Here is a 121,896-nt window from a genome sequence, read left to right as displayed (position 1 = left end):
TTATTAAATTTTGTATTGCAATGCAGCTCAAGCAGTTTATAATATTGTGCATTTTAAATTTTCTATTGTATGGCTGTTTTACTTTTCATTAAAACAAATTGCCCAATGGCGACAAAATAAAATCCTGCTTGAGAATAGCGGCGGATTGAACATTGCGACTTTTGTATAGCGCCTGTATTACAAAGTCCACGCAGAAGTTATTTTCCAATGTAGAGCTAACTGTCATCAAATTGTGGTGATATTTAGCAGGTGAAAAATAAGGCTATATATGCCTACACGATAAGCTGCATCGGAATACAATGGCAGTGGGCCTACTAATCAAACAAATTATTAATCTTTAGCTTGGTACAAAAGGTTTTGCAGACATTTACATTTAGTCCGAAAGCTCATGTGTAAAACAAAAACCACTTTGGCACAATCATGGCCACCTGGAGATGCGGCCTGATTTGTCACATTTTGCAGATTTTGATTACAGCTACTGCTAGTGCTTGATTGATATTTTTTGAGATGTTTTTACTTTTTGCGGTTTCCTAATGACAAACATTTTTTTTGTTGCCTTGGGGAAGCAGTAGCAAATGAGAAAAAGTAAGTTGAAAAACGCAAAATCAGACTGTTATTGAAAATTAACAGTCTGACTAAAATTTACAAAATCAAATTTTCTTTGTTTTTTAACATGTGAGGATGTTAAAACTTATTGTGTCATCTGGGGAAAAGAATAAAGAAAGTGTAAAAATATAATTTTTAGAAAATTTTATTTAAACGTTTGCCAAAAGTTTGAAAAACCTGGAAATTTCTGCAAAATGTGACAAATCAGGCCGTATCTTTAGGTGGCCATGGCACAATCTAGTAGAATGTTTTTGGCATACCGAGTGACCACATCTTTGGCATTGACTGTAGTTTGCCGGTAGCTGCTTTCTTTTCTTTGCACCAACTTCCCCAGTAGCCTCTTGTAAGCATTGTTTACATCTTCGCCGATTTTCGGATTTGAATGGTAGTAAACCTGACGATGAACTTGGTGGAATCGTCTTTTTTCCTATTACCGTTTCTATTTTTCGTTGTAGCCTATTGTCATCGAGAGACCCCGCAAGGGACGGGACTCAATCTGCGGTCGAACTAACGGCATCGCCAGGTCCCAACCAAAATTACAGTAATAGAAGAAACTTTGTTTGGGTCGTTTTGCAGATTCAAAGCTAATATAGTTGAAGCATTAATTTTGCACGTGTCCAGCAAATAAGCAAATGCTGTGACTGTCCAGCGACGAGATTTGGGCTTACATGAGTAAAATCCGATTCTCTGGTTGACTATGTCTGTACCACCTTTAGTGAAGTCGTACTAAATTATGATTTTTTGAGTTACGTAACCTATAGCAGGTGATCGATGCAAAAAAATAATAATAACCAGTTCGTAGACAGAGAAGAGTGATCTGATCAAATTCTGATCAAACACTTCGAAAACCATACGTTGTTAGACTAAATACTCGTTTTTTGTAGATGTGACACAGCCAGTAAATTCGCTCTCATAACTTTGATTCATTTTCTACAAAGGTAGGCTAAACAAAAAAATTTGCTCAATTGGTAGATTGATTGAATCAGTATTTGCGTTGAAAGGATGAAATTCGCACCAAGCACTTTCATGAAAAATCGAAATCTGTCCAGAAAATGCGCTTACATATTACAAGCTGCCTTTGAACATTTAGGCGACTGGAGAAAATTCAAGTTTGCAGTGATATAACGTTTTTGAATGAAAGCTTTTTGTACTGTCATCCCCACTTCCCGGTTTTGAAGGTGAAGTAGATAAATAGATACAGTTTTGTTGTTAGAAAAGAAATTCATAGATTGCGTTTGAACATTATTTCCAAGAAAATAAGTTCATCTCGCATAAGGAATTGTAACGTCATAAGTTACAATTGCTTTGAATCTCACAGCAAGGAACAAAATCTTTAATTTAGCAAATTGACTGAAGACCAGCGTTGCGTTCAAACGATGAAATTAGTAGCAAGCATTTTGATAAAAAAAATTATCGTCTTCCAAGAAAATTTGCTCTGGTTTTGCACGCCGCCTATAAACGCTTCCTGGGGATGTTACGCTTACTGCAAGAATATGACGTTATTGGATGAAAGGTTTGTGTATGAAGTAAAATTCTCCTTTAGCACAAATGTTTGATTGATAACGCTATTAAACTTCAAGCAAAAAAAACGGCAACTAGAAAATGAGTCACACATTTTTGTGGTTTTGTGTTCAGACAGTTCTTGGCCAGTGCGACGCTCCATGTGAGCAATAAACAAACACACAATCTTCTCCGAAAAGAGCAAATTAGCAAAATTTCACCAATTGCATTTCAAAATGCATATGTTTGCATGAAAAGTATAAGACATTGGAGGCCCAAATTTTCACAATAAAATTCGATAATATTTAGGAAAAGTCAAAAAAATCTGGATGTATGGAGCCAGTGGTTAAGCCGCGACAGAAAATTTAAAGTACTTGGTGCTGATTCAGCACCACCTGGGCAATGTAAGGTAAATTTTGGTAATAAACTGCAATTTTTGTGTATTTATTCTCTACAATATTTATGCTGATCGCTATCATAGCTGCGATAACTTTATTTCTATATACAATCAGTAAATAGTCCTCGTATTATATCATAAGTCCGTTTCTTAACTTCAATATACTATATGTGTGTATTGTAGGCTGGTTTGTTGTTGTGATAAATGTTAGGTTCAGTCGTCCACGTATTGCTTCAACAATTGACACTCTCGAATAGTTTTAAAAATGAAGAAACGACTGATTCTTTCAACCAGTTCATCTACTTATTTGAATTACGTCTGGTTTGGTGACTGCACCTGATTATATTAGGCTAATCAATGCATACACTTTTGATCTTCTTTGCATACACGTCGTAAAACTTTGCTGTTGCCACCTTTTTCTTGTAATGGTTCAAATTCTGTATTTTTCTATGGCTACATCGTTTCTTTTGCATGCTCTAAAATAAATCAAATTAAACTAGATTTATGAAGAAGTTGGAGTTACGACAGAAAGATTTCTATCAATTTTAGTTTTTAACGAAATTTTATAGCCTAGTCTTGAACAGCAGAGTGTTGAAGGTTACAGTATTTCATTCAAATTTTAAATCTTTTCCGAGTTGTCCCCGATTTTCCCTATAAGCCTAGTACGATATTGGCTACAAGATGAGTTTTACCTCGTACCTCTATTTGACTGGTGCTGGTTAGTTTAATGGTGAACACATTGAGAAAACAATGTGTCTATTTCGAAGTGTTGAATTATTTTCTCAGTTATTGAGGGGCACACCAAAAACACTTTCTTATATAATCCACTGGTGAAAGTGTAAGTGCCTCATCCAACTGATTAGTTTAATGAAGTACGATTGAGCGAGCAAGAAAATTGCAAACAACGGTAAAAATTGTTGTTATTGTTATTTTTCAGTTTTGGGGATGCACGTGACCAAGTGCTTTTCCTGGATTTGCTCCTGTATACGAGAATAGGCTACTTTATTAATCTTTTTTTTTCCGAAAAAAAAAAAACTATTAGAAGCCCAGAAGTAATTTGTACACCCTACGTATACTCTTTCTAAGTTGTATACCCTGTATTTGTGAACAGGTATACGCTTCAGTATACAGTACATCCAGATGAAGAGCACTGGTCTACATAGAATGGTGAAACCTTAAACATCACAAAACGCTGAACATGAAGTTCCATTGGATTTTTTTTATAAAACTCATACATTACTAGACCTATATAAACTAACACAAAGTTAAAGTATGTAAATCAGATGCATTGTTTAACCCTATCTTAATACGAGCTGTTTTCGTACGCGGAAAGTACGTCACTGGCTATTTTAGCCCCGTGCTAATTTATCGCTAATAACAGGAGCAATGAAAATCACAGAGCCAAAATATTTTACAAGGTAATAGCCAAGTGTATTGTGCGTATAAAAATTAAATTTTTACCCAACAAATTTATCGAAATAAATTGTTTGAGATGAAAAAACGTCAGAAAGTCGGTTTTTATTCTAATTTCCCGAAAATAGCTTCAAAATTGAAATTTTGGAATTATAACATTAGGTAATGCTAAACTAAACAAAAGTTACCTTTTCTCATAACTATAAGTCATTTTTGGGCGTTTGTACGTTTCAAAGTAATTGCACTAACCTTTATAATTGCACTAACATTAAAATATATATAACTAGCATTGCACGAAAATGTCTAGCAACCTGAGACAAAATGCTCATTGTGAAGGACAGGAAGGTAGAAAAATAACTTCTTTATTTTCATTGTTCGATGGTGGATAACGATTCTCTATTTTTGGCTGATTTATAACAATAAACCTTTTCAATAACATGCAAGGGGTTTGTTTGCAGATCACATAAGCTAAAGTAGAATGATTGCATTATTGTGTCACATTAGCATTGCTGGTATGCAACATTAAAGGGTTGACTGAAATGCGGCATTGACAATGAAAACCACTTTAGCCCAACAGTTTGTGGAATGTTTGGTTATGAATCATAAATTTTGATGTAGATATGTCAAGCACTTTTTAAGTGGTATTCTGTGTTTATTCTTTTCCATGAAAGCAATAACTTGTTACTGAGCCCAACCGGTTACTTACTGTCGGATGCATGTATAATAGGGAGGGCCGTCAATGCACTTATTTTGTCAAATCACTAAGCAACTCGGCTCAGATAGGAGGCTTAGGTCACAAACAAATAATCTGAAAACCTTTTTTAGATCGGGTCGCGGGAAAACGCCACACAAAAACGTCAATATCACCCAAATGAAGTAAAAAACGTTTTTTCAAAAAAAAAAACGTGATTAAAAAAATAGAAAATACACAAAACGACGTAAACAGTCAAAAACAGTCATAGAACGTAATCTTTCTTTCACACAAAGCGTGAACGCTGTGAGCGAGCTGCAGGTCGAGTCAGAATAAGTTCATGTCTGCTGTCATGGCCGATGACTTCATCGCTCACTTCGGTGACGAGTTAGATCGCACGCTTAACTACTTGTGTGCAGCATGGAAAACTGTCAATGGATGTAGGAACATCGGTCTAGACGAAAATCTCTGTGGGGTGTTGGGTGCTGAAATCGCGTAGAATTGGTGGCTCAGTGAGTTTCTGCTCGCTCCACCAGAGCAACGATAGTTTGTTGTCAAATCTGTGTACTCAAAGTTTATTTTGGAAATTTCGAAACGACGTATCTCACCCGTGTACTCGTCCCTTGCAGCTTTCTGGATCCGATGATCTGCAAGCTTACGCATTGGCTTAGACTCGTCATGCAGAAGGGCCAACACTACATTCACCGGATGCGCAGCGAAGGCGTTTATTTGTAGGCAACTGTCGACGACCACTTTTGATTGGCCTGTCAAATAGCGAGTCAGCTTAACCAACTGAAGGAAGGACAGAGCAGCGAGAAAATACACAAAACGACGTAAACAGTCATAAACAGTCATAGAACGTAATCTTTCTTTCACTCAAAACGTTGACGAGTTAGATCGCACGCTTAACTACTTGTGTGCAGCATGGAAAACTGTCAATCGATGTAGGAACATCGGTCTTGACGAAAAACTACATGGGACTGGCTCCGAGATATAAAGTCGGCATATACTTGAAGCGAAAGTAAGCCATCGTGCATGACCCTGTTTTTCTGGATCACGGAATCGAATGCTTTCTGGAGGCAGACTTCCCTCGAGGACCAACACGATATAGAACAGATACTTTTGATCGCCGCTAATTTCCATCACCTCATCGACTTTCGTCAGATTGGATTTTATCTTCTCGAACTCGACGACTGCAAATTATGCCATTTTGCACTGATCATTGGCGACGACACGGCGGTTTAACCTTCTGAAGGTTTGCTGTCCTGATGATTTCCCGTCCAGTTCGCCGAAGAGATACCGAAGCGGGAGTTCGTTGAGGTGAAACTGGCAAATCGACAATTGCATCGCATTCCCGATATGTTGCTCAATGATGGTGATGGCTCCAGTGTGCTTACCTGTATTGAGGGCAGTTCCGTCGCAGCCAACGACGCGAATGCCTTTCACTTCAATTCCCTTGACTTCAAGAGCAGCCAATATCGTTTCGGCGATGTTGTTCCCAGTTGAACGCCCTTGAATGGAAACGTAGTCGATGCATTCACCTCCTAGGTATTTCAGCATCACGTAGTGGTCTTCGATTGATTTTTTACGATAGTCAGTTATGCCATTCAATGTAGGGGTTTTATCCTTTCTGCCCGCAAAGTAAAGGCTTTCAACTATTGTGCCGAGCGAACTGGAAGCGAAGTGATTCGTCTCTAAACGGAGCCGTTTTCATACACGAACGAGCTTGTTTTTGTCGACTACCATGGTCGGATTGAAATCATTTTTTTGTGTCCAGCAATGTTGCGATTACGAGGGCGGCTGCTCCTCGACTCGGAAATCCATACCTTTCCGCCTCACGCGCAACTGTACGAAGATCGAAAGTACATCGCTCCTGCTCTTCTTCGAGTTCTTCTCTGCCGATCGAGCACTCTGAAAATCCAGGCAACCCTGTTTAGAACCCTGCCAGACAACCTTGCCTGCCAGGAGGATTACAATTGGACAGTAGCCACTTTCAACATCTTCTGATTGGTTGGCGGTGTCAAAGCTGCAATTGGGGTTTTACTGGGAATTAACATGTTTAAGTGGCTACCAGTTATGTGTGCTTTAAGATCTGAGCACACATGTTTCCAGTATATTTTTTTCGCAACTTTGCAATATATTTTTATGTTTTATAAAAAGAGACAGTGAAAAACTGGACTGTCATGCATTCCAAGCTTTATTACTGACTGAGTTTAACTGTATGATGATTGATGAATCAACCATGTTTGATGGGTGTACGGCGCACACACCCTGAATATACGCCACTGTAATGTCCCTGGAATGGGGTGATTTACTGATTAGTTGGACTGTGTTGTGCACCGTCTTCCTGGCGTTCAATTAAAAAATGGTTTTCGATTTCGCCATTTACTCGACGTACCTCCTAAGAAACTCGAGTTGCTAAGCGATCTGTTCCCGACGGCCCTCCCTAATGTATAAGCATGATGATGGAAAGGGTCAAGTAAGTGAATGGGAAAGCAAGAAAACCAATCATTTCATCTACTTTTAAACAACGGGGTAAGCATCCAATTGATGTCTCTTCAAGTCTTTGCTATGTAAAATGCGCAAAATGTATTTAGTATTATTTAATAAATTTACCTGGGCACTTTATGCAATAACCCCATAAATTTGCATAATATAAGTTTTGAAAAGAACACCAAGATTTACTAGGATCTGCTGCAGGTTTGCACTGGTAGTAAAGATCTCCTTGGTAAGTGAATGGGAAATGGCAAGCAGTTCCAACTTCTCCGCAATAGCAATCGTCTGCATAGTCACCCAACATTAAAACAAGTTCTAGTTAGTTTATTAAGATTAAGTTTTGACTAACGTTAATTGTTGAAAACCCATGCAAACTACAAATAGCTTTGCTTACTAACATTTACACAACCAGCAACATGTAAGAAATTTAATTTTAATGATAGTTCAACATATGCGTTGGAAAATACATTTTAAGTGATTTTGTAGAACGCTTTTCCTTTTTGCATGAACTATACCATAGCTAGAAACGTTTGTGCTTAAAATAACTTGTTGCTTAAGTGAACCTTGGGATACCATCAAAAACATTTGTCTAATTATAATGGTTGACTGTTGCTTTACAAGATAACAATAATAAAACCGGAGAACAAAATTTTTGTTGGATTGACATCGACACTAAAACTTGGCTAAATGCTGAATTCAAATCTGCATTTTTTTTGGCGGCTACAGATTTTTGCAACTGAACTTTTCTTTTTTGCAAACTCTGCTCATTTTGACATACCCCAAGTGATCAGGTACACATTTTACAACAATGATCTCATACTTAAATTGCATTAAGGGTGCATAAAGAATTCTAAGTGCGTCGACATGTCATACCAACAAATTTAAGAACGATTATGAGAGGACACCTCCAGACTTCCGTTTTTTGTCCTGAGATCCTCCGTAAAGATGAAACTCTAGCGGAACGTTGTCTTCTCGGAGCTTTATTTTTCTTCATGTGATTGATAGCCTTATTGAGTTCATTCAGTATAAGTGTTGTGGACATCCAGTCGGGAGTGGGATATTGTGGAGTATTGAGGAAGACGTCACTGTGAGGAGATGAGTGGTTATTTAACAGTGTCTCAAAATGCGACTTCCAACAATCAATGATTCCTTCGGTGCCAGTGATAATGTTTGAGCCAGCTGCGTCTCTTTTGGACTACCCACTGATGACTTAGTAGGTCCAAAAGTTTATTTTGTCGCTGCGTAAATGCTGCGCAGTGCGCACATCTCGTTGGTCGGCATATTTTTGCAGATCTTCAGATTTTTGTTACCACCACTTGTTTTGGGCCTTAGAAATTCCTTTTTTAGCATGCTGTGGCAGCTGGTCGATGTTTTAGTTTGTTGACTGGAGAAGGATTTTTCCCAAAAGTGAGTCGTGCACAACGTTTACTTTTAATAATGTTGTTGATTTCTTGGTCGTTTTCATCAAACCAATCTTGCTTTTTCTTGTGTTTGTAACCAATTATTATTGCTTTAGCTGCAGCGGACATTGCGTTTCGAAGTTTAGTCTGTTGATCTTCAACTATGGCGTTATCTGGATGGTGTAAATCATGCAGGTTTTTATGTATAGCTTCTTTCAGTTCAGTTGTTGCTATTTCTGGCTATAAAAACAACTGAACGGAACTGAAGTGAAAAAAGATAATGATAAAATCCTGCATGATTTACACCATCCAGATAACGCCACAGTTGAAGATCAATAGACTAAACTTCGAAACGCTATGTCCGTTGCAGCTAAGTCCGCTTCTTGAAAGATTGCAAGGTGTTGTTTTCATGGAACTTGCTCCACTCAAAACAGCGATGAAAAATGTTTGCTGAGATGCATCTAGTTGGTCTACAGATTTTAATGTTCAGACGGCATATCAAAAGGCAGTGATTTGTCTAGCAGTCATCTGCTGCTGGCATAGAGCGTGTAATTTTCGCGTCTTCTCGTTCCCTTGTTTTGTGAGCACATTGTCGAGGGTGTGCCGTTGCTTAGAACGAGGGTGTCTCCATGTAGTTTTACGACTGTGAGGTACTTGAAAACAGAGTGCTTGTTAACGATTAGGTTTTGTTCAGCACAAAGACCCAGCAGAAGTTCTACGTTTCCACTGCATTTCCCAATACCATGATGGCCTATGACACCCTTCTACATATGATGGTCTCTGCTAACTCTGGCATTAAAGCCACCATTAAACTTATCCAACAAGTTTGTCTAGATTAAGAACTTTTAGGATAGTATGTGGGAGCAGATTATAAAAGGAGAATTTGTCTTCACCTTCAGATATTATTGTTGGAGCATAGACTGGGATCAGAGTGAGGTAGCGTTTCTTGGTGAGTGGAATTCTTATCGTCATCATTCGTTCATTGTTTATACTTGGGATAAGATTGTGTTGGTCTATAAGCTGGGAACTGCTTGCAAAGCCTACACCATGAAAAAGCAACTCGTCAGTGCTCTTTCCTTTCCAGAAAATGGTATAGCCAGATCTATTTTCTCTTATCCTGCACTTTTTAGCAAATCTGGTCTCGCTGAGAGCTGCTACATCGTTGTTGAAGCGTTCAAGTTCTTTACATACAAAAGCTGTGCCAATTTCTGGTTGGTCATTGTTACTTTTGTCTTGTAGTGTGCGGACGTTTCAAGCACCCAACGTGAAGGGTAGCTTAGTATTCATAAATATATGTGTGTTGCGTAGGTCAACCGCTAAGTGGGTAATCCGCCAGCCGCTACAAGCTGCCCAGATGATAATTGCGGTGTCCGATGTTTAGCCCACCTTTTATAGAAGCTTCCCCTATGTGGGGTAGGCTGCGGGAAATCCTAGATAGGCTAGTCAAGACATCGGTCTTGCTACCAGAACCCAATGTCACCACAGTTCATTGAGAGATCATCATAGATCCGCCGCCAATCTGTTAAACCAGGCTAGAGGCTTCTAACTTTACCAAGCCTTCCCCCTTTACTCGTGATTTCATCGCCATTGGGCTTTGTTTATCAAGGTCCAAACTGAGACAAAGACCTTTCGCTTGTATGATTGTTTAAGGTGGTCGTGATTACACGAAGGCTACATACGCACTCTTGGCCAGCTCCATATTATTGTCCAATAAGATTGAAGCGTGCAGCTTCAGGGGAACTGGTTGCAATGGGCTGCGGGTACTCTGATCATCAAGGCTCGCCTTACAGGATGCCTGCCCGTCAAACACTGCCCTCTTTCGCCAAAAAGAGATTGCCGTTGGGGACTTTTACTATCTTTTATCTACGAGCGATGGGGTTGTGCACAATGTTTTGCATACCTGCTTCCAAAGTTTCACGGATGGGCCAGTCCTTCTGTGCCTAGTGTTTCTGTTGATATCGACTATCTCACATGTAAAGATAGCAGTGATAATTTGTGAAACCTCTGCGTCGGCCAAGGAGAAAGCTGACCACTTTCGAGTCTACATAAATGATCCAGTTTTCTCGTGTTGTTTGACTAAGTTGATGATCTTTTTTATGTCATCTTACGCTTTTCTCAAATATACAAAGTGGCTAATGGACACTCCTCCACAAAGGTTACTGTTGTGTAAAAGAGTGCAACATTTCAGGATCTGTAGAGAACATCCCAGAAACAGCCTCCATTTTTTTGGACTGAACGAGGCAACACTTAACAGCTCGAACACAACAGGAATATCGTGATTGTAAATAATCTGCTTCTGTTCAGAAAAAAAGTCACAGAAACTAGTTTTGCTTCCTGAAATACTGAAGGTACTTGGCAAGAGAAATTGGCATAAGATATCTTGTAGTCCCACCAAGCCTTCCATCAGCTATTAGACCCACTTCCCATTTTAAAGAACTTCCGGTATCAGTTTTGAATGGCGTTTCTTTATGTGAAAACAGAAAAAAGAATGATCAGGGAAAGCATTTTGAAAAAAAATCAAAAAAACTTTTGCAGTCATCAAGTGGATGTTCTTGCTGCTTGAAACTAATGTATTTCTGCGGCTTTCTTGGAGAGTCCCAAATGACAATCTATAAAGCCATTCAATTCAATTTGGATAAAATGCTGAGGGGATTGTTGTTCGAAAAGCTTTAAAATTCAGAAATCAATTTCATTATTGTACCCCATGTGCTTTCCCTGATCATTCTTTTTTCTGTTTTCACATAAAGAAACGCCATTCAAAACTGATACCGGAAGTTCTTTAAAATGGGAAGTGGGTCTAATAGCTGATGGAAGGCTTGGTGGGACTACAAGATATCTTATGCCAATTTCTCTTGCCAAGTACCTTCATGTTGACCAAGTAAAAGTTGCAGTTACTTACATGATCTTGAGGTTCTTAGGTTGCTTAGTATTCCGGTGGCCTAATATGACCGCACTTATTCCAGATATTTCTATCAGCATAATATGCTGCTCGGCTTTACAAGCATACCATATTGATACTCTGAGTAGACTAATCTGCAAGCAAATCTGCTAATTTGGAAGAGGAACAGAAGTTAATTGATTGTTTGAGACTGTAAAATGACACGCTGCGCTATATGTGACATCGGGACCAGGGTTAGGTTACCCAGATATAGCGACATACTGTAGGCAATCAAGAATACGTTTCCATAAAAATCAAAATTTTCAAATTGCACAAAAAACTAGAAGTTGCAGACAAAAACCAGTTTCCGACAACAATTAGTGGAAAAATGTCACGCAACAAAAAATAAATAAAAAATTGTTCCCAGCGTAATTTTAGCAGAAAACGTAGGGTTAATCTTCATAAAATGTATGAACAACCCATTTCTTGTGATTTTGCCGGTATCAGAAGTAAGGCAACACCGGAAAGTAGGCCTAATAACTTGTTTGTTTCTCATTTTAGACCAGATTGGGTGACATCGACATTGCACCCTTTATGGACAAATGCGACAAGTCTGTCACATTTGAAAGAACCCTGCACAATTGTAGTTTAGACCGATGCTTTACAAAGTGGACGACTGTCTCAGAATTGTCACATTTCGGAAAGTCAGTTTTTATATTGGCAACACCTTTGACTTGCTGTAAATTCAGACAAACGAGGAGGCAAAGTTCAGATTTTGCTGATGTGAAAATGATGCAGTGTTGGTGAGTTGAGCAGACCTGAGAAAGCGTTAGCTTGTGCTTTTTGTGTCTAATACGTTTATTTCGAATTGCACGCGAGGTATATTTTGAAAAATAGCACTGAAGTAAAATAAATTGACACAAGACAAGCAGTTATGCTAGTTTGTCTAAATGTAACAGATCTGTTGACTTCGACCATGTGTGACTGTTTTGAGCTTAGCCTAGGTCTTGAGACAAGAGGCATTATCTGAGCAAATGTTCTTTTTTTATGTAGATATAGTTGAATAAGTTTCTATACTTTGTAATATTATGAATGTGAGAAGCTTCTATGGGAGAAAAAATTGGACTGCAGTACCAGCTGGTGGAGAAGATGGGGAAAGTGATGATGATCGCCTGAAAGATAGTGAATCGGAAGATGAGTATGTTCCTCCTGGAAACAATGTTGATTCTTCATTCAATGAAAGCATCAGTAGTGACTCTGGTGAGAAACTAGGCTATACCCCCATGCTGGTCAATACATACCAATATATTCATGGTCAATATATTCAAAGTAAACCTTATATAATAATATTTTTATGCAGTACATATTATACATACGGTATATATTTTTCTATTTCAAGCTATTGTCTATTGCTTTCTAATCTGTTTTTAATCAATCTATTTTCATTCTGTTTCAGATTCGAGTTCTGGCCAACCTGTAACCGGAACTAGAAATGTTGAAAGTACTCGTACTAATCCAACATGGCAAGAAGTCCTCACTACGTCAAGTCTCAGAAATGCTCCACAATGGCAAGGAAGTATACCTGAATCAGAGTCAATTTTGTCTCGTTCTATGTATTTTGAAAATTTCTTTGATGAAACTATAATGCAGCATATTGTGGAACAGTCCAATTTATGCGCCATACAAACTAACCCTTGAAGTCCACTTCAGATGGACAGTTTAGAATTTGCAAACTTTTTGGCCATACGTTTGAAAATGTCAATAATTGGCTTACCGCGTTTACGCTTATATTGGTCAAAAGCACTTGGAATTAGTCAGATAAGCAGCGTTATGGGTCGTGATAGATTTGAAAAGATAAAAGGATCATTGCACTTCAATGACAATGCACTCATGCATCCACGTCAAGATGAAAATTTTGATAAATTGTTTAAATAGCGGCCTCTTTTAAATTACTTGAAGCAAAAATTTAATGTCATACCAATGAATGAGATGTTGTGTGTGGATGAACAAATGATACCCTTCAAGGGTGCTTCATCTTTGAAGCAATATATGCCCAACAAACCACACAAGTATGGCTATAAAGTGTTTGTTCTCTGTGACTCCACTGGCATCATTCATGATTTTGAGATTTATACGGGAAAAATTTCTCCACCTGCAAACGGTCCTGATCTGGGAGCAAGTTCCAACATTGTATTAAAATTGGCTAGCAACATTCCCACCAACATGAATTATTTGCTATAGTATGACAACTGGTTCACTTCATTTCCTTTGGCATGGGAGCTTTCCAAGAATAAAATTTATTCTCTGGGCACTGTTCGAGTCAACAGATTGAAAAATTATAACTTGCTTTCTGACAAAGATTTAAAAAAAGGAAGAGGTGCCTATGTTAAAAAGAGTGTGTTGTTGAAAATACGACATTGAAAGTAATCAAGTGGCTGGACTCGAAATGTGTGACTTTCTTGACAAGTTTTGAATATGCTTAGCCTAGTACTAATGTGAAGCGATTTGATCGAGCTGTTAAAAGAAAAGTTGATGTGCCATGCCCCAAAGTCGTGCAGACCTACAACCAATTTATGGGTGGTGTAGATCTTTTAGATTCCCTTATTGGCCTGTATAGAATTACGCTCAGATCAAAGAAGTATTATCACCGGATCTTCTTCCACTTCATCAACTTGACCGTTGTAACTTCTTGGTTACTGTATCGAAGAAATTGTCAAGACTTGGGAGTGCCGAAGAAGAAGCAACTTGCTTTGATGGATTTCATTTTATCTGTGGCTGAAAGTTTGTCCAAACGCGGTCAAGAGGTGATGCAAAGGAAACGAGGCAGACCTTCATCAAGCTCAACAGAAGGAGCTTATCAAAGTAAGAAGAGAATGGGGGCAAACACAAAACCAATTCCACAAAATCAGTAAGAATGGACAATGTTGACCATTTTCCTTTATACCAGGAAAAAAGAGGAAGATGCAGGCTTCCAGGATGTATGAGTGCACCATACATATATTGCATGAAATGCGAGGTGTATTTGTGTTTAGACAAACACAAGAACTGCTTTTTATTATTTCACAAAAAGTGAAACCAAGCTTGCTCGCAGCGCAATGAACTTTTTTCTTGAAAAGGATGTCAGTGAAACTTCCAAACTTTTATTTTTGTGAGCATTATTGAGCATTGTTATTGAGCATTATTATTGTTATTGCATTTTTTTGTTGTTGTTGTCATGAGCTCAGAGTTACATGATTTGTAAACATTTACGGCTTGAAGAAGCATTGAATTACAGTCTTCAAATTAAACAATGTCTCTTGCTTCATTTCTGTGATTTTGAGCAAACACTTTCCTGAAATGGACGAATGTGACAGATTTGTAATGTTTTAAAAAAAAAGCTAATTAAAAAAATTTTGATAAAAAATTGATTTTGTGTTATATAGTGTCTATTGACATACAAAAAACGTTTGAATATTTTTTTTTTCTTAAAAACGTTAATTCTGTCCATATAAGGTTGCATGTCCTTTATTGTGTTATTTGTATTTACACTAACGTTTCTAGCAAAGTTTTGAGAAGATCAAAACATCCAAGTCACAGCGTGAAAGTTTGGGCAGCTTATACGGTATAACAGTTAGTGGTGTAGCTGAAACTTATGGATGTGGCCAAAACAAAATAGACACTGAGTGCAATATAAAGCTTGGACGATAGATTTCTTAGCACACAAATACGTGTCTTTGTCTAAAGCTTGGAATTAAATGTTACAGTGATTGGTATGTGAACAAACTATTTGAGAGCTTATTGACACAACGATACAAGATTCTACTTACCAGCACTTTCACCGAACTCTTGAATACCAACAAAGAAAATCAGCAACACAAAAGCCAAATGATTTGTCATTTTTCTTGCAGTTGTATTGATTATTGATATGGCTAGCTGTACATTGCTTCATAAACCTTTTGCAAAAACACAATCACAGTTGTAACCACGAACAGGAAGATAAACAAGTAATGATTATGAGCTCTACGAGAAGATTTACTTTGTCAAGACTTCAAAATAAAGCTGCTGACTCTTGCAAGTGATCGCATGTAAACTAAAAAAAGTAAAGTGTCTTTAAATGAAAGAGGCAAAACAGAAACTTTTTTATGACTCTTCTCATTTGCATGATGTGTCTTACTTAATTTATTTACGAGTCGTGAGTTAAAATCTAGGTACACGGTCTTGTACTTTCTAATTTATTTGATGGCAGTTGCAAGTCCATCACAGCAAACTACCCGTAAGTTTAAACAGTTCAAAGCCCAGTTTTCATGGCTTTTCCAAGATAGGTTAATTTGTGAAAGAGCTCAAGTAGGCTATTAGCATAAAATTTTATGGAATTTTAAAGCAGAAGACTTTCATAATTTTTTTAAGAAGAGTTTGCAGTTTAAAACTTTTAACAAATTGGTTGAAACAAACCAGTAAAAAAAAAAATTAAACTTGACTTTGTTTTTGTATATGCTGTATTTTAAGTGTATCTTATAGCCTTAATAAGTAATATTTGTGAACTTGCTACAGCGCAAATTATAATGATGTTTTGTTGAATGTTGTGGCCATGACCTTTTATATGAGACTCGACAAAATTGATAATCTTGAAAACAATTAAAATAAAAAATTAATATTTCAGGTAATTTCAATAGCATATTTATTCACACACTGTAGCATTACAAAATACTAGTTTTAAATGTTGCAACCAAAACGCTTTTAAACTTCCGAAAAACTTTAGCAAGAGTAACAGAAAACTAATCTTAATATTAAGATAAACTTCCTCTTAAATTTGCTTCCTTGTAAATAGTAAAGCTATTGCATTCATCGAGAAATAAAGTGGCTGTTATACCAACCACAAAAATGCAAACAGTGCGTAAGCCTACACAAAGCACTATTACAAGCAACAAGCTTACAACAACAAATACATATCTACTTTGTTTTAATATTAAACACTGGCAAAACACGTGACACTGAATAGTGCTTATTGTAGGCTTACGTACTGTTGGCATTTGTGTGGTTGGTAAACAGCCACTATATTTATCGATGAATGCAATAGCTATTTTTGTATATTACATGGAAGCTATTTACTATTTACAAGGAAGTCAATTTAAGAGGAAGTTTAACTTTTTCACATACGCAACATGTCAACTTGTACTGTACAGGCTAGTCTATCGTATGTCATCTTTTTTACTGTGGAGTGCGACTGCTGTATGAAAAAAAAACTTATGCTATTGTCATTTTCTTTTCAGTGCTTAATATTCCATAATATCATCTAACCAATGCACATTGCAGAAGGATGATGAGGGGTTGATTTTTTGCATGTAAGACTATCAAACTGTACGTATGGTATATTTTCTTTACCGCAGTCATACACGTAAGCCTATATTAAGCAACAAACTGTGGCCAAAATGCAACAATATGTCATAGACGTATAACTCATACCAAATCAATATGAGCCATAACGATATGACATACACTGTATAATACGCCATTGCATGACCACAAAACACAATTTGTCTGGATTTATTTATTTTATTGGAACGTTTATTTCTTACAATTTTCGATTTCACAATCTGTCAACGTTAAAAAAATATTTCAAACAGTAAAGTATTTTCTTGAAAATACTGCATTTTTCATATTTATGTGGCAAAGGATTACTTTGTGAGCACAGAGTATTATCACCAGTGGTAGGCTAATTATTTTAAGTGTACGATCACGTGATTGTAACCTACGAAATATCATTCATTCTCAAACTGTGATGTCGGTAAATGAAAATATAAAACAAACAAAAGCGCAGAGAGATGCATTTCCAAGTCACCAGACTAAATTCCAAAACACCAGCTGTTTCAGAAAAAAATTCTAGCATTGTAGTGTCTAGGCTAAAGGTATTAAAATTATATAGCCTACTTATGCTAACCCAGACACCAACTTAACCGTTTTGTACATTGATTCAGCGTTTGCAGACGTTGAATGCATGTAAAAAGCGGTTGATTTGCTGTCTGGAAAAATATTGCTAAACAAGTGAAAACGTTGTGGAAAACTTGTATTTGATAAAAGCTAACAACAAGCAACATGTAGTTGTTCAGAAAAGTTCTTTCCCGTGCTGCAGGTTTCTTATTTCAATAATGGTGTAACATGGAATGAAAAAGCCCGAATAGTCCCAATGGAGGGAAACACGACAGAACTTATAATTTTTATCAGCATTGTATTTCTTTACTGTCACGATTTCTTTCTATCTCTTACCAGGAAAAAGACTTGGAAAGATTCAATGACGTAGTTTAATGGGTCAACCGAAAAGCAGTCAATTAAATGTCGAATAATTCTACTAGCGAAATGATAATCTGACTCCTTGAAGAACTTTAACGAACGGCTTCTCAAATAACTCTAATTTCTGCATCAACTACCAATCCACAACTCATAGCACAACTCTCATAACCAACTCAATAATAATCATCATAATAATCACCATAATAATAATCTCAGAATCATCATCAGAATAATCAGAATACAAACTACACCACTATTTATAGTTGGCTGTTCAGTCCAGTAACTTCGAGAAGGTTACATCATAAAGAACCATCGTTCGGTCACGTAGCATTTAAAAGGTAAACAACAGAAGTCTCTAGAAGGTCACGTTCGCAAGAAGATTCTTACATAATAACGATTTCGCAATCGGACATTTACTGATAAACAACCTTATGACGTCATGACAAACGACGCTCAGAAATCATGAAAAACAACAGAACCTTCTAGATTTGCATGCTTACAGATGATTCTAGAAATACGTTACATAATACAAATTTCTCAATCAGAGGTTACTTCAGGTCATAACCGATAATAACACAACGCACCAGAATTCCATAATGAAAATAGCACATTCGTTGAAGATACAAAGCAAGCCATGGCGAGGCATTTGCACCTTGATTGTGACATTTACTAACACGTAGTTCATTTAACGCAGTGATAATTCCAAGCCTCGTGTTTCAAAGAAGTACGATTTGTAACCAGCCCGTATCGAAGTTCCGTATTTAAGCTAGGGAGAGGTGCTATAGTTGAATATGTGAGTTTTTGTGAGTATGCGAGTAAAGGTTTTACTTGCATACTTTTGCAGAGAATGGAATAGGCTGTAGAAAATTTACGTTCTAGTTTATTCTAAGAAACATTCTGACTAACAGATTTTAACAGCAGGCCTACAAAGCAACTGCATAAATCGTTTGACATATGTATAAAAGTATCTACTGTGACAGCCTCATACAGAGTAGTAATGTATAATAAGCTATTCACGATGAGCATATTGTTTAGGCTTAGTCAACCACATACTGTAGTAGGCCTATGGTATGTGATCAGACTGAAATACCTTTACCTTTCAACTGAAAAGTTACACTTCGTAACACATCATTGCTTAGCGCCGTAAACTACAACCTCAAATCTGAAAACATATTTCTCGTTTTCAAAAAGCACAATGTTCTTGAAAAACAAAATGTCTCAAAGCAGGTTTTATTGAAATGTTTTCTAAACAAAAGTACTTAGCAATGGCAATGAACTGATTGCTGTAAAATCTGAATACGATTTGCTTAACACTTGACTAAAGCATTTTCAGCTCTTGAACATAGCTGAGTTTTAGCTTACAATCCAAAACATGTCTTTGACATTTGCTACTTGTGTCATAAAACATATTTTCAAAAGTTCTTTTGTACATACTGCACCAATTGCATTTCATTAGGTTGAACTTACTTTAGACGGAAACAGTTATTGATAGGCTAGGATGACTGACCCAGCCCACGCATACTGCTCATAAAGGACCAGCTACAGCTTATTCGCTGCAACTAAGCGTAGACTATGCAATTCGTTTCTCATAAGAAAAATAAACACAGCAATCTAATAGAGTTTAAGTTCCTTCCTTGTTTCATGTTATTTATGATACGAACATGATTCACTTTGCATTTGCAAGTATGAAGATCATCAAGATGAGAAACCCGTAGAGAAATGGATTCTGATCAAATGGGTAGGAGCTGAGGGTGCGGAGGATGCGACCGCACTTCCAAACATTTCAATTTGTCAAAAACGTGGGAACATTTGATAAAAAGTTGGCCAAAAACTTTAAGCATGTTTTACAAGTTTTATTAAAATTGAACTTATTTTTGGTTGCTTGTTTAAATAATCGAAATTATGTTGCAATATGAAGTTTAATTTATGCAAAATTAGAAAAAGTAACTGAAATTGGGCATATTATTATTAAGTTGATAGATTTGAGAAACCAACGTGTAATTAGTTGAGATTTCGTAAAAATTCGGGCAGAAAATTTCCAGATATTCACAAAGTCTATAAAAAGTATATCAAATGTGCTCCAATATTGAACTTGATGCTTTAATTAAAGCATAACTTACAATATGCTTATCTGAAAATGTTGCCTACAACTACAATTTTCCTTTATAAGATTTGAAATACCTTTTTAACTTGTTGAAATTTCGGACAATTTTTTTATTGTTTAATCAAAACTAACTTAAGATCATGTCCAGAGGTAGGTCTGGGTACCCAACTAAGATCTTTCCCTGCACATAAAACACAATAATCCACCTTTTAAACAGATAATTGTACGCTTGCGGCTCGTTTTTCTTGTTCTGCTCATTTTAAAATTATTTTTTTGTACTTTGCCTTTCTGTATGTACCACATCATGTGATCAGATTAACGCCGTTTTACTGTAATGCAGTTACCTAAATTCTTTTGCACGTTGTTGTGTGTTGATCTAGTCAGAAGCACTGTGCTGTTTTTTTTTCTTTTGACAAGTTTAATCTTTAACCACCGTATTTTGGTCAGATGTAGATAAAATTACTTTACAATTGTTATTCCTGAAGAGGACATAATGTGATGTCAAAAGCGTTCAATATAAAACTTGTTTTAATGGGAATTTTTGTTTAAAAAACAAATAAACTGTTAAAATGACCAGATAAACTATGTCAAGTCTGGTCGCCTTTCTCGGCAGCCTGTGCTTATGGTACAACAAGACAAACGCTCTACTGAAGCTCTGTCATAAATAAATTAATATCATAAAAATGAACAAACAGCTATCATTTGCGTGACGCGACAATTTAACAGGTAAGATACCAATTGAGGTTTCACAATACAAACTTATAGGGTATTTGGAGACCTACAAATGATGGTACTACTACAGTTTATCGAACGACAGTTTATCGAAACGAAAGTTCATCGAACGACAATTCATCGAAGGGCTAGGGGTTAGAAGCTAGGGGTTAGAGGTTGGGGGTTAAGGGGTAGGGATTGGGGGTTAGGGGTAGGGGTTAAGGGGTTGGGGTTAAGGGGTTGGGGGTTAAGGGGTTGGGGGTTAAGGGGTAGGGTTAAGGGGTAGGGTTAAGGGTTAGGGTTTAGTGGTTAGGGGTTGGGGGTTAAGAGTTAGGGTTAGGGTTACGGTAGGAGTTAGGTGTTAGGTTTTCGATTAACTGTCGTTCCAGGCTCGTAGCCAGCCGGGGCCAGGGGGGCCTCACCTCCCTGAAAAAAATTTCGCCCTCCCTGGCAAAATCCCAACATTCAAGAGCAATAGCTTCAATTATAATGATTTTGCCGATTTACATTTTTTCGGCCCAGGGCCGTAGCCAGACTCTGCGGTCTGGCTACGGCCCTGTGTCGTTCGATAAACTGTCGTTTCGATAAACTGTCGTTTCGATAAACTGTCGTTCGATGAATTGTCGTTCGATAAACTGTCGTTTCGATAAACTGTCGTTCGATAAACTGTCGTTCGATAAACTGTAGTAGTACCATCATTTGTAGGTCTCCAAATACCCTATAAGTTTGTATTGTGAAACTTCAATTGGTATCTTACCTGTTAAGTACTGTAGGTTTAAAATTACAAGGGTAAAACGGAATGACATTAAATTTATATCGAGTAGGATACTTGAAATTACACAAGAAATTAACACTACAAATGTTACTACCTAGAAAAAACGCCGCTGTCAATTTTGGCCGCATGCATGTTTGCGATGAATATTCGTGTGATAAAAAAAATACCTTGAGTTGGCTTTCCTGAATTAACAATCTATTTCATAAAAAGAAGATTAAAAGTTTGCAAAAAGCAGTTGCGTGCCCAATGTTTAGCATTTAGCAATTCATTTATATATTTTTTTTAAGTGAGGAATATATATTTTTTCTTATGGAAATGTATGACATAGCCTATTGCTTAATAAATAATATTTTGTCACTGGATTTACGTCAAGCTGACATCACAATGTATTTGCAAAATGTTGTTCATGAACAACGTTATAAAGAGATAAAAAAATTGATATGAGCTTTGAAAAAAAAAATTGTTTAGATGCATTCACACAAGGCATGAAAGTATCCTTATATTTAGTATGATCTTGCACAGCATTTTTGTTGTACCAAGCGCAATAAGAGATTGTGCTTAGAGCAGGTTACGTGAGTAAGTATAGCCATGAGGAAAAGGCCGCAACTACTTTGCTTGTCTGTAAACAAGATACAATTCCCAATAACATTCTAACGGATGTCATCTACTATTATTAGTGTGGAACTACTTTTCTTTGCTTCTTTGATCCTGAAATGCAGGAGGATAGAAGGCACTTATTATTCTTTTTTTCTCACTCAAGAACAAATTGTTACTTAATATTAAAATACTAGAAAAATGGTCTAACTTACATTGGAAAGAAGACATTTTGGCTTGCAATGTTGATGATGGTGATGTTCACCTTCGTTTCTGAAGATGGCCAACAAGTCTGACTTAGGCTTTAGTATGTGGTTGGCGTGCATGGGTGCGAAGATAACTGATGAAGCCTATCTGTTAGGTAGCTTCGTTCAAACTACTGCATCCCAAAAAAATTAACTTTGATGTGCCCGTGCATCACATTTTATTTTCACATTTTTGAGGAAAAAATAAACACAGATTACACCTTTGCTTCTTCATTGAATCAACGTCTGTGGATTTTAACTCAATGCAAAAGAAAATGTTTTATTAGATAAAAATTTAAAAATTTCTTTATCGTACATATGCTAGCTTTGATAACGTCTGGTTGTGTGACATTGAACAAAACTTTGATTTCAAAGCTATTCTGGTAGAAAAGTATGCTTGTGAAGTTGGTGTCATTTTTGACAGCTCGATTTTACTAAGTACAATCTTTCAGTGAAAAAGTTTTGAAATTGCAACAAATTAACGTTGTCACCTTTTGTTACATCTCGCAAAGTTAAGAAAACTTACAGAGTGATAAAGGGTAATTTGCACGAGCAACACGATAAAAATTAAAATTAATTAGTGATCAAGGTGCTATTGGAAAGCTCCAGCGATTAGTTGACACGAGACATCTAACACTTAATTTTACAAAAACAGCATTGCAATCTATATTCGAAGACGGCATCTAACCGTTCTCGTATCTACGAGTTTCATTTCTTCTACAAAATGTCTTCGAAAAAATAAAATACTATAATGTTTGCATTTCATGTCACGACATCATTAAATTGTTATACATGTCTGTGCAAGAATAAAAATACCGTATTATTATATAAACGATGATAATAATAATATACCACAACCATAATTCAAGACTTTGAAGCTAACATGTAATAGTAACCATTGCACGTATGTTTCTCGGCAGCCGATTTGTAGCAAGAATTGACAGCGATAGACACCGTGTTTCGCCCATGAGGCTGGGCTCGTGCTGATAGCCGGGAAGAACGCCCCTCTCTTCACATGTCCTCTGCCCTGGCGCCTGCTGGTTTTGTTGGCTCTTTCTTTGTTTCCACAAAGATAAGAGTTAAACTGACTGGTAAAGCGGTGGTCGAATATCATTGTGGCAGAATTAGTGGTGCAATACTGACAAGCCCAGCCTCATGGGCGAAACACGGTGTCTATCGCTGTCAATTCTTGCTACAAATCGGCTGCCGAGAAACATATCGTTGATTGGAAAGTCTGAATGGCTTGCGTGGAAGCTACACCGTTATGGTTAGCGAATCGCAGCTGCTCGCTGTACTAGCGAGTGCTCAGCCTTGTGCTGATAGCCGGGAAGAACGCCCCTCTCTTCACATTGCACGTATTCATACGAATATGATAACAATACCGTACAATTGTTGATATTACTTCAAGGTTTCAAGATTCGTATTAAATAATATTCCAGACAAGACGCGACGAGCATCCACTTACGCTCGGCAAGCGTCTATAGACGCGCGCGCGTTTTGCTTGGGCCACCCCGCAAGCGTCTATAGAAGCAAATTCTTGTTGCTTAACTTTAGAACAACGTTTAAGGTCGTATACAACTTGTATCGTTTTGGTGAATACCCTAAAGCTTCTGTTATCTATCAGAAATAGTTTGGCTTCAATAAATCATCGTTATAGTTTTGCTTTGTAAGGAAAAAGCTGGTCTGTTTACAAGCAGGTTTGAGAAATTCAGTTCAAACTGGCTATTCAATAAGTGTTTTCACGTTGATTCAAGGCCTGGATACGTTGAATTCATGTAAAAACTGCTGATTACTCCACGCCCAATGAATTGCCGAAGCTGAATAGGTTTCGCATGAGTTCATTTGCCTTTAAGGAGTTTCAAAAGCAGGCCAAGATTTGTTTCATCACAAGGGTTTTTGAACAAGTCGTTTTACATTTATTGAAGGCCTGAATACGTTGAATCTATGTAAAAGAAGCTGATTTACGGTTTGAAGAAGAAGATATGCCATTTGGAGTAGTTTAAAATGAGTTAACAAGCCCATATTACAGCCGAAACGCCGGCAAAACATTTTGCAAAAAAAACCTCCGCTGGGATGGCACCATGACGTAAGCGAAAACGCCGATGCTAAGTGGTTTAATAACACATAAGTATAGGCTATAACACATACCACATAACACATAAGTGCAATTTATATCACATAAGTAGCCCACAAAAAATGTGCATTCAAATGGTTTACCTGAAAGCTACAATCTAAGTGACATTTTATGCAAAATCAAAAGCTCTTATGTATAAATTCGCTGCATAGAGGCTACAATACATATGGCATTATCAGTTTGAAAATACGCTGCAACGATAAAGCAAGCGCTTTCATCTAGAAAGCAGAACAATTAAGCATCAACTTGATTTTTTCATCGAAAGTTGTCATAAAGGTCGAAGCTAGCAATGTGATCTTTCATTGTTGTGTAACAAAGCTTATACAGTTCCTGAAAACAAAAATTGTAATTAAGCATTAGGGTAATCGAAATTTATTGTTCATCATACAAAAAAAATTCTTTGCATTAAACACACCGTACTACACTTTGTAAGGCAAAAACCTGTGAAGAATGCAATGAATCTTTCTACAATAATTTATTTGAATGCAGCTTTAAAGCTGTGATATTTTGCCAAGGCCAAAATATACTATAAAAAATTCCCTTTGCAGTCAAAAGCTAAGTCTTTATGCTATTAATAAACTTCAGTACAGTATAAACACAATCACTAAGCATTCTACTGTATAATTAATCGATGACGACATCGTAACTCACCACAGAAGATACAAGTCCAGGCCTCATGTCTCTCAAGTCCTTGACTGCTCGAAAGACGTCGATCTTCTGTTCTACATTCCATCTCTCGATGAGATTCAACAAAGCACAAAACACCCCAGTCTGCTTCAAGCCGTCACTGAAACATTTAAAAGTAAGCAATGCTGAAATGAAAGGAAATATTGCAATGATTGTTTATGGTTGATGATACAGATTACTAGTTCGTTTTTGAGAAATTAGCTATCACGTGAAATAAGCTGCAAGTTTAACAATACCGATGTCATCAAATTGTTTGCATGTGGCTGCTGTTGCATAATTGGAAAATAGTTGGTGTGGTCTGCTGCTTGTGCCCGAGAATTAGATTGGTTCTCTATCTTTAGACAATGAATTCTATAATTTGAGTCGATAATTAATGTTTATTGGTTAAAAGTTAATTTCGTCATGGTGCCAATAGATACCTCGGAACTAAAAAAAACATCTAAAAACGTGACAACGAGATACAAAAACTATCCCTCTATGCAGAAAATACAAACACAGCAGTGAAAAAATACACGATGTTCAAATTCAAGAGGTTCTGGACCCGTAAAAATATCCTGGGCGGAGTTAAAATTACAATATTACACTTTAGATGCCCTGTCAACCTGTCAGTGATACTGAGCGAACGAAACGTTGCAGATCCAGCTGTGGTAGAACAGACTTGGTTGAAGGTCGCAAGGTGTAGAGAATGTAGCCTATTAATCAATGTAAGATTACTCACCTACAGTGGACCAACATGTTGCCCTTAGGCAGATTGTTGCTAAGATTCTTTGCGTCATTGATGACGTGAAGAATATCTTCACTACTGGGTGGCTCCCCAAAGTTTGTCCAGTTTTCATAATGCATTTGTGTCACTCGAATCTTGACAAAAAATAATAAATTGCGATATCTGTGTTTTTAGTTACGTAACTGTTAACATGTTACAATATTCTACTACATTAAGTAGGGGCATATATAGAAACAACTTGGATAATTGAACAAGCAGGCAAAGATTAAATTATGAAACGGTTACGCTGTTCCAAATTTTAAAGATATTATCCTATTTCGATCCCATGTAAACCACGTTGTAATATTCGCTCTTTCTCGCTTCTACACTGTCCTCAACCTCTGCTACATTTAGTAGGTGTAGGTTTTCGCTGTGATGGTTAGAGATAGAAACAAAGTGAAATGAGCTGAAATGTACTTGTAGTAAACTTTTAGATACCGTGCCTCCATTTACTGCTTTGTTTTCACCCCGTAGCTTGTTTGTGTTTGCATAACTAAGTCGAGAAGTGAACGGGTAATGACGTTCTTCAGAAATTAAGCTCGTCTCATTTTTTAATTATTTGATTTAATTCAAGTTTATTGTATAAAACGTACAAAGCGCAGATGCGTAGCCCATAACAAAGGCATTCGAAATTAATAAAATACAATATATGTAACTTACCGTTGCATTATCTTTAGAAACATCAAATCGTCGCAATTTGCAATGACTCCAAGCTTCAACTTCGTCTACAAGCTTGACGTTGATGGTTCCAAATGATAGTTGAGAACCGACGTTTCCATTCGGCCAATAACAGGAACACATTTCCTAAAGAAAAATTACTACTAGCATCAATTCTGTCTTCATACCAATAAGTAGCGTATAGCTAAATGTTTTAATAATCTATTAACGTAAAAAGCGTGGCATATCTAAACGTATAAGCATGTACGACACCAAAGCAATTTTTGCCAGGCGGTGATGTCACCAATAACCTTCGTCACGAATGTTTATCATGTTTATCTTGATATTAAACAGCAAACTGCATTAGTTTTTCTTTCTTGCGATTATAAGCTAGTTACAGTTGCTATTATATCACTGATAACCTACTGTACATCAGGACACTGTGTAAAAATCGGAATAGTTTACAGTACAGTACATTGAGAGACATGTATTGCATAGGCATATTTGTTTGATTTCAGAACTCCACGTTATTACATTGAATGGTGCTGTATTAAAGATTGTTACCACACGCACGATAAAGAACCAAAACAGATTAAATACAGAGCACAGAGAAAACAGCAAAAATCTGAAGCGGGAAGGCAACTTGCTGAAGCAATTTAGGGAAAGCATGTTGCCACAAACTCGCCATTTTTCAAATATTCAGATTTTTTCTGATAATACTGAAATATTTTGAAGCCTAAGCAATGTTGAGATGTATTGCTCTTGATCGGAAAACTGCACGTTATAGTATAATAATCACAAAAAAGTTTTAAATGACATGCTAGAAGCTAATAAAAAAAAGTTTCCTCAAAGTTTAAAAACGGTTTTCATGTCACTCAGATGGTGTTTACCAAGTTCCAAGGCTAGGTTTTCTCTCTGCAATCACAATTTCTTGTTCCTAAAAGCTTTGAAATTTTCACTAATTGGAAACAAAATTTCTCATCAGTCAAAAGTGACCTAAGTGATATTGTCATTGTAAGGCAAAGCAAATAATTCCGTGCATTTTTTTTTTAAGAATTTATCTATTGCTACTCCAAGTGTAATTATTCAAATACTTGGCCACGTTCTTCCAGTGGAGTAAGCATAACAATCATCTTCACATCACATTCCACAATGACTCTCCAAAAGTTTAAAACTGTATCTTGCATTGGTGCTTCTGATGTAATCAAGTTCTCAAAGCAAAGATATTTCTGTTAAAGACAAATTCAAACATAAATGCAGGAGGTGATGAAGTGTCATAACATAGTTTTTTTTAACCCAAAATCGTTTTATTTAGAATTTACAATTTGCTTGTACTTACCAGACAATATTCAATTTTTGTTTTCAGCTTAAAGTTAAAACGCTGCACAAGAAGCAATTTGCAAGTTTAGTTTTGCAATTGTAAATTCTGTTAGGAATCGGTTTCTTTAAATAAAATTTACTCATATTTCCACGCATCATGGCCTTAGGCTAGCCATCAGCATAAATTTTAAGAAAATCCCCACTGGTGAAGCGTAAAAGGTTAAAGTCTGTTGTTTGATACGCACGGTGTGATGTATTGCTGTATTTCCAGATTAAGTACACATTGTCATTGCAAGGATATAATGTATTCCATACAACATTTTTTTAAATTATACGACATTGATCAACATTAAAATAAGATAAGATTTTTGTAAATTACTTTAGGACACAAACAAAATTTTGGTAAGCTGAGACAAAATATTGACCAAATAAATTTATTCAAGAGAGTGTTGGCTAACCGAAACTAACCACCATCATTGTTTAAAGACACAACGGGTCATGACAGATTTTTACCTTAATGATTTTAAAGGACTCTATTTATAAGATTAGTTTTGTCAGGAATACGTTATGTAGCCTACCGTGTTTCGGTATTTTATGGTATACAAGATATATCCTTACAGATGTTTCTCTAGGTTTGCAGATGACGATTCCCACAATGAATCAATCAATTAAGTCAATTTATCTTTGGGCTGCATTTCGTTTCAAAAAATGACATTAAACATTTTTTTGCTATTAAAGAAAAAAATGTATAATACTGTAACCCAGTGTTTCTTAACCTTTTTACCACTCGTACCCTTTGAGCTTTCATGAAATTTTCTCGGACCCCTTGTCAGTGCCTCTCTTAGGGTATTTCGGGCCCTGTGCGGAATATGCTTTGCGGGCCGCAATGACAATGGTCCAATTCAGTAGCGTAGCTAGGTATTTTGAAAGGGAGGGTGTTTTTGACGGCTGGCGGGGGAAGCCTGACGGCGTGTTTGCTGAATGCGACACCCAGCGGAGGGGGATGTGGGGGACCTCCGCAAGAAAATTAAAAAAAATTACTTTGAATTTGGTGCATTCTGAGAGCATGTTCAACAAAAATGCCGGTACTTAGATACCGGTACTTGCTTGTGAATCAAATTGAGTTTTTTCCATTGGATATGACAAAAAATTACTACATTTTTTGATACGGACAGTACATTACAGTATGATCTACAATCCCTAATTTTCTGAATAAATTGCGGGCCCTGTGCGATCGCACGGGCCCGCAATTTACCGCAATCTTGCGTAGTTTTTGAGTTATTTCAATAAGATAGTCTTTAATTTGGTCATTACGCATTCTTTACACATATTCCTAAATAGCTCATAATTTCACACTGCATGTCGTACCCCCTGCTTTGGTGTTTCGTACCCCCAAGGAGTACACGTACCCCTGGTTAAGAACCCCTGCAGTGTAAACCCTTAGCCAGCAAGTTAAAAAAAAGACATTGTCGGAACTTTTTCAAAAAGGTGTGGCACAACCAACACATAATAGTTAGCTGGAAAACTTGTTGCAAATTTGCAACCTTGGGTTATGAATGGCCAGCTAAAAGTACATTTTTTCATTTTGTTCCCATGTGCTCGTTCTAGTCTTCCAAAGTCATATATTTCCCAAAAATATTTTTTGCATATATACGACATACGGCGCTACAGCGGAAGTTATTCGTCAACTGTTCATATTATTAAAACTGCCTAATCAAGCAATCTCACCTCAATAAACGAAGCGTTCACATAAGGAAAGTCTTCATCATGAGCCTCCTTGACAAGAACAACTCTTGCATGATCATCTGCAATGAAAGTATCCGTTTTTTACACCTATTCAGCTAGTAGAGTCGTATTCAGATGAGTTTATCAGTAAGAAAAACTTTTTACATAAAAGGTTTAATGACATTCAAATGGAATTGCATCGATACTGACTAGTAGTGGACACTTTGACTATCTACAGTATAGTCAAGATTTCTTATGTTTTGGTCATTTTTTATATATTTTAGTGGTCGCCTTTTCGGGAAACATGCTTGTGGCAGACAACGAATGACATTTTTATCTATTTTCCAAATAATAAATCAATCAGCCAACCAAGAACACTTTCGGATACTACACCACATAGGAAAAGCTGAAAAAAAAACGAACTGAACGTTTAGTTCATCAAAGGCCGCATCAGTTATGAAACTGAAGTAGTAGTATTACTTTCTAAAATATAGTCACTCATGGCCACCTAAAGATATGGCCTGATTTGTCACATTTTGCACAAATTTCCAGGTTTTTTTAACTTTGGGCGAACGTTTAAATACAGTAAATTTTTCAAAAAATTAGATTTTTACGCTTTCTTTATTCTTTTCCCCAGATGACACAATAGGTTTTAACATTCTCACATGTTGAAAAACAAAGAAAATTTTATTTCGAAGATTTTAGTCAGACTGTTAATTTTTCAATAACAGTCTGATTTAGCGTTTTTCAACTTACTTTTTCTCGTTTGCTACTGCTTCCCCAAGGCAACAAAAAAGTTTTATGTCATTAGAAAACAGCAAAAAGTAAAAACATCTCAAAAAATGTCAGTCAAGCACTAGCAGTAGCTGTAATCAAAATCTGCAAAATGTGACAAATCAGGCCGCATCTCCAGGTGGCCATGAGTCACTTTAGGTTTTGTTATTTTTTGAAGCTTTTGAAGGGGATACATCTTTTGAATGTTGTACTAAAAACACGGTTGCTTCATTTTGGCGGTTGGGGTCGTCGTCGTATGAGCGTCCGGGGCTGAGGGTCTATCCTTTTACCACTCCAGATTTATGATGTTCTCGGACTAAGCTAGAAGGCCACTAGAGAGCTGACAATCTTTTGTTTCATCATCCAACACACACAGACCTTCCATTCCATTAGGTGGCTTGAAGATGGTGCAGTTATTGATGGTGTAGTCTGCGGACTGTTTCTCGGCACCACATTCACAAGTAGACAAAGAAGCCATTCCCCATTGCTGCATGGTTGAGCGGAAAAGCCCGACGACTGTCCGGAGACGGTTGAAGCGCACCCACGCCTGCTATTGTAGTGTCAGGCGGTAGGACCGGTCTCGGCATCGGAGATGAACGAATGGAGTCTGGTGGCGTTTGACTTTCATTTATGGTCCGCCCAATTAGCCTCGGAGTAGTTTTGACGATCAACTTAGTTGATCAGCATTTGGTTGGCACAAATGGATGTCTTTATTGCAATCGACAGGAATGTTTTCTTGGGAGAGCAGAGATCTGGTAATAGAAAAGATGGTTGGGCTAAAATGCCATATTGCTATACGCAAAGTGTCAGCCCACGAACCGCAGCTGGAGCCTGCCAAGCGATTGAGCAGCGCAACGCAGCGCACGATGAGAGTTTCTTGCGCAGTGACACGAAATGTTGGCGGTAGATGAGCGATCTGTTTAATGTCACCCCGAGATATTTTGGTTCGGGGCAGAAGCATAGTGATGTTCCGTTGTTCAGGACATTCAGTTCACGATCAGTTAACCGGTTATGTAGATGGAAACCTGCTGCCACAGTTTTAGTTTCGCTGAGTTTCAGTCGCCTTTTCTGGAGATAAACTGAGAACGTTTTTATGCCCTGGCTCAGGGTGTCTTCTAGGTTTTTCCACGAGTTTGTGAAGTGGAGAATTGCCAGATTGTCTGTATATGAGTATTTTGCAGAGAGCATGCTTGGTAGGTCGTGGGTGTAGATGTTAAAGAAAAGTGGAGCCAGGATTGATCCCAGTGGGACATCATTTTTCAGGCGTCTCAGTCTGCTTCGGTGTGAGTTGCCGCTGGTGAAGATGAAGCTTCAATTTCTGAGAAGTTCCATGGTCACATGGAACATATGTCGCTTTGGAAGCAGATGAAGCAGCTTGCAAGCAAGGGCGCGGTGCCATACGGCGTGAGATCAGCTGAAAGATCTAAAAATACATCTCCAGCCTTTGATGTCTTCGGTCAAGTGTGTGTCCTGATCTACGATGGATTTTTCACGCCTTAATCCAGCTTACTATTTGGGAGGAGTAGGTCGATGATTGGATTGACGCTTCAAAGATCAGCTTTTCAAGAATTTTAAAACGGAACACAGAGGAGAGATGTCGGACGATAGCTCCATGGCTCTAGTGGCTTTTGAGGCTTCAGGATTGCATCTATTAAAGCTCTTCTTATTTTTGGGATTTTGAGGTGGTACAGGCAGGAATAAAAAAATCTACGTAGCCAGGTATTGAGGGCAGGGCCAGCATGGAACACAAGCTCAGGGAAGATCTTATCCGGCCCTGGAGACTTGTGTGGTTTCACTAGGCGGAGATCAGTGGTAAATTCCTCTGGGGTGAGATATTCGGATATTGTTTCATCTGGTGGTGTTTCCACTTACCCACAGGGCAGATATTTCCTTTGCAAAAAAGCGGATGTCTCGTGGTCCTTTGTATTGTAGACCCTGTTCTGCACTAGCTGGAAAGCGATGGTATTTGCAGAAACGGGGCACTGGCGAGGGGAGTTTGCTAAGCACCCAGAAAAGTTGTTGATGATGCTCCATGCTTTGCGGCTTGAGTGTGAAATGTCGATGGTTTGGATGGCTTCGTTCCATCGCTCAAGCCTCTTTGCATCCAGCCGCTCAAGCTTGTGGAGGGGGTATTAGAAGCATTACCAGATATAGCGTTTAGGTCCAAGCGAAAGAGAGTTTCACACTCACAGTCCCAGCATGACATGCATCTGTCTCGACGGCCACGAGGCATTGTGGCCTTAGCCGTAGATCCTGGTATGCCTCGTCTACGTTACACGTTTCAGATGGTGGTAACATTGCAGTAGACTCGTTGATCAAAAGGCTGTATTCTTCTTCATCGTGTGTCACACGGCCGTAGCCCAGAGCATCACGCAGGCTCTTGCTCTATCGTTAAACTCGGCCAAATTCTGTGCAGAGCACCTTGCTTTTAGGTCAGGGCATTCGAGTAGATGTTGCATCGTTTGCTCCTGTCCGCATTTGCAACTTGTGCTCCCCATAGAATACCCCCAGTGTCTCATCAAGGTTTTACACCTGCCAATACCAGTTCTTAAGCGGTTGAGGCATCGCCAATACTTCCACGGTTCACGTTTTCCGGGAGGAAGGCTCTCCATGGGTGTGAGCTCCATATTGGCCAATATCGGTCCAGCTGCCAGTCTCTCCTGCCATAGTTGAACCCGCACATTGGCGGCGACAAAGACATGGCGGCGGCGACAAAAGGCTGTAGTGAATTCAATCCGCTTTTTTAAAGTTCCATCGCTTCACCGGTGAACTCGGAACAGGAGCCACGAGGTTTGGGGTGATGATAAGGGCCGATGTTGGGACCGTGGGAGCTTATGAAGCACGCGTCTATCTGGAAGAGAGCTGTCGACACTTGACAACGCCATGTCAAGATAGGATAATGAAATATGATTAGTTAAACAATAAAATTAAGCAAAATCTGAAAAGAAATACTTGATTGTTTCCGTATTGGTAGTACGTGACTATGTACACTCTTGAATCTGATACTGACTTAACTCACATATGACCATTGACCAATGCATGTAGTTGGAGCGGCAGCATAATCATACAGCAATAACCAACATGCGATAGTAGTACAACAACCGTTTGGACAGATGTTTCACCGAAAAACTATTTCACAGTAGTTGATCATTCTTTCGAAAGCTTGAATGAGATATTAAAATATTATATTTCTGTCATGTGATGTTAGTGTACTTCATATTGTGACGTAATATCAGTGTAAAGTTTATGTGATCACCCGTTAGTGTCAACAATTTACTTTGAGCTTCTTTGTGCATTTGGTAACTGCTTTGATTTGTTCGGACACTGCATGTTCGGTCAAACACCAGGAAGCAACATATGAATAGCGGTTTGTACTTTGCGACTGCTGATGATGACACGGTGGCTGTAATGACATAGGCGAGAAGATTCGGTCGCGACGCGTTCGAAAATATTGTTGACAAAAGGATCTATGATCTTCATCGCCTTATTGGAGATGCCAGTGTTGGGATAAACGTGCTTGAGAACTTTGTAGAGGTAAATTTCAAAACTCTTTTTGCGTCGGTAATTGATATCTTCGTCTTTTCTTCTCAGCTTTAACCTTTCTGAACAACTTTCTTTGGTTTTTTGATGGTATCATAATGATTTATAACGGATATGTTTTTTTAGATTTATAATTAGATTATATCATGATTATATTGATTTAGATTAGATTTCTCAGCAATAATATTAAAAAAATCTACTCATGAGAATCAGTCCTTTCAAAGCTTACATGGGACATTAGAAGCACTTCGATTCTGGTCCTTGCTGCTATACTGAGAGCCAAAGCTTCGTGCTGTCTTCAGTGGTGGAATGCTATCCAACTTGGCGAATTGTTTAGCACTCCTTAAATGTATTTCGACAGTGTTTATAAATGAGTTAATCTACTAATAATTGATTAACTTAGATAAAAAAATAATAAATATTCCGAAAATTAGTCTATTGTCATTTTAACATTAGTATTCTTTTCTTTTTCAAGAGAAGTGTTTTGAAAGACGCAATACAACGTTATTATCATTGTTTCTGACAGAAACAGTTTTACAAAACAGAATGGGCCAAATGTTTATGTTTTCCCCATAAACTTGCAGATTTAATTAATCTTCTTTGTAAAGTCCATATGACAATATTATAGATGCCCTCTTGCAACTCATTTCTAAGGTGCCACAAAGCAATTAAATACTTTAACTAAATTATTTTGATTAATTTTCAATAATAATATTTTACTGTTCAAAAGATGGAGATAAAAACACTCACGTTACTTCAATGTTGTTTAAGACCTCAATAAATTCTTCAGTGCTATAATCTGTTTTAGCAAACAAATGTATCTCCACCATGACTTTGTGAAGAAACACGTACTGATTCTGCAAAATATGCCAAAGATGGGATTTTGATAATGTGGATTGTGCAGTTAACTAATATTTTCTTGGCGTGGTTTCTGCACTTGAAGGTGTGCCAATAATCACTTTACTTAATGAACACTTAAACAAAACTTGATTCATACAATTAAGTTTTGTTTGAAAACAAAACGAAGCGAAAAGCTAAGTCGTGAAGTTAAATCAGGAGAAAAGAATATTTTATTTTTGCATGTAACTTATTTTTGTACTTTATTGTCGTCTATCTTTCTCTGTATGTTTTACAACCAGAGAAATAAAATGGCAAGACTTGATCTTTTGGCTTTCGGACCCTAGAAAAGAAATTTCAGCCGTAGCATTCGAAACACCAGTGATGCAAATCTGGCGAAAAATTACATCGCGTTAATTTTGGTTTGTTGCTTTCACACCTTAATTTCCATTATTTGAAAATATCGTTGAGTATTTTGAGTTCCTAAGCAATAAGCAATCAACAGTAAGCAATTTTATTGCCAATGAAGTCAACGTATTCCTTTCGGGTCATAGCAGATCAACAAAATAAATAATTTAACTGCAAGGTTGATGCAATACTTCAATCACAACAAGGTGTCTGCAAGCTATAACGATCTTCACGAAACATTTTTTTGTCAAATAATTTAGCTTGCTCAATGATTTACCATTATGGGGGATGAGTGCAAGGTTCTTACAAGTGCAAGTATCTTTGAAAGTACTCACATTTGTCTGCACCATGTCACAACGGTCTCGTCTCATGTTTTTTACAGTTTCAAAAACATTTATGGAGTAGCCAGACTTCATTTCTTGAATGAGATAGTCCATTCCAATGAATGTTCCAGTTCGTCCCGCTCCAGCGCTGAAAACATGAACAATGAGCACATTCTTAGCTATCTTGAATTAACCCTAACTCTATCTTGTTAATACGAGCTGTTTTTGTTCGCGGAAAGCACTTCAAGGGCTATCTTAGCCCCGTGTTAATTAATTGCTAATAACGGGAGCTATGAAAATCACAGAGCCAAAATATTTTACAAGATAATAGCCATGTGTATTGTGAATATAGAATTTAAATTTTTTATCCAACAAATTTATGGAAATAAAGTGTTTGAGATGAAAAGACGTCAAAAAGTTGGTATTTATTCTACTTTCTCAAAAATAGCTTCAAAATTGAAATTTTTGAATTATAACTAGGGCGATGTTTTGTCACTAAAGTTACTTGTTTTTTGCTTGTACCAATTAACAAAAGAAATGTGGAACCAAAATTTCATGATTGTGGAGGCAATATTTAAGAAGTTATAAAGTTACTAAAAGTCACTTTTTGTGCTTTCAGGTTACTTTTCCTTTGTTAGATCACTTTAATTTGCATACTTTTTTGCCTAATTCCCCTATTTATTTATCTTTTATTGCTACTGGAGAGATGAATTTACATTCTTTGTAATGCGAAGACTTTTAATATATCTTTTACTATGGTACGGATTTTAGGTTTGCACATGCCCATGCTTGTTCATATCGCGTGTATTCCCAAAATTTTATAAACGTTAAGTAATTTTTTCGATTAAACAAATTGTGTTAACTATATTTAGCCACTTGTTTTCTCTGCAACAGCTAAAGTGTGTGATTGACAGAAACTTCTTACTAAAGAATGTAAAACATTACATATGTGTAGTCTAATTATAATTTCAGCACAAATTGAAACTGATTTAGATGCTTTTTATGTTGAATTGCTGCTACTACTTTCGCTTTCTTAATTTCGTTGAATAAAGTTACTTTTTGGTTACTTTTTTGTAAAGTTAAAATCACTTTTTTGAGTTTTTTAGGTTACAAAAAATCGCCCTAATTATAATATAGAGTAATGCTAAACTAAACAAAAAATTACTTTTACTCATAAATAAAAGGCATTTTTGGGAGTTTTTACATTTCAAAGTAATTGCACTAACATTTATATTGCACCATGGCCACCTGGAGATCCGGCCTGATTTGTCACATTTTGCAGATTGTGATTACAGCTACTGCTAGAGCTTGACTGACATTTTTTGAGATGTTTTTACTTTTTGCGGTTTCCTAATGACAAAAAAACTTTTTTGTTGCCTTGGGGAAGCAATAGCAGATGAGAAAAAGTAAGTTGAAAAACGCAAAATCAGACTGTTATTGAAAATTAACAGTCTGACTAAAATTTACAAAATCAAATTTTCTTTGTTTTTCAACATGTGAGGATGTTAAAACTTATTGTGTCATCTGGGGAAAAGAATATAGAAAGCGTAAAAATCTAATTTTTAGAAAAAATGATTTAAACGTTCGCCCAAAGTTAGAAAAACCTGGAAATTTCTGCAAAATGTGACAAATCAGGCCGTATCTTTAGGTGGCCATGATTGCACTTACACAAAATTATATATATCTAGCATTGCACGAAAAGATCTAGCCACCTGAGACGAAATGCTTATTGTGAAGGCCAGGAAGGTAGAAAAATGACCAGTTTTGGTTTACAAAATTTGCAAAGAATAAAACTAAAAGTCAAGAAATTTTACATTTCTAGCATATTTCCTTCTGTGAAATATTTCATTACTAGAGTGTAGCGTCTTCATAAAACCCTGTGTCGCTACAGATAAGGTTAAGTATCGTCACTGTCACAGAAAATTTGTTACTAAGCTTATTGGAATACATTTGACAACCAGTGGCGTACAGTAGCCTAAACATATTTTTGGGTGTTCAGATTTTTCAGCAGACTTTATCAAGCACACACTATGTTGCAGTTTGCTCATATCAAATAATAGTTCAGATAGTAGTAGTAGTAGTTAAGATCATATCAAAATAAACTGATGTGATACGATGTAAAGATGTAAAGAGTCACTGTGTAAATTAAGCATGTGTTTGAAACTTTATAAAAAATGTGAACACCCAAAAACTGGTCAATGCACTCTACTGTTGGCAAAATACTTATGCGGAAACATCTAACAAATTAATTCTATTGCAATTGATTGAGTTTCGCTTTTAGCAGCATGATCGTTGCTTACTTCACAATGTAGGTTTTAGCGACCTGTTTTAGCCTGATGCTGCGAGTTCGCTGTGGTATTAGCGAATTGCACTAGCTTTCGAAACACAGTTCACTAGTCGTGCTATTGACGAATGATGTTGAAGACGTAAATGATGCAATTCTATTGCATCAACAAAGCTTCAACAATGGTCTCGGTTTAGTAGATCAAAGGTTTACCAACAGAGTGAAATTACTCTTTTGAGAGGAGGAGAGGAATTTTCTCTTAATGACTATGTTGTTCGTAACTAGTAGACAATAGCATTTAAGTTACTCATTAAATTTCAATTTTACTTCGTATTGTTTAATAGATTATAGTTTACAAATTGACAAATTTTTCTACAACAGGGTTGCAATAAAACTTTCCTTTTGTTGCGCTGAGTACACATAAAAAAATGACCTGCAGTACATTGTTTTGGACTGTATTTAGACCTGTCGTGTAGCCCTTAAACTCTTGCAGAGCTGCCTAAACAACGATTGCTCTTGATAAAGAGACTCTGATTGAGACCTTTATTTCAACGTAGGATAAGTCATTTTCGGGTTGCTCTTTTTATAGTTTAAACCTTGGCCTTTCCTTTGAAGTTAAAAGAAGGAGATGTGAAAGGATTGTGATTAATTTTGTGAAATGACCTAACAAACGGCTGTGAATCAAATGATTCCTACTTTATTATATTGAAGTCATATTTTTATTATTTCGAAACGTAGCGGTTTACCATCGGTTTTTAATATTTAGCGGCAATACGAGAAGAAAGAAGATTTATAAATATGCTCAGAAACGTGAAAAACGAAGATAGAATTTGTACAGAATATTCACCACAATCGTAGATACCACTACAGAACAACTGATATTTTGTAATTTGTTATCTTTTGTGCTGTAGTGGTCAGGGGAACCATCAAAGAAAAATGTAACCTACCTGCAATGAACAACGATTTCACTATTCTTGACTTCATCATGCTTCCGAAAGACGTCGCTATGGAGTCGTATAATTCCGGTTGTCGTCATGGGAACACCGTGATCAGGCCATTCGGTGTACTGGTACTGTGTGACGATCAGTCGTTCGCCCTTTTGAGAAAGTTGAGCTGGATAATGTTTTGTGATGCTTGCATGATGGTAAAAAGTCAAGATAACCTTCAATCAGTCAGAAATGATTTTTTTTCTTCTATTTGTAAAACAATTTATTATTATCATCACTAAACTTGAACAGCCTCAGCATATTCATATGTGGATGATCCAGTCTAGAATTATGCTATTTGATATATGTGAAATATATGCTGTTGAGATCATGATTATGAAATTTACTGTTAAGCAGCTATATGTTCAGAATATTGTGAGTACACAAAACTATTTCGACATATTGCAATCTGGCCAAACTAGCAATATACCGTAATATCTTTAACGATTTTATTAAGTTTTTTATCCAGACTAAACCTTTTCCTCTCGATATATCCTTGTTAGTTTTTAGCAACATATGAAAATACACCAAATATCCAACTACAAAGAACATTTGTTTAAAAACGAAATTCATGTAAAAAATCTTTTAAAACCTTTGTTTCCTTTTTCATTGTCATTTCGAAGGTTCTCATGACGTAATAGCCCTTTTCAATTTCCTCCACAGAAGCTATTGTGAAGTCATCAGTTTCCATAGTTGAATCTTTATCCGGCCAATACATTTCACATTTTTTCTGCAGAAATGAACACGTAAAAAGCGGTTTTAAATATTCTTTTGAGTTATTGATATAACTTAAGAATAAACATATCTTCTAAAGGTGATCAAGTTATCATCTGTACTGAGTTTCATTCAAGCAGAATATTTGAATAAACTGTGTTGGAATTCTATTTCAATAAACAGAACTGTAGATAATCTTTACTAGAAAATCGAATGATAGCCAAGTCGTTTGTATCAAGTATTATTATGCACTTGATACTTGTATGAAAATACTTATACTTTTTTTTACTCTATCTAGTAAAATTTTATTTTTTACAACAAGTTTTCTGATATTTTGTAAGGTGTAATACGATCAATCATGACGCTTTCAAAATAAGGATAAATAATTTATTTTCAATTATTTTGATGTTTTTTTCATGTAATTGCATAAAGTTGGAAATTTGTTAAAATAAGCAAACATACATTGTAAATAAGCAAACATACACACAATGCCGCTCTTACCTTTCCGTTTTCCATAACCTTAGCCAACATTACGATAACTTGGCATTTTTTCTGCCATATCATGACCCAGAATGCTTCCACGGTGCTCTTGAGTGGTCCTTGTGTTGCAATGAAAACGTCAGAAGAATGTTTGCTCTGCAATCATTGTCAGACGCAATTTCATCAAACTCATTTACCTTTTATCCTTAACCCTATTTTAGTACGAGCTGTTTTCGTACGCGGAAAGTCCATCACTGGCTATATTAGCCCCATGCTAATTAATTGCTAATAACGGGAGCTATGAAAATCACAGGGCCAAAATATTTTACAAGCTAATAGCCATGTGCATTGTGCGTATAATAAAATTTTAACCAACAAATTTATTGAAATAAAGTGTTTGAGATGAAAAAACGTCAGAAAGTCTGTTTTTATTCTAATTTACCCAAAAATAGCTTCAAAATTGGCCGTTCGAACGCATATTTTTGAATTACAACATAGAGTAATGCTAAACTAAACAAAAATTGCTTTTGCTCATAAATATAGGATTACAGGATTAGAACGAATCTCCTAAGACAATATATCGGATAATTGTATCACACAGCAAGAGAAAAACTTCCCACGACAATTAACTGCTGTAATTTAGACAGTTTCATGAAAATGTCTGGCCACCTGAGACGAAATGCTTATTGTGAAGGGCAGGAAGGTAGAAAAATGACCACTGTAGGTTTAGAAAATTTGCAAAGAGTAAAAACTAAAAGTCAAGAAATTTCACATTTCTAGCATATTTCCTTCTGCGAAATATTTCATTACTGGAATAGGGCGTCCTTATAAAACCACGTGTAGCTACAGATAAGGTTAAACGTAACTAGGTCGTTCACGATCTAACATGGGTTTTTGTACTAAAATTGTGGGCTATTGTGAATAGATCAATCATGTGAACAAAGAAGGGAGATGGTAACATGTAACTTTAATCAGCAAATTAGTTAACAAAACTAAAACGTTGACAAGCGATAGCTCAAAAAAAGTTATTTGCAAGCCACCAAAATAAAAATTTGCAAGCACGCACCTCCCATTCTACTGTATACACCCCCAGGGGCGGCTCGCTAATGTGTGCTGCGGTGCTGCAGCACTCCTACACAAAAAGTTTCTCAAATATCTTAGCGTTATTTATGCCCAAAATGTACTTTGTGTTCTCTGTTCACAGAATTGCTGGCTGTTATAAGTGTAAATTATATTTGAAAACCCTGTGTGTTCAATGAAATATAAAAGAAATACTCGATTGTGACGTTGAAGAGCTGCGAGTTTTCTTGAATTGCCAATACAAACAAATAGCAAAAGATTGTGTTGTGCTCAGACAGCACATTTGAGCAAGATGCTATTCCAAGGAAAACGGCGAGTTCCAAAGCAAAACTTCATTACTGAACGTTATAAAACGGCGAGTGTTAGGTTGTGAAATTTAAGTATTACGAAATAAAGTTTGAGTGTTACGCAATTAACCAATTAGTAGTTTACATTTTTGTTGATTTCTATTACGATGGTCTTAGTAACCGAAGAACGCAAACACGAAGCACTACAAAAACTGATAGCAACGTATCTAAGTGACATAGACCAAGGGGGAATAATTTTTTTGTCAAGTAGGTAACGATGAAAAACAAGCATTTTCTCTTTTACCAGTTAGAATATGATATTTACATTTGTTTGTTGATCTTTACCTTCAATCTATCACACTTTTACAAATCTCTTAAGTAAGCCAAGTTTTATCTTAAACTTTTATCACAATTTAAAGCTTAAAATACGCTCAGAACGCACCAAATCAAATGCAATTTTTCAAAATTGTTTAAGGGACGCCTCTAGACCTTCCGCTGTTGTATTCGTCTTCAGCAAATGCGGGGCGGGCTTTGCCCATCCGCAGCACCCCCATTTTTACAACTCACCAGCCACCGTTTATACACCCCATTGTAAAAATGCAATGCACAGTGAGAATACGCTGGCAACAAATCCAATTAAAAGTTATTTTCTACTATGCCACTGCACTGAAGAGATCCCTAAAATCGAAACAAGTGGCCTCTGTCTGCACTTAATAATTTTTTAAGCATAAATTTTTAAATAAAAATAGTTTCAAAGTAATGGAATTTTCACTTTGAATGGAGCTATTGTTCTTGAGAGGTTGCTGATATTTTTTTTTTAAAAAGAGTTTTTGGTCAAAGAAAGCTGGTATTATTAAACATATCAAGAACATAGAGAACATTTAGCAGTTTTTTAAAACTAAAAAAATATTTATCTCACTTGAATGTGCGAAGCGTTGATGTATGAAAGTCCTTTGGAATTCCCTTGTCCAATTTCTAGCTTCACTCGAGAATGGTCAACTGGAATAAAATGCTAATTAGAATTTATAGGTTAATTAATTAGCTGATCCAAGTATAGGCTGCTTTTTACTGAGGTATCTCACAAAAACTTAATTTTCTGATTAAATAATTGAACAAACGATCCTGCATTATTTGAACTGAAAACATCATTTTTATAGTTAGCCACCATTTAGATTTGTGATGCAATTGAGCACGTTAAAGGTACAAATTATTTATCCATAATGGTAACAACCCCTCATATCAATTGTTATAAAGGGACAATGGAACTCATGTTTCCATCTTTATGAAACAGTGTAGATATAAAATGAATAATAAGTTAAGGTTTCAAGTACTTACATGGCAAGATGTTCTTGTATCTGTTTAGTTTCTTGTGTTTTTCCAAAGCGCCATATTCGTTTGGCAGTTTTAGCTCCCCTGAAAACGCCTTTATTGCCTTTAAAGTATACGTTTGTTAATGTGTTGCGAATTAGCTTTTATGATTATTTATATTATTTATTATTATGTATTATTATTATTAATTTATGATTGTTTAGAAACGAGAAATTATTTATATTTAAACATCGTTTGAATTTGTTTTTGCTGATAGAATCATAAAATTGTAGTTAAGCAATGCTATTGCTACAAAAATCACTTACCAAGAACTGATCACTTAGTATTGTGCTGTTCTCATCAACTAAACTAAGATATGTCGTCGGAAAATTTTCCAGCAAAATTTCTGCATTGCTTCCTGGATCGGAGGTCGTGTTTTGCACGTTTTCATATATTCCTTCCAATGCAACGTCTGTTACAGCAACTTAACAAAATTTTATGTTAGTTTCATAAAGAGCACGGAAACTTGTTTGTCACATATTTTTTAACCCAATTCGGACTAACGGGTGGACGGGTTCCGTCCATACCTAAAACTTTTATCGATTACATAAAAGTTACTGGCTCAAATTAGCTGAAGTTTTATGACTTTTCCTAAAAATTATTCATCTTTGTTTTAGTAAGAAAATGACATTTTTATGTGGTATAGTTTTTTAGTTATCAGCAGTTTTTGACACCCTACTCCTAAAATTGCCAGGTCATCTGAAAAACTTTATCATCTTGTACAAGCAGTTTAGTAAACATTTGTATTGTTTTGTGCCTTCCAAGATTTACTGCGTGACCTACATGACTACTGACCATTTCGGATTACATGCATGACTGGACCGCGTGCCTTTAACGAATATATTAGCGATTTCAGGAGATTATGACGGAGACATCAGAAATTTAAAAAAAAAAATGACTATTTTTAGCAAAAAAGCAATAGCAAAAAGCTGGTAGAGTATGTGTATCCACTTAAAATTTTAACCAGTTTGTCAATAATTTTGCTTTAACTTTGCGAAAAAAGCAACCTCGTAACGTTTTTATATCAAAATTTATTAGCAAATGAAAGTGTGGATGGAATAAGTCCACACGTTAGGCCATTACCTCACAAAAATAGCTTAGTCCGAATAGGGTAATAGAATAAAACTTCAACTGAACAGTTGACAAGTTTATTTTGTTTAGATGGAACACTGATCATGGTTAATTTCATACCTTGATTTGGAGGTAAAACCGCCTCATTTGCTTCCTTTGGGAGTTTTCTCTTTCTTCTGCAATAATATTTATTGATAAAAGTTGAAAAAGGTTTGTTTGAATAAACAGCTTTCACAAAAACGCATAGCAAAAAAAATTGGATATCTCCCTTATATCATTGTGTCACTTGTCATATTACTGTAAAAACTGTGACATTCTGATATCTGTAAAATTCATCTTTCTGTCATCTGCTGAGGTAACCCACATTTGAAGTGAAATTATACACCTCCACCACAAAGAGAAAGCTATGAAGATCACATGACTAGACGTAGGCTTAAGACTTCAAACACTTACGTTTAATAATACCTGAATAGACTATACCAAAAGAATTTCAGTTGTACCACAGAAAGTACAGTACATTATTCACTTACCGATGACGAATCACTAATGTCACGATTACGACGATCAGCACAATCATAATCACGGGAGCTGCTATCCAAGCTGCAAGAGGTTTCAACAGTTTTAGAATAAAACTAACTACTGTACAATTGATTAAGTAAAGCGAATAGAAATGAAGACATGAATCCGGTTCAAAAACTAAAGAAACATCTCTAAATTTGTTATGCTGAAATAATTATATAGATATAACATCTAGAATAAATTGTAGCAAAAAACATGGGACGAACAAATTCATAATTTTTTAGAGTAAAAAAAAAATATGAATTTTTTTTTGTTATCAGATGTTTTCTGGAATTTGATAAAAGATTTATCAAAAATATCTAATATCCAGAGATGAAAATACTGTTGGTAATTTGACGAATTTTACTGATACTAGCCGAAATAAGAAAAATAAACTATATGTGCTTTTCAAGTAGAAATTCCGCAAAAATATGTAGATTTTACAATTGTAAGTGTAAATATAGCCTACACAAAAATTAAAATAATTGAGAAATTGTTTTAATTGTAATTTAAAAAATTAATTTGTTTAAATATAGAAAATCAAAAATTGGAAATTTTGATAGTAAGCGTGTATATCGCCAATCTAAATTAAAATATAAAATCAATGAGTAACCAAATTAAAAATGACACGGCAAACCCGTAACTTTGTACCTAATTTTGTATTCTTATTAATTTGTGTTTTTGGTATTTCTCAGGTTCCAGCGAAAAATAAAGTGAACAAAAGGGTTGTAAAGGTTTAAAAAATTCTAGTGTTTTAAAAATACCCTTTTAAATAGGTTTTCTATGACAGAGTGTTTTCGCTTTACCACTTAACTTCAATAAAAAAAAAACTTAAGGTGAAAAGGTTTGAGTAAACCAGCCGTGATGGAAACACTTTGGAATGCAAACTCATTACGTTGCATGGATATTTTATTCAACAATGTTATATTGCTTTTTTGTGCTGATGTGCTCATGCATATTGTATATGAACAAAATGGAAGTAGTTCCAATTTATCTCACCTAAGTTTTCAGAAACAGGAACTGGCTCTTTTGAAGGTTGAGTAGTAACCATAGACATGTCACTGGACACTAATAATATGTTGCCATCCAATGAAGGTGTTGCAGAAATTAGGTAAATCCTGAAAAATTGCAGAAATAAACAAATCAAAAAAAGATGACCAAAAATATTGAATACAATATTTCACATTAATATGCATGTAGTGTAGTTTTGACAAAAGTCTTATTTATTTTTATCTGCTGTATTGGTGACACTGCTTTTTTGCATTATTTTATCAAATGCTGTCATTTGCACAACAATGTAACCGTTTGGCGTAATTCATTCAGAACTTATGCCACTATAATAATAGAATATTCAGCTTAGAAACAATATTTACAGCTTGGAAACATTGACAGTTTGTAAACAATGTATTTACTTTACCCTGGTTGGAAAGGTAAAGTTAACCTCACTAGTATAGAACGTTGTTAGTTATGCCAACCACAACATAATGTTACATTGCAATATTAAAACATTTGTATGTCGAATGCTTTTTTACACAGAGCGATTGCCAAGTAAATATGATATGGATGCGATAGAGTGGACAATAACTGTAATTCAGAAAAATTTGAAAAAGGATTAGACGATTCTGCAAAAACAAAAATTGATGCTGAAAATAAATTTAGGTAAATCTTTATTGATTGTTTGTGCAGTACGGTGTTAACAGATTTTTGTTACTGTTGACGGCTGTCACAATTCTTGAAAATTTCTATTCAAAGACAGCATTTTTTAGTAATAACATTTTTAGTTGCGCATTGTTGATAGTCAAGAACATTTATATTGTTCGTTTTGTGGAAATGGTTGCCATGCATTTTTAATTTCTAGGGGAAGTTTGGAGGGTTTACACAAAAATTGTAAAATTATGAGCTAGAAATTTATGGTTTGCATACAAGTAAGTTTGATTCTGAAGTAGAGGATAGTTTTGTGCACGATACATTCCATCTGGTGTCGCACTACGTCGTTGACGTGTTGATGACGTCGTACTTGACACATCGTTGATGTCACAGCTCGTTGCTCGGTTGTCGCCCAAAGAAATGTCAATCGGATTACTGTTCAAACTAAAGACATAACAAAGAATTTGAAGCGTTTAGAACGAAAAGTGACCAAGTCACATTTTCACTCGAATTGAGTTAAGTACAAAAACGTATTGCTTTCATTGTCCTTTGTCACCAGACACAAAAATATTTTGGTGTAAAGGTTGCTAAGCCATCATTATCGAATACAGGTTTTGAGCGGAAAGGTAACTTTTTCTTCTAAAAGTAGCTAAGTCCGTTCTGACCAATAGCGTCGAGTCATTTAACCACGTGACATGATTTTTATTTTGCTTTTTGATGGGGTTCCATTTTAGAGGATATAAAGTCATTAGCTGGTTACCGGTTATTTAGACTGGGACACTGCCTCTGGTTTAGGTAGGGTAGGTGAAGGATTAGGATCATTGGTAGTGCTAAAAACGGTAGTGTTTTTATCAGCTTTTAATTGTAGATATTTTGCAAATAAGTGATCAAATACCGGTAGTATTTATAGGCCTACTGCTTTCGCATCAAATTCAGCAGTCTACAGGTCCAGTTTGCAAGAAGTTTAGCAGTGCATACTTCAATATTCATGGGACATGATTAGGCTATTCGATGGAGTGTTGGTGCCAGCAGATAACGAAATGAAGTACACTTAGCCTAACCTAAGATTAAGTAGCCTATTAGATTGGACTATTATTTTTATAACTTATTCTGTAAAGGTCCTAGCCTATCTACCAGTCTTCTTTACTTTTATACTAGCCTACACTTCTAATGAAGGGAAGAAGGTTTTGAGAGTGTACCCAATTATTATTATGTAGTCTAGTAGGCCTAACCCAATTATTATTCTACTGTGCATTGCCAATGAAGGTGGGGAAGTCTCTGTACTTTACCTGTTTTTTTTACCCATTAATTACCAGTAACAGTTTATTATGTGCTACTAGCCTAATTTTTTCAAGATATTTCTAACCCAAAATAATTCTTTGCAGATTATTCCAATGTCATATTAGTACGAGGTTTGAACAAATACATTGAAATAGCTTACTTTGCAGTAGTATCTGGAGTAAGAGATGGCAAATTCTGTTAGGCCTATAGAACACTTAAAAGTGCTTAAGTCCATCATTTGTGTCTAAAAGTGCCTAAGTCCAGCAATTTTGAAGAAAAGTGCATAAGTCCAAAAAAGAATACTATCAATATTTTTTGACAAGTTCAACTAAAAAATCAATTAATAGTGCAATCAGAACTAGGTTGGGGTTGTAGACATTGACATATGGTAAAAACAAAAAAATCTTTTAAATCTTGATTTTACAATGCAATTGAAAACTGTACATGTCAATATCTCTTTAGTAGTATTTTGTGACTAAGTCACTTTTCGTTCTAAACGCTTCATTTGTAAAAACGTCAAAGGCCTTGTCATGGTGATTAAACGTAACAATAAAAACAAAATACTGTAATAAAGATAACCAAACTTACACATTTTGTCTGGTTTTATCTATACAAGTAATAAGCTTTTTAATTACTAACAGTTTTGATCAACACTTTGCAAATAATAAAAAAGATAATTTATAAGAACCACTGAGAAACGTGAACGTTTAATTGTGCAAGCCAATTAGTTTGGTGCAACGCAACCATTTCCTGAAACTTTACTGTTAACTGTGTGGTTGCAAAAACTCACTATTTGACAGCAACTGCCAGATATTGACGCCCACTATTGGCTCCTGATGAATTAGTGGACGCCAACTTGTCGAGAAAAGATATGGACGGAGATGTAGTTTCAACATTGGTTCGCGATGAGTCAGAAAGTTGTGCCACAAGGAAGAAGCAACTGTGAAAATAAACAATGTTTGAAAAGGTGCTTTGGAGTACAATTGAGGAAATAAAGGCTTTCTAAAGTTTTCAATAAACTGAAATGACACAATTTATATAAAATCACAAAAGGAGTTACCAAGCAGGTTATTATAATCAGTGTTAAAAAATCAAAGTTTCCAAATGGTTTAAAGGCCTACTAAATGAAATTTTCAAACGAGAATTAAGCATTAAAATGCGTAAACTGAACGTTCAAGAATACATTTTAAAAAAAATTACTGAAAAAAAGTTGTTTTCAATGGCGCTGGCAAGGCCCAAAGTCCAATGTTTCATTTATTTTCATTTTTTTAAAAATGACCAAAAAGTGCAAACACTGCTCGAAAATACGTCACTGTAGACACATTAGACAGCAATAACAAAAGCCACGTTACCACAACTGATGTTTTAACATCAAATCTGATGTTTTGAGCAAACTGTCTGATGTTTTGATGTTGAAATGTGATATTTTGATATACATACATACATAGCCTACAGTTCAATCGCCCGCAGTGACAACTATTGCGCGATCAGCTGTATGCTAGTCTATAGTGACGTAGACTGTACAGTCGCACGCTTCGCTGCTCAAGCCCAATTCCGTTTTGAAAGCTCTGACAAAAGCACGCGCACAATGGTGGTCAGACCGCAATGGGGCAAAATTTTATTGAAAATTGTTTTATGGTAGCATGTTAAACACAAAGAACGTGTACAATTGCCAAGTCAGGTTTTTCCTTTAGTACCCCTTTAAGTTTTATAGCAGAATCACTACAAACATTAACCCAAATAATAACCAACCCGTTCGTCCATTGATTCAACGTGTGCAGAACTGTGCACACAATGTAAACGTAAAAATAATATAGAAAATAGTAATTTTCTTACTGGGAACATGTAAAAACTATTGCTACATTTAGTTTTGCCCATAAAGTTTGCTATCAAATAGTTTGAATCACCTGATTGGGCCATTGGTTTCGTCCGGAGGCTGTATCATCAGAGTTATGTTATTCGATGAAGACTCAACTTGTGAAGGGGTGGTCAAATCAGAAGGTCCTGAAAGAAAATACAGCATTGGGATAATGGCGGAACAGTGCAACTTTGTGCTATTGTAAATCTTGCATGCAGCAATTTCTATTGTGTTGATCAATACTAAGACCTTCAATTTTATCATACTGTGCAAGGCCTTTTGCAAATGTGTCGAAGAATGCCAAATCAAACAAATCATATAACGTTTAGGTACTGTGCGATTAAGACTTTTTAGTAAACCTGCACAAAACATCTATTGAAATAAACTTTCAAAAATTAAACACCAAACCAAGAAATTCAATTGTCCCTATAAAATCACAGCAACAAGAATTGTGCTATATACAAACAAAACGATTCGAATTAGTTCTACATAAATACAAAAAAAAATACATTTACTTTCGGAATACCTGAAATTGGTGTGATACATTCTCCAGTTGCTTTCGCTGCCGCTCCATTCCCGGCACATGATTGGCCGAAAACTTCAATCACGTGACGACGATTTGGCATAGCAGAAAAGAAAGTAGATCGATTTTGTGTCGTCACATTTCGTTGAAAATATTCGCCACTGAGCAACTCGGAGATTGTTTCGTAGCTTCCCTCCCTTGTTATGTTGGGGTACATTGTAACGTTGACCTGTTGGTAAACAAGGTTTGCAAATAATTGTTCACTGGAAAACGTCGGATACAAAAAAACAAATGATTTGACGAGAGAGGCACCAAAAATGTTTGTGAGGTTTTTTAATTAACCTGTTATTATTAGAGACAATGAGTTAAACGTTAACGGTAAGTTAGCTTATGTCAACATTCAAGCGTACAAACACGCAGTTTATCCTCTTTGCAAAGTAACAGAATTTTTCTTATCGAAGTTAAAATAACATTAATTTAAGAATTAAAAAAACGGTATTTCCGACTAGGTTATGTGAACTGCAAAAAGAGAGGATGCGAAAAGTGTTGCCAAATGTTTGTCAAATTTCAAGCATCAATGCTATTTTAAAGTGGTGGTTGCTAAAATATTATCTGTTCAAAGTCATTCTAAAATTTTATCTTGAAGTAATTACTCTAAAACAATTTGAAATCAAGTATCTTGTAATAATGTTTGTAAAGTTACTTGATTTAAAAATAAACAACATGTCTAAAATATACGTGACTAAGCTTTTGAAACTATCAAATAACTATACAATTTAAAACCACGCCTAAGGGATATAATTTCATATAAATATCATTTGTCAAGTGATAAATCCTACAATTTTGTTCTGGTTAAAAGCTTAGAATGAATAATAAATAAAAAATTTTAGGCCTTGATGAGTTGATAAAAAATTGATCTAAAAATAATTTTCAGTTTTCAATTTCTTCTTATTTGTGCCCCATGCCCGTTCCAGGCTAAGGCGTTCATGCATAGTTCTTTCAATTCATCCCGCTATTTAACTACTAAGAATTGTTGTGGCTGTAACGTGAAGATGATCTTTGAGTATATAAGAAAAGTGGGACGCGTTTTCCATGAGCTCCTTTTCGTCTATCCTTTGATCCTTTCATAAAAAGGAGTGTGTTCTAATTCTTTCTTTCTCACGACGTGGCTAAAAAAACTTGTTTATCGCTTAATGATGTTTTTCATGAGGGTTCTGCTTTGATTGGTTTGAGTTATTACGTCTTTATTGGCAATTTTTATCGCTTATGTTTCATAATACTCCTTTCGTGGAAAGTAGTTGAACATCCCGTACTTTTAAAAAAACTTTTAGAAAAATACCTAACCCCCACTACTTCTGTTGTAATCGAAAAAATATCAAAAACAACATAAATTGTGTGAAAACGTCGAAATGTTGCGGCCGACTCATATTCTCTGGTCATCTAAACCTCGTTATAACAAATAGGAGTTCAGTTTTGTGATGGCCAAGTAATATTTTTGTCTTATTGTTTTTGTTAATAATACAGTAGAATTCGTCTAAATCGCCACCGTATGATTTTATTTGTCACATATTTGTCTGTCCAGGCAGAAGTCGTTATATAGTTTTGATCTGTTTGCAGAATTTTTCAAGTCGCCTAATTTGTCACATTTTTCTAATCTTTTTGGGGTGACGAATGAGACAAATTCCACGTCGTTATTTTGTGTACATTGCGACAAAATATAGTGCACTGCAAACTCCATATGCAAGTAAACAGCTGGAAGTAACGAAGAGACATGTAGCCGTCGAATCAGCTGCTCTGAGTATTTCTGGCGTGCCGTTAAGTCTCTTGCTGAGACACCGCAGCGTGGTTTGGAACAGTGTAGAACCGACTTTCCTTTAACCCTATTCGGACTAAGCTATTTTTGTGAGGTAATGGCCTGACGTGTGGACTTATTCCATCCACACTTTCATTTGCTAATAACTTTTGATATAAAAACGTTACGAGGTTGTTTTTTTCGCAAAGTTAAAGCAAAATTATTGACAAACTGGTTAAAATTTTAAGTGGACACACATACTCTACCAAGTATTTGCTATTGCTTTTTTGCTAAAAGTAGTCATTTTTTTTAAATTTTTCTGATGTCTCCGTCATAATCTCCTGAAATCGTTAATATCTTCGTAAAAGGCACACGGTCCAGTCATGCATGTAATCCGAAATGGTCAGTAGTCATGTAGATCACGCAGTAAATCTTGGAAGGCACAAAACAATACAAATGTTTGCTAACTTGCTTGTACAAGATGATAAAGTTTTTCAGACGACCTGGCAATTTTAGGAGTAGGGTGTCAAAAACTGCTGATAACTAAAAAACTATACCACATAAAAATGTCATTTTATTACTAAAACAAAGATAAAAATTTTTAGGAAAAGTCATAAAACTTCAGCTAATTTGAGCCAGTAACTTTTATGTAATCGATGAAAGTTATAGGTATGGACGGAACCCGTCCACCGGTTAGTCCGAATAGGGTTAAGCGTCACGCAGGCGCTCTTACTACTCAATCTAAGCAACCATCAAAAAGATCCATCCATTACAAACATTGTCATTAAAGCGTCGATCGTTAAGTGTATGGTTTATATCAGGAGTCTCAAATACCGGATGGCGAGAACATTCGATCAATATGGTAGTCAAGAGAGCTAGTTGGTTAAAAGTAAATTGATCACCGCAAAATCGTTTTCAACCCGGCACTTTATAAATACAAATGAATCTGTCCTCTAGCTAACCAGCGATATATTGATTAAAGTAGGAGCAGAACCACAGTGAATGCGCTTGTTCACGTGCCCCGTCCAAAAAAAAAACAGAAAAAACACGTAAATTGTTTACATTTTTGCAAAATTTCCCTCTTCGCTCCCTCAATAAAAACTTAACCGTTGGCATTGTGAGCGCTTGGATTTAGCAATGAATTCAAGGAATAGTAGCATATTGGTGAAGTTGTAAGGCGATTTCAAATCAAAATGCTAATTAAATATTCAGAACAACACATTGCTTAATTACTACCTAAAAATTAAAGTGGCCTCTTTCATTGTTAAAAGGTACGTGGTAAAATGAACGTTGTATGGGATTTACATTGAAGTTATGTATAGTATATAGAGTAGAGTATAGTATGTATAATATAGAAAGGTGGGAACAACTAACATGGATTTTCGAAATTTTACACAATAAAACTATCGAAATGTTCCTGTTGTTGTGAAGGAAAAAATGATTAATTCAAACATTACTTCAATTTCAAAGCAAAAGGTATCACTGAAACGTCTAAAAAATCCAGTTTAATTTGATGATATTTCTCAAATGCAAAGTTTGCGTCTAAACGAAAGAAACATCATTTGGTTGAAATTTGACCTACTGTATGAGTAGAGGTCAAACGTCTTTTTAAATATTTCCCTCCCGCGAGATTATTTTAATTTCAAAACCCGTCGGCGAAAGAAAAAAGATTAGGGACCGCTGATCGATATTAGGTGTGAATGCAAAATTTTATTCTTACAGCAAAATGTTCAATTGTATGTTCCTTGTCTTGTGGCCACGTCCACATCACCATGCAGGTATTGCTGTTGGGTTGTTGCAACGTCGCAGAACGCAATGGTCCAGGTGTGACGTATCCTGACACTTCGGTAGACTTTGAGAATATTGGCTTCGAGCAATATGCGAGATCAACATTTATCTGAAAAAGTCAAAGCTTTCTAATTTATTATACATTTTTTATTTTTCGTTATACGTAAGGTATAGCCATGGACTTCTAAATAGTAGAATCTGAACTGGAAACGCAGTGGACAACAGTAGGCCAAACAGTTGGTACAACAGTTGGCCAACAGTGGGCCAACAGTGGGCCAACAGCCAAGTAACCCTGTTGGTCTACTGTTGTACCAACTGTTTGGCCTATTGTTGTCCACTGCGTTTCCAGTCCAGATTCTACTATTTAGAAGTCGATGGTATAGCTCACTTAAGTACTCTTCATCGATTCATGTTTGCAAGATACAAGTGCTGCTGAAATAAAGACAATTAATTATTTGTAACAGACACACAATATTTCAATGTCAGAACGATTTCGAACACATGGTAATACAACAAATAATTGTTTACTGTGATGCATGCAGCTGATTAACTATATTTTTGCCTTAATTTATCTATGGGCTACTGTATTTTGCATTCAATTATAATCAGCTGTTAATTTAATGAAAAACACTGTTATTAAATAACAATATAAGACAAAAATTATGAAGTTGTTTGTCAAAACGGTTTAAAGCTCAAATGCAGCAGCAACATTTATGAAGGTGGGTAGAAAGTTTATTTGTAAATACGCACTTGGCATCACTTGAATTTAAAAAAAAGTAAAATATTGTGAGCGCTGTCAAGTTTTTGAACCCTTACAAGCAACGAAAATGTATAACTTTGATTGGAAGTTTAAACGTTTTTATCCTCCAAAATGTGTTTGGTTGATGATTGTTGGATGATACCAAGGGTTTCAAACGCAAGTTGCTTTGACGGCCAAATGACTACTTGTAAATTAACCCGAGGGCACAATACATTCAATATACAAAATAGCACAGTGATAATGCAATAAAAGAAACAGTAGTAAGTAAAAGAGATGGAAAAACACTGTACGAACGCAAAAAGCAAACGATTAGAAAACAAAAAACAACGCAAATGCAACGACTTGGACCTGGAGAGCAAAAATCTTGCAATAACCATTTAAAAAGCGTTGGCATTGAAACTTAATTTTTGAAGAAATGACTACCGCAAATACCAAGGTAATTATTGTGATAACGTCAACAAGATGTGAATAAACGATGTGATTGTGATGTAATAACCTACGTTTCTCGCACACAATAAAATGACGCGATAGTAACGAGAAAAAGTCGTGTGAAGTTTTAAGGACATTTTTAGATTTTTTTTTGAGCAATTTTAAAATGAATTTTACCTTTTCAAATATACAGAAACATATATAGGCCTACTATAACTGTAAATTGTTTGGAAGTTCAAAAATTGCACCGCGGACTGCACCAAAACGTCCCCGTGTGCCGTGTGTTTGAAACTGTTGGTTTATACTGTAGTACGTATCTTTAAAACGTTAAAAATTATACCTGTTAATATACGGTTAATTTAATGCCAACAGTACTTTGGTCTAATATTCTGGTTTCAACGTTTTTTGCAGGAACGGAAAAAAAACAGATCTTTGTTTTTACGTCATTTTTAGAGCTTGTGTTATTCTTTAGAGTACCACTTTGATATAATCATAAACATATCATACACGTCTGCTTTAGCAATTTCTGTTTTGGATTGTACAGTATAAGCCCAATATTAGCTATAAGTTAACAAACATACAAACAAACATTTAATGTCATCGCTGCATTTGTTTTAGATTAGTAGAAAGGATCATGAAAGGATCATTTACAAAGGAACATTGCATTATGCACTCCAAACTAAAATATTTGGGCAGATGTTTCCTTGTTGTTAAAATTTCATTGTATTGCACTTGATTATTATATACATTAGCAAGGTTACTTGATATGTTATATGCATTGCAGGATTATCATGGAATACCTTAATTTTGTATTCCTCTCGAGATTTCAGTTTGTAAAACGAATGTGAATATTTTTCTTTTCTAATATTTTTGTCGCTCAAATTGTAATGAATCACTTCTTCTGTATTATTTCCAGTGAAAGTGAGAGTGTGATCCAGTGCTTCCATATATGGAGATGGACGCCAGGTAACGTGTAACTCACTTGTGTTACCAATACCACAACGAGGAGACGTAATGTTCACAGTAGGAATTTCTCTTCCTGGTGAGAAAACAAAACAAATAAAAATAATTTAGGTGATAAAGACATGCTGTAGCCTAGATCGAGCTTTCATAGTTTTACATACTAACAATGAATCGAATCATTATTTACCTTGTTTCTGACAAATATAATGAGCTTTGAAATCGCCGCTTGCTTCTGAACAAATTTGCGCTTTCCACTTGTTGCTTTCAGACATGTACGTGCAAGGGAGGTTTGGCTTTGGTTCGCCATCTTCCCAGTTGGAGTAAGTTATTTCTTGCTGATCAGGCCAAAGTCTGTTTCCGTCGTCGTTTAGTCGTAATCCAATCCACGAGTCTACAAAATGTAAAAGTGCATCATATTGTAGCGACGATTCATTAAAAACCTTAATGGCTGTTTCACCCTTATTGAGATCATCGGAAAGTTCTTAACCAAATGAAATTATCAAATATGCTATAATGTTTCAACCAAATTCAATGCAAAAGTGTATAAAACTAAAGAAAACCATCAGGTATTTGGAATACTCTGACAGAAGTTTATGCTGCAGTGCAAATAAATCTATGATTTCTGACGATAAAGACAGTGTTTGGAAGCGATAATTCTATCGATGACTAACCATTACATAATGCAAATGTTGATGTAATAACTGGCTATACTGTTAACGATAATGTATAGGTGCAATCATTATCAACAATCTTTTATTGATATCGAATGAACTGTTTGTCTGTAGTGAAGAAATGAAGAACAATAAAGATTCTACTGACATCCCTGATCTGCAGACACGTCAATTATCTGATCTGCAGCTGCAGACACGTCAATTAATTAACAAAATGTCCCCACGAGGGTTACTGGGTTAAAATAAGTCTACGAAGGGGAACAAAGTGTTAGCTGCATGCCCTCATTTGTGTTATGGATGCAGATAGGCCGATGCTTAAGCAAGTTATCAAGTATACTAAAGATTGTACAAAACGAAAACAAAGAACACAATTTGAATAAATGTGTGCTGGGTGACTTTTGTCGAGTTTTTTGCATCATTGTACAATACGTGCCTTAGGAGTGCCATTTAGTTTTGCGACATTAATGCATTGCAGGTTGCTTACACGCTGTAGAGTTAATTTAAACGTTATCAATTGCTTTATAGATAAACTATCTGTAACGAAACAAGATTAAGATATTTAAAGACACAAAACTATAAATAACAGAAATCTACCATATAATGACTGAATTTTTATAAAAATAACCCAAAGGTTTAATTAACTCAAACATTTACTTTTTGATGTTTTTGGTGCCTGATCTTTCGATTTGTTGAGATTTCTTTGCAAGAATCGTTGTGTTGCTTCATCAGGAATGTGAGCAAGAGTTGAAGTCAAGCTTGTACAAGCTTCATTGGCACGGTCAGCAGAAAGAATCTCATTGGATGAAAATACAAAGTAGCTCTCTTTGAATGATTTATAAGTAGCTGAAACAAACGTACAATGCACGTCTTTTATTTTTTGTTAAACATAAACATGTATACTAACCATTTACTGAACAAAAAATTATAACGCTATATGCGAAAATTAATTTTGGTTTCAAGAAAACTCTCACACTTTCCAAAGATAGCACAATACCTTATCAAAAGCATTGCTGAGTTTCCTGTTAAATGTTTTGAGCTATAATAAAACATCTTAGCTCAAAGACATGGTACAACAACATACAACAAAATTTTTCACAATTAATTTTCCGTTCTTGAAGTTTTTTAAACTTGTACAGCTTTGATTGATGTTCTAAAAAACTCTTTTCCATCTCTCCAGATAAGGCATCTGTCAGCTATCATTACTATATTTACATTAGACTCGAGAATTGCTTTTTGTTAAATAGCTTACATTATGTTGGTCATGTAAACATGGAATGATGTTTTGGACCACATTATTATTAAAATACTTGTATGAAAATTTATTAAAAATGCAGCATTAAATGTTAAATGTGAAAACGCATCCGCTTATCTGGAGGAAATTATTGAAAGGTTTCGAAGTGGACAGAAAGCAATACATGGTACACATAACTTTCATTAGTCAAATGCAGTTACTACAGCATACACTAAAAACCTTAACATGCTGTTTCACCCTTATTAGGACCATCAGAAAGTGCTGAGTCAAACAGAAATACTTTTTTCATTTAGAGCTATCACATCTTGAAACTGACAAAACACGTGGTTGCCTAAGTCAAGGTAAAATGCTGTTTCCTTAAGTAAAGTCGGGGTGACAATAATCATCTATTTTGTAACAATTTTAAAATACAAATTATTAAGCACTGTTGAAACAAAGGTTAGATCAATTAGTATCGCAATTATATATCAAAACTCACCATTGTTTAGACTAAACGAATAGACCTTTAAATCATTCGATAAAGAGTTAGTTGCCCAACACGACACCTCACTGCTTCCCAAGCACAATCCTCCAGCAAACATTGTCAATTTAGATTCAACTTCAAACCCATTTTCTGAAGTTTCAATGTTGAATAGGGATCCATTCGAAATCAATCCATTCTCAAAAGGATTTTCGAACGTTTTATCATACGTGATTTTCCAGTTTACTTTTGGAATTGGATTCCCTTCTATCACACATTTCAAAGCAAAGTTGTTGCTGAAGGTATTTGTTAATGGTGAAGATGCAACACCACGAGGTGAGACTGTAAAAAAATTAAACAAAGATAATTTTAACATTTAACTTTGTAAGATATTTGGTAGAAACGCAATTTTGAAAAACATCACCAAGGCATTTTGTTTCGAAAAGCCTTCAAATAATTGCAACAGGTAGTTATACTACTGTCTACTGTGGTATGTGTGCGCTGTGTCTCCCACTCTCGAAAAATCGAATGTTGTTTATCCATTACAGTAAAGTACACTTGGTCCACGCATAAAGGTCTACCATAGCAATTTGTGTAGACAAAGTCAGAGTCTTAGATGATCGTCTTTGCCCAACAAACTAGCCACCCGTTTAACAAGGTAAAAACAACTAGCCATGTACATTGTACAGACGGTTTCAAATGAGCTAAACGAAAAGGCTTTGCAAAGCAAGTCAATCGATTATATAGCAGCGAGTTTTTCTTTAAACCGGTTGACTGAATGCTTTTATCAAAGCAATGAAAAAGCGAGTTCGAAGCTCTCTACATTCAGTCTAAAACAGCATGAAAAAACTCGGCGTGGGTTTGCTTTGGAAAATCTTTTCGATTAGCTCATCTACTCTCAGGCGACTATACAATACATACCTTGTTGTTGTGAGTTACGTAGGTGTGCAAATGGCCAGTTCGCTGGCTAATGACGATGATCTGAGGCAAGGATTTTAGCTACACAGAATGATGTGGTCTTTTTCTGCTTCTTCTTTTTCTTTATCGTGCCATACAGCCGTAGCCCAGAGCATGACGCAAGATCTTGCTCTATCGTTGAACTTGTAAAGTACACTTGGTCCACGCATAAAGGTCTACCATAGCAATTTGTGTAGACAAAATCCGAGTCATAGATAATTAATCATTGCCCAACAAACTAGCCACCCGTATAATAAATTAAAAACAACTAGCCTTGTACAGACTGTTTCAACCTTTTTTGGTTTCATCAGCATGACACAGTCGTCTGAAAGTAGATAAGCTGAACGAAAAGGCTTTGCAAAGCAAGTCAATCGATTATGTGGCAGGAAGTTTTTCTTTAACCCTATCTCAATACGAGTTGTTTTCGTACGCGGAAAGTACGTCACCGGCTATCTTAGCTCCGTGCTAATTAATCGCTAATAACGGGAGCTATGAACATCACAGAGCTAAACTATTTTACGAGATAATAGGCATGTGTATTGTGGGTATAGAAATTAAACTTTTACCTAACAAATTTATTGAAATAAATTGTTTTAGATGAAAAAAAATGTCAGAAAGTCGGCTTTTATTCTAATTTCCTGAAAATAACTTCAAATTGAAATTTTTAATATATAGGCCTAACATAGAGTAATGCTAAACTAAACAAAAATTACTTTTGCTCATAAATATCAGGCATTTTTGGCGTTTTTACATTTCAAAGTAATGGGGTTGTGCGACAGGATACCACGAAACCACTAGCGGCGGTACAACTTGGTCCTTCTAGACGAGAACTAGCCTTGCGCAGCATATAGACGATGCGTTGTACAGCGCTTGGTTATGCGTGGGCGAAAGAATAACTTAAAATATGATTCGGATATGCATTGTAGTTATCAAAACATGTTTGTTTTTAGAAGGTTGGAACGCAGAATGATACAAAAATAAGAAAAACATCTCATAAAGTTACAGAATTCTCATAAAGTTGCAAAAGTGCTTGTACCGTAATTAACTAAGTGTAGCCTACAGTAGGGAGGGCCGTCGGAAACAGATCGCTTAGCAACTCGAGTTTCTTAGGAGGTTTGTCGAGTAGGCTAAATGGCGAAATCGAAAACCATTTTTTAATTGAACGCCAGGAAGACGGTGCACAACACGGACCTAATCGGTAAATCACCCCATTCCAGGGATATTGCCAGGGTTGCCATACTGTCCTTATTTCTAAGATTTGTCCTTATTTTGAAGAACTCTATCTTAGAAAATATTACTGTCCTTATTGCTAGGAAATGTCCTTCTTTTTGATTTGAGTCCTTATTTTGTCTTATTTTCAACAATTAGTGAATAAACTTAGTAGAATGACAGCCAAATCCCTACTACAGTAAAAGTAAACCTAGACCTGAGTTGTCGTGAGATGCACAAAGTATTTTTTTACGAACAATGAGTTGCTGGAACACATTGTTTCTGGCAAACAATATGGCATGTGAAATATAATGCTGAGATTTGTTCAAAAACGTTTGTTTTATTTTGTATGAAAATTTAATTCTTCTGTTGTCCTTATTTTGGGGTCCATGTCGATGGCAACCCTGGATATTGCAGTGGCATATATTCAGAGTGTGTGCTCCGCACACCCATCAAACATGGTTGATTCATTAATCATCATACAGTTACACATGCAAGTAGTCTACTTGGTAGCCTATATAAATGGTTAAGGCATGGTATGCAAGTAGCCTATAAGTAGGTTGGTAGCCTATATAAAATGTGATGGCAGGGTATGCAAGTTTCACTACCCAACAAAAGTGCAGACAAATTTTTGAAATGGCAGAAAATGTTAAGGAGACTGTTGTGAAGGAAATTAAAGAATCTGGCTTGTTCAGCATTGCAGTAGATGAGTCCACTGGAGTTCGATCTTGTGCACAGATGCTAGTTTACGTCCATTACAAAGTAAAAGATGACATTAAAGAAGAGTTTTTATTTAATGTCATCAAAAGGCAAATGCTTTGAATCGATTATTTCAGCTAAGAAGAGAAGTAAAGGCATTTATGCAGAATAAAATTGATAGTGAAATGCAAAAATAGCAAACTGCCAAACAAATCCAAAAACAAAATGGCATGATTGAAAAAAAATTGATTGATGTGATGAATGCTGATAATTTTGAAGAAAATCTTGCTTATTTAACTGACATGTTTACGGAGTTAAATCATCTCAATTTATTAATACAAGAAAGAGACAGCACAATCATAGACTTCAAGGACATTATTAGAGGATTATAGCTACAAAAACTGCTCTGTCTCCCTCTCTGCCTGTCATTACGATACCTTGTCATGCAATGTGTTCGAAAAGCCTGTTTACTTATTTGCTTTTATAGCCACAGCAACGTTAAATCAAGCCTAAAATGTATCAAACTTGGTAATATGCACCTTCTTACCCTCACATCAACACAACACTGCACTCCCATCCCACCCATATCAGCTGTACGCGCGTTAAGCAAAGAGTGCTAAAGCTTGAAGCAATCACTGCGAGCGTGTTGCTAGGACCCAGTTGTAGCGCCACCGAGTGGATCGCACAACCCCATTGCACTAACATTTATATTGCACTAACAGTAACATATATATCTAGCATTGCACGAAAATGTCTAGCCACCTGAGACGAAATGCTTATTGTGAAGGGCAAGAAGGTAGAAAAATTACAAGTGTAGGTTGATAAAATTCGCAAAGAATAAAAACTAAAAGTCAAGAAATTTCACATTTCTAGCATATTTTCTTCTGTGAAATATTTCACTAATAGAGTGGGGTGTCCTCATAAAGCCCCTTGTCGCTACAGATAGCGTTAATGCTGTTGACTGAATGTATTTATCAAAGCGACGACAGAGTGAACTTAAAGCTCTCTACATTCAGTCTAAAGCAGCGTGAAAAAACTCGGCGTAGTTTTGCTTTGGAAAGTCTTTTCGTTTAGCTCATCTACTCTCAGGTGGCTGTGTAATGTACATTATACAATACATAGCTTGTTGTTGTGAGTTAGGTGTGCAAATGGCTAGTCCGTTGGCCAATGACGATTATCTGAGGCAATGATTTTATCTACACAGATTGCTGTGGTATTTTTCTGCTTCTTTTTCTTCTTCATCGTGTGTCACACGGCCGTAGCTCAGAGCATGACGCAAGATCTTGCTCTATCGTTGAACTTGGCTAAATCCTGTGCAGAGTATTTTACTTTTAGGACACGGCATTCGAGAAAATGTTGCATCGTTTGCTCCTGTCCACAGTTACAACTTGTGCTTCCCAAAGAATATCCCCAGTGTCGCATCAACGTCTTACAGCTTCCAATACCAGTTCTTAAGCAGTTGAAGCATCGCCAATACTTCCAGGGTTCACGCTTTCCGGGAGGAAGGTCTTCTGTGGGAGAAGGCTCCATATTGGCCGGTGTCAGCCAAGTTGCCAGCTCCTCTTGCCACAGTTGAACCCGCACATTGGCGGCAACCTCATCTTGACCCAGTGGGACAACTGACGCAAAAAAGCTTTTCTTGACATCAATCGCCTGCGTGCTGGAGTTTGGCCATATGGTTTGTGTCTTAACCCTATCTGTAGCGGCAAGGGGTTTTATGGGGACGCCCCACTCTATTAGTGAAATATTTAACCCTATCTTAATACGAGCTGTTTTCGTACGCGGAAAGCACGTCACGAGCTATCTTAGCCCCGTGCTAATTTATCGTTATCGCTAATAACGGGAGCTATAAAAATCACAGACCCAAAATATTTTACACGATAATAGCCATGTGTATTGTGCGTATAGAGATTGTGTTTACCCATCAAATTTATTGAAATAATTTGTTTGAGATGAAAAGACGTTTTTTCATTTCAAACACTTTATTTCAATAAATTTATTGGTTAAAAATGTAATTTCCATACGCACAATACACATGACTATGACCTTGTAAAATATTTTGGCTCTGTGATTTTCATAGCTCCCGTTATTAGCGATTAATTAGCACGGGCTAAGATAGCCTGTGACGTGCTTTCCGTTTGGAATTCATATCATCTACCTCCGCGTGGTGAATCCTGGTAACTGGAAACTTTTTCAGGCTAATAACGACAACCAGAAGCAAAAACTGCAAAAATTGCAGGTCACAGACAAAAGCACGTCGTCGCCGACGACGTGCTTTCCGCGTACGAAAACAGCTCGTACTAAGATCGAGTTAAATCCATGTCCTGACAAAATCTTTTTTTCTGCTGATCACGCTTCTTCTGATGTTGGGAGGAGCAATTCCAAACAGAATGTGTTAGCGACGTGATGTTGGTTGGTTTGAGACAGCTGTAATCAAACGGCAGCTATGGTTCAATATAGGATCGATATTCTTGGCATGTGCCGAGCGTTCCCAAACTGGCAGCCACATTCTGCAGCCAAAAAGCATAAGGCTCAAGAAGTTGACCGCATTGTATCCGGAAGAGCGCCCCAATCAGGTATTCCTAGTTTCTGTGAGATTTAGTTTCGAGAAGCCACCTTAGCTCTTACTTTTTCGATATGGGATTTGCATGTGAGGGACCTATCTAATTTGACACTGAGGTATGTTGGATTAGTAAAGTGTGACAGTTTTGTTCCATTCTCGAAAGTGTTCAGTAGGCGTGATGCGTCCCGGGATCTAAGGTGGAATGTCCACACTTGGGTTTTATTGTGGTTGGTACACAGGTGGCTCTCAGTGTAGTATATTGTCCGCCCATCCAGAGCATCGCTGAGTACTTTCTCCGTGGAATAAAAATGTATGTGTTGCGTTGTTGTACACAGATCGTCAGCGTATAGGAAGCTTCTTGTACGAGGATGTATTGATTGGTCGTTTGTATAAACGTTGTACAAAATGGGGTCTAAAACACTGCCTTGTGGCAAACCATTTTTTTGCTGTCTCCATCTACTGCTTTTGCCACAAAAATAAACATAGAAGCGGAGATTGCTGAGCAAAGATTGTATCTGCTTAGTGAATTGAAAATTCTTAGTTGGTTTTGAGGATCTTTGAAATTAGGAGACGATGGTTGACAGTGTGATACGCTGCAGAAAGATCTACAAAGACAGTTTTTAAGAGGGAAATCTTTTCAAACCCATTCTCCATATGTTAGTCAGATTCAAGAGTTGTCCTGTGCAGGATTTACCAGGTCGGAAACCTGCTTGTTCATCAATGAGTTGCTAAGCTATCCGCAAAGATATCAGCTAAGCTATCAGCTAACCCTAACTAAGCTAACCCTCCATGCTAAGCTATCAGCACGCAACAACTTGCTGAGATGCTTAGCTGGAACATCCTGGGGTGCTAGTACATCCACACTCCGTACAAGTGCTCTTGCACTTGTTTACAGCACCTCCGAATATGCTTCCCCCACTTGGTGTCGCAGCGTACACACATTCAAAATTGATACTGCCCTCAACACCACCATGAGAATAATCACCAGTTGCCTGCTTCCAACTCCCACTGACTTTCTGCGGTACTATTAGGCATCGCCCCAGGTAACTTTGTAGGGAAAACCACGTACGTAGTCTGGTCCTACAAGCTATGTCAAGGGATGACCACCTCCTCAACCAGATTGTCTTAAACTCGCACTCCCAAAAGCCCCAGCGCTTGAAATTTCGACGCCCGTTCTCCCGACATGCTGCAGCTATCTGCAAATCAAACTTCCACATTTCCGAAGTTTGGAACCGTGAATGGAGAGAAGTTGCGAGACCAACCCAATTCACAGTCCTTCCCAATACCAACACCCCACCTGGAGCAGAACTACCCCGGAAGGAATGGGTGAAGCTCAATTGCCTGGGGACTGGAGTGGGCCGTTTCAGCAGCAACATGTTCCAGTGGGGCCTCGCCGATTCACCATCTTGTGCGTGTGGCTCAGATTTTCAAACTGCACACCACATTATCTATCTATGACCAGTATACCAACCACAAGATAGACATGTGGACCTAACAACGCTCGATCTGACTTGTTGATGAGCTTCGTTTCGCCCTTTCATTTGTATTTGAACTCGGCTACTCACAGGAGGGACCACGTGAAGGTGCTCCGAATCCTCCAGCTGAACGTCGAATGGCTCACGACCAGCAAGCTTGACATTGTCGAGCGGCTGGCTCACGAGCACAATGCAACCACAACAACGCTCGATGAATACACAATCCATTGGCTGCTGCGCCTGGATGTAAGAACGTGATCTGTGGCGGCCTCAAACGCAAGAAGAAGATCAATGCGTTGGTCTTCTATTGGCCACCTGGAGATGCGGCCTGATTTGTCACATTTTGCAGATTTTGGTTACGGCTACTGCTAGTGCTTGACTGATATTTTTTGAGATATTTTTACTTTTTGCGGTTTCCTAATGACATAAAACTTTTTTGTTGCCTTGGGGAAGCAGCAGCAAATGAAAAAAAGGAAGTTGAAAAACGTTAAGTCAGACTGTTATTGAAAAATGAACAGTCTGACTAAAATCTTCGAAATCAAATTTTCTTTGTTTTTCAACATGTGAGGATGTTAAAACCTATTGTGTCATCTGAGGAAAAGAGAAAAGAAAGCGTAAAAATCTAATTTTTAGAAAAATTTATTTAAACGTTCGCCCAAAGTTAGAAAAACTGGGAAATTTCTGCAAAATGTGACAAATCAGGCCGTACCTTTAGGTGGCCATGGAGCTTGCAATCGGTTTAATATCAGCCTTTCAAACAACTTGAACAAATAACACAGCAAAGATAAAAAGCGAAAGCTTTGATAGTCAGTTGGGTCTTTTCCTGGTTTTAACAAGGCAATAATTTTGGCATTTCGCCATAGCTTAGGAATTTGGTTAGAGCTGAGGCAGTATAGGAAGCAGTTATTATCAATTTTTAGCCGCCATCCGAAAGTGATTAACTGATTGCACCAAAATGTTTAATTTATTCTTTTCGAATGCGATCTAAGTTAATCCAGCAAATTACAGTGTTTTAGAAATGCATTGCCTTTCTTCAGTTCATTAGTCCAGAAAGGGAATGCTATACTGGGGTTGCGTTAATTTTGAGTTCTCTTTAGCCAGGGTGTAGACTGCTTTTTATGCTATTTTTGCTTTTACTATTTAAAAGAAATTGATGAGCAACTTAATTGGCAGATACAGTGTAATGGTGGTCTGGTTTAGTGTAGTCGGCCGACAGGAATTTGATTGTTTTTCAGGCTCACTGACTGCTATGAGACAGATCAGAGGATTCGATCATATCTTGCCACTTTCTCCTCTTTTCGCTGGCGATAGCTGCCATTACATTTTCTCCTGCTTCAACTGTAGAGTGAAAGAAAGGCTCCGGTTGGAAATTTTCTTTGTAGTCTTCATAATGGTCCGCTGAGTATGAATTCAGACCAAGAATGTGAAGTGTCCTACAGCCTCTAGATATGTTTTTACTTGATGCTCTTGGTACAGCTTCTATGAAGTCAAATTATTTATCTGGTGACGCATGCAACTGGGCGATGTAGATTGCAGAAGTCCAGATCTGAAGTAAATCACTTCCAGTTAGCTTTTTGAAAGTTAAATCGTCGTTGGTATGGAACATCCTTTGAAACGACGACTGCTTTGATTTGAAGGCAGATTGTGCGATGTTGAGTGTGTGGAATTGGATCTAAGATATGCATACATGTGGAACCCAAATGAGGTTCCTTGCGTACCACAAATGGAAAAATCCCACGCTGCAATACTTATATACCGGTAATAAGGCGTTCCTGTCTGCTGTACGATTTACTGCACTGAGGAGACCTTCGAGGTCGAAACACTGACGTCCTGTCTGCAGTTATATGGAAACATATATGTGGTAGACCATTATTCTGTAGATCTAGTGTTCTCTACAGCGCTTTTTTGATATAGGCGGTATTGTCACCATCACGCTGTTTTAGACCATTCCACGAATGTACATTACTTCATGTTTATTGTTTCTTTCATGCTTTTATTCATACTATTTTCAATAAATGGTAGCATACTTATTGCTGAAAACAGTAATTAGGCTACTGTGTAGTGTGTATAACTGAAGAAGTCCACCGCGATTGACATCGGCTGCTTTATGTTTTGATATGAAGTCGTTTAATAATAAACACAAGTGTATAACACAATAGAGTCAAAATAACATTTTTTTGTAAACCAGTATTGCTTAGTTAATCGCTTACATAATGCACAATTTTTGCCAAGGTAACCATCTGCACAATCACATTTGTAGTCATCAATACAATTGTCAAACGCCGTACATGTTCCATTATTTTGACATGGATCGGATGAACACGGTTGTGTAAGACCTGAAAATACCAACCTCTTAAACTTGTGATTTTCATTGTATGATTAAACTCTTGCAAACACAATTTTTTTTAAACTTGCTTTATTTTTCTTGTACAGTGCCGGCAAAAAGTTTAGCAACTTTTGAATAAATCTCAAAAAGCAGATTAACATGTTGTACTTTTATTATTAAAATTTCAACAAACTTTATCATATATCTAACGCCTTCAATACACACCAAATTGTATAATATGTAGCCTACTAATATTTAGTGTGATAACCTTTGTTTTGATAACATTTTGAATAGGGCGGGGCATAGAGTCTGAGAGATTTTTGAACACATTTTCGACAATATCCATGCACCAAATCTCTGTAATAATTCTTTTAAATTCCTCCAAATTTCTTGGATTTGATCTAGAGACTTTCTGTTTTATCAAAGTCCGCAAACTTTCCATTGGATTCAGGTCAGACGAATTTCCTAACCATTTCAGCACATTTACACCTTTGGTCTGAAATCACTTCATAGCCGCCTTAGCTTTATGACATGGTGCAGAGTCTTCTCGGAACGTCGTACATCCGTGAATCTTCATAAAAGTCAGAAGATGAGCATCTAGGACACTGATGTAGCGTATGGCGTTCATTGTTTGACCTTTAAGTAAGAAATAGAGGCTCCCTCGGCCCTGACTGGAAAAGCACCCGGAAACCACGACAAACGGAGGGTGCTTGGATGTACCGAGGGTTCACTGGTGAAGATCCAAGAGGTCTTCGGACGTAGGGTGTATAGGAGGCAAACTTCAAAATAGTTAACTCATCTAAAAATCCGTGTCTCTAGGAATTAAAACGAATTTTTACAGAGGTTTGGTGCATGGATATTGACGAAAACGTGTTCAAAAACCTCTCAAACTCTATGCCCCGCCCTATTTAAAATGTCATCAAAAACAAAGGTTATCACACTAACTATTAGTAAATATGATACAATTTGGTGTGTATTGAAGGTGTTCGATATATGATAAAGTTTGTTGAAGTTTTAATAATAAAAATATGAAGAAAAAAAAACATATTAATCTGCTTTTTAATTTTTTTTTCAAAAGTTGCTAAATTTTTGCCGGCACTGTACTTCTCAATATAATAATCTCATTTTGATCAAGCATAAATTTGAAGTCATGTAATTTTGACTATGTGTGAAGCTACATGAGCTTGAAAAAAAAAGCCAACAAAATAGTTTTTTTACCAGACCTTTATAATCGGATGGTGCAACTCAAACATATTACATTTTTTAAACAAACTACCTATGTAAGGCAAAAAACTTTGATGATAAAAAACATGGAAAATATGCAACCAGCTTTGTTTTATCCATTGCTTACATGTTTCACAATTATCTCCACTAGAACCAATTGGACAATCACATCTGTAATCATCGATGCAACCTTCTAACTGCGTACAATTTCCACCATTTTGACATGGGTTGCGTAAACACGGTTGTGCAATACCTGAAATATACTTTTTTATTATCGATTCTTAAATATCATGATATGATCAAGTTTAAATGAACTAATCTAATGAATAAGTTGTTATGCTCAATCTCTCGCCGGGATTACTAAAGACACTCCACCTCTCATTGGCAATACCAGAACACTTTTTTTTATTAACGTATCTTTTTCTGATGTTCCCACATCATGCAGACATCACCTTAACTTGTGCAAAACATTTTTCTTTGAAAATTTATCAACTATTTGGTCTTGGTAATGAGCTGCTGTGTTAAGTATTTATTGAGTATTTATTTTTTGCAATTTCTAGTTACTTGTCGTTCCTGCGATCACTTTGTTTTTATTTGAAATCTGTAAAAAGTCCGTTTCTTAAGTTTAATATATGTGTGTGTGGGAAGATAATCATGAGCTTGGCACGACATACGATACGATAATAAAATTAACACAACATACAGCATGTTTTCTTTAAAAATAAACCTTTTAGGTAAATATTTCTATGAAAAATCCGACATTAGTTGCGGAAAAAAATATTTTTCTTTTGAACGTAATTTTAAAACTTTTAAAACTTTTGAACTTTTTTTATTGCGGGAGAATTGGCTGCACCGGCTAGGCCCATTATGAACAATAACATGTTAGTTGCTACCCTCTGGAAATTTAACCTGGAGTAGACTTTACATAGGCATATTTTCGAACAAAAATAATACAGAAATATTCATGCACTTCATTGCACGAAAGAGCAAAGCTTGTGAAAGTTTTGAAACAGATTTTAAGTAGATAACGTTATATTTACTGGTATTTTATCTTTTTCGTTATTAACCAGGATTATATGTCTATCTTATCAAAGAAAATGGTTCGAACTTACGCGTTTGTAAGAATAATAGGCTATGTACTGACGAAGACATTGTTATGTGGCGAAAGCTGTGTAATACCCTTGGATCAATTTAATATGGTAGCCTACATTCTATCTCCTCAATATAAAATATCTTTATTTTTGGTAAGCTTTTGCACATGCGCGTAGTCATTCGCACAAATCGAAATAACCTTTTTACCGTGTTTTACGATGAAATCAAGACCAAAAAACTGTTTACGACTGTCTTGCAACATTTTAACGTGTTTTAGTACAGTAGCAAACAATATTTGAACTTAAAATAGCATAAACAAAAAATGACGTCAATGCAATGCATTTTACGCGAAAAGTTATTTTCAGGGTAGAGGAGAGTTTTTGGACAAAAATAAACAAATCACACGAGAAGGTTTAAAATATACTGTTGCATATTAAAATCAGGGCTAAAATTGAAATTGAAATTAACCTCTCTCCTCCTATTATTACACGCAAGCGAGATAAATTTCCTCGTTAAGAGCTGCAAAATAACGTTATTCTTATCTACCGGGTAATTGACCGGTGCGGTCGATACAAAGATTAGTTCCGGTAGTTCTAGGGTTCATTTTTGTTGTGCAAATCATGCATTACCAGGCCTAAATGCAGAATAAAACAAATTTGAAAAGTTAAGTTTTTCACTGTAAGCTAATTTTATGATGTGATGAGATATGCAAATCAGATACATTTTTCAAATCAATGGGTTTAAATAAGGTTGAAGTCACTTGCGCCTAAAGTAAGTAATCTCCAAGTAGAAGCAAAACTTTGATAAAAATATAAAAAAGTTTTTTATGCATTGCCAGTCTATTATACAGTAGTTCATCACTCACATGTTTCACAATCTCTTCCGGTATAACCGTCCGAACACGCACATATGTAGTTGAAGATACAGTTTATAAATCCAGTACAAGTTCCACTGTTTTGACATGGATTATCTACACACTTGCTATTATCTTCTACGGCTGAAATACATAAACGTTGCATAAACTTGAGAATTTAAAAGTATGATTTATTAACTTATGATAAAACTGAACGAAATGTTAAAATCGTATCAAAACAACTTGTGATTCTTTAAACTTCTTCTGTGTTATGGCTCGAGGGTCTTTAAAATTATTCGTTACGGTTTGATTTAGAACAATACACATTTGCACTAATGTACAACGTCTGTGTTTGTAGATCACGTTGGTAGAAGTGGAATAGTTGCACCTCAGTGACGTTAAAACTCATTACATCAACATTGACACGTAATTTTAGAAGGCTGACTTAATTGTTGCATTGACCTGAAAATTCACGTTGCCTCAGATATTAGCGAAATGTTTGTTTTTTAGTCATAAACGATGTTGATATTGGGGTGCGAAGTAATTTAAAGTTGGATTTTACTGTATGTTATTATTATTTTTTTATGGAAAGTGTTGATTTATTGTAAAATTGCATCAGTAACCTACTGCGGTACGTATGCTTACGTATGTGATCATGAAAGGTTTTGATTAGCTGGTCAAGTGGCAGGAAAGTCATTGATCAACTCTACTGTCAAATAGCGCGATAAACATCAGATAAAATTCTTTCAAGACTGCAATGTCACACTATTTTTTGTATTATTTATTATATTTACCTGCACACTCTTTGCAATTACCCCATTGATTGCGCACAAAAACCGCATTATAGGCACACCAAGGAGTATTACCATTACCCACATTTGTACACTGGTGGTAGGTCGTGCCATCGTAAGTGAATGGAAAGTGACAGGGAGTTCTACCTCCACAAAAGCAATCATCTGAATATCAGAACAAGTTATGAAAAGAAAATTTAATTTTTTTGAAACTTATCATCTAAAATCGGAAATAGATATAATGCTTACCAGCGGAAAAGGCACTGTTCAAATGAACTTTGTGTAAACATCAAGCAAATATTGTGAGAGTTAAATTTTTTACCAAATATTTGTACTTTTAGAAAAAAAACTTGGATTGTGTATTCTTCCGGGTATTAAAAACAAGATAACATTGGAAAGAAATTACTCGGTTCTAACTTCAATGATGACCAGAAAAAGTCCAATTGCATCAGAAGATCAACTTGGTCAGGTAATTTATATTTACACAAATATTTTTATTAGAGTAATGGCAAGATCAAATAAAAAAATCCAAGTTACGACGTTAAAATTTAGTAACATATGAGACAGTTTTTGGTGTGACAAACTTTTATGAATGTGAGAAAAATCGAAAAGATATTTGTAATAATTCAAATGTAACACGAAACTTATACTAGAAATATGTAAACTACTGTAAATAAAAGTCTATACATACTGTAAATAAAATATACGTATTAAAATAAATGTTACATTATATTAAAGCAAAAGAAAGTATCAAGAAGGTTATTGAAACAATATAAAGCACTTACCGGTACTTTTAGCAAATTTATGAAAACTCATAAAGAAAATTAGCAGCAAAAAACACAAACGATTTGACATTTTTCTCCTCAGGTATTTTATTTTTTTATGATTAACTTTTAATTTATTCACTACACTTTCAAAGAAACATAGTGATATTTGCAACTGTAAAAGAGAATTAAAAATTAAACGTTTAAGTAAAAATATGAATTAAGCTAGATAGGTTATTAGTAACCCTACTTCAAATTAAGTGCAATTGACACTTGTAAGTGTTTCTAAGAAAAAAAGCAACTGTCATTAAAAAATGCAAATCAGAAAGTTCTGTTTTTATTACGATTCTTTACATCCGTATCTCTGTAGTTCAGTTCAGTCACGTGTTGAGGGTTTGAATTAATATAAAAATTTATGTATTTATATTAAAATATATAGTTGCAGGAACACGGCCACCATACAATTCTATCGCTTTTGTAAGTAGAATTAAAACAAAAGTCGATTTTGTGTGGCGGCTTTCCATGAACGGATCCTAAATACAGTATGGTCTGTATACGTAACAGCGACCACTTAAATAAGTCATAAAAATACTATTGTCAGTGATAGCCTAGCCTAATGATAATAAGGTTTCGATTTCAGATAAAAAAACAAAAACTATTGATCTGTTGTCATAGTGATTACTTCTGAGTATTAGGTAAATTGTCCATTTGAGGAAATGTCTTGGTATCAGATTCCTTTTTCCAGTCAGCTTTTTCACTTTTGATAGCAAAAGTCAATATTTGATTTTTCTCCTGGCTTGAACCCTAACTGAAGATAGGAGTTTGATAAGCACTCAAGACAAAAAAGAGAGATTTTATAACAAAGGAGGTTTATATTTTGCACAGTTATAGCGGGCTACATTTTGGTTGCGTGTGTTTAGTGTGACAAAAATCAATTCGTTTAGGAAATAACATTTCATAAGGGAAGTGCCTTCATTATTCAACTACTACTATTACTACAGTATCACAGCCGATGCAGGTTTTGGTGAACTAGATACTCAGTTTGTATTTTTTTCCCAGCGTTCCCTTTGTCGTAAGGTATCCCAACGTGTTCTTGGTTAGCTGATTGATTTATTTTGTTGAAAATCGTTCGCCGCCCCGATAACTCAGTGGTTACGTGCCCGACTCAAGATCACGCGGGCCTGATTCGATTCTCGGGGTGTGCACTTGAACAACGAATTTTAGGACTGCTCTCCATTCAGCAGCACCTAATGGATGGAATAATTCCTTGGCAACAACAATTCAACAACCTGAAAACTTCACTCACTCTGCCAATCTCGGTAACTGACCCTGCGTTAAAAGCCTCTATAAGTATGCGAAAGTACCAGAAATAACTTATCAAATTTTTTGTCATTTCGAGAATAAAAATTTAAAACCAAACTACTAAATCATTCGTCGTCTGCCACATGTCTCCTGAGAAGGCGACCGCTTAGACATAGATCTTCGAATTCTTTTTTTCTGATGACGTGGCCTAGAAATTTGAGTTGCCTTTGAGTTATGTTTTTCAATAGCTCTTATCTTGATGTTGATGATTATTTGAAGTTGATTATTATATATTCAACTTGAAGTTGATCACTACGTTATTCAACCAAACAATTTTATAGTTAAAAATAGAATATCCAATCATTTTCATAACCACAAACTGTTTCACAAACCCCAGTTTATTAGGTAGTATTGAAAGTATTAAGGTAAATCTGTCAACAATATCAGGTTGTGAAATATCATTATAACCTAATTAAAGAACTCTCGCAACGACAGTTAATCTTTAATCCAATAATTTACTCTAATCTAGATGTGACTATCATAAGATAGTCACTGCTAACTATCTCTGATGACTATCATCATGATAGTCATCTTGTGAACAATATGTATGTGTTCACAAGTATCACGATGCCAATGATGATGCTTGTAAACAGTCTGTCAACTGACTATCCCACACACACTCCAGTGACACAATCTTCAACGGTTCTTAAAAGAATAAAAATCGGTAAAATATAAACATTTAATCGAGAATCAGTCGTATGGCACAAAAAAAAATAGGGTACAGATTTGATTTGAAAAGGATTTGTAACCATAAATCCAGCACCAACATATGAACAAAAAATTGTTGCCATGTCTGTGACATGTACTATTTTGCTTCACTCAAACCATTGAGACACCAAACCCTAATACGCCACAGTATATTTTAAGATGCTCTAATACTTCAATGATTGCATAGTTTGCATCCAGAATACTTAATCCTTTTCTTACATAAAATATCGAAAGGTAGTCAATATATTAATTTACTTAAATCTCTCTTCCATAAAGTTGGTGGTCCACCGTATCGTACAAAAACAATTGTATTGCTAACAATTTTTTATTCTTTCCAAAAAAACAAGTTTGACAGTTTTCAGACCTGAAGTTGGGGCTACTAAGGTTTAAACCATGATTTAAGAAAATTTACAGTATATCGAACACCCTTCCCAAAAAACTAGCTCATCAAGTGCGCTGAAACTTGATTGGTGTATGCTATCGTCTATTTAAAGATTGGCATAACTTGGCGTTGATTCAATGTTCAGGAACTGTGTTCAGGAACATGTTCAGGAACAATCACTAGGGAACTGTGTTCCGAAAGCTCGTGCAATTCGATATTGCCACAACGAAAACTCGCAGCATCAGGCTTAAACAGATCGTTTGAGTCTACACTGTGAAGTAAGCAACGATCATGCTGCTAAAAGCGAAACTCAATCAATAGCATTAATATGTCTGTGATTGTGCAATACATTCTTGTGTAGCTTTGTCAAGCTTTCGCTGCATCAAAAAAATTCAACATCAACATTAGTGAACGATTGTTATACGCTTGCTTCAATGCAGGCATGCTATTTGTAATTCCTTTTTTTACTGTGACTAATAAATAACATAATTTTTTTTGTGTTTGCTACATACGCACAATAATTCAGCAACGTAAACATTTATTTGCTCATCAAATTATCGTAGACACGATTTTGTTGAGTTTATACTGCATTAGTAAAGTGAGCTGTCTAATACTTAACCATAAGTTGTGAAAGGCTACAGTATGTTAGATATTTCTTGACTATTTGCTAATTTTAAATTTTATATATTCTATTTGAATAAGATGCACCAGATGAGTTTGTTTGCTGCATGACTGTCACGGCTTTAACCATTGGGATTATTGTTAACACGGATCTATAACTTCAAGACCTGCTGATTTCGGTGAGTCGACTGAACGGTCTCACTACGCCCGCCTGAATTAGGATTCAAGTACATGATCTGGGTACTAAATTTGATAAGCGACCTTGTAATCTTGCAAACTTTCTGCCATAATAAACTAACAGATTTCAAAACCGTATTCAATCAACCTGATTTGTTTCTCTGTTCTGTTGCAAGTCTTAAAACTGTAGCCTACGCCTAAATGCAGCAGGTACGTCAATTCCACCAATTGTGACACTTCGTAGTGACATCAAACAATCCCACTCATGGTTGCGTAAAAAAAAAAATTAGATTGCACTAGATGTCAATTACAGCTTAAAACTCACAGAATGATTGAAAAGCGATACATAGTAATTTAGGACAGAAATTGTAAAATGAAAAAAAAGTAGTAAAAAAATGATGATAGTGGCTATACTCCAATAAAAATCTTACAGGTGGTAAAAATATCTACATTAGGCCATAAACAAATTTTGGATCACATGACCTCAAATAAAATAATTTCAAGCTGTTTATTAGAAATCTGATTAAGATTACAAATTGATCAAAAATCACGAAAGGAAACGATCACTGCAGGAAACTCAAATGGTTAAAACGACAAACAAGATGTACGAAATAGCGTTTCCAACCCCGGTTTACCTGATCTCGGGTTTATCAGAACTCGGGTTTTTTGGCTGCTTTTTGCTACTCGAAACGCGGATTTCAAAATAAGGAAACCGGGTTTTCAGACAGCATGTGAAAAAGAGTTTTATCTGAAAAGGTTTAAATGCTTTAGTCAAGCTGTACGCTATTCATACTGTCTATCACAATTGGGATACATAGCACCTTGTTTTCTGCTGCCTCCCCAATGCACCATACTACATTGTTTTCTGCTGCCTCCACAATGCAAAATCACGTTAGATCAATTTTACGATTTACACTTTTAAAGTGTTGAAAACGTGCGATAGAATGCGCAGTTGCAAGGGATCTATCGTATACACAATTTGATGTTTTAACGAGTGAGATAATATCGTAGCTGCAAAAGTCCTTTCGAGATTAAAAAGAATACTTTCTTTAAGACGCTTTGCCGTATTTACGAGCCCCTTGAGAAAATAGTTGTAGCGATGGTAAGGCTTTGGCGACGTTTTGAGGTTTCCGAAGGTGAGTGTAAAATTACCACAGAACTTTGTAACGTTTTTGATTCTATTGAAATAGCAGTTTAATACCTTTGCACAGAAAACCTGACTTACAGCTGGCTGAGAAAGTGGTCACGTTTATCCTGAAAAGCATAAAAACTTGGGCACAGAGATCAGTGAGATCTGCAACAGAGATTAACGTGTGGAAGAAACAGGAAATGCACTGAAACTGGTTTACTCATTTCAACAACGTAAACGACTACTACGACCAATAAAGTCCAAGGTCAGGACCTTTTTTTAGAGAAGTTAGTTTCATTTATAGAAAGTAAAAGCCACGACTGTAAGAACATTCTTCAACAGCAAGAAATTGTGAAAAAGAGAGTGTGTCGCTTTCAAGCTACAGTACAAACAAAAATCTGAAAAGCATAAAAAGCGTAATCTTCAAAGGCTCTATCATACCTTGATTACAATTAAGATCAACGTCAGTGGACCCAAAAAAGCTTATTTACCTAGCTATAACATTATTCGTCAAAAAATCTGAGAAACAAACTGAATGATGGAAGTTTTAACGCTCTAAATTTTGGAGGTATAGGTTAGTATTCTAAAAATCACTTGAAATCAACGAGCTTCAACGATAAACTTAGGTGTAGACTTACGTATATTTATTGCTTTTAGATATTGAAAATAATTATAAGTTTAATATCGGGCCCAATCGCAGTTCATTCAAAAGCCATTGTTTCTCCAATATCTGAGCCTGAGTTTTGAAATTTTGCCCGAAAGTGAAAACACTAGACTACGAAACTTAATGCCTTCTAGTAGTCAAAATGACTACCTTGGCATTTTAGTGTTAAATCAAGGTTTTAAAATTTTGAATTGATCATAAATTTGCCATTATTGCTCAAAAAGTTTTAACCTGTCATTTTGCAATGGTCTTAAACTTATTCACATCTACGGTAGTGCATTCGTTACTTCAAAAATAGGTTTTGTTTAAAAGGGAAAGGTGTTGGCGTTTGCGTTTTGTCCCAATTCTACTGTAGCTGCAGGGTTCTGCCTTACTACCCAAACATGTATTCATGGACTGCTTCAATGATAAAAAAGTGAAAATAGACAAGACTACTTCTTTAAAATTGACATTTGTCAAACGTTCATGTGCACTTTTCTGTTCTATTTCAATAAGCTGACGATGCTATTACTATAGCGAAACCGATTCTTAATAAACTATACTAAGAGGTTAGATTGTTGTGCAAATGCCAGCATTTGATGAATGCAAAATAGCAGCACTTTTCTGTATTAGAGTCTTAAAATCGAAATAAAAATCAAGCACAAGAAGAAAGAGTTTAGTTATCACTGCTGTTGAGAGCGAAAAGCTCTCTTGAGACCCATACGAGTCATTTGTATGCTTAGCAGGTGGCAAGCTAAAAAGACTGGTGGCCCAATTTTGGGTCATACCTAATATTTAAAAAGACATTAATAAGCCAAAATAATATGGTACAAACCTTATCATAGGCAGAGCAACTACACAACACCATTATTTTATTTTATTCAAATTTTCGATTTTGCAATTGGTAAATTGAAAACAGTAGTTTTTCATGAAAATACAGCATTTTTTACTTTTATATGGTAAACCAACCAATTTCCTTTTTAGTGTAGAATATGATACTCATAATCTGTGGTAGGCTAAATTTAACTGTGCGATCACGTAATTGTAGCCTACGTGATACTATTCATTCTTACGCTGTGATGACGATAAATCACAAAAAACAACCCAAAGCACGGAATGACGCATTTCCAAGTCAACAGCCTACTGTAAAATCCGAATTACCAGCATTTTCAGAATTGATTTTTCACTGTGGAAAATACGTAGCTTACTTGTTCCAAAACAATTTAAATCAAGTGAAAAGGTGTGAAAATAGTTTATTTGATAAAAGACAATTCGCCGCTTAGCCCGGCTGTTTAGAGAAGTACAGCATATTTTTCACGTAGGTTGCATATTTTTACAGTGGTGTAATGTGGGATGAACAAAGTTTAGATAGTAACAGAATAGTTGTGGTAACTATTTCGTTGCATTCTTTGTACTGTAACACGCAGTTGATCTGCTGCAAGTAAAGGTGGTCCCATATTTGATTCAAGTGTCGGGTATGAGAAGATAAGGTTCTCGTTGCACTAAGCCTTCGGCAGTATGGAGAGTAGGGTGGCCAGTTCCTTCCTCTCGGCCGCCTTTCCTGCAGTAATTATGCCCACCCAATTTATTACACCCTAATTAAAGGTGAGCGGTGTTTTCAACAACCAGTTTAAGCCGGGAGTCGAACCAGGATTGCATAATTGGAAAGCCAACGCCTTATCCGTTGATCTAGCGTAGTGAAATTCCAAATCTCGTGTTCAACCTACAATCTTCAGCAGCTAGGGTCTAAACTCTAAAGTCAATGTTGATGTAAGAAAGAAAGAGGTATGACAGAATGTGAATAAGACAATTTTCATTATATGACACACAAGTAACAAAGCTGCTATTAGAGCCTCATACACAGCTGTAACAACCAATAAACAATGTACAAAAACACATTATTAATGCAATACTTGTCAAAGTGTAGTAAATGTCGTCAGACATGCAGTCTGGCTCAAACAAGCAACTTCCCATTCTTTTGTTTTACCTGTAGTGTATATGCGCAATTTCCTAAAAGAAAAAAAACAAAACAAACCATTCATGTAAAAAAAGCTTCTATTTTAGCATTTCTTTAACATACAGTTGTCGCTGTAGCAATGAACTAATTACTGTAAAAGCTGAATAGGATTTATTTAGTACTAAGCTATTGCTTTATCTGTTCTTGAAGAAACCTGAACTTTAGTTTACAAACCAAAAAAATATTTATCTATAACTGTGTGCATCTTCATATACCGAAAAAATGAACAGTGCCAGCTACAGCTTACTCATTGCATCTGCACGTGCAGATTTTTTTTTTCTAAATGAGCAAGACGAACAAAGAAATCTCATAAACATTCGTTTCCTTCCGCGTTTCATGATATTCATAGTGAAGACACAATGCAGTTTAATTTGCGTATATTTACCATTGTGTTAATGTAAGCACACCAAACGTAACATGGTCAACATGCTACTGGCTGTGAAGCGAGACGAACTAAGCAAACATGGATGATAGGCCTATCAAACACATGTACTTTATTACTGAAAAGTTGTAATAATTAGGCTATGTTTCTCGGCAGTCGAGTGTAGCAAGAATTAACAGCGAGAATGAACACCATATTTTCATAGATGAATATGATATTTTGCTTATGAGGGTGGGCTCATCAGTATCGCACCTCTAATTTATGCCACAGCATTCTCAACCGCTCCTTTTGCCAGTTTTTCTTTATATGTTCTTTTACAACTGCTAAGGTCTTTTAGCAACAGGGCACATTTTCAATCTTATATAAATTATTTAAGATGTCATTACATCATTATCAAACTTATACTCATTCATGCAAGAAAGAATGCAATCGGTATCGTTTTTAAAGTCATTGTTATGCCCCGACTTGGAATCGAACCCAGACCTACCAGCACTAGCGCCGAAGGCGATAACCACTCCGGCCACTGAGCTGTTAACAATAAACTGAATAAAGTTCTATTGGCCACACGAACACAAAACATAAAATATACTTGAAGGTGAAGCACGCTGGTGAAAACAATTAGCAAAAACAAGAATTTTAGTTGGAAATAACAGTTTAACAAGGCAGCACATAAGACAGCAAAAAATGCTTCTAAAGTTACATGAAAATATGGTGTGCCTGCCTGCTGAGTGTTTGGGTGTGTGGACTACTTGCGGAGCGGATGCACTAATGATGAGTCCAGCAACGATTCCATTTTATATGAAAAAAAAATCAAAAAAACATGTAATCTTGCAATGTGTAGTGGTATCCATTTTGAACTCTGAGCGTTGCGCGATAGTAAAAATAGAAAAATAACCTACAAGTTGTGCGAACAAGTTTATATTTTTTCTGCTTCACCCTTCTTTCACAACAGAGGTTTGACGATATGTCTGTTTAAACAATACTAATATTTAAGATGCGTTATTTGTTTACCGTGGCTTACACGTAATATCTTGTCGCCACGTACCAGTTGACATAATATGCTTTTTTATTCAAAGATGCTCCAACCTGGATACTGGACAGTCATATGGTCATTCTTGGTGTTTTCATTTACAAGAAGATGTAGAAGTTGAACAGTAGATGCTTTCATGTACTTTATTACGTTTTTGGCGAACAAATTACAGTTAATCATTTCCAATTATCAAAAATAAGCAAAAAAACACCTTGTCGAAACAGGAAAGTAATCCAGTCGAGGGTAGTCTGCCTTTTTAAATTTTAGTTTGTACCATTGTTCCCCATAAGCTTTTACAAAAAGCCTGACCAATTGCTACCATTACCTGCGCTGAAACTTCGAACTGATGAAGAACAGTCGTGCCGATGTATGTTTGACCAAATCAAGTAGGACGGCATCTAGCGGATTAATAACATTAGCCAACAAACCTTTTAATATTTTTTACCTACAAAACTTTTTAACTGATTCTACACAATTTCAGGATAATATTCAAGCTGCAAACAATTTCTTTACACATACTGCTAATTTTAAGAAATCGCCAACTTGATTTGAAACATGGGCTATTGTCAGCAGTTAAACTGTATTTTTAAACATATTTCTTGAACAAGTAAAAAAGAATTACAAGTCATGTAATTTTCATTATGTGCGGAGGCAGGCGCGGATCTAGGAGTTTTTTTCGGGGGGGGCCAGAAAATTTGAAAATCAATTAAAAAGAAAGAAAAAGATAGAACACATATGAACAATGATACTACGACATATAGCCTAGATATGATATAAAATAGACATTAAAACAGCCATTTTCATCAATTGTGAATGTTTAAAAAATAAATTTTGCTTCAATAAAAATTGCTAAGCATGCAAAGTAAACTTGAAATCTGGTTTAAAACCCTGCATGCCTATCCATGACCAATTGGATATAAGTTATTTTATGTTTGCAGGCATATACGGTAATTGATTGAAATTATAATGAAGACTAAAAACTAGAAAACAGCCATTCCAGTGGCGTAGCCAGAAATTTTGAAAGGGTTTTTTTTTGACGTCAGGCTGGCGAAGCCACCGGAGTGTTCGCCTAAGACGACACCCACCAGCGGGGGGTCTGGGGGCCTCCCCCAGAAAATTTTGAAAATTTACTTTGAATTTGGTGCATTCTGAGAGCATATTCAACAAAAATGTGGGTATGAAAATTCCTATAAAATGGTGCTGTCAGGTGGCATAGCAAAAAGATGAGATCATGTTTTCTTCAGCATTTTTCGGAAATAAAGCTAAGTCTCTATGTTTTCTTGTTGCTAATTCCTGGCTGAGATATTTGAATATTTGGTATTGGCAAAACTCGCTCTTCTAATGCAGTTTCGTTTAAAGTTAAGTAAACTTTGTTTTAGAGACATAAAGAGACTGAAAGCATCATTCTCAATATCCTGACGTCACATGCGTGCCAAGAGGGAGGGTTGTAACCCCCAAACCCCCCTGGTTACGCCACTGAGCCATTCAATGTTTCAGATTGTTTCAACTGACGCCATTTGGTTCAGCGTTGGTTTCAGCCCCAACAAATGTTGCTATTAAAGTGTATTTGAAGTTGTATGACAGAAAATAACGGAGTCTGATCGATGGGTAATTTCAACCATAACAACAAAAATCTATTCCCCCCCCCCCCCCCCCCCCCGGGATGAGTTAAGTCCGCCCTGGGACTAACATCAGCTGTATAGAAGCATATTAAACCATTTGATGCGGAAACATACAATTTCAACAATTCCTCACAAAATTTCGGGGGGGCCCGGGCCCCCTGGGCCCCCCCCATAAATCCGCGCCTGTGCGGAGGAACATGTATTCGAAAGGTTACTGATCACTTTTTTTATTCACTTGTTGATTACGCATATCAGCTTCTATTCTCAATAGATTTTTCTTTTGTATCATGGGCCAATCTAAATGATGCTTGCTGGTACCGTGCACTCCATTATTTCTTTGATTTTTTTGTTTGCCGTAGCTATATACGTTTATTACATAAATCTAACCTACAGTACACCAGATCATATCCTATTGTTGGATAGACCATTAAACTAAATTCTTGCTATTAATTTAATATTTTACCTCGTGAATCTGAATCGTTTCTTTTTATTGCTCCAATAACGCTGCGGGCATTCTGGCGATGCTCATTCATACATCAAATACTGTGGGATAAAGAACTTCGAAAATGAATGTTGCAGTACAGATCGTAGCAAAATAAAAAATTTAAGACAACATAAACGTTGTGAAAAACAACTGTTTAACATTAGATAATATTTAACTTTTGGATAACTCTTGTGGAACACCCGGGTAAATTTCTCTTACCCAAAACGAAACTGTTACAAAACATATTAAAACTTGATTAAAATCTGAGCTTATCAATCACGAAACCGAAATATCAATCGCAAAACATTTGTTTTTGCTACGGTCGAGTACATTCTATTTGTAAACGAAAAGTCCCACCTGGCCTTGACTTGCCAAGAAAAGAATGGGTGAATTTAATTGCCTCCGTGCTGGTGTTGGTCGCTCTTCACGCAACATGTTTTACTGAGGTTTGTGTGACTCACCAGCCTTCGCCTGTGGCGAACCTCAAACAACACATCATATATTCTACAGGACATGTGAACCTCACAAACTCTAACAATGAGGTGGTAACAGCTGTTGAAGGATGTTGCCTGAATAGCTGACTCAGAAGCAAGATGAACGAAATAGTGATGTAAAGTCTAACGATTTTCTGCCACATCGGGTTTATAGCAGGCATCTTCACCTTCAATGTTAAAGTTAGTTGATTTTCTAGCTGTCGTCTACTTGAGCATACGTACTATACGCAGAGTTCTGATTTTTCAACATTTAAGTATTTAAATTAACTTAAATTAACTTTCAACTTTAGTATTTAATAACTTGCAACTTTAGTACAACTCATTCGTGACAGCCGCTCAACTTCTGATCAACGAAGCTGATGAACAAGACATTTCTGCGGCTACTTGAGCGGACCATTAATGGAATTCTGAATGGAAGTCAAGTACCACAAAACTCCATTCGTTCATCTCCGACGCCGACACACGCCCCATCGCCTGACACTACAAAGACAGGCATGGGTGCGCCTCAACCATCTTTCTAGGGGCGCCGGGTTTTCCGCTCAACCATGCACCAATGGCACTGCCTTTTTCCCCTCTTGTGAATGTGGTGACGAGGAACAGACCGCAGATTACATCATCAATGACTGTACCATCTTCAAGCCACTCAATGGAGTGGAAGGCCTGTGCATCATGAATGATGAAACCAAAGACTGGCTGCTCTCTATTAGCCTTCCACTTCTTCTTTTTCTTCTTCTTTTTCTCTCGTGTTGTCGCTATATGTCAGGGCATCCGTTGGTTAGCCACTGCCTGGTGTCGTCATCGATAGAAAATAGGCCTTCCATACCATTAGGTGGTCTGTATAGCCGGCAATTCTTGATAATGTGGGCTGCCGTCTGCATTTCACCACACTCACAGGTAGCACTCTCTTGCCAAGCCCCAGCGCAACATGTCTGCACCATAGCGTCCAACACCAGTGTGCAAACGGTTACGCCTTGATGAGGCAAGTCTAGAGAGGCCATGGCCCAGCTGGTTTTCGGTCGGGGATATGAATACTTGGCGAAGTGGGGATGTGCTGCTTGACCATTGTTCACACCACGCCGCGTGGCACCACTGTTTGCTAGGGCTTCCACCAGAGGCTTCCAGAAGGTCTTCCGCAGCGCGTACAAATGACTTTCTTGATTTTAGCCGCTGCTTCGGTGGATATCTCAGCGTGGTTGCGTGTAGCAGATGGCCGGGGCTTAGGGCTTTACGGCTCAGGAAAAGAACAGCACGCTGGCGCCGTAGTGCAGCGTGTGAGCCTTCCACTGTAGTCTGGGAACATTGTGAATCTGGGGTAGTAAAAGGATAGACCCTCGGCCCCAGAGGCTCACACGAAGAAGAAGAACTTAAGTATTTTGTGATTGCCATGATCTGCATAGAATTGATTCTACGTTCAATCTGGTTAATGCATGCTACATCACAACTGCAGCATGAAATTAACTAAGTGCATCACATTATGTTATTATTATTGGGATTTTGGTCTTTAAAAAAGGTGGTCCCATACTTGATTCAAGTGTTGGGCATAAAAAGATAAGGTTCTCATTGTAGCCTACTAAGCCTTCGGCACTAAGGAGAGTAGGGTGGCCAGCTCCTTTCTCTCGGCCGCCTTTCCCCCAGCAATTATGCCCACCCAATTTTTACACTCTAGGTAGAGGGAAGCGGTGTTTTCAACAACCAGCTGAAGCCAGGAGTGGAACCAAGATTGCATAATTAGAAAGCCAACACCTTATCGGTTGCGCAATCTCCTCACTTACTAGGTATGGATAAAATAAGTGAAGAAATGTAAGTAATTATTATAACGAGAGTGAGATTTAGGGTAATGATACGTTGTAATCTTCAAAAAGATAGTGCTAATATTGTCAAAAGAAAGCAATCTATTGTGATCAAGCCTACTACAATACAAAATTGCCTTGTTAGAAACAATGAATATTATTTTTACATAACAAAAAAGTTCTTGTACAAATGCTTCGTTTCATAGCATGTAGTGTATTGTAATTATGGAGTATTTTTACCAAATCAGTAATGCTAAACATAAATTGGTGTGGTAGTTTGAAAATACAAGTGTTGTAAATATCGATAAAATTTAGTCTAACAACCATTAAAATAAATATCATTAAAACCGAAACCATATATTCGCCATGACAACAGCAAATTAGTCAAATAAGCCATAAACATACACTCTGTTTTCAACCAAAAGCGTTGATATTATTCACACAACGTATTCATTCAACGTTGATATTAGTTGATGTTATTACAAACTATTCACAATGTAGAAGCGATGCAAACAAAAAAGATATTTTTGTTGCTTAGGTCAAGTAAAGTATGTAGTTTTCAGTCTTTCAATTTGTATATTATCATGTTATTTTATATAAAAACAACCCTTGGTGTAACTCTCATTCGCAGTTCTAAGTGATTTTTTCTTTAACCCATAATGAGGGTATACTTCTGGCGGTAAGTTTAGCATTGTTGGTAGCCACTTTAACAAGTAAAAATTTAACCATTGTCACTGAAACCTCGAACCAATCATAAGCTACGTTTTCTGTGTCGTGAGAAAGGGGGAAAAGAAGGTGATACAGAGCAAATAAAGTGACGGATTCTCTGTCAGCTGGTTGGCTTAGGGGTTAGGGTTAGAAAGTAATCATTTCCATGACTGGTTTGGTTACCATTCCTACCACTACTCTTTTTTCTTCGGTAACTATCAAATCAAGCTCAAAACTAGAATTAACTCTCTGGCTGAGTCCTAGAAAGGTCACAATTGGACGGTAGCCTCTTATAACATGTTCTGATTGATTCGAGGTTTCAGTGGTAGTGGCTGAATTTCTTCATGAAAGTGGCTTCATTGTTACTATTTCTTTCACTGCTAACGGTCAGTTCATTAATGTCAAATCATTGCATTTTAACCGACAGTAGGCTATACCCAAATATCATCTTTGCGAGGGTCACGCATATTGTTGTTCGTTAGATGATGGTTATTCATAAGCTGACAGTTGTGTATGGTCAGTTTTCATCATAGCTTCATTTGTTTCTGTCATCGTCAGATATTTTAGCCTCTATAACTCAGCCAACTTGCACGTTGTCACGCAGCTGGTGTTCTGTTCAATCACCTTTTTGCTATTTTGCTTTGAACTATCCAATACTTTACCTTTAAAATTGAAACAAAACCAAGTTGAATAATATTTTATTTGACTACTACAATAAGAAATCAAAGTTTTTAATATGTAAAAATCATTAACCCTATTCGGACTAAGCTAGTTTTGTGAGGTAATGGCCTGACGTGTGGACTTATTCCATCCACACTTTCATTTGCTAATAACTTTTGATATAAAAACGTTACGAGGTTGCTTTTTTGGCAAAGTTAAAGCAAAATTATTGACAAACTGGTTAAAATTTTAAGTGGACACACATACTCTACCAGTTATTTGCTATTTCTTTTTTGCTAAAAGTAGTCATTTTTTTTTAAATTTTTCTGATGTCTCAGTCATAATCTCCTGAAATCGTTAATATCTTCGTAAAAGGCACATGGTCCAGTTATGCATGTAATCCGAAATGGTCAGTAGTCATGTAGGTCACGCAGTAAATCTTGGAAGGCACAAAACAATACTAATGTTTGCTAACTTGCTTGTACAAGATGATAAAGTTTTTCAGATGACCTTGCAATTTTAGGAGTAGGGTGTCAAAAACTGCTGATAACTAAAAAACTATACCACATAAAAATGTCATTTTATTACTAAAACAAAGATGAATAATTTTTAGGAAAAGTCATAAAACTTCAGCTAATTTGAGCCAGTAACTTTTATGTAATCGATAAAAGTTTTAGGTATGGACGGACCCCGTCCACCCGTTAGTCTGAATAGGGTTAAAAAGAAAATAATTTGATTGTGTTAAATTATTTTCCCTACCTATTTCACACACTGTGTGTTTTCAAACATCTTACAGCAGCTTATGCTGAAAAACCTCAATTTCTGACTTGTAAGCAGAGCAGTTAGCTACAAGTGTAAAACGACTACGTTTAAGTCATCAAGAATCAGGATACTGGACGTCACAGAGTAACAAATTAAACTCCGAAAATATAATCAAATGCAGTCCCAGTAGCTAAAATATTGCAAAGCATTTAGCTTGTTAGCTATTAGTTAAAGCAAGATATCAAAAAATGATATATAGAACACACAACAATACAATCTATATTTTAAGATGACTGCTTAAAGTTTTCACGTCTTCTCGTTTTGTTTCTTTCTCTAAATGTTTTTAAAAAATTAAAATAATGTTTGTATTTATGCCGAGGCATTATCAAATTGTTATATATACAGTACACAATCGTGCAAGAATAAAATGCATAAACGATGATAAGATACGACACAAACGACATAATTTTAAGATATTACGTAATAATAACAATTAGGCCTACATCTTATTCAGAAGACGATGGTAATAATATCGTAAACTGTGAAAATTATTTTGAGGTTTCAAAATTTATAATAAACAGCATTTCAGACACAGTTCAATTTAACAGAATGTCCAGACGTTATCAACTACACTATATGTAAAATTTTAAGCAAAAGAAAAAGTTCTCATGAATAAACTCGCTACATAAGGATACATATGACTATAGCAGTTTGACTTATTAGTTTGAAAATATGTCTCAATCATGAGCTTGAAAATCTTCTGCTGGGATCTTTAATCCAAAGACGTTGAACATGAAATTGGTTCTTTTAGCGAAAGTTGTCATAGAGGTCAAAGGCTGCAAGGTGAGCTTCCATTGTGGTGTAACAAAGCTTATACAGTTCCTACAAAAAAAAGTTAACAGTTAAGCTATGCAGTGAAATAAAAAATTGACGTTTAATGTTTGTTAAACAAAACAAAAAATGTTTGCGGTTAATAGTTTACAACATGTAACGCACGAAATATTTGAAATATGATTTTTTTCGATAATATTTGATTTGTTTACAATTTGAATACAGTTTTTAAGCTGTGCTATTTTGTCGGTGCCAGAATTTAGCTTTACAACATCCCTTTACACTCAACATAATGTATATAGTAGTTCTCTCTCTCGTTTGACTTGTAGTAGCTTCGATTGGCAATGCCTCCTCGTGCAGCCAAGATACGGTAGTTGGGTCCAGTTGTCAAATACCAGTGATTCCACTTGGGGGCCGTAAGATGGAACATTCATGGAGTATGTGTTGCATTGTTTGTTCTACCGCTCCGCAGACACATATCGGCAAATTATGCAACCCCCACCTAAACAGATTAGCTCCAGTACAGCCAACGTCACATCTGATCCTGTTCAATGTGACCCATGCCTTTCTTGAGAGGTCTGCTCCAGGAGGGATGGAGAGTGCTGGTATAACTGAAAACCGGGGAGGGATATGTGGCAGCTCGTTCCATTCTTGGGCCCATGTTTCCATGCAGCTGAAGTTCTTATCCACAAGTTGTGTAGCATATCGATGGAATGGGCGCCTTGATGATAGGCGTTGAGGTCTGACTGGTCAATTTGTTTGGGAGTGACTGTGGAGAAGGTGTTGAGGATCGAGTCTCACATGCAGAGCCAGTTTGTGAGAGGCTTCTTCCCTGCGGACATGAGCAGGAGCAATGCCAGCCAAAGTTGGCAGATAAGCAGTAGGTGTGTGGACAGCCAGTGATGATGCGCAAGGTGTCGTTAATGCATACATCCATCTTTTTTGTGTCTCTGCTGCGGTTCCACACTGCTGAGGCATATTCGGCTGAGCTGTAGACCAAGGCTAGTGCACTTGTACGCAAGGTTGATGCTCGGGCTCCCCATCCTGTTCCTGCTAGGCTTCTCAAGAGGTTATTTCGAGAGGTAACCTTGGCACGGAGTGACTCGATGTGGGGTCTGTAGGTCAACTGCCGGTCAAGTTTTACTCCAAGGTAATATATACATATAGTAGTTCATCACCACCTAACTCTTCTTGCAGTGAATATAGTGAATTATCGATGTTCAAAACGTTTCTTGTAGTATATGACATCGTTACTTACCACAGAAGATACAAGTCCTGGTCTCATGTCTCTCAAGTCCTTGACTGCTCGAAAGACGTCGACCTTCTGTTCTACATTCCATCTCTCGATGAGATTCAACAAAGCACAAAACACCCCAGTCTGCTTCAAGCCGTCACTGAAATTTGAAAGAAAACAAAGGACATTCGCAATTAATTCCGGTACGATAGAAAACTTATGTGAAGTTTGATGGGCATTTTCAGATTTTTTGAGCAATTTTGGAATCAATTTATTTTGTTGAGTATACAGTGAACGAAATTGAGTTTTTATGGTAAATGATTGGAAGCTTATGGAAGTTTAACCCTATCTGTAGCGACACGGGGTTTCATGAGGACGCTCCATTCTGTAGTGAAATATTTCACATAAGGACATATGCTCGTAATGTGAAATTTCTTGACATTTAGTTTTTATTCTTTGCGAGTTTTCTAAAGCTACGCTGGTCATTTTTTCTACTTTCCTGCCCTTCACAATAAGGATTTTGTCTCAGGTGGCTAGACATTTTCGTGCAATGCTAGTTATATATATGTTAATGTTAGTGCAATATAAATGTTAGTGTAAATTACTTTGAAATGCAAAAACGCCCAAAAAAGCCCTATTTACGAGCAAAAGTAATTTTTGTTTAGTTTAGAATTACTCTATGTTATAACTCAAAAATTTCAATTTTGAAGCTATTTTTAGAAAGTTATAATAAAAACCGACTTCCTGACTTTGTTGCATCTCAAACACTTTATTTCAATAAATTTGTTGGGTAAAAGTTTAATTTCTATGCGCACAATATACATAGCTATTATCTTGTAAAATATTTTGTCTTTGTGATTTTCATAGCTCCCGTTATTAGCGATTAATTAGCACAGGGCTAAGATAGCCGGTGACGTGCTTTCCGCAGTACGAAAACAGCTTGTACTGAGATAGGCTTAAAAATGCATCTCGAGCCGCAACAAAACGTCTTTGCGGGCCGCACGCAGCCTTCTTGTTTGAGACTCTTGTCTTAGATTCTCGCTCGTTTTTGAGTGTTTAATATTTTATTATATTCAGCTTCTGCCTACAAGATTAGCAAAATTGATACTGCAGCTTCCACAAAACAGCAACTAAAGCCACCACTGCCATAACTAGGGTGATTAAAAATACAACTAACCATTAGAATGCTTGATAAGGTTAAAACAAAAATTTGCATTCATTTCTACTTTGTCAGGTCAAAAGGAGTAAATCAATACAATGTAAAGAATTATTGCTGATGTTGTTGGTCGAGCTGTCAATCGTTTGACCTAGTTACAATCCTTCCTTACATCTTGCTTACAAATTGTACAACAACATTATTTGATGTTGTCGCCTATTACTATAATGTATACAATATATACAGTATAAACTCAAATATAGTTATTACTCACTAAACCCTCGAAAACCTGTTTCATCCCTAAAAGGAGGATCATCAGAAGGCCCTTATTCAAATAGAATGTCTTTATGCAGTATTATGTATTGTAGCAAATCTCAAGTAATAACTTTGTTAATGCATGTGAAGCTCAGAAAACTCGACATGGGTTAGATTGGGATATTATACTTTTGGTTTGTCGTATTCACCACACAAGAACTAAAAATGCAATGTGTGATGTAATAAAAGCACTAATGGATGTCATGTGACTAACCTGCAGTGGACCAGCATGTTTCCTTCAGCCAGATCGCTGCTAATCGTCTTTGCGTCATTGATGACGTGAAGAATATCTTTTCCACTAGGTGGCTCGCCAAAGTTTGACCAGTTTTTGTAATGAATCTGTGTCACTCTAATCTAGATAGAAAAAAATAATTATGATAACCTTTAAATTTATTTAAAAATGTGATGCCACAGCCTAATGAAAAGAGCACATTTCACAGTCTATTTCAAATAATATTGAATTAAGTGATTGAAACAATAATAAAGGATGGTTTATCAGAAGTATCTTGATCTCTATGACTGTTTATCTTGAATCTTGGGTATCCAGTTGTAGGAGCAACCAACATTAAATTCGATCAGGTAATTGTCATGAAATAATGTTTGTCTTCATCTACGCCACGGATTGGTAACCTTCAGCATTGAAAGAGCCATTTGGTCTCCTCTCCATCAAACTAAAACCTGCTCTGAGCCGCACCATCTAATTGACTGCTTACAGAAAAAACCTAACGCTTGCCGGAAAGCCTTTTGTTTGAGTTATTCTCTTCTTGCATTTAGCCATTATTTATGATTAATCAATACAAATCTATTCAAGTAATGCCGAAATTAAATGTTTAGCTACAATATTCAGATATACTGACTAGCTACAAATTATTACTAGCTGCAAAGCAAACCGTAGCAACAAAGGTAAAGTGTTGCGCCTCCTTGTCGCAACGATTCGGTTTTTGATTATTGCACCACAATGGTATAATTGTGACACGAACTAGTACAAAAAAGTATCACGTGAGCCAGAGCGCAGAGATAAAAAAGCCGCATGCGCCTCCGGAGCCTACGCCATGCCATATGAATAGTAAATATGAAGGTATAACATTTTATTTAAAACTTGCCAAATGCATTTGTTGAGGAATTGGATCTTACCTCTTTGCATCGGCAACGCATGAACCGGTGTGCAAATAATCACGTGACCTTATTGTCCTTGTTGCACTATTTATGTTACTTTTCGTTTTGTCTGCCCATTCGCTATATGTCTTGCCAAGAGAACGTATAATAATTATGTTAGACCGCGTCGAACTTAATTAATCTTAAATTTTCTTTTCGTTGATAAATAGAGACGACAGCAATCAACTGCATGTGTTCAGTTCATATGAGTTTTCTCAAATCACACAACGAACGTACTGTGAGATTCTTCCTTGAAACATCAAACCGCCGCAAAATGCAGTGATTCCAAACATCAACTTCGTCTACAAGTTTGATATTCAATGTTTTCAGAGACAGTTCAGAGCCTACATTTCCAGTCGGCCAATAACAACAACACATTTCCTGAAAAAAAAAAGTATATATATTGTATATTAAAGTCAATATGTTAATAACTTACATATTTATTAATGTTAGGAAGAAATGTAAGGATAGTTGTTTTTAGATAGAATGATATAGACTTGTTTAGCAGATAATGATGAATAGATCCGAACGTTACAAAAGTATTATACTGAAAAAGTTACAAAAAAATAGTGCATTGTTAGCATTGTTAGTAGGTTTGCTGAGGCAAAATCCGAGTAGATTGCTGTGCATTTAAAACTTTGCACGTTGCAAAGTAGAATATTATATTTGGAGTAAGAAAAGAAAGAGTTGAAGTGAACAAGCAGTCATCTTTTTATTTTCACAACTTGCTATATTTTTAATGGTGAGATTGACATTGTAAGACATTATTAAGAAACTGTTGGCATTGTTTGCTCAGAGTTTATTTAATATCCTGTTGATATACAAATACCTGGCCACGTTCTTCCAGTGGAGTAAGCATAACAATTATCTTTACATCACATTCCAAGATAGCTCTCCAGAAGTTCAAAACTGTATTCGGCATTGGTCCTTGGGATGCAATCATTTTCTCAAAACAAAGATATGTCTGTTGAGGATTTGAGATAAGTAAGTACGAGACAACAAATAGTTTGGTGATATCCGTTGCGAAAGTCTTTAAACAGTAGAAAAATCACCTAACTTTTGACAACTAAATACTGAAGTTTTGGGTGTTTATCAGAATTATTATATTTTTTAGCATCAGCTGCAACGTTCAACTGATGAAAGTAAAAGGCAAAGACTAGATAGAAAAACAAGCATTTTTACGATTTGCTGTTAGAGTTCTCTTTTACAAAGTTTCAAAAAAATAACACATGGCAATATCATGCATTGTCACGCAGACGCGAAGGAGTGACAGCGTAGTAAGATACTGTAATCAAATATATCAACAAATGCCAGTTTTAATTACAAATGTTGCCTGCAATTTGAGACAGTGCTTTACACTTTAAATTAACCTATAAATTTCAAAGAATTTTTTTGCATTTATACTATTTCAATTTAGTGTATTCTAATTTAGTTTTCCAGATGCATTACAAGAACAAGAATAGAATTATCCACTCAAGAGCTTTCGCATAGTTTTTACCACGATGTAAGTAAGGCTTGTTTTTATTAGGTTATAATTCGATCAAGCAAACTTTGTCAAAGCTTCGAACACTTTCCCGGTTGCAACTTTCCAAAAGGTACCATTAAAAAATCCCCTTAGAGGCTTAGAGAAACAAAAGAAAAACGCAAGTCGTAGTTAAATTAAGTCATCGTTTTTCCATCGGCTGACTTGAGGCAGAGGGTTAGGGCGGTGATAGGTTAGACATTTCATTGACGTGGGTTTGATTCCCACCACTGCTATAGCTCTTTTTTCTTCTGTAATTACCAAACAAACTTCAAAGGGGATTTTTTAATGGTACCTTTTGGAAAGTTGCTTCCCGGTTGATAATTTTTATTGTTATTGTAAAACTAACTGACAAAGCCCACCTCAACGTAGAAAGCGTTTGCATACGGGATGTCTTCATCATGAACTTCTTTGCTGATAACAACTCGTGAATGATCATCTGTAAGGCCAATATTAGTTAAAACAAACTTAGGATAAAAAGGTAAAGGTGAGTCTCATGGTTGAATCCAAGCATCGGGGGTTAAGAAGATAAGGTTCTCATTATAGTAAGCCTTCGGCACTAATGAAAGTAAAGTGGCCAGTTCCTTTCCTTCAGCAACTACGCCCACCCTTGGTAGAGATGAGCGGTGTATTTTCAACAACCAACCCAATACATACGCAGCGTGTAGGCAATTTTCTTCAAAGGTTTTAACACATACCAACTGTACGTACCTACTATGACACTGATTATTGCAATCTAGTGATAATGTTCCAAGCTTACATGGCATATTGGAGGTCGTTCTATTCTGATCTTTGTAGCTATCTTGAGCTCCAAAGCTCTGTGATTTCTTTAGTGGTGGAATGCAATCCAACATGGCGAATTGTTCAGCACTCCTTAACAATTATCGTATTTTGGCAATCTTTATAGGCTAAGTAATTTATTCTAATAGATAGCATTCATTTAACGTACGCATTTCGAACGTAGCCTACAGATAAACAAACAATAAAATAAGGAAGTTGTAACAAACAACAACCAAATAAAAAAATACAGTAGTTTCATATTGATTTTGCTTTACAGTATTTTGAAAATAAATTATACAGATTAATTAACTTATAGCACTAAAAACCAAATGCTCAACGTAATCTCTTTAGCAACACTCACTTTGCTTCAATTTTGCTCAGGACAACGTTAAACTCATTGGTATTGTAATCTGTTTCTCCAAACAAATGTATCTCTGCCATGACCTTGTGAAGAAACACGTACTGGATCTGAAGAAGACAGAACAATCATCGTAAAATAATAAAATGTATGAAAAAGAACGCTGCGAAGGGATTACCATGGAATCATCATCTTTTTTTTCGTTAGCTAGGATTTCAGGATTTTATGAGCAAAGGCTTTGCTTATAACATCCTGCAATCATCGCCTCAGTACGCAGTTGTTTGCCGCAGGGGCTTCCTATCTGCTTAACGTATTTTCTTAATTCTTGATATGATACGTTTTTTGCCTGGTGGAGTTAATCGCCATGTGATGTGCCTTTTTCCCTTGCTTTGCCGTTTCTTCTTATGCATTTCGTTTTTCAATTCATTGTGTAGATCAGTTATTTATTTTCAATGTAGATTTAAAATCTGTTATTTTTCGTTACTTGAAAAGGGCTAGAATGTGCATGGCCGAAAACGTTCGTAGTTTATAATTTATGTTCACTTTAATGTATTCCGTGTGGTTGCTTGATTTTATCTGTTTAGGGTTGAAAAAAAAAATAACGTCACTGCTAGTACTCTGCGTGGTATGCCATACGTTGCATTTCATTATTCAAATGTGTAAAGAAAAGTAGCTCTTGAGTTTAAAATTCTCTAACTTGACAAAGAAAAATTTACTTATGCTATGTCTTCAGAAATTCAATTTTAAAGTTGTAGTCAAAAGCGCCGTGAAATTATTGTGCACAAATCTGAATTTTAATATTTTTGAGATTTTTGATAAGTTACGGTAGTTCGAAGTTTAGAAAGATTGAAAATGTATTGTTATTTGTTTGGCTATACATTTATACACAGCGCGAGTCCGCTACACCATTTTTTTAAATAGACAAGTCGTCATAATGAATTACAGTTTTCTATGTAATTACTAATTTTCTGCTTTTGAGTAAGTGGAGCTGAAAAATTGTAACGGCATTTGAAAAGCTATTGAAAAAATATTGTATTTTTTTTCATATCGAGGTTGCAAAACCCATGACAATTAGCCTAATATGTTTTGTTTTTTTCAAATTTCTTAAGTTGCACAATAACATTATACCAGCTAAAATAATTTTTTAATAAACGCTACCACTTTTGCAAGTACTCACATTTGTCTGCACCATGTCACAACGGTTTCGTCTCATGTTTTTCACAGTTTCATAAATATTTATAGAGTAGCCAGACTTCATTTCTCGAATGAGATAATCCATTCCGATGAACGTGCCAGTCCGTCCTGCTCCAGCGCTGAAAAGAATAAGAAATTGACAATTCCCAAGCTTCTTTACTTGCGCAAAATGCTGCGCTTTGTTTAATGAATGTTTGAGGTCTTTTGAACACTACAGTACATGGGTTCGTAAAGTGATAGCACTCTTTTTACTGAAACGATAACAGGAAAAACTAAACACCCGAATTCAAGAACTACTCATTTTGTATGTTTGAAACTTAAAGTCACACAAATTTTGAAGAATTGAATGATCAAAGCAGCATCTTGCAAAAACGTTTACTTCATAATTGGAACACATTTTTGACAACACCAACCCGTAGAGAATGTAGGCTAAGGTATTTTAATTCATGATTTGTTATAGCTTTGCAAAACTTTAACTTGGTCTTTCTCAAAAACTATTTTTTTGTAGTTTAAGTAGTATTTGATCTTAAGTCTTAATTGAACACACAAAGTTCATCTTTGTGAAAGCTTAGGCTTGCACTTATTACAAGGTCCCTATTCAAGCACTTGCTAAAAATCAAATTTAACATACTATTTGGTGGTTGCAAACTTGTAAGACTTTCTGTGCCTATCCACCAGAGGTATAATCCTACTCTCTAAACCCTTGACAGCCTGTTTCACCCTAAAAAGAGGATGATCAGAAGGTGGCAACAACTGACATAATAATAATCATTTTATTTTTGTCCATTATTACAACATACACCACATTTCACAATGGCATATGTACTGCAATAGCGTGTAGACATTCAGTATTCAATTAAGTAAACTGAAAAAAGCAGTAAAAACCTATGCAATCATCTTGGTAACTGCTCAAGCTTTGACACTTTGATAGAAAAGCTGACAAGCAGCAACAAAACACAAAAGGAACTTACCTGCAATGAACAACGATTACATCATTATTGACTTCTTCATGTTTTCGCAAGACGTCGCTATGGAGACGTATAATTCCGGTTGTCGTCATGGGAACACCGTGGTCAGGCCATTCCGTGTATTGGAATTGTGTGATGATCAGTCGTTCACCCTTTTATGAAATTGCATTTGTATTACCCTTTTTGTGTTTGTCATTATCAGAATGAAGTCTCAAGTGAAAAAGCAAGTTTTCAACAAGCAATTCAAAGATTGATCATAAATCGATTAATTTTAATAAATGCTCAAGTTCGGATTCGTAATTCGTAGTAGGCTTGGTTTTGATCACATCATATCAAACAAATCTTTGAATTCACTTTCCAGGATGTCATTAAAAACTTATTTTTTGCTCATTGAAAAAAAAAAAAAAACTTGGACAGATTTTAATAGGTTCTAAAGTGATTTCTTGATGCAATTACATTAGATGGGCCTACTCCTCTACTTGTCGTTAAAATACGAAATTAATATCGAAGTAATCCGATTGAATACTTTACCAGGCAAAATTTTTAAAAGTTACATATCTTTTAAAACCTTTGTTTTATTTTTCAAGGTCATTTCAAAGGTTCTGATCACGTAACAACCCTTTTCAATTTCTTCCACAGAAGTTATTGTGAAGTCATCAGTCTCCAGCGTAGAATCTTTATCCGGCCAATACATTTCGCATTTATGCTGGAAAAAAATGCGCAAGTTGAAAAATATTGTTGTTGCTAAAGTACTTTGAGTCATTGTCATAGATCAGCAATGCACAACCTGCGGTCGAACGGCTGCATGCAGCCGTTATGAAATATGCGCCGTCTATATAAGTCATTTAAAAAAATAGGATTTGACGGCCGTGCTTCCCAATATTGAAACAATACTGGAGGAACGCAGAATACAAGAGTCACAATGCTTAACTACTTGAATGGTGATGTCACATAAATACAATTGTTACTCAGTAAACTAGAGTTTAACCCATGTAACAATCTGAATAAAAGTCTGCAAGATAAAACACAGCAATTTGTCTCATGTAAAAAAAAGTACTTGACTTTCATGAAAAACTTCATCTCCTTAAGAATCATCTCCAGCAGCGTAATTTCCATTTTGAACAAGTGACGGCTCTGATTGATAGCAATGAAATTCAAGCATCTTCTTCTTGCGTTTGAGGCCGCCACAGATCACGTTGTTACTGTACATCCAGGCGCAGCAGCCAATGGATTGTGCATTCATCGAGCGTTGTTAAGTCCACATGTCTATCTTGTAGTCGGTATACAGAACATTGATAGATAATGTGGTGTGCAGTTTGAAAATCTGAGCCACACGCACAAGATGGTGAATCGGCGAGGCCCCACTGGAACATGTTGCTGCTAAAACGGCCAACTCCAGTCCGCAGGCGATTGAGCTTCACCCATTCCTTCCGGGGTAGAAAACGGGTAAGTCATATAGTTCAGTCAACAAAGTACCGTTGGATAAATCACCATGACTTGTAGGCGAAGCAAATTTTCTTGAGCAAACAAGCAGTTTGAAAAATTACTTTTTTCTTTCTTACCTTTCCCTTTTCTACAAGTTTAGCCAACATCACGATGACTTGGCATTTTTTCTGCCATATCATGACCCAGAATGCTTCCACGGTGCTCTTGAGTGGTCCTTGTGTTGCAATGAAAATATCAGGACAGTACTTGCTCTGAAATCACAGTGAGATTCATAAAACTCGTCACGGATTTTTACAACGTCAAAATACTCAAAAACTTTTGCCCCAAAAAAATAATGTTTTTTTTCTGCAAAGAAAGCAAGTATTTAAACGTAAGATACAATTTTTTTAAGATCAAAAATGAGATACAAAGATCAGCTGAAAGTCTCCCTCAACCATGGAAACATTGATATGGATTCATGGGAACAACTTGCAAGTGACAGATCCCTCTGGAGAAAAAGAACTAGGGAAGGCACAGAAATTTTCGAAAAAAGCAGAATACAAAAAGCCCAAGAAAACGAAACATTAGAAAAGAAAGCTAAGACTACCACGCCCCCCCACTCTCCATAAAATGTGCCTTTTGCACACGTCTTTTCCATCATAGACTGGGCCTCCAAAGCCCCATACGACATCACCATCCAAAGCCAAATTCGATTTGAAGATAAACCAATGCTCGGACACGAGCTGGAGCCGACGGCGACGATTTTCCTGACGAGGGCTAACAGTTTTGTCGAAAACGTTTGAATTTATGTAGATATCTTTATTTTATGTATTGTTTTGAATTATGCAATTCAATCCTATCAAGTTGATATCAATTATCTGTTTATGATATTGAAAAACTATTTCTCTACCAAAACTATTTTACTTGAATATGTGATGCGTTGATGTATGAGAGTCCTTTGAAATTCTCTTTTCCACTTTCCAGATTCACTCTAGAATGATCGACTGGAACAAAGCAATACAGTAAAATCTTTCATGTTTATTTTAAATTCGCTGCGAGTTCATTGTATGTAATAAACAATCATAGCAAAGAAATTAGTTTTAAGAAATATTTATGAAACGGTGAGTGCATTATTAGAAATCTGAAAGAAATGTCTTACCATTAAAATACTATTGTAAAATCAAACAAATACAAATCTCATGAAAAGGAAAAGTTTATACATTTCATTAAAATTGCATGTAAGGAAATATTACAGGATTTCCTACAACAAGTATGAGTAGGCTACTCATGTTTTTACTGGATGTATATGATAGGTTATACAGAATATACCACAGATTCTTAACCCGTGGTGCAAGATGTGTAGAGTTGGACAACTAAGAGACAACCATGGAAGTGATTGGACGTTGAATCATTGTAGTAATAAAACAGCGTGAGAAGCTATGACTTGTTTACTGGAATTTTAACCCACATTCTGTATGGTAAGCGATTATTAACTTTCATCAATTCTAGAAGAGGATTCAATAAACTGGTTTTATGATTTAAAAGTGGCTTCAACAAGAAAACCACTGCATTATACAGATTAAGAATTTAAAGTTTCAAGTACGTACATGGCAATATGTTCTTGTATCTGTTTAATTTCTTGTGCTTTTCCAAAGCAGCATAGTCTCTTGGCAGTTTTAGCTCTGCTGAAAAAGCCTTTAATTCCTTGAAAGTAAAAGTTTGTTAATATGACACCATAGTGCTTGTTGTTCGACAAGTGAATTATAGAATAAATTCCTTTAAAAAAATCTTTTCATTTCTATTGCTGGTTTTGTGTAGACACAAACATAAAGATTCAAATAAAATGAAGGGTGTTCCAGCAAGCATCTATAGGATTGGCCAATGATACAAGAGAAGGATCCACAGACGATGAAAACTGATATGAATAAATCAACAAGTAAATAAAAAAATAACAGTAACTTCTCAAGTACATGTAACTTCACACAAAATAAAATTTAGGCTACATGACTTTTGACTTTTTAATATTTCTTCAAAAGTAATGTGTAAAAAGACATTCATGTCAAAATAGAATGTCTAAAAGGCATTATTAAAAGTTACTTTGAAAAATTGGATGAAAAAATGATAGTACTAAAACGTCTACAAGGTGCAGAGGCTGAAAATGCAAGAAAAATAAGACCTAAGAAACCGTTAGATGAATCAAAAAAGAGGGTATGTTAGATAAAACAAAAAAAGAAAAAAAAGCGTGTAATCCCAGTTTTATTGGATCAAATCCAGGACGCTAGAGGTAGAGTATAGATAGTATATTCATGTGCTGTAAACATATTTATTACGAAGGAGCATTTCGGGACGATACGTTTGAAAAATTTTAAAAACAATTTCGATATGGTTTTCATTTGGTTTATTTTTAATGAGAATGTCAATACTTATGTTTAATTTATTTTGGATGAAATCCTATAAAACGTACCATATCGAGGCATGAATTAACATTAATCCACGACTGATTCGTAAGCAATTGATTTCATTCGAGCAAAGGCGAAAAATGCGCAAAAATAGGATTTGACATAAGAACGAACAGCAGTTTAGCTACTTAAGCTTAGAGCTTGATTGAAACAGGCCAGTTGAGATGGTTGATTGCTAAAAAGCCAAGACTCACCGAAAATTGATTACTTAGCACTCTGCTATCAGCGTCAACTAAACGAAGATATGTCGTATGAAAACTTTCTAGCAAAATTTCCGCATTACTTCCTGGGTCAGAGGTCGTGTTTCGTACGTTTTCGTAAATTCCATCCATTGTAATGTCTTCTGTAGAGTCTTAAACAAGTTTAAATACTTTATTATTGCAGTTTATATAGGAAGCTACACTGTACGACACGTTGCTTCTCATAAGTTATGTAAAAAGAATTAAAATGACAATGTTGGTTTTGAATCTTTATCCTCGGACTGACAAAGCCCTGATAGGTCATTCCTGGTAGTTTCGCATACTTGTAGAGTAGGGTGGGTCGATTTCTCCATTTATCATATAAATTTGAACAAAGGTGCGACTTTACCTTCTAAACATTTCCTCAAAGTTTAAAATCGTTTTGTGCACAGCAACCCATTACCCCAATGACCCTGTGTTTCTGTAACAGGGTTGCCAGATTGGGCGAAAAGTTGCGGAAATTTTGGTCATTTTATCTCATGTTTTCGCCCAATCCGGCAATCCTGCGCAGTGAGCGAACTTCTAATAGTTGTGCGGTTCAACACACTACAAAAAACTTTGTGAAACTGACTCTTTATCTTATTCATCCGATAATGATCCGAGTTTCATGGAGAGTGTCTGAACATGTAGTGCCTACAATATCATCCCAATCCCTTGTGTTGCAAGGGAAGCCGATCGAAAGATGGTTTCTGACGAAACAGTTGCTGCTATTGCCACTGCTACTTTGCAGGATGTGTTAGGAAAAGACTTCTCCACATGCATGATTATTGACCCACGAAAAGTGAGACATAGCCGAGTCAAGAGGTGTACTGGATTGAAACCAACCCAACATGTCGTCAATAAGTTTATATCGCTCTATTTCAATGGGAGAAAGAATGAATCACATGTCTTTGATGACTACTACCACAGGAGAAAAATAAAAGAATACCATTACGTTTTACTGACACAACCTGGTGACATCTACATCTCTCATGTCACAACACCAAGTGGTAGTTCAGTTGACATTTTAAAATGTATGATCGACGAGAATATGAACATGGATGGAATTCGAATAACAGGTTGTGACCGGACTGCAGTGAACACTGGGCATCGTAATGGAGTAATTGCTAGGATAGAAGATCATATCCATTATCCAGTATGAAGTTCAGTGGAATATATGTTGGCCTATGCTGCCCATCAATGAGTTACCATTGCAGCATCTATTTGGATTATTTGGAAAGACATCTAGTCCAGAAACATTCATTGGTGAAATTGGCGATATTCTGTGGTCAAACCTTATGGCCTTGGAGATCGCATTGTTTGATAAAATAAAAACTACCATTTGCCAAAATTAGACAATTCAAAGATCTAAGCACAGACCAGATGTACCTTTTGGAAATCTGCCATGCAATCAGTTTTGAGGAATGCTCTGAAACACTCTTACACAGAGATCCTGGGAAATATAATCATTCACAGGAGCAAATTGAATGTGCCGCTATTCTGTTAGTCAAACCCATTCATCAGAAGCTGTTAAGACATTGACACTATTCATTGCAACTGTATATGGGACTGTATGGTTTGCACTAAGATGGCCGCAGATATCAGCAATGCTCCAGCAGCAGGCTACTTTTCCTTATGATACAACTCAGTCGTGGACTTGAGCCAGTAGAAGTGCAGTCTGTCATGGACAAATCGATCAAGCAAAATTGTTATGCAGCTCACCCAGAAAACTTGCTATATGCCATGTTTCATGACAATAGACCTGCCATTCGTGAGGTAGCTGTTAGGCGAATTCTGAAAGCACGAAAGCTTTCATCTACAATAATATGAAGATTCCATCGCCCTACTGATCAAGTTAATCTTAATGCAATGGATAACATTGATATGATCGACAGGACACAGATTGACGTTACTGAACCACCATTATTATCATCTAATTCTAAGAACTAAGAGTGAGGATGAAATTTGGGATGCAATAAAGTCAGTCCCAGTAAAGTCATCATACACACCACAGACTCAAGCCGTTGAAAGAATGATTCGTGTAGTCGCTGATGTCAGCCACAAACCTGTCGGAAAGGAGAAAAGGAACTCTATGATTTATTCTATCTTAGATGCAAGGAAGCAGTGGCCTATATTTGAATCAAAGAAAGACTGAGTTGTTTAGTTTGACATCCTGGTGTGGCTTTAACTCATTACATTTAAATTGTGTTTCGTTTTCACTGTAGCCCACCTATTGAATATAATTTACCGTAAAGTAGAAAATTGTATTTTTCCATACCACCTGGGGTAAGTGGTTAGGAGCACACCATCACATTGAAATTTTAACACTTTATTTAGTATGGCAAGCCTCACCTAAACACCGATTTATGCGACAATCCGACAATTTTATGTGAAAATCGACCCACCCTATTGTAGAGGCTTTTGACGCAAGGCCGGTTACCGAGATTAACAGAGTGAAGTTTCCGATTGTTAAAGTTTTGTTGCCGGGGTAATATTCCATCCATTAGGTACTGCTGAATAGAGAGCAGTTCATATAACTTGTACTTGTACGAAAACCGATATCGTTTTTTTTTAATTATTATAAACAGAAATAAAAAATATGTACAATCATTACTTCGATTCGCATACACAATTGCAGTATCTTCTTCAAGGACCAAAATCTTTTTGTTTCTGTAATAAAATTAAATTAGGCAACTCTCGCAAAGAGTAAGCTTCGCAAGATGAAAAGTCGTTTAATAGCTTATTAGACTTTCGAACTAGCTCAGTGGGCGAGTGTTTGTCGCCTTCGAGTCTAGTGCTGGTAGATCTGAGATCAACTCCAAGTCAGGTCTTACTTGAATACTTCAAAATTCAACCGATTGTATAGTACGCTATCTTTCACAAGGCAGTGAATATAAGTCGGATAATAATGTGATGATACCAAAATACGATATAAAAATGGGTCGTGTCACTGAGAGACAGAACGACAATAAATGAACAATAACATTATTATTAGACATTCAAAAATAAAACTCGAACAATCTAGTATCTATCAAAGAAATATACGGTGCTATGAATCTGAGGATACATTTCAAATGTAATTAGCTTACATACCCTCCAGTGCAAAGGCAAACTATAAAAATATTTTAGACTTAATCTAGTAACAAAATATAAAATAGCAGCTGAACACTACGCGATTCCCACATCAAGTATATCATTTACTCACCGACGACGAAACACCAACACAAGGACCACGGCTATCAGTAATAGTAAAGCAACTGGAGCTGCTACCCAACCTGTAAAACAGTAACATACATTTGTTGTTTTTAATAATGTATGTTTCCCTCAATGAACTTTTTAAATGGTTATTTAAAATAAAGTGACATAGCAAACCTTGGGATTAGATCTTCAAAATCTTCTAATCGTTTAAAACGGGCAACTATTTCCGGGCGGAACAGCGTATTTGCTAACAGTTTTCAAGTAAGCTTTCAGGTATTGTGTTGCGCTTTTGCAAGATATGTTATGCTTAATGCTTCTATCCATCTTGATGCATGATTCACTCGGGTCTTTCTTCTTTGAGCAATTCAAATTATTTTTTGCCGTTACTCAAATGCTTCGTTAGTTTTGCTGTGTGACGTTTTCTCTTGGGCACTTTTTTTGTGTGTAATACTGTATGTGTTCTCAAGCACTTCGTATTGAGGCAAATGAAGAATTAGTGTCTTAAAAGTTTCACAAGCGCTAGACGCCTCAGCGAAAGCGATTTCTGCTTTTGTATCTTTATCATGTTAAATACCGTGTTGTTGCTGAGTTTCGCCTGCTCATAGTTGAACGAAGAAATCTCTCTACTAAATTGTACAACAGTACTTCACAATGTTGTCGATTTCTATTAAATAAAGTCACATTTAATTATTACAATATTGCATTGCGCATAGTTCACCGCTCCAGCAGTTTGAGCACTCTGGCAAGGTGGGTGAAAGTACCCAAATGTGGTTCCTTGCGTACTACAATAGAAAAAATTGCCACGCTGAATTAGTTGTATAATAATAAGTCGTTCGCGTGTAATGTATGATTAGTTGTTTGCTGCACTGATGAGACCTAATGCACGAAAAATAAAGAGACCTTAACGTCGAAAAAATGATGTATTTCTGCAGTTAATTATTAGCCTATGATAGATGTTTAGTGAAAAATGTTTCTTTGTCTCGAATTAAATTATACAATACTAATCTACTAATGATTAAAATGTAATATTTGTATCATATTTTACTGATGCTTTGGGGCGGAGGTGGTTCATCCTCTACAGGTTTGGTAGCAACCAAAACCACGCTACTGGACACCAATGATACTTTTCCGTCTAATAAAGGAGTTGTAGAAATGAGATAAATCCTGAAAAAATAAAAATTAAAATTACTAAACAAAGGTTGTTTTGCATTAGAATTAAGAACACGTCCAAAGAATACTATGGTCATGAAATGCCGTGGGCATATGCATCAAATGGTAACTTATACCAAACCTAAAACTACGGCGTTATAAGATAGCGCATTAGCGGTTTTAAAAAAAATTGTTTCTAAAATCCTAAAAATAAAGTGATTTGAATTTTATGGTTTAATGTATTTTCTTGACTTGTTTTGAATTGAGAAAAGATCTATAAATGAAGTATCAATTTGATGCTAAAAGGTTCAAAAATTATATTATTCAGAAATTATTTGTAGGCTCGGTTAATTTTTGAAGCTCTGCAGTTCATGCAGTGATTGCCGAAACAATTAAATGTCTCATAGTTTACTTGTAAGTTTGATTTTGAACAAGAGGAAAGTTTCGTGCTTGGTACACTCCACCGTTTGTCGTGCTGCGTCGTTGACGTGTCGATGACGTAGCTGTTGACGTGTCCGTGACATCACAACTCGTAGCTTCATTGTCACCCAGAGAAATAACAATGGGGCTTTTCTGCACACTGCTACAAGGCAAAAGTATTTTAAAACTTGGATAGTTTTGTTTCTTAATCAAAATCATAAAAAAAATGCCAGCAGTCTTCTTAGAAATATTCGATGAAGCCAACTACTGACCAATTATGATATTTCATATTCATAAATTAACAAATAATGATATGTGTTCATTTCTCATTGTGTTTTGAAGAGTTAAATGATCACACAATATTTGAAAATGACAGCAGTGACAGTACAGGCTAGCAGCAATATAGCGCCACCCCAGCAGTGCAAACTAATCTCCTGTGTACTGCAAGCTAAATGACAATGATAATACAAACTCATTTAGTCACAATATTTAATAAAACGAATTGTTTTCAAGTTTATTTTGATTTCAGTTCAGATATCCAGCTTTCAATGATATACAATAAAGAAACATTTTCAGCAGTGTAGTAACATCGGGAAAGCTGTGCTTACCATATTGCCTGTTACATTGAAGTTACATAAGAACAATCGCTTTTGAGAACATGAAGTTATGCAGTAATTACAGGCTAATACAGTGGTGCGCAAGCAGTGCATTAAAATAGCGAGGAAGACAGTAGATGAATGCTTAAAATGCTTTTCGTTTGACTTCTTATGCTTCAGAAGTAAGTCTAACACACAAATACTTCTACTCTTCACCAATTTTCTTACTATCCGTCTTCATATTAACTAACCTTCTCATTTAAAGTAAATACAAATGTACTGACAACACTTGGAGTAGGTAATACAAACGAATTTATTTTCACACGAGTCATTTCAGTGACAATAACTTAAAAATCGATTTCGTTCAGCTAGCGGAAAGATCATCTTCAGTTAAGCTTATTCAAATAAAAAAAATTAAAACATTTTATTTGAGTAAGCTTAAATGAAGATGATCTAGCTGCTAGCTGATTGAAATCGCTTTTTAGCTGTTTATTATTGACCTGATTCATGTGAAAATAATTTCGTTTGTATTACGACATGTAACCGAGCGTTCATATCAAGCATTGTAGTGGGTTTGACGCCTATCAGAAAATATTTCATTTTATTACTTTGGAGAAAGTTAACAATCAAGAAGTTTAAATGAGACAGCATGTCCTACTATAATTATATAAACTTTTTTGGCCTAGAAAATAGCCACAAAGCAATCTTTAGTGATGGTCAAACATTAGGCCTACCATATTTTCATCGCCTAAAAAGAGGACATGTTTCGCTAGCAAGTAGAATTTTGCGCTTGAAAAATCTTTTAGGCCCAACATCTTTTTAGATCATTACAGTATAGGCCTACGCAGCAAAAGTTACCAAAAAAACAAAACAAGAAAAACAGATTGACTCAACGTTTAACTTATTTTTTCTTATTTTTAGTGCTTCCTTAAGAAAACAAATGATTTTATATTATTAAGAGTCAGCAAAAAAGTGAAAAAAGACCTAATTTTTAGACAGTTTCAGTTACGGCAATGATCGCAAAATGTGACAAATCAGGCACGATCTCCAGTTAGCCAAGCCTTAACTTTTTTCAACAAGGAATGGTAAGCCTTAACGAAATTGTTAAATTATTTGCCAGAAATATGATTAAAACAGTAGGCTGCACATAACCGTTACGATGCTAATTGCACTTTTAGACATTTGTTTCAAGTAACAAACAAACCAAACTGAGTTGGTAATCAACAACGTCTACAAGCGTTGTATCAATATAAAACGTATGTAGGTACAGTAAAAGAATAATTTTTGTGAAAGTGTGAGCATATGGCCTTTAAAATGTCGTTTAATTTGTCACAGTGAACCAGGCAATGAACGTTCAACAACAACCATAAAAGGCGCCAATTTCTTGTAGAATTTATAAATCAGCATGCTACATTGGTAAGCCTATACAAAGTGTTTAGAAAACAAATAGCTTACAAGCCGTCGCTGAAATGTCATCAAGCAATATAATCCCGTTGAAAATATAAGCATGAAAACCAAAGCTGTCAAAAAAGAGGATATTTGAGCATTTTTTAGTGTCCTCGGAGGACAATTCTTTTTTCTTGAAAAAAGAGGACAAATCCTCAAGAAGACGTATGGTAGCCCTATCAAACATGTGACATAACTCAAACTTTTACAACATATACTCAGTATAGAATTTTTCGATCAAAGATCTTACTGTTTAACAGCAAAAGCCAGATAAGGAAGTCCGATTTTTGCTCCTGATGAATTGGTTTCCTTCAAGTCATCGAGAAAAGATCGCGAAAGAGATGTTGGTTGGTTATTTGAAGAGGAAGAATGAGCAAGTTCCGCCACCAGAAAATAACAGCTTTGATAACAAAAAGATATGTGAAAGATAAAAATGACTATATTTGGAATCCAAATAAACTCTGATAATATCTTGAAAATTGTCATTCTATAGCAGAATTACATCCAGTCTCAGATGACATGCAAAAACTGTTAGTCACATATATGCGGATAATAGTTCAATCAAATATAGTTATAACTCTCTAAACCCTTGACAGCCTGTTTCACCCTAAAATGAGGATCATCAGAAGGTCCTTATGTAAATAGAATCATATAATGGTTCAAATAATAGATAATAGATAACAGATAGATAATAGATAGAAAGTAGATAACAGATAATAGTTCATATACCTGATTGGACCATTGGTTTCGTCTGCAAAGTACAGTGTCACAGTGACGTTATTCGCTGATGACTCATTTTGCGAGGGAGTTTTCAAAGAAGTAGGTCCTTTTAGATAAAACAAGTATGTTAGGCAGAATTCAATGCGATTCTTAGTCAGTTGTTAAGTGAAGGTGATGCCGAGTTTGTGAATGTTGTAGCCTACTAATGCAAGTCAGTAAAATGACAATCGACAGCAAAATAATCTTATCGCTAAAAGCGTAAAAATGCACTGAAACTAGTGCTGCTAGTGCTGGGTTGTGAAAAGTGTCCTATTTGCTACAGACAATGCGTCCTTTGATGAGTCAGATGCTGAGTTGGAGCTGCATTTGTTGTTGCAAAGTTTCCAAATGTTTGTGGTTGCTAATTCTATGCATTTTGAAAACCTGATGAAAATGATGTTCGCTGCCTTCTTGTCACGATTTCTTTCTATCTCTTACCAGGAAAAAGACTTGGAAAGATTCAATGACGTAGTTTAATGGGTCAACCGAAAAGAAGTCAATTAAATGTCGAATAATTCTACTAGCGAAATGATAATCTGACTTCTTGAAGAACTTTAACGAACGGCTTCTCAAATAACTCTAATTTCTGCATCAACTATACCAATTCACAACTCATAGCACAACTCTCATAATCAACTCGTAACAATCACCATAATAATAATCTCAGAATAATCAGAAATACAAACTACACCACTATTTATAGTTGGCTGTTCAGTCCAGTAACTTCGAGAAGGTTACATCATAAAGAACCATCGTTCGGTCACGTAGCATTTAAATGTAAACAACAGAAGTCTATAGAAGGTCACGTAGGGAAAATGATTCCAGAAAACACGTTACATAATACAGATTTCGTCATCAGAGGTTACTTCAGGTCATAACCGATAATAACACATCGCACCAGAATTCTACTACCAAAACAACACATTCGTTGAAGATACAAAGCAAACCATCGCGAGTCATTGCACCTTGATTGTGACACTTCTACTGTACCAGTATGTCTCCCAAGGGAGCGTCCACCTCAACAGAGGGATTCATCTCTTTTCTTTCTTTATCTTGTGCTTATTAAATTTGAATATTATTTAAAGATATTCATTTAAAAATACCTGACATCGGTGCAATACATTCTCCAACCGCTTTGGCTGCTATTCCATTCCCTGCACATGATTGGCCAAACACTTTAATCACGTGACGACGATTTGGCAAGGCCTTAAAGGAAATGGATCGATTGTGTGACGTTATATTTAGTTGAATGTTTTCTTCTGTGAGCGACCTGGCAATTGATTCGTAGCTACCATTCCTTATAATGTTGGGGAACTTCATGACTTTCACCTATTGATGAACAGAGTTCAAGGAAAAACGTTTATAGAATAAAACTAAAAAGTCAGTTACAGTAACATAGCCTTGAGTGGTTGTGTACATGAGCAATCAATATTCTGACATTCTACTTTGTTATTTGATTTAAACATGCACTGGCATTGTAAACTTTAAATGCTTTATGAAATCATTACTCAAAGTTGTAATTGACTGTGAATATTTACAGGCAGACTTTTCTAACCAGCATGTTGTATATTTGACATTAATCTATCTTCGGTTTTATTTTTATTGATTGCTCTTTTGTCATCCAATATTTTTTTATCAAATAGGAATTTGAAAAAAAATAACTAACTTGATACTTAAATACCAGTGGTAATAATAGTTGACTGCTACTGCAAACTACACCTGAAAATAAATTCCTTGTGCAATTGTGATATTGTTCTTTAAACAAAATTTTGCAAGATTTTTGGGATATTATGAGAGTGATTGAAAACTTTTCAAAAAAAAAACAAAAGCAATGCTATTGAAATGAATTCAGAGATAAATTCATTATAGCGTGATACTGCATGCCTATTTATACAGTGCAGAAAAGGAGTAACGCATAACAACAAAACTATTTGTAAGGTAAGTAAAAATTGTTAAAACCAGAATTTGTTGTTTCCACTGAAAATAATTAAAAAATCTGTTAAATTGAAACAAGCAGTTAACACAACGTTCATTATAACACGAGTAACGTCAGCAAATAATATTACTTGTTTTACAGGCAAACGTCTGTACAAAAATATTGCGCCATTATTGGCTTTCCAAGCTTCGTCAGTACTAATGAAGGTTCAATGATTTAGTTAGAAATATTTGTTATATCATCGCTATTGCTCCGACGCACCCAGAGACTAATAAATTTTTATGTGTGTAAGTCGTTCATTAGTTTATTTATATTTTTATTTCTATTTATTTATGATAGAAAATAGAAATCTTTACTCTTACTACAAAATGTTCAATTGTATGTTCCTTGTCTTGTGGCCACGTCCACGTCACTATGCAGGTATTGTTGCTGGTTTGTTGCAACGTCGCATTGCTTAATGGTTCAGGTGTGACGTAGCCTGTCATTTGGGTGGAACTTGAGATTATTGGTTTCGAGCAAAACGTGGGAGCAACGGATAACTGGAATAACAAACGATACGTTTATTAATCTATAACAAAATTTGATAACAAAGATCACCGATGATGACAATTTGCAATTGATGTTTAAAAAAATAGAAAGTCAGCACACAATATTTTGAGGAACTCAAGTGTAGTATCAGTTGTTAGTCGCAAACAAGTCACAGAATGCAAGTGAAAGCAAATCTGTGTATAATGCAAATTTGGAAGCTTATGATAACACATGTAGTGATTGATGATAACTTTGTGCTTTCAACAAATTTTCACGCACAAGAATACATCACGCACATCAATTTAGAATGATTACTTTAGTTTTTACTTCATTCTTATCTAACTAGTTTATATCACAAAATTATTTCGATTTTTTTGTCTGAACATCCAGAGAAATTGGTCTAATTAATATTGATTTAACGTCTGTAAAATGTAAAAAAGAACAGTTTCTGTAGCTGGGTATGCTGTATGTATTACAAGTTACTGTGATGATAAAGCACCTTTAACTGGAAGTTTTCCCGAGGTTTTAATCCACAAAATGAATGTAAGTAGGTTTCTGTTCTATTTTGCTCGTCACTCAGGTTGTAATGGATCACTTCAATTGTGTCTTTCCCAGTGAGAGTGAGAGTGTGGTTTATTTGTGTCATGTATGGAGAAGGACGCCAGGTAACGTGTAATTCACTTTTGTTATCACTACCACAAAGAGGCGATGTGATATCCATAAAAGTAGGAATTTCTCTTCCTGATCAAGAAAAAAAAAATTATTAAAAAAGTAACAAAACTGTAAAACCTCTAAGATTTAGAGTGAATCGATCTATTGTTCAGTCTAGTCAATCAATTATTAACATTATTTTTTTGACATTCATATCCAGGCCTATTTAATTATTTTTTTATGATTGTACCTGGTTTTTGACAAATATAATGAGCTTTAAAATTGCCGCGTCCTTCTGAACAAATTTGTGTTTTCCACTTGTTACTTTCAGACATGTACGTGCAAGAGAAGTTTGTGTTTGGTTCTCCTTCATCCCAAATAGAGTAAGTTATGTTTTGTTGGTCAGGCCAAAGTCTAACGTGGTCTTCGTTTAGTCGTAATCCAATCCATGCATCTGAACAACCACATTAGATAAATATAAATGAAATAAACTATTAAACGTCTTTATTAAAAAATGTAGTGTGCAGAATAAGTTAATATATGGTTAAAGAAAATATGACTTTTTAGATGCAATGGAATAAAACCACTGTTTTCTAAGTACAACTTACAAAAATGAGTTTGTCAAAGCTTGGTTTAACTTCAAATAAAAAATCGCTCCCAATTTCACGTCTATGGCTTCAACTATTGTGGTAGGCTACATTATATAAACTCATATCTACTTTGTATAGCACAATATCAAGATAAAATTCCCATAGTATCATAAATTTCAAAGATTTCTTAGAAAAGTCCACTCTACAGGTTGGCTACATTGCAAATAAAACATTTAGGCAACAACTACTCATAACAGCATTGATAGAAGTTGCAATTATTTAAATGCAGAAAAAAATACCCCTCACTCCACAAATGTATCATAAAGAATAAAATATAACGAACTAATACAGTTTAAGCAACACAAACATTTACCAGCTGATTCCCATGTTGATTGATTTGCACGTTTGTTGACATTTTGTCCCAAAAATCTTTGTGTTGCTTCATCGTGAATATGAACAAGAGTTGAATCTAAGTTCCTACAGGCTTCATTTGCATCATTAGCAGAAAGTGTGTCAGTAGATGAAAACACAAAATAGTTTTCTTCGAATGGTTCGTATGAAGCTAAATGAAACATATAGTATTTTACAGCTTTGTATGAAGTAACGATGCAGTCTGTGGTATTATCTACTTTTGTGATTATCAGTTTGTATTCATATTTAACTCGTTTTGCAGACATAAACAACAAATCTAAGCATATTGCAAAATTCAAATTATTTTTCAGTAAACCAATGCTTTTATTAGACTTGTCATAAAGAGTACGTTTATAATAAACTTCAACAATTTAATTTACATTTAAAACTTTCAAATTTTGGAAGTATAAAACAAATTCTCTGGTATGTCTTTACAACGCATGTCATTTTCTACTCAGGTTGTACATTGCATGTATTTTATTGATAATTGTCAGTAGAATTACGTGCATTCAACGTCATTATTTTGCATTTTGTGATATAAGTTTCTTGTCATTCAATAACTGTAATTAAAATGACAATGTTTCAGAAATAGTTATGAAGTATCTCATAAAAACCAATTAGAGTAACATAAATAATCTGGTCAGGTATAGGTCTACTATATAACCTGCTCCGGTTGCTTTATAAAAATTTAAGTAAAGGTCGTTTAAACAAATTTTATAAAAACAAGTTCACTCAAAATATTTAAGCATACATTATTTATAAGTTCATGTACCATTATAAAAATTGGTAATAGTGTAAACTGGCGATTAGAGAAGTTCAGATTGAGTGTATGATTGGCTACCTTGGATTTTTAAAAAATTGTTAAGGACGCATCGTAAGTGAATAGAATGATTATAGGAAAAAAGGTACCGTACCACGACAGTTTATCGAACGACAGGTTATCGAAACGACAGTTTATCGAACGACAATTAATCGAACGACTAACCCTAACCCTAGTCAAAATTTGTTTCTGGTGATTCGTCGTCCGATAAACTGTCGTTTCGATAAACTGTCGTTTCGATAAAATGTCGTTTCGATAAACTGTCGTTCGATTGACTGTCGTTCGATAAATTGTCTTTCGATGAATTGTCGCGTCATGAGGAAAAAATGGTCCAGCATCAAAATTCATGTTTTTCAAAATAATTTTGCAAATTATTCATTCAGGGTTTTTCCAAGAAGTTTAGAATTCTGAAAGACCGCATGCTTGATATTTCTTCAAGGCCTTAGGAATAAAAAGAAATGCTAAAAATCATCGCTTTAAGTTATCAAGCAAAACTCACAATTATTTAATTTGAAAGAATGCATCGTCGTTCCTTTTGACATGTCGTTGATTGCAAAGCATGATATTTCACTCCTTCCCAAGCACAATCCACCAGCAGACATTGTCAGTTTCGATACAACTTTAAATCCAGTTATTGACGTTTCAATGTTGAATAATGTTCCATTAGAAATCAATCCATTCTCAAAAGGATGTTCGAACATTTCCTCATACGCGATTTTCCAATTCACATTTGGAATTGGATTCCCTTCTATCACACATTTCAATGTAAAGTTGTTGCTCAAGATATTGGCTGATGGTGAAAATGTAATGAGGCGAGGAGAGACTGAAATTATACAGCGATCATGGTTTACGACAATAAACAGTTTTAGCAGGTAAACACTTTTCAAAGTAAAGATTAGTTAAAATTCATATTAACAATATAGAAGAAATCCTACAGCTTAAATATGCTGTTGCGAATGATGGGATACCAAATATCCATAAAACAAGTTTATTGAAAAATTAAGCAAAATTAGAGTAATAAAATGAAAGTCATGAAAGCAGAGTTTCCTACAAACACGAATGGCATTTTCAAAGTTCCTCAAAACCAAACTTTTTGACTTTTCCTGTACCCAAACGTCATGACACCTATTGCGATATACTACAATAAATAATTCTTATAAATGTGTGATTCTTGCGTCAAACGATTGGCAGAATTCTGCTTTATTGCAAAATCATAGAAAATATGTTTCACTCCAGTTACTGTGTCTACTGTTGCATCGTCAAATAACATCAATAAAAATGGAAACATGTACCACTCACATAATTCGCAGTGTCGGCCTTCATAAGGTTCTTTGCATTGACAACGATATGAACAACCAACATCAACACAAGTAGCTCGGTTCTGGCATAGAGAACTGTTACATGGTTTGCCTGAAACTAAAGTAATCATGTATGAGATGTGGATCGAATGATAGTAGCTTTGTACAATACTTGACAAGAGGTATTTGTATAGCTAAAAACGTTTGTTATTAACGCTGAACAATAATTTCTTGTTGTGTTACATGTTTTATTATAAGCTTTTTTTGTACTTTGTCTAAGAGCTAGTAAGTTAAAACTAAACCCAGAGTGAGAGGCAGACCTCCTGATAGGGATTTATGATTATTTTGATAAAATTTTATCAACATCAAATCATCTAAAAGGACAACTTCACTTTGAGAGCTGGGCATTTGTATCGAAAAATACAAGAAAATGCCATGAAGACAATTTTTCAATTGAACAATTTTTCCACACTTGTGTCAATTGAGTTACCCAAAATCCCTGTGCTAATAAGAGTTAAAGATATGGATATTTGTCTAAAAACTTTGACGATGACTTGCCACATTTTTCTGACACGATCAAAAGATATAGATTACAACTGGCAGGTTACTGCTTTTGAAGTCAACAAGAAATTAATAATATTTTTCCTTGAGGACCAAACTATACCATTGTACTTTAAAATGCGTTGGTAACCAAAAGTGTGCCTCACCAATTAGAACAAGACATTGCAAAGCAAAAACACTAGCGCAGTCGAATCTGATGAGGAGTAAAAGTGTTTGGAAAATCTATGTTCATGAGGTCCTGGTACGCCTGAATAAGTAATGATGCAGCCAACTGCCATTGTTAGCACGCTCTTGTGGAATTTTTGAGAGTGCAGCATCAGCTTGCGTGTAGTTCTGGATGTTTGTTGGTCTGTCCGCAGCTTGCGATAAAGCAGCAGTCCGTGTGCGTTTAGGAAAATGTATATAGCCTACCGTGGACTGAACCTCCTCACCACCCATAATTTATACCTAACAGTTTAATAATTTACCTTTGTTTTCACAATGACAACTGGCACCGACAAAATTGTGTAACGTTGTTTAAGCATGAAAATCCTACACTTGGAGCTTTTTTTATTTTTTAGAAATCCAAAACAAGTTTCCGGCCAACTGTACAGTACATACATAATTATGTTATGATTATGTATAACAATAATAGCATTGTGAAAACAATATAACCTGGTAGAATTGCTTTACAACGCTTTTTAAATCAGTAAGTTGTTGTCAAGTTTGTAAATAAACCAAACAAGAGTCAAATAATTACCATAGATAAAACAGTGCAAGAACACTTGTAATTATTGAATTACATTAAAATGTCGCTCTGCACCAGAATAGTAGGTAGCTTTTGTAGATAAACGCTACAAGAAAACTTAAAATGTAAAATAATGTAAAGCATCAACAACACTTGTAGCATATTTGACGATTGAAATTAAACAAAAGCCTGAAAAATTTGACTAAAAGCAAAGAAATAGATCCAGACATTCCATTTTTGTTATGTTTGAAGTGTGTTAGAGCTAAAGCAGAGTTTTCCAGAGTGTCTGCCGCGATACACCGGTGTGCCACAAGACGGGGCAAGTGCGGTGCGAAACTAGTGATTTGGATGATGGAGCCACAGGGCAAAGCTGCAAAGTTTCAAATTAATTTAGGAGCGATCATTTGGTTTTATTTCATGTTAGAGTTGACCAACAATTACCTGCGTAAATTGCTTGATCAACCGCGACCAACTGATCTCAAAGATCGAATCAAAACTCCTTTTAAAAGCAGGCACACATTTTATATTGCAGTAAAAGTTAATTGTTTTACTGGTATGCATTATTTAAAATCAACTTAACATATCACTATCATGTAATTGTATAGTTTGTTCTACGTAACAGCTTTGTTAAAAAAGTTTGTGAAAAGCAATCTGAAAAAATAAAAAATAAATGAAAAACATTGACCTCGTACGTCAAGGTATCCAAGGTAGATGCTGAAACAGTTTGGTGTGCCGTAGTCCAAAATAGTTTGAAAATTTTTGTACTAGAAATATCTTTTTAAAAATATTTTTTGATTATACTGTCGGAGTAGTAGATTTTTAGTTGCTTTTAACCGTAGATGTGTAATCTGCGACAATATGACAAAAAATATTTATGAGTAATTTTCGACAAACAAACATAATTTAGTATTTTACCTAGTCTTTCACAAATCACTCCAGCAGCCCGATATGGCTCGAATGATTTCCAAAAAAAATTGTTCATTGGATTATTTGATGCTTGTGTTGTTAAAACGATCACGCCATATGGGTTTTGGTCAAGCGGTTGGTTATTTCCCCATCTTGGAAACTCATCAGTTTCGTAGTTTGGAATATTAGTTCCGTCTCTCCATATCAACTCCTTGCTTTTTTCATAATATATTCCACCGGTAAACAAGGTAATCTGTGACCATTACGGTTTAACACAAAAGAAAATTTCAATCGGTTATGTTTCAAACTGCTAAACTAAGTAATTGCACAACTAATATGAACTTAACCATGAAACAATAACCACGGCCGTTTTCATAATGTGAAGTCTGTTGTCAAAGTAGATTCTTAAGTGCGGTTGATACTTTTGGCTGCTTCTCTTTATGCACAGTTTAAATTTTAAATGTTTGTTTGGCTTTTTCCTGATAATCATAAAGTTCGCGTTCTTATACTTTAACATGAGTTTGTTGTATGTTGTCGAACTGTAATGCTTTTAGTTTTGTTGCAGGTGAACATTTGAAACACTAGAACGACGGAGGAGTTGTCAACGCTTTAAAATCTGTGGCATCTGAATTTAGCATTTGTTTGTTCTACTACTGCCATAAGACTTTAAGTAGCTTTATGTATTTGTACATGCTTAACTTTTAATTTGTGTATAAAAACGTTATAAAAATATTTATTTTACTAGAGAATATACTGTATCTCTAACAACGGAGGTGTCGAAATCGATATCAGCTCCCTATTAGTAACATTTGGTATTTAGACTGTGTTTTCGATGACATTACCAAAGAATAACAATATACAGTACTGTATAAAATGAAAAAGCCCTGATTGTAAGTAAACCGACTTGCTGTAGTTTGTTGCTGCAACGCATTTTAGAAGAGAATTTCGAGAGTCAATTGACAAGACATGCAAAGTGTGAATGTCAAACGTTTTAACAAATCGATAACAATATTGCTAACATAGGTTTGTGGTAGCTTACAGCATAAAGGGTCACCCGAAAGTGTTTCATTGCCGATGGAGGTTTATAATCTTCTATCCTTGGGTTAAACTACTTGGATTCTGTAATAGATCGAGTTTCGCTTTTAGCAGCATGATCGTTGCTTACTTCACAAGGTAGATTCTAACGACTTGATTTAGCCTGATGCTGCGAGTTTGCTGTGATAATAGTAAATTGCACTAGCTTTCGGAACACAGTTTCCTAGTCATGTGCTACGACTAATGTTGTTGAAGTCACTGAGTTGTTCTTTAATGCGGCTCTTTTGTTTGGCTTGAGGCTGCTGTCTGTTGAGTTTCTGTGTTGTTAGGCGTTATTGCTGTGAAATTTTGTTGAATCAGTTGATTAATAGATTAGGTGACGAAGTTCTTTGTTTTCAGCACGGTTATCGATTTTTGAATTCTAGTTATGAAAAAGGCCTCTATGAAGCGTAATTGTACCGCGTCGTTTCTTTGGCAATGTTGTAATTCAAAGTCGGCGAGGCTCTGGTGTTGATGATCAACGACCGAACTTTTATCTGAACGAAGGTGTTCTTTCAGGTGTTAATGGAGTGGACGGATTATGTAGACCAGTGGTTCCCAACTCGTTTTTAAGGCGACACATTTAAAAAAAAAATTCAGTTCGGTAAAATCTTGCGACCCAAGCAAATTGTCGTAATATTTTAAAAGCCATACAAGATTGTGTTGCAAACAAACAGCACTACAAAAGCAGTAACTTTTTCCGAAAATAATATGTTTATCAAATCACTAATGAGATAGCTGTGCTCGCTTGCTGTCAGTAAGTTTTTGAAATTGAGGCGTTATTTTGCTTAGGCATAGCCGCATGTCGGCTTTAACTTCCAGGCGGTTTCGCTGTTCAGTTTTCAATACACACATGGCGCTAAATCCAATCTTACAAAGCCAAGTTGTTGCAAATGGAATCTGTTTTTGAATCCCTAACTGTGAAACTGTGCGATACACTTTGTACATGGAAGCCCAAAAGTGGATGTTTGCAGAATCTTTGGGGTATTTGTCTTTGAAAGACGCAATAGAAATACGGTTTGCTACTTCTGTCGTTATGTCCATACACTGTTCTGCAACATGGATGGAAAGTTGAGGCAGATCTTTTCCAACAAATGGATCAATTATCCAATCATTTTGGTTATTAAGGGTTAGAGATTCTCCATAGTAGTGCACAAACTTTTTAGCAAACTGTTCCAGGTGTCTAATTATCGTTTGCTTAATAGCAACTTCATTGCCACAGATATATTGCGTTAGCTGAGGAAATACATCGTACTCATCTCTGGTGACATTACTTTTCCAGAATATGAGTTTTTTGTGTTAAAGCAGAAACTTTTGCGGCGCGATCAATCACCGTAAAATCGTTGCCTTGCATATAAAAATTTAGAGAATTCAGAGAGTCAAATATATCTGCAAGATAAGCAACTTTTGCCTTGAAATCTTCTTGCGAAAACTTCTCGGCTAATCTCACACAGTTCTGTTGCCTCAGAAAGATAGCAATCTCCTCTCGCAAATTACAAACTCGCTTCAGGACACGACCTCGTGACAACTATCGCACTTCTGTGTGCAACAGCAATGCTTGATAATAATCAGAATCCACAAAGACGAAAACAAATGCCGATTTAATGGACTTGTTTTGATGAAGTTTACACTCTTCACATCATTCAACAGTTCGTGCAGCTCTTGAGACAGCTTTTTTGCAGCAAAGGCCTCTCTGTGGAGAAAGCAATGAGTCCATACAGCACTTGGGGCTTTATCTTTGATGCGTTTTACCACACCAGACTATGCGTGGTTCAACGTGTGGAAAACTTTGTCATAGTTTGTCCGACATAGCGTTCGTGACATATAGTGCACGTTACTATATATCCCGTAACTTTGTCAAGTTAATTTATGTTTGAGAGTGAAATTTGTGTTGGGTTTACATTTAACAATAATAATAACTTAACAATAATAAAAGCAAAAATTGTTAAAACTTCTTGCACTACGATCATGCTACAAAGCTTTCCGATGTCTCTACATGAAACGAGTCATGACTTGTGTTTATATTTTCCAGTTTTGTAATAGATCTCTTCACGCTTTAAACTTTTTTTTTTTCGCCCAAGATACAATATGCCTGAAAAACAAGCGACCCAAAAAAATTATCAGGCGACCCAACTTTGGGTCGCTACCCATGAGTTGGGAACCACTGATGTAGACTACCTATGTAGCTTTCCCTGCATTTATTGCATATGATCTTGACATCTTGTAAACACAGTTCTTGGTGGTACACATGTCGTCATCCCGTAGTGGGCAGTTTTGTAGCCTGCAAGGCTCGGATTTTTGGGGTTTTTGAAGGGCGTTTTGGAGGGTTCGTAAACCTATGAATTATTTTGCAGAAACAAAACTATTTCTGAGTTTTGACAAAAAAGACAAATTAAGCTTTGAAGTCTGTACTTCTAATATGGTATACAACTACACACCCGAATGGAGCCTTCCTGGTAACAAACAGTGAAATGTAAACTGTATAGAAAATTTTGAAACCAAGAAAAGGTAAGCCTGAAAAATTTGACATGGAATTTAGAATTTTAGCAGAAGTCAGATGCAAGCACTGTACGCTTGCACATTTTTTACTTAAAGTAGCAAAGATATAGACAACTTGAGCTTATATTACCACGTTTGATATACTCAGTAGCGCTGTTGCGGAATAAAATGCAAGATCAGACATAATAAAACAGAGAAAAATCTAGGGAGACCTTTCAGGAAACGACAAAAATGCACAGGAGTATTGTCGAATGCTAAACGATGAAACCTGCGGTACTGGTGAATATTGTGTGCAAGAAATGTATCGCGCAGCTACTGTACAATATTTGCAAGACATTACATGCAAAACTGCTGTTTTGTGTTGATGAATGATGCGTTTGTAAAGAAATCACATTACTTGAAGGGATAAACTGATTCGTTCAAAGTTTGTATATAGGTATGTTATTATTTCAATGGCATACCCGATATGTTCTTTCGTTTTATGTTTTTTGTTTTGAAAAATAAAGACGTAGCTTAAGAATAATATGTTTTTGTAACTATTCTGAAAATCTAAGAGTAAAATAGTTTAAAGCTTGGTTAATGTAAGTAAAAATAAAAAAACCTAAAATGTAGATATTAACTCTCCGATTATTGAAAAAACAAACATGCATCTTTGACTAGTGGGGTCTATTGGACCCCAACTCAATATGTGAAAATTTCACCAGATCACATTCAAAGTTTTTATTTAGTAGTTCACAGCGGCGTAAACTACATCAATTTTTTTTTTTTTTTAAATAAAATTTTCGCTTTCCATGAACAAACATCAACTCAACACTGAATGTTAAGAACCAAAGTCAACACAATAACTTGAAGAACACTGAAAATATGTTGTGCACTTAGTTTATTTTACTGCTTAACAGAAGTAGCCTATATTGGTTCTGGCAAACGGTGTTAGAGTGGTCTTCACACACATTCTTCAGACACTTGCAACAAATCGTTTTGCATTTCCGATTTCTACATCTCTCACAAATCCCAACAATTTGCTATTTTTGAATGAGGAAGCATTTCCACACTCTGCAGCTACATATCGTTTTCTGGCTATTTGTTGAAGGTTGCTTGCAGCTTGCAGTGGGTCTACTTGTTTCAGTATGAATTTCACGTAACAATTCTTTGGCAAGGGTAGAAAAAAGCACTTGTTTGGTTTACGACTACTCTACTTTTTAAATAACCTTTTAAACTTTTTAAATCGATTCTTACTTAATAAATAACACTAAGAGGTTAGATTGTTGTAAAAATGCCAGCATTTGATGAATGCAAAATAGCAGTAGGGGAAGGGGGGACCTACGAGCCAATTTTTACAAAATCTCATATATCGTCAGACTAATAAAATAATGGCGTAACTCACTTTTTGACGAAATTGAGATATTAGTGTTTTATAGGTCCCTAAAATGTAGCGCATCTGCCACATAATTTTCTAAGACCTACGTTAACGGGAAAGTGGTATTTTCGTAAAAATGTCAAATGGCCTAACTCAAACGCATGACTTAGGCCATTTTACAAATCTTTTTAATCGTTTGCTGGAAGTAAAGCTTTCCTCCAACAGAGCAGATGGTCAGAAGACGACGATCTAAATTGTACAGAAATAGAGCTTCCACTTTATCACAAGTCAAGACGATTACTTTAGCACAAAATAATTTTGTTTTTTCTATTCTATGTATCGTAATCTTGGCCATTTTCAAGTAACTACCCTACTTAAATCAATCTGTTTTCTGTCTGTTCCTTTGAGAAGCTTCATTTTTCTAGCACTCTGGTAGTGCGACTTATCACCTCACACTGTGATACAGGTCAGATCTTCTCAATGTACCGTTTTTCGGAGTCTTCTCTCACCCATGGCAGGTTTTTGTAGCAAGTCATTGTTGGATACGGTACCTAATTAATTCTCAGCTTAATATCACACTTAGCGACTTCATAAGCTCGTTGCTGAGTTCTTCGCCATCATTCTTGAGTTTCACAGATGGGAGAAGGAGAACATAGGAAAACATAGATTTTAAAACGTTTGAATTGACTTTTATGTGTAGGTAGCTTAAATGTGCTAAAGCGGGAAAAGAGGAAAATTACTTTTTGGAGAACTTTCTCAATGACTTGCCTACTGTAGATTCCCATTACTGTAGAAAGGTCACAATGTTCAGAAAGAAGAAATTCTTGTACCCTGGAACTATACCATAACCCAACTTCAACGGCAATACAAAGAGCTTGCTTCTTCTTCTTCTCTCGTTTGACTTGTAGTAGCTTTGATTGGCAATGCCTCATCG

The 121,896-nt window shown here is 35.9% G+C and overlaps 3 protein-coding genes across 3 annotated transcripts; all 3 read right to left on the bottom strand.

Moving 5' to 3' along the window:
* Window positions 1–22,239: 22,239 nt before the first annotated feature.
* LOC145770881 (receptor-type tyrosine-protein phosphatase S-like) lies at window positions 22,240–66,631 on the bottom strand. The gene is made up of 28 exons (XM_082582625.1): window positions 66,611–66,631; window positions 57,516–57,839; window positions 56,440–56,628; window positions 55,302–55,505; window positions 54,952–55,190; window positions 52,895–53,071; window positions 49,386–49,611; window positions 48,909–49,005; window positions 47,792–47,941; window positions 45,997–46,164; window positions 45,073–45,191; window positions 44,046–44,115; window positions 43,636–43,691; window positions 42,711–42,868; window positions 42,412–42,508; window positions 41,996–42,075; window positions 39,731–39,865; window positions 39,108–39,245; window positions 38,477–38,625; window positions 35,258–35,393; window positions 34,428–34,534; window positions 33,907–34,019; window positions 29,367–29,443; window positions 27,413–27,547; window positions 26,322–26,465; window positions 25,617–25,756; window positions 24,863–24,998; window positions 22,240–24,541 (listed from the first exon to the last, which is right to left on the bottom strand). The coding sequence occupies exons 2-28, from the start codon at window positions 57,616–57,618 to the stop codon at window positions 24,467–24,469; spliced, it is 3,618 nt and encodes a 1,205-aa protein (XP_082438751.1). The 5' UTR covers window positions 57,619–57,839; window positions 66,611–66,631; the 3' UTR covers window positions 22,240–24,466.
* Window positions 66,472–71,612, bottom strand: LOC145769865 (uncharacterized). Its single transcript, XM_082581408.1, has 5 exons — window positions 71,472–71,612; window positions 70,690–70,851; window positions 69,908–70,039; window positions 68,078–68,203; window positions 66,472–66,736 (listed from the first exon to the last, which is right to left on the bottom strand). Exons 1-5 carry the CDS (start codon window positions 71,539–71,541, stop codon window positions 66,528–66,530), a joined length of 699 nt encoding a protein of 232 aa, XP_082437534.1. The 5' UTR covers window positions 71,542–71,612; the 3' UTR covers window positions 66,472–66,527.
* A 14,075-nt stretch (window positions 71,613–85,687) lies between these two features.
* Window positions 85,688–114,837, bottom strand: LOC145770880 (uncharacterized). The gene is made up of 29 exons (XM_082582624.1): window positions 114,811–114,837; window positions 113,833–113,950; window positions 113,040–113,363; window positions 111,683–111,871; window positions 110,970–111,173; window positions 110,568–110,809; window positions 109,903–110,079; window positions 108,708–108,933; window positions 107,575–107,671; window positions 107,096–107,245; window positions 104,796–104,966; window positions 104,280–104,398; window positions 103,242–103,311; window positions 102,651–102,706; window positions 100,013–100,170; window positions 98,967–99,063; window positions 98,284–98,363; window positions 97,497–97,631; window positions 96,503–96,640; window positions 95,938–96,086; window positions 94,950–95,085; window positions 93,776–93,882; window positions 93,395–93,507; window positions 92,997–93,073; window positions 91,942–92,076; window positions 91,350–91,493; window positions 90,172–90,311; window positions 88,511–88,646; window positions 85,688–87,303 (listed from the first exon to the last, which is right to left on the bottom strand). Exons 1-29 carry the CDS (start codon window positions 114,835–114,837, stop codon window positions 87,229–87,231), a joined length of 3,990 nt encoding a protein of 1,329 aa, XP_082438750.1. The 3' UTR covers window positions 85,688–87,228.
* Window positions 114,838–121,896: the final 7,059 nt, after the last annotated feature.

Source organism: Aplidium turbinatum, chromosome 5, assembly GCF_918807975.1.
Source record: "Aplidium turbinatum chromosome 5, kaAplTurb1.1, whole genome shotgun sequence".
Taxonomy (NCBI): domain Eukaryota; kingdom Metazoa; phylum Chordata; class Ascidiacea; order Aplousobranchia; family Polyclinidae; genus Aplidium; species Aplidium turbinatum.
Note: the sequence above shows the minus strand (reverse complement) of the source record. Positions and strands in the feature narration are given on the sequence as shown.

What these genes read in the sequence shown, in the direction of transcription:
- LOC145770881 (XM_082582625.1), bottom strand. Translation starts at nt 57,618, where the DNA reads ATGTTTGCTGGAGGATTGTGCTTGGGAAGCAGTGAGGTGTCGTGTTGG. An exon ending in CTTCAGAATCAAACTTACTT is followed by an intron (nt 45,192 to 45,996) that starts GTATGCAAACCA and finishes GCAATTTTTCAG; the next exon opens with GATTTACCTAATTTCTGCAA. An exon ending in GAAATCGTTGTTCATTGCAG is followed by an intron (nt 35,394 to 38,476) that starts GTAGGTTACATT and finishes TCATGTTTTCAG; the next exon opens with CGCTGGAGCGGGACGAACTG.
- LOC145769865 (XM_082581408.1), bottom strand. Translation starts at nt 71,541, where the DNA reads ATGTCAAATCGTTTGTGTTTTTTGCTGCTAATTTTCTTTATGAGTTTT. An exon ending in CGGAAGAGATTGTGAAACAT is followed by an intron (nt 68,204 to 69,907) that starts GTGAGTGATGAA and finishes AGTATATTTCAG; the next exon opens with GTATTGCACAACCGTGTTTA. An exon ending in TGGAGATAATTGTGAAACAT is followed by an intron (nt 66,737 to 68,077) that starts GTAAGCAATGGA and finishes TGGTATTTTCAG; the next exon opens with GTCTTACACAACCGTGTTCA.
- LOC145770880 (XM_082582624.1), bottom strand. Translation starts at nt 114,837, where the DNA reads ATGGGTGGTGAGGAGGTTCAGTCCACG. An exon ending in GAAACCAATGGTCCAATCAG is followed by an intron (nt 107,246 to 107,574) that starts GTATATGAACTA and finishes TTGTTATCAAAG; the next exon opens with CTGTTATTTTCTGGTGGCGG. An exon ending in GTTCAAAATCAAACTTACAA is followed by an intron (nt 104,399 to 104,795) that starts GTAAACTATGAG and finishes TTATTTTTTCAG; the next exon opens with GATTTATCTCATTTCTACAA.